The 123,544-nt window shown below is 38.0% G+C and overlaps 1 protein-coding gene across 1 annotated transcript; it reads right to left on the reverse strand.

The window, feature by feature from the left end:
- Positions 1-5,795: 5,795 nt before the first annotated feature.
- On the reverse strand, positions 5,796-116,318 carry C13H11orf65 (chromosome 13 C11orf65 homolog). Its single transcript, XM_057490694.1, has 9 exons — positions 116,168-116,318; positions 83,597-83,686; positions 69,613-69,705; positions 44,593-44,646; positions 44,265-44,465; positions 42,731-42,861; positions 30,476-30,646; positions 20,560-20,615; positions 5,796-6,115 (listed from the first exon to the last, which is right to left on the reverse strand). The coding sequence occupies exons 2-9, from the start codon at positions 83,675-83,677 to the stop codon at positions 5,967-5,969; spliced, it is 936 nt and encodes a 311-aa protein (XP_057346677.1). The 5' UTR covers positions 83,678-83,686; positions 116,168-116,318; the 3' UTR covers positions 5,796-5,966.
- Positions 116,319-123,544: the final 7,226 nt, after the last annotated feature.

A 123,544-nucleotide genomic window follows, 5' to 3' on the forward strand; every position in this document is an offset into this window, starting at 1 on the left:
TCTTCCCCTCACCATCTTCCATCCATATTGTCTCAGGATGGAAAGCTATGGCCCTCCATTTTGGGGGCTTCCCATGGCTGGAGCCGTCTGTGTACCATGTATCTTTGGGTATAGGGGCTCTCCCTCCTGATAGGGACTCTGTTACTAATGGTTCAAAAGCAAGTTCTTCCTGCTTTTCACTAGTATATTTCACCGGCCCCAATAAGCGTTGGAGTTCTTCATTCAAAGGGCTACTAGAGAGGGCACTATGCTGTTGTAGGTAAGCACCCCACTTGGCCACTGTTGGCATTTGTGCCACACCACTCCTTGGCTTTGGGTTTAGTCTTGTACCCACCCAAAGATGGGATAGGTGGTTTTTACCTTTATCTGGGCCATTCCAGTGATGGGTTCTGTAGTCAGCAAGGCATGATACGCAGTAGCCAGTTGTTTTTCTGTCAAAGTGTATTGTACCTCTGTCCCTTTGCAGAGTTGTGACCAGAATGCAATAGGTTGGCGAGTTCATTCAAGCAGCTGCCAGAGACCCAGCCATAACCATCTTCAGTCACATGAACATCTAGCTCACAGGGCCTTGATGGGTCTATCACGGCCAAGGCCTGCACAGCCTTGACTGCACATTTCGCTGTAGTAAAGGCAGAAGCATGTGTCTCATCCCAGTCCCACCTGACGTCTTTGGTACCAACTGGTATAACGGCTTCAGAATTTGTGCCAAGTGCAGGATAAACACTCTCCAGTAGCCTAGAAGACCCAAAAACTCCTGTAACAGTGCTGCAGTTGTAGGGGTATGAAAGACCTGGACTTTATCTATAACTGCTTCTGGTATAACTTTGGTCTTACCCGACCAGTTGACCCCCAAAAATTTGACAAACAAACCAGGTCCCTGAATCTTGGTACTGTTCACAGCCCATCCTTTCTCCTGTAAATGTTGCAGCAGTCTAGGTGCTGCACCTTCTAGATCTGAAAGAGAATCAGACGTGAGCATAACATCATCAATATGATGGTACAGATGCACCGTTGGCAGTTTCTCCCATGTAGCCAGGTCCTGGGCTATAAGTCCATGACAGATGGTGGGGCTGTGGAGGTATCCCTGTGGGAGGATGGTGGAAGTCCATTGCCATCCTTCCCATGTGAAGGCAAACTGTTCCTGACTTTCCTGCTCAATGTCAATGGAAAAGAAGGCATTAGCGAGATCTACCACATAATGGTATGTTCATAGTTCATGGCTGAGGGTGTCCATCAAGCCTGCAATAGAGGGGACAGCAGCAGGCATAGGGGGTATGACTTTATTCAGTTCTCTGTAATCCACATTCATATGCCAGGAGCCATCTGGCTTTTTTACAGGCCACACTGGGGAATTGAAAGGACTATGGGTGGACTTTATAATATCCACTTTTTCCGTTCCTGGATGGTTTCTCCAATTTCTTTATGCCCTCCAGGTAGTTTGTATTGTTTGGTATTAGTTACCCACTGAGGCAAGGCAAAGCTATTGGCGGGTGCCTAGCATGTCCCCTCAGAACTGCCTTCACCACACGTACTCTGAGTCTGAACTCACCTGCAGTGGTCTGCAACCATAGACCCTGCAGGATATCAATCCCCAAAATATACTCAGGGATGGGAGTTATATACACAGTATACTCTTTTGAGGGTAGATGCCCTATTCCCAAAAAAAGATTTGGGCTTGTTTCACTCTGATAGCCTTCCCCTCGTATCCATCTATGATAGTGGGGGTCATGGGGAAATGCTCAGGATTACCATGAATTAGTGAACATTCAGCCCCAGTGTTCACCAGAGCCAGGATATGTTGTATGTTCACTGGGGACCAATGGATAGCTATTTCAACATGTGGCCTCCAGACCCTACCCTAGTCCCTCAGGGCAGGTACCCCAACCCTCTCCCAAGTCGAACCGTCCTCCGCAATCGTCTTCCTGTGCGGGATCCAATGAGGTTGGCTCACTGTCCAGTAGGAAGTCTTGAAAACAGGCCGGACTCGTGGCTCTGTCTCTGACCTCTGCCTCTTTGGTATTAATGGCTGGAACTGATGCTGTGGTTTCAGCTGTTGCCAGAGCTCCACTAAGATACTATTTGACTTACGTCTAATTTCCTTCCATCTGCTCCTGCCCGTATTAAATCAACCCACATCTGGGTCCTTGTAACGTTCATGGGGCCTTTAAATTCTTGTGAGTAGCAGACCTTATTTCTTTCAGTGTTCTAATTGCTTAAGCTACCCTAAGTCTGCTACTGTACCTGTCACCTCGCTTACAGGCTGCCATGAATGAGGGGCAAGTATGGCCTTTAGAGGCCCAAAGAGAGTTTTGGGAGCCGTTTGAAGTACAATATTTCTCATCCCAGTAGTGAAAATCTCTTCATCTGGGCCATAATTCTCTGAACTGTAGATAGCATTTCTCATGCCTAGCTCTCGTAGCACCTGTTGGAATTCAGCATAGTCTGCCATCAAGAGGATAATAGATCACCCTGATTGGGCCACACAGCATTGAAGTGCAGCCATAAGCCAATCGAGGAGGGAGTGACTCCCTGGGGTCTGATGTGCACTTTTCAACCACTGCCTCAAGGCAGGCTGAACCACCAGGGAAGCCAGCTTTCCAATCTCTGATCCAGACAGGACAATTCCATCCACCCCTAAGTCCCACAGACGCAGGAGCCAAGCTGATACGGAGTCCGAGGGCTTCTGCCTAAACCAGGAGCCCAAATCCACCAGCTCAGCCTGAGTATAGGGGCGGAGCATAGAGTGCTCCTCGACCTGGTTGGGGGGGCTGTGCCTCTCCTGGGGGAACCCTCGGCTGCTGGGTCTTTATTTTCCTTACAACCACTGGGCGTGCTTTCAATAGATGAGGGTCGGTGCCCCCAGCACCACCCCTTCATCTTCCCCAGCTCCTCCATTTCCAGGGCTGATGGCACCTTTCTCTCCCCTCCCCCGAGTGCCTCCTCTGCTAAAACCTTTACCTTTTCTACTGTGCCTCACAGCAGTGCTAGCTCTGTCTTCAGCAGCTCTCTTACCTTCACCTCAAGGCTTCTCAGCTGGCTTTCTTGTGCCACCTCTGCCTGTGCTTCCCTCAGGGGTTCGTCTTTTTCCTCTGTGGCCTTTTCCTTCATCAGAGCACCTGGCAGCACTGCTGTCACATTCTGTAAGGTATCTTTTACCTCTTCAATGGTACCTCGCTGCTGACATTCTTGTGCTGCCTCCTCTCGCATCAATGCCATTTCCTTCTTCAGTGAATCCACAGAAATTTGCAGGTTGTGTTCTTGTGCTGCCATTTCTTGGGTCTTTTTCAGGTACATGTCCTTCTCTTCTGTAGACTTTTGATACTGTGAGAAGCAGCCAACCCACAGTTCCCGCTGCCTCATAGGCACTCTGTCTGTCAAAAGACCCTCTTACTATACCAAGGGCCACCCTTACTGCCTCAGGTGTCACCTCCACTTGCCTCCAGTCCTGGGGTCGGGCCCAGTCCTCTAGGAGGCAAGCCACCTCAGACCACATACCCACTGGGGGATGATCCACTGTCTCCCCATTCACAGGGGCAGCCCGCTGAAGCACCCCTCCCGTAAGGGCTGCCTCTCCTTTTCCTTGGTCAACAATGAGCCCTGCCAACTGTCGCCAATTGTCTTTCCAGTGGGCTTCAGCCCTGGGCAAGTTCCCTATGGATTCAATGTGACCAAAGAAATGACAGTAGAATGTTCTTAGGGTGAAAGGGTTTATTACCTGGGTTGTTCTCCCAGCAGTAGGTGGAGCACTAGCATCTCTGCCTCCACCCGGGGCACTGGGCCGAGCTCTCTATATAGAGCAGTAATAGCTTATTGCCTACAGGTGTGGAAGCAGTAGCCTAGCAACAGGCCAGTCACATCATCAGGTGGTTGAAGTTCAGTGAGGATCCTGGCCATAGGAACCCCAGCTTCCCCACATATATATTGTCTACCCTTTCCATTAGTTCCTTTAACATATCATATTAATCATAGTTATTTTAAGTTCCTGGTTTGATGCTTCCAACATACCTGCAGTATCTGTTTCAGGTTCTGATGCTTGCTCTGCTTCTTTAAACTGGTTTTGCCCTTTATTATACCGTGTAAATGTTTGGGATGTATTGGTAAGAGGAATTCCAGTAAACAGAACTTTAGTGGTGTGGTATAAACTGGGGGAGTGGAGTCAGTGTTCTACAATTAGGTCTGTCATGAGCCAGTTGACCCATCATATGACATTCATAGTTAACTCTGTTTCCCCACCTTAGGTCGGACAGGATAGCTTTGGAGCTGGAGTTGGTATTTCCCTTCCCCAAAGGCTAGTTAGACTGATGCAACCCCATTAGGTCAGGCTGTAGTAAAATGGTTTCTTCTGAAGTCACACCTGTTTAGGAGGAACAGAATCTTGTTTCAAAATGGTTGTTTTCCCTTCCCCCTGCTGGAAGCACAAGGGTTTTTCTTCCTCCAGCATTCACTGTGAGAACCTGCTAGAGCTCTGGGAGCTCAACTCAGGGTCCGCTGTGCCAGGGAGCGAGAGCCGGGAGCGCAGCCGAGTGAGAGGGGGCAGGTACCATGGCCAGAGAGGGCGCACCTGGGAGTGCCCAGGGACGGAGAGCAGAGAGCTGTGAAAAATAACCTTTTTCCAGCTTCTCACCCTTGTTTTCCTTTGGTTTCACTGGATTCATAGCAAACTTGTCCCAGGAGGGGAACCCCCTTCTTCCTAGAGCCACAAAGCTCATAGTCTAGGGCAGACAGGCAGTTTACAGTGCAGGTGAACTGTGAAAACTGCCATGCAGAGCCGGCCTGGTATGCTGCGTTAGGCTGAGTAGTCTGGTCCTTTTTCTTAATTACCCCATATAAATAGGCAAATAAGTGATCTTTGAGCCTAGAGAGTGATCTAGTTGACATTTCAAAAATCTAACAGACATGCTGGCATTTGACAAATACAAAGATCCTATGATATCCTAAATGTGGAGGTTTACATTCTAATACTTGTAAATAAGTAAATAAATTCGGTCCTCTAGAGTTACAGGGTCTTTTCTCTAGGTTCTAAAACAAATGAATTTTGTATAAATAGTCAAATTTTTACAAAAATTAAGTTCAGAACTGGGTAAGGTAAAAATCTCATATAATGAAAATTATTCCAAAATAATTGTCTATAAAGTACAGCACACATAATTTTTAAGTATACACTAATGTGTAAACTTGTATACATTCCACACTAGTACAGTGTATGATTGATTATAAAGCAGTGGTTCTCAACCGGGGGTGATTTTACTTCCTCAGTCCTCATCGTCATAGAGGATGTATGGCAATGTCTGAGGACATTTCTCGTCATTACATGGTGAAAGCACAAAACACCGACACACAGTGCTGAAGGTCAAGGTAAGTGCTTCCCGACCAGGAAAGAAGCTTGTAGGTTAGGGTTTGGTTTTACAGCCATGCTGTAAGTGTGTGTTCATAGCTGGTCTTCTACTACTAGTGAATCTTTTTTTTTTTTATTGTGATACAGAAAACAAAATTTATAAACGTAACCATTTCTTAAGTGTCCAGTTTAGTACTGTTAAGTACTACTGGTATCCAGTTTTGTTCAAGGATGCCTAAGTTGACTAGGGCTCAGGCTTCTAGTAAGGCTTTTGCTCTCCTGATAAAAGGAGAACTTATTAACTGCCCTTTTTCTTTTTCTCTTAATGGAAAAAGAGTTCTGCTTGACATGAATGCCCAAATAGAAAAGAAAATCAATCAACCCGAGGATTTTTGCATCTGAGTGTATCTTTATTTGTTATTGTTAGAATACCACAGTTTCTTAGAATACCAGAAATTTCTATATTTACCATAACTGCTGTATTCAGTCTGATGTTCTATTTCTGTTTAGTCTTCCTAAATTAACTAGGTTCTGTGCCAAGAAAATACAAGTCATTCCAGACAGAATAAACTTGACTATAACTGATGGAACCAGGATATGACTACAGGTCAGAAAAGAAAGTACTATGTATTTACACCCCATAAGTGGAATCTGGTGTTAGTCTAGAAAAGTTTGGTACTTCGTAAGTTTCTCCATATGAAGTATATTCAGATGTTTCCATTTCCTCTGATAGATCTTCATGGTTATGTATTTCTTTCTGTGCTTGCTCAAACCTGGAACCTAGAGGAATGACAAAAATTTAGAAATATACAAGATGTAATAAGGCAGAGACTCATTCAACATGCTTCTATATGCCAGGTAAAGTCTATTCCACATAACGTTTTACCACTTTTAGAGTATATATCTTTGTCATATTTAACTGAAACCATAAGTGTCCCAATTTCAGAACAGATCTTACTTTTTCACTACCATATTTTGTTTTCCATCACTATATAAAGGTTCTGCAAAGACCTGGGTTTAAGGTTTGGTTTACAATTAACTGGCTGTGTAGTTTGGTGCAAGTTACTTAACCTAAGTCTCAGTGTCCTCAACTGTAAAGGGAATGATAATAGTACATACCTCATGAAATCACGGTGAGAATTAAGGGTGATCGTGCATGTAAAGAATTTAGCAATTACTTAGTATAACTAAATACTTAGCTCCATAATTAACTACTAGCTAACAGGTCTTTATTCACAAAAGAAGAGAAGAGTTTTATCTCTTTAGTGCTACGGTTTCAAAATCTCTTGTTTTGATTGCCTCGTGCATTTGAAGAAGTGGCCCACATTCTCTTCTTAACCAATTGCCAACATCTTCAGTGCATCACCTTCCAGTGACTGCAGTTACTCTATTTGATTTCTACTTGCCTTAATGCTCCTTCCAATATCCATGCTATATCTTCCTTCTTTTTACAGTAATCTCTTTTAACTCAGTAATTTATATTCTCTGCTTCCAATTTTCTTATTAAGGTATCATTGATATAAAATCTTATGAACGTTTCACATAAGCAACATTGTGGTTACTATATTCACCCGTATTATCAAGTCCCCCCCATTATACTCCATTGGAGTCACTGTCCATCAGCATAGTAAGATACTGTGGAGTCACTACTTGTCTTCTCTGTGCTATACTGCATTCCCGTGATCGCTGTACATTAGGTGTGCTAATCATAATGCCCCTTAATACCCTTCATCCTCTCCCCACCTGCAAGCCCCACTCCTTTCCCTTTGGTAATCATTAGTTCCTTCTTGGATTCTGTGAGTCTGCTGCTATTTTGTTCCTTCAGTTTTGCAATGTTGTTATACTCCACAAATGAGGGAAATAATTTGGTGCTTGTCTTTCTCTGCCTGGCTTATTTCACTGAGCATAATACCCTCTATCTCCATCCATGTTGTTGCAAATGGTAGGATTTGTTTTCTTCTTATGGCTGAATAATATTCTATTGTGTATCTGTACCACCTCTTCTTTATCCTTTCATCTACTGATGGACACTTAGGTTGCTTCTATGTCTTGGCTACTGTAAATAGTGCTGCAATAAACATAGAGGTGCATGTCTTTTTGAATCTGGTTTCTTGTTTTTTTCAGATGAAATACTAGAAGGGGAATTACTGTGTCAAGTGATATTTCTATTTTTAGTTTTTTGAGGAACCTCCATACTGCTTTCCACAATGGTTGAACTAATTTACGTTCCCACCAGCAGTGTAGGAGGGTTCCCCTTTCTCCATCCTACCAGCATCTGTTGTTGCTTGTCTTTTGGATGTTGGCCATCCTTACTGGTGTGAGGTGATATCTAATTGTGGTTTTAATTTGCATTTCCCTGATAATTAGTGATGTGGGCATCTTTTCATCTGTCCATTGGCCACCTGAATTTCTTCTTTGGAGAAGTGTCTGTTCAGCTCCTCTGCCCATTTTTTAATCCGGTTATTTGCTTTTTGGGTGTTGAGGCACATGAATTCTTTATATACTTTGGATGTTAACCCCTTACTAGATATGTTATTTATGAATATATTCTCCCATACTGTAGGATGCCTTTTTGTTCTACTGATGGTCTACTTGGCTGTACAGAAGCTTTTTAGCTTGATATAGTCCCATTTGTTCATTTTCACTTTTGTTTCCCTTGCCCAGGGAGATGTGTTCAGGAAAAAGTTGCTCATGTTTATATTCAAGAGATTTTTCCCTATGTTTTCTTCTAAGAGTTCCATGGTTTTGTGACTTACATTCAGGTCTTTGATCCATTTTGAGTTTATTTTTGTGTGTGGAGTTAGACAATAATCAGTTCCATTATCTTACATGTAGCTGTGCAGTTTTGCCAACACCAGGTGTTGAAGTGGCTGTCATTTCCCCATTGTATGTCCATGGCTCCTTTATCATATATTAATTGGCCATATATGTGTGGGTTTATATTTGTGCTCCATTCTGTTACATTGATCTATAGGTCTGTTCTTGTGCCAGTACCAAATTGTCTTGATTACTGTGGGTTTGTAGTAGAGCTTGAAGTCAGGGAGCGTAATCCTCCCAGCTTTATTCTTTTTTCTCAGATTTCCTTGGCTATTTGGGGTCTTTTGTGGTTCCAAATGAATTTTAGAACTATTTGTACTTTTCGTTGCAGAATGCTGTTGATATTTTTATAGGGATTGCACTGAATCTGTAGATTGCTTTAGTCAGGATGTCCATGTTGACAATATTAATTCTTCATATCCATGAGTACGGGATGTGTTTCCATTTCTTGGTGTCTTCTGTAATTTCCCTCATGAGTGTCTTATAGTTTTCAAGGTATAGGTCTTTCACCTTCTTGGTCAGGTTTTATTCCTAGGTATTTTATTCTTTTTGATGCAATTGTAAATGGAATTTTTTCCCTAATTTCTCTTTCTGCTAGTTCATTGTTAGTATACAGGAATGCAACAGATTTCTGCATATTAATTTTGTATCCTGCAACTTGGCTGAATTCATTTATTGTAGTAGCTTTGGAGTGGATTCTTTAGGGTTTTTTATGTACAATATCATGTCATCTGCAAAGAGTGACAGTTGAAGTACTTCCTTACCAATCTGGATACCTCTTACATCTTTCTGTTGTCTGATTGCTGTGGCTAGGACCTCTGGCACTATGTTGAATAAAAGTGGGGAGACTGAGCATTCTTGTCTTGTTCCCGATCCTAGAAGAAAAGCTTTCATCTTTCTGCTGTTAAGTATGAAGTTGGTTGTGGGTTTCTCATATATGGCCTTTATTATGTTGAGGTCCTTGACCTTTATACCCTTTTTGTTGAAGGTTTTTATCGTGAATGGATGTTGAATTTTGTCAAATGCTTTTTCAGCATCTCTTGAGATGATCATACGGTTTTTGTCCTTTTTGTTGATATGGTGAATGATGTAAATGGATTTTTGAATATTATGCCATCCTTACATTCCTAGAATAAATCCTACTTGATCATGGTGGAGGATCTTTTTGATGTACTTTTGAATTCGGTTTGCTAATATTTTGTTGAGTACTTTTACATCTATATTCATCAGGAATATTCATCTGTAATTTTCTTTTTTCAAGGTATCTTTGCCTGGTTTGGCTATTAGAGTGATGCTGGCCTCAAAGAATGTGTTTGGAAGTATTCCCCCTTCTGCATTTTGAAATGCTTTAAGGAGGATGGGTATTAGGTCTTCTCTAAATGTTCGATAAAAATCAGGGATGAAATTATCTGGTCCAGGAGTTTTTGTTCTTGGGTAGTTTTTTGATTACCAGTTCGATTTCATTGCTGGTAATTGGTTTGTTCAGATTTTCTGTTTCTTCCTTGGTCAGTCTTGGAAGATTGTATTTTTCTAGAAAGTTGTCCATTTCTTCTAGGTTATACAATGTGTTAGCATATAATTTTTTATAGTATTCTCTAATATTTGTATTTCTGTGGTGTCTGTAGTTATTTTTCCCTTCTCCTTTCTCATTTATGATTCTATTTATGTGTGTACACTTTCTTTTTTTCTTGATAAATCTGGCTAGGTGTTTATCTATTTTATTCTCTCAAAGTACCAGCTCCTGGTTTCATAGTTTCTTTCTCTGGTTTTATTCTTCTCAATTTTATTTATTTATGCTCTCATCTTTATTATGTCCCTCCTTCTACTGACCTTGGGTCTCATTTTTTCTTTTTCTAGTTTAATTACTTTTGAGTCTAGACAGTTCATTTGGGATTGTTCTTTCTTGAGGTAAGCCTGTATTGCAATATAATTTCCTCTTAGAACTGCCTTCGCTGCGTCCACAGATTTTAGGGTTTTGATTTGTTGTTTTCATTTGTCTCCATATATTGCTTGATCTCTGTTTTTATTTGGTCATTGATCCATTAATTATTTAGGAGCATGCAATTAAGCCCCCATTTGTTTGTGGGCTTTTTGTTTTCTTTGCATAGTTTATTTCTAATTCCGTACCTTTTTGGTCTAAGAAGCTGGTTGGTACAATTTTAGTCCTTCTGAATCTGAGGCTCTTTTTGTGGCCTAATATGTGATCTATTCTGTAAAATGTTCCATGTGCACTTGAGAAGAATGTATATCCTGCTGTTTTTGGGATGAGTGTTAGGTCCATCTGTTCTAATGTGTTGTTCCTTGCCTCTGTCTCATTACTTTCTGTCTGGTTGATCTGTCCTTTGGAGTGTGTGGTGTGTTGAAGTATCCTAAAATGAGTGCATTACATTCTATTTTCCCCTTTACTTCTGTTAGTATTTATTTCACATATTTAGGTGGTCCTATGTTGGGTGCATAGATATTTATAATGTTTGTATCCTCTTGTTGGAAAGTCCCCTTTATTTTTATGTAATGTCATTCTTTGTCTCTTGTTTCTTTGTTTTGATATCTATTTTGACTTATGTAAGTACTGCAACTCCTGCTTTTTTCTCCCTATTATATGCATGAAATATCTTTTCCCATCCCTTCATTTTTAGTCTATGTATGTCTGTGGATTTGAAGTGAGTCTTTTGTATGCAGCATAGAGATGGTTCTTGTTTTTTTAATCCAAATAGTAACTTTGTGTCTTTTGATTGGTGCATTTTGTCCATTTACATTTATGGTGATAATCTATATATATGTACTTATTGCCATGGCAGGCTTTAGGTTCGTGGTTATGAAAGGTTCAAGGGCAGCTTCTTTACTAACAGTCTAACTTAACTCACTTACTATGCTAACTCAAACACAATATAAAAGTTCTTTTTTTTCCCCCATTTCTTCCTCCTGCACTCTTTATATATTAGGTGTCATATTCTGTACTCTTTATGTATCCCTTGACTGACTTCATGGGTAGTTGATTTAATTTTGGATTTACTTAGTAATTAATTGGTCTACTTCCTTTACTGTGGTTTTATTTTCTCTGGTGACAGCTATTTAGCCTTAGGAGCACTTCCATCTATAGCAGTCCCTTTTAAATACACTGTGGAGACAGTTTGTGGGAGGTAAATTCCCTCAACTTTTGCTTATATGGAAATTGTTTATAATTCCTGTTTCAATTTTATATGATAATCTTACTAGGTAGAGTATTCCTGTTTGGTGGCCCTTCTGTTTCATTGTACTAAATATATCATGGCACTCCGTTTTGGCTTGTAAGGTTTCTGCTGAGAAGTCTAATGATAGCCTGATGGGTTTTCCTGTGTCTGTGATATTTTTTCACTCTCTGGCTGCTCTTAATACTCTATCCTTGTCCTTGATCTTTGCCATTTTAATTATTATATGTCTTGGTGTTGTCCTCCGTGGGTCCCTTGTGTTGGGAGATCCCTGCACTTACATGGCCTGAGAAACTATTTCCTTCTCCAGATTGCAGAATTTTTCTGCAATTATTTCCTCAAAGACACTTTCTATCCATTTTTCTCTTCTTCTTCTGGTACCCCTATAATGTGAATATTGTTCAATTTGGATTGGTTGCACAGTTCTCTTATTATTCTTTCATTCCTAGAGATCCTTTTTTCTCTCTGTGCCTCAGCTTCTTTGTATCCCTGTTCTCTAGTTTCCCTTTCATTTACCATCTCTTCTACCTCATCTAATCAGCTTTTAAATCCCTCCATTGTACGTTTCTCTTCATATCCTGTACTTTTCAAAGTTTCTGTATTTCTTGAAGTCCTTTCTTGAAGTCCTTGAATATTTTTCTGTAGCTGCATGAGCATATTTATAATTTTTAATTTGAAATCTTTATCAAGAAGATAAGAGCTGATGGCTTCACTTAGCCCTCTTTCTGGTGTTTGAGAGATTGTGGTATGTACAAGATTCTTTTTCCATTTTATATTTTTACTGATTACTATGGAATAGTAACTTTGTCTAGGTAGCTTACTCTGTTGCCCAGCAGCTGTACTCTCTGGATCTGTCCATCACCTGGAGCAATGGTGGGGTGTTGCAGGCTAGTGCAGACACCTGCCAGGAAGAAAGAGTTCTTTCCTGCTTCCTGACTTCAGTGCCTGCCTCCACTGCCAGTGCCAGTTGGCTGAGCACACAGAGAGGAGCCTCTGTGCTATGTCCTTGTAGGTGCTGTAGGCAGGGCCACCCTCTGGTCTGGCATAATGTTGGGTGCCCACTGGAAGGACCGGCAGGCTATGTATTACAGTGGGCGGCCTCGGTTGCTTTGCCGGCCAGGGGATGAAGTGTCTGAAGCTCCTCATAGTTCCAGCCTACTGCGCTGAGTGCACCCAGACGATTTTGTCCACCTGTCCTTTCTCCTGAGTAGCAAGCTCTGTGTAATCTTTGCCCCTTCAGCAGCCCTCTTACTATTAGGACATCTTTCAAACTGTCAGCCTTTCTTCTGAACCAGAGCAGCCAGTTGTGGGTGCCTGTTCTCCACAAGTGGCTGGAATCTCAGTCTCTCTGAATATTCTATGTGTCTTTGCTTTCCAACTCCTCTAATCTCCATAGCACCACATAATGTCGGTTTGTGCTCCCGGAACACATCTCCAGGGCTGGGTGTTGAGCAGTCCAGGGCTTCTACTCTCCCCCTGCTCCATTGGTCTTCTTCCCACATGTGAGCTGGGGTCAGGGAAGGGCTTGTGTCTCACTTGATCATGACTTTGCTATTTTACCCTTTTCTGTGAGGTTTTCCCCAAGGTATAAGCAGTCTGTAGCAGTCTTCGGGTTACTCTCAGAATTAGTTGTTTTGCTGTATTTTTGTGTATATGTGGTTTTGGAAGGAGGTTTCTGCCTGTTCTCCTGCCAGCATCTTCTTTCCTGATCTCTCCTTCCATTTTTTTTATAAGTCATAAGTTTTTAATAGATATGTTTTTAAATTCATTTTATTATCATTAATCTACAATTACATGAAGAACATTATGGTTACTAGACTCCCCCATTCACGAAGTCCCCCCCACAAACCCCATTACAGTCACTGTCCATCAGCGTAGTAAGATGCTGTAGACTCACTACATGTCTTCTCTGTGTTGTGCATCCCTCCCTATGCCCCCCCACATTATACATGCTAATCGTAAGGCCCCCTTTCTTTTTCCCTGCCCTTATCCCTCCCTTATCACCCCTTCTGCCCAGTCCCCTTGCCTTTGGTAACTGTAAGTCCATTCTTGGGTTCTGTGATTCTGCTGCTGTTTTGTTCCTTCAGTTTTTCTTTGTTCTTATACTCCACAGATGAGTGAAATCATTCAATACTTGTCTTTCTCTGCCTGGCTTATTTCACTGAGCATAATACCCTCTAGCTGCATCCATGTTGTTGCAAATGGTAGGATTTGTTTTCTTCTTATGGCTGAATAATACTCCATTGTGCGTATGTACCATATATTCTTTATCCATTCATCTACTGATGGACACTTAGATTGCTTCCACTTCTTGGCTATTGTAAATAGTGCTGCAATAAACATAGGGGTGCATCTGTCTTTTTCAAACTGGGCTGCTGCATTCTTAGGGTAAATTCCTAGAAGTGGAATTCCTGGGTCAAATGGTATTTCTATTTTGAGCTTTTTTAGGAACCTCCATACTGCTTTCCACAATGGATGAACTAATTTGCATTCCCACCAGCAGTGTAGGAAGGTTCCCCTTTCTCCGCAACCTCGCCAACATTTGTTGTTTGTCTTTTGGATGGTGGCCATCCTTACTAGTGTGAGGTGATATCTCATTGTGGTTATAATTTGCATTTCTCTGATGGCAAGCGATGTGGAGCATCTTTTCATGTGTCTTTTGGCCATCTGAATTTCTTCTTTGGAGAAGTGTCTGTTCAGATCCTGTGCCCATTTTTTAATTGGATTATTTGCTTTCTGTTTGTTGAGGTGCGTGAGCTCTTTATATATTTTGGATATTAACCCTTTATCGGATCTGTCACTTATGAATATATTCTCCCATACTGTAGGGTACCTTTATGTTCTATTGATGGTGTCCTTTGCTGTACAGAAGCTTTTCAGCTTCATATAGTGCCACTTGTTCATTTTTGCTTTTGTTTTCCTTGCCCGGGGAGATACGTTCATGAAGAAATCACTGTTTATGTCCAAGAGATTTTTGTCTATATTTTTTTCTAAGACTTTTATGGTTTCATAACTTCCATTCAGGTATTTTATCCATTTCAAATTTACTTTTCTGTATGGGGTTAGACAGTGATCCAGTTTCATTTTCTTATGTGTAGCTGTCCAGTTTTGCCAGCACAATCTGTTGAAGAGACTGTCATTTCCCCATTGTATGTCCATGTCTCCTTTATCATATATTAATTGACTATATATGTTTGGGTTAATATCTGGGGTCTCTGTTCTGTTCCACTGGTCTGTGGCTCTGTTCTTGTGCCAGTACCAGACTGTCTTGATTACTGTGGCTTTGTAGTAGAGCTTGAAGTTAGGGAGCAAGACCCCCCCGCACTTTATTCTTCCTTCTGAGGATTACTTTGGCTATTCGGAATCTTTGGTGTTTCCATATGAATTTTTGAACTATTTGTTCTAGTTCGTTGAAGAATGCTGTTGGTAATTTGATAGGGATCGCATCAAATCTGTATGTTGCTTTGGGCAGGATGGCCATTTTGACTACATTAATTCTTCCTAGCCAGGAGCATGGGATGAGTTTCCATTTGTTAGTGTCCTCTTTAATTTCTCTTAAGAGTGTCTTATAGTTTTGAGGGTATAGGTCTTTCACTTCCTTGGTAAGGTATTTTATTCTTTTTGATGCAATTGTGAATGGAATTGTTTTCCTGATTTCTCTTTCTATTAGTTTATTGTTAGTGTATAGGAAAGCCACAGATTTCTGTGTGTTAATTTTGTATCCTGCAACTTTGCTGTGTTCCCATATTAGTTCTAGTAGTTTTGGAGTGGAGTCTTTATGGCTTTTTTATGTACAATATCATGTCGTCTGCAAATAGTGACAGTTTAACTTCTTCTTTACCAATCTGGATTCCTTGTATTTCTTTGTGTTGTCTAATTGCTGTGGCTAGGACCTCCAGTACTATGTTGAATAACAGTGGGGAGAGTGGGCATCCCTGCCTTGTTCCCGATCTCAGAGGAAAAGCTTTCAGCTTCTCGCTTTTCAGTATGATGTTGGCTGTGGGTTTATCATATATGGCCTTTATTATTGTTGAGGTACTTGCCCCCTATACCCATTTTGTTGAGAGTTTATATCATGAATGGATGTTGAATTTTGTCAAATGCTTTTTCAGCATCTATGGAGATGATCATGTGGTTTTTGTCCTTTTTGTTTATGTGGTGGATGATGTTAATGGGTTTTCGGATGTTGTACCGTCTTTGCATCCCTGGGAAGAATCCCACTTGGTCATGGTGTATGATCCTTTTGATGTATTTTTGAATTCGGTTTGCTAATTTTTTTTTGAGTATTTCTGCATCTATGTTCATCAGGGATATTGGTCTGTAATTTTCTTTTTTGTTGGCATCTTTGCCTGGTTTTGGTATTAGGGTGATGTTGGCTTCATAGAATGAGTTTGGGAGTATTCCCTCCTCTTCTTTTTTTTGGAAAACTTTAAGGAGAATGGGTATTGTATCTTCTCTGTATGTCTGATAAAATTCCGAGGTAAATCCATCTGGCCCGGGAGTTTTGTGCTTGGGTAGTTTTTTGATTACCGATTCAATTGCATTGCTGGTAATTGGTCTGTTTATGTTTTCCATTTCTTCCTTGGTCAGTCTTGGAAGGTTGTATTTTTCTAGGAAGTTGTCCATTTCTTCTAGGTTTTCCAGCTTCTTAGCATACAGGTTTTCGTAGTAGTCTCTAATAATTCTTTGTATTTCTGTTTGGTCTGTTGTGATGTTTCCTTTCTCGTTTCTGATTCTGTTGATGTATGTTGATTCTCTTTTTCTCTTAATAAGTCTGGCTGAAGGCTTATCTATTTTGTTTATTCTCTTAAAGAACCAGCTCTTGGTTTCATTGATTTTTTTCTATTGTTTTATTCTTCTCCATTTTATTTATTTCTTCTCTGCTCTTTATTATGTCGCTCCTTCTGCTGACTTTAGGCCTCATTTGTTCTTCTTTTTCCAATTTTGATAATTGTGACGTTAGACTATTCATTTGGATTTGTTCTTCCTTCTTTAAATATGTCTGCATTGCTATATAGTTTCCTCTTAAGACTGCTTTCACTGCATCCCACAGAAGTTGGGGCTTTGTGTTGTTGTTGTCATTTATTTCCATATATTGCTGGATTTCCATTTTAATTTGATCTTTGATCCATTGACTTTTTAGGAGCGTGTTGTTAAGCCTCCATGTGTTTGTGGGCCTTTTTGCTTTCTTTGTACAATTTATTTCTAGTTTTATACCTTTGTGCTCTAAAAAGTTAGTTGGTAGAATTTTAATGTTTTGGAATTTATTGAGGCTTTTTTTGTGAGCTAGTATGTGGTCTATTCTGGAGAATGTTCCATGTACACTTGAGAAGAATGTGTATCCTGTTGCTTTTGGATGTAGAGTTCTATAGATGTCTATTAGGTACATGTGTTCTAGTGTGTTGTTCAGTGCCTCTGTGTCCTTACTGATTTTCTGTCTGGTGGATCTGTCCTTTGGAGTGAATGGTGTGTTGAATTCTCCTAAAATGAATGCATTGCATTCTATCTCCTTCTTTAGTTCTGTTAGTATTTGTTTCACATACACTGGTGCTCCTGTGTTGGGTGCATATATATTTATAATGGTTATATCCTCTTGTTGGACTGGGCCCTTTATCATTATGTAGTGTCCTTCTTTATCTCTTGTTACTTTCTTTGTTTTGAAGTCTATTTTGTCTGATACTAGTACTGCAACACCTGATTTTTTCTCCCTATTGTTTGCATGAAATATGTTTTTCCATCCCTTGACTTTTAGTCTGTGCATGTCTTTGGGTTTGAGGTGAGTCTCTTGTAAGCAGCGTATAGATGGGTCTTGTTTTTTTATCCATTCTGTGACTCTATGTCTTTTGATTGGTGCATTCAGTCCATTTACATTTAGGATGATTATCAATAGGAATGTACTTATTGCCATTTCAGGCTTTAGATTCGTGGTTACCAAAGGTTCCAGGTTACTTTCCTTACTATCTAAGAGTCTAACTTAACTCTCCTAGTATGCTGTTACAAACACAATCTAAAGGTTCTTTTCTATTTCTCCTCCTTTTTCTTCCTCCTTCTTTCTTTATATATTAGGTATAAAATTCTGTACTTTTTGTCTATCCCTTGATTGACTTTGGGGATAGTTAATTTAATTTTGCATTTGCTTCATAATTAGCTGTTCTACTTTCTTTACTTTGGCTTTATTACCTCTGGTGACAGCTATCAAACCCTAGGAACACTTCCATCTATAGCAGTCCGTCCAAAATAGACTGTAGAGATGGTTTGTGGGAGGTAAATTCTCTCAGCTTTTGCTTATCTGGAAATTGTTTAATCCCTCCTTTAAATTTAAATGATAATCTTGCCAGATAAAGTAATCTTGGTTCCAGGCCCTTCTGCTTCATGGCATTAAATACATCATGTCACTCCCTTCTGGCCTGTAAGGTTTCTGCTGAGAAGTCTGATATTAGCCTGATGGGCTTTCCTTTGTATGTGATCTTATTTCTGCCTCTGGCTGCTTTAACAGTCTGTCCTTATCCTTGATCTTTCCCATTTTAATTACTATGTGTCTTGGTGTTGTCTTCCTTGGGTCCCTTGTGTTGGGAGATCTGTGGATCTCCATGGCCTGAGAGACTGTCTCCTTCCCCAGACTGGGGATGTTTTCAGCAACTACCTCCTCAAAGACACTTTCTATCCCTCTCTCTGTCTCTTCTTCTTCTGGTATCCCTATAATGCGAATATTGTTCCATTTGGATTGGTCACACAGTTCTCTCAATATTCTTTCATTCTTAGAGATCCTTTTTTCTCTCTGTGCCTCAGCTTCTTTGTATTCCTTTTCTCTAGTTTCTATTTTGTTTATTGTGTCCTCCACTGTATCCAACCTGCTTTTAATACCCTCCATCATGCTCTTCAATGATTGGATCTCCAACCTGAATTCATTCCTGAGTTCTTGGATGTCTTTCCATACCTCCATTAGAATGTTGATGATTTTTAGTTTGAACTCCCTTTCATGAAGAGTCACAAGGTCCATATCATTTAAATCTTTCTCGGGAGTTGTATTAATAATTTTACTAAGGATGAGGTTCCTTTGGCATTTCATGTTTGTATATGGCGCCCTGTAGTGTCCAGAATCACTGTTCTGGAGCTGCTCAGTCCCTGAAGCAATGTCGGGGGTCGCAGGGGAGCAGTACTGGTGCCTGTGGAGAGGAAAGAGCTGTTCCCTGCCTCCCAGATGCTGTGCCTGTCTCCACTGCCTGAGCCAGTGGGCCGGGCACACAGGTATAAGTTTTTGTCCCAGAGCAGCTGGATATGGATCCCTGCTTTCCACAAGCAGCCAGAATCCCAGTCACCCCAGGAACTCTGCCTGTATTAGCTTTCCAGCCTGATAGTCATGCAAGTTTCATGAAAGCACCAATGAATGTAGGTTTATGCTTCCAGAGCAGATCTCCGGAGCTAGGTATTCAGCAGTCCCAAGCCTTCCACTCACTCCCTGGTCCGTTTCTCTTCCTCCTGGTGAGCTGGGGTGGGGGAAGTGTTCGGGTCCCATGGAGCCACAGCTCTGGTACGTTACCCCGTTCGGTGAGGTCTGCTCTTTTCTCCAGGTGTGTGCAGTCTGACGCCATCCTCTTTCCTGTTGCTCTCTCAGGATTAGTTGCGCCAACTATATTTTCTAATTGTATCCAGTTAGGAGGAAGCCTCTGTCTCTCCTCTCACACTGACATCTTTAATCCTCAATCTCCTTCCATTTTTATACTTGTCATTTCTTAATATGTTTTTATCTGCCATTGAAAACCTACTGTGTGCTACACATTGGATATTCATAGTCAAACAAAACATACAATTCTCTGTCCTCATACAAAGATGGCCACCTAAATGTGTTCTCTAGAAGGCCATCAGCTCTATGAAACTCCCAAAGTGGAAACCACAGTGTTCAAAGTACAGGCAAGAGGTCAGTCTTGCAGGCGTGTGAGTGAGTGGGACATGATAAGGGTGTAAAGCTAGGCCAGAGCCAGAGTAAGAAGGCCATGATAAAGTTGAGATTTTATTCCAAATGCAACTGAAGATGATGAGAGGCAGCCGTGGTAGTCATCATTAAGAGCATGGGTTCTAGAGCTAATGTACCTTAATTGAAATCCTGACCCTCACAGGAATTGACTATGTAACTTTGAGCAAGTAGCTTGACGTTCTTTTTTTTTTTTTCTCCTCTGTTGAAATGCAGATAATAGACCTGTCTTATTGGGTTGTTCAGAAGATCAAATTAGTTAATTTTACAAAGCACTTTAAGACAACATTTCCAAATGATAACTGCTAAAGAATATTTGGTTAAATAAGTGTTATGTTTTAATTGCACTGCCTTAAATTTGTAAAAGATCACTATATTATGTGAGGACTAGATTGGAGGAGTATCAGTTTGGAGGCTGATACAGAAGCTTGCACTGGGTGATGGCAACTTTGTGGTGGTGGCCATGAGTTGGAAATAAGTGAGTAGGTTAAGGCTAAGGATAACTAACATTTATAGAGTACAGATTATATGCCAGGCACAAATCTAAGCTCTTTACATGTATTATCTCTTACTACCTCACAACCTATGAGCTAGGTGCTATCGGTATTCTCCTTTTACAGGTGAGGAAACCAAGCTAGTAATTTGCTCAAGATGATACAGCTCCAGTAAACAATAGAGCCAAAAACAAAAACCAGACAGTCTGAATCAGTATTCCACAAAGGTAATGTCTCTATATACTGCGTCTCTCAGATGGTCACAGTACAGAGCGAATACCCTCAGATTGTACAATAACCATAATTAGGATTGGCTATGTTAGAGTTACTAATCTTTCTGGGTATGACAATATGCTTCTTCAATATACTACCACTTTCAGCGTCTCAGTATTGTGGAACACCTGTAGAACAACAGTGGCATAGAACCTAAAAGATATTTCTAAGATTTTGAGGCATTTATTTTGCCAGGTGAAGTTTGCTCACTGAAAATCATCACTGAAACAATGAGATTTGCAACTGCTTTTTAAAGAGGGTTCATTTTTTTAAAAACCTTTTTATCTAACCCTAAAAAAAATAGAACATTTCATTCTACTCCCAAATAACAGTCTTACCTAAGTAACATGGAAAATTCATCTATATTTATATACATTTCAGGGTGCTGAAATGTTAGTTGCTTAGAAATCTATACATGTGTGAAATGTATGATTTTTGTTCACAAGGATTTCCCATAAAGGATTGCTAAAAATCACCTACTTTTGAAGTTAGCTGAAGAGTTGCTTGTAGCAATTTCTTTCCAGTGGGAAATATACCTAAGCAAATTATAAGATCATTCATTAAGTTAAATGGATTTATTAGAAGTAATAAATTCATTAATTTGTACATGCTTAGGCTACTTCTACAAGTCCTCTTTCTAAAATTCACTGTGTTGTACCCTGAATGTAATACAATATTTTATATCAACTACAATTTTAAAAAATAAAGGATAAGTACAGAAAAAATATTACATAAAAATGAAATAAAATTCCACTTTCTCTATGAAATTTTAGATTAATTTTGACAGATTCACTAATCCAAGTGTTCACTTTTCACGACTTTCCCACCCCTAAGTAGCACTCACACACTAAGGCAGCCCCCAAGGACAAGGGGTTGGAGTAGTTGTAGAAATGGTGCCCACCATCTACCACACAAGGGCCCATTGGTGTTCCTCCAGCTCACCTCTCCTCATTTTATCCTGTACAATTCCTGTAAGATCAGATCTTCAGTTGAATGCTTACTAAGATGTTAGTTAACTTACAAATTAAAAGTATGGAAGTAAAATAAACTGAGAGAAAAGAAGTCAGGGGAAACAACATGAACAAACTTCCCTTGGTCCTGAACTGCCAGATGCACCATCTCCCACACACCCCTGGAGGTTTAGTGTGATTTGTGATCTCAGGGCAATGGTGTGTCTTTGCTGTGTCTAGTAAACGTAGGAGGTTACATCTAAGTGGAGTACGTGCAGCCACCTCAGTTCCCTAAACAGAGACTAAAATAGGGAGATGAGGGCAGCCAAGAAGAGGCAGACAAAGGAAGGACAAGGTATGGTGAGCTACTCTGAGGGAAAACCCCAAGGGACACGTTTCCTGTGACTTACTCCATTTCATATTAAGCTCTGAATCCCCTTTCCCAAGCCTCCTTTCTTCCAGCTGTATCCAGAACTTGTATTCTTTGGGTAAATTCGAAGGAGTGGAATTCCTGGGTCAAATGGTATTTCTATTTTTAGTTTATTGAGGAACCTCCATATTGCTCTCCACAATGGTTGAACTAGCTTACATTCCCTCCAGCAGTGTAGGAGGGTTCCCCTTTCTCCGCATCCTCACCAACATTTGTTGTTCCTAGTCTTTAACACGTTGGCCATCCTAACTGGTGTGAGGTGATATCACATCGTGGTTTTAATTTGCATTTCTCTGGTAATTAGCGATGTGCAGCATCTTTTCATGTGCCTGTTGGCCCTCTGAATTTCTTCTTTGGAGAATTGTCTGTTCATATCCAGTTTAATCCAGTTATTTGCTTTTTGGGTGTTGAGGTGTGTGGGTTCTTTATATATTTTGGATGTTAACCACTTGTCGGGTAAGTCGTTTACAAACATATTCATTCTCCCATACTGTAGGGTGCCTTTTTGTTCTGATGATGGTGTCCTTTGCTGTACAGAATCTTTTTAGCTTGATGTAGTCCCATTTGTTCATTTTTGCTTTTGTTTCCCTTTCCCAAGGAGATGCGTTGAGGAAAAAGTTGCTCATGTTTATTTTCAAGAGATCTTTGCCTGTGTTTTCTTCTAAGAGTTTTATGGTTTCATAACTTCCATTTAGGTCTTTAATAGATTCCGAGTTTACTTTTGTGTATGGGGTTAGACAGTAATCCAGCTTCATCCTCTTACATGTAGCTGTCCAGTTTTGCCAGCACCAGTTGTTGAAAAGGCTTCCATTTCCCCATTGTATATCCATGGCTCCTTTATCATACATTAATTGACCATATATACTTGGGTCTATATCTGGGCTCTCACTTCTGTTCCATTGGTCTGTGATTCTGTTCATGTACCAGTACTAAATTGTTCTGACTGTAGCTTTGTAGTAGAACTTGAAGTCAGGGAGTGTAATCCCCCATTTTATTCCTCCTTCTCAGGATTGCTTTGGCTATTTAGGGTCTTTTGTGGTTCCATATGACTTTTAGAACTATTTGCTCTAGTTCGTTGAAGAATGCTGTTGGCATTTTGATAGGGATTGCATTCAATCCGTAGATTGCTTTAGGCAGGATGGCCATTTTGACAATATTAATGCTTCCTATCCATTAGCACAGATGTGTTTCGATTTATTGGTGTCTTCTTTAACTTCTCCCAGGAGTGTCTTGTAGTTTTCAGGGTATACAGCTTTCACTTCCTTTGTTAGATTTATTCCTAGGTATTTTATTCTTTTTGATGCAATTGTGAATGAAACTGTTTTCTTGATTTCTCTTTCTGCTAATTCATTGTTACTCTACAGGAATGCAACAGATTTATGTGTATTCATTTTGTATCCTCCAAACTTTGCTGAATTCAGATATTAGATCTAGTAGTTTGAAGTGGATTCTTTAGGGGTTTTTTTATGTACAATATCATGTCATCTGCAAACAATGCAAACAATGACAGTTTAACTTCTTCCTTACCAATCTGGATGCCTGTTAATTCTTTGTGTTTTCTGATTTCCATGGCTAGGACCTCCAGTACTATGTTGAATCAAAGTGGGAAGAGTGGGTTTCCCTGTCCTGTTCCAGATCTTAAAGAAAAAGCTTTCAGATTCTCGCTGTTAAGTTTGATGTTGGCCTTGGGTTTGTCAAATATGGCCTTTATTATGCTGAGGTACTTGGCCTCTATACACATTTTGTTGAGAGTTTTTATCATGAATGGATGTTGAATTTTGTCAAATGCTTTTTCAGCATCAATGGAGATGATCATGTGGTTTTTCTCCTTTTTGTTTATGTGGTGGATGACGTTGATGGATTTTTGAATATTGTACCATTCTTGCATTCCAGGAATAAATCCTACTTGATCATGATGGATGATCTTTTTGATGTATTTTTGAATTCTGTTTGCTACTATTTTGTTGAGTATTTTTGCATCTATTTTCATCAGGGATATCGGTCTGTAATTTTCTTTTCTTGTGGTGTCTGCCTGATTTTGGTATTAAGAGTTATGCTGCCTTCATAGAATGAGTTTAGAAGTATTCCCTCATCTTCTCCTTTTTGGGAAACTTTAAGGAGGGTGGGTATTATGTCATCATTAAATGTTTGATAAAATTAAGCAGTGAAGCCATCTGGTACTGGGAATTTTTTCTTCGGTAGTTTTTCTTATTACCAATTCAATTTTGTTGCTGGTAATTGGTCTGTTCACATATTCTGTTTCTTCCTGGGTCATCCTTGGAAGGTTGTATTTTTCTGAAAGTTGTCCATTTCTTATAGATTATCCAGTTGTTGTCAAATAATTTTTCATAGGATTTGCTCATAATTCTTTGTATTTCTGTGGTCTCTGTAGTGATTTTTCCTTTCTCACTTCTGATGCTGTTTATGTGTGTAGACTCTCTTTTTTTCTTGATAGGTCTGGCTAGGGAAATTTATTTTCTGACTATTTTATTTATTTTCTGAAAGAACCAGCTCCTGCTTTCTTTGATTATTTCCATTGTTTTATTCTTCTCAGTTTTATTTATTTCTGCTCTAATCTTTATTATGTCCCACCTTTAACTGACTTTGGGCCTCATTTGTTCTTCTTTTTCTAGTTTCATTAATTGTGTGTTTAGACTGTTCATATGGGATTGTTCTTCTTTCTTCAGGTAGGCCTGTATTGCAATATACTTCCTCTCAGCAGAGCCTTCACTGCGTCCCACAGATTTTGTGGTGTTGAATTATTGTTTCATTTGTCTCCATATTTTGCTTGACCTCTGTTTTTATTTGGTCATTGATCCATTGATTATTTAGGAGCATGCTGTTACACCTCCATGTGTTTGTGGGCTTTTTCATTTTCTCTGCTTTATTTCTAGTTTCATACCTTGTGGTTTGAGAAGCTAGTTGGTACAATTTAAATGTTTTTGAATTTACTGAGACTTTTTTGTGGCCTAATATATGATTTTTTGTTGAAAATGTTGCACATGTACTTGAGAAGAAAGTGTATCCTGCTTGCTTTTGGGTGTAGAGTTCTGTAGATGTCTGTTAGGTCCATCTGTTCTAATATGTTGTTCAGTGCTTCTCTCTCCTTACTTATTTTCTATCTGGTTGATATGTCCTTTGGAGTGAATGGTGTGTTGAAGTCTCCTAAAATGAATGTATTGCATTCTATTTCCCCCCATTAATTCTGTTAGTATTTGTTTCACATATTTAGGTGCTCCTATGTTGGGTGCATATATATTTATAATAGATATATCCTCCTGTTGGACTGACCCCTTTATCATTAGGTAATGTCCTTCTTTGTCTTGTTACTTTATTTTGAACTCTATTTTATCTGATACAAATACTGCTTTTTTCTACCTATTAGTTGCATGAAATTTCTTTTTCCATCCCTTCACTTTTAGTCTGTATTTGTCTTTGGGTTTGAAGTGAGTCTCCTGTAGGTAGCTTATAGATGGGTCTTTTTTTTTAAGTTAGATATTTTTTTATATCATTATTGTACAATTACTTGAACAGTATGGTTACTACACTCCCCCTATTATCAAGTCCCCCCCACATAACCAATTACAGTCACTGTCCATCAGCATAGTAAGATGCTATAGAATCATTACTTGTCTTCTCTGTATATACTGCCTTTCCCATGGCCTCCCCTGCTACATTATGTGTGCTAATCATAATGCTCCTTTCCCCCACCTTATCTATCCCTTTCCAACCATCCACCCCAGTCCCTTTCCCTTTGGTAACTGTTAGTCCATTCTTGAGTTCTGTGAGTCTGCTGCTGTTTTGTTCCTTCAGTTTTTACTTTGTTCTTATACTCCACAGATGAGTGAAATCATTTGATACTTGTCTTTCTCCACCTTGCTTATTTCACTGAGCATAATACCCTCTATCTCTATCCATGTTGCTGCAAATGCTAGGATTTTTTTTCTTCTTATGGCTGAAATATTCCATTGTGTATATGTACCACATCTTCTTTATCCATTCGTCTACTGATGGACACTTAGTTTGCTTCCATTTCTTGGCTATTGTAAATATTGCTGCCATAAACATAGGGATGTATATGTCTGTTTCAAACTGGGCTGCTGCATTCTTAGGGTAATTTCCTAGAAGTGACATTCCTGGGTCAAATGGTATTTCTATTTTGAGTTTTTTGAGGAACCTCCATACTGCTTTTCACAATGGTTGAACTAGTTTACATTCCCACCAGCAGTTTAGGAGGGTTCCCCTTTCTCCACATCCTTGCCAGCCTTTGTTCTTGTGTGTCTTTTTGATGTTGGCCATCCTAACTGGTGTGAGGTGATATCTCATTGTGGTTTTAATTTGCATTTCTCTGATGACTAGTGAAGTGGAGCATCTTTTCATGTGTCTGTTGGCCATCTGAATTTCTTCTTTGGAGAAGTGTCTGTTCAGTTCCTCTGCCCATTTTTTAATTGGCTTATTTGCTTTTTGTTTGTTGAGGTTCATGAACTCTTTATATAATATGTATGTCAACCCCTTATTGTGTATGTCACTTATGAATATATTCTCCCATACTGTACGATGTCTTTTTGTTCTACTGATGGTGTCCTTTGCTGTACAGAAGCTTTTTAGTTTGACATAGTCCCACTTGCTCATTTTTGCTTTTCTTTCCCTTGCCCAGGGAGATATGTTCATGAATAAGTCGCTCATGTTTATGTCCAAGAGATTTTTGCCTATATTTTTTTCTAAGAGTTTTATGATTTCATGACTTACATTCAGGTCTTTGATCCATTTCAAGTTTACTTTTGCATATGGGGTTAGACAATAATCCAGTTTTGTTCTCTTACATGAAGCTGTCCACTTTTGCCAACACCAGTTGTTGAAGAGGCTGTCATTTCCTCATTGTTATCCATGGATCCTTTATTGTATATTAATTGACCATATATGCCTGAGTCTATATCTGGGCTCTATTCTGTTCCACTGGTCTTTGGGTCTGTTCTTGTGCCAGTACCAAATTGTCTTGATTACTGTTGCTTTGTAGTAGAGCTTGAAGTCAGGGAGTGTAATTCCCCCAGCTTTATTCTTCCTTCTGAGGATTACTTTGGCTATTCGGGTTCTTTGGTCATTCCACATGAATTTTAGAACTATTTGTTCCAGTTTTTTGAAGAATGTGCTTGGTATTTTGATTCGGATTGCATTGAATCTGTAAACTGCTTTAGACAGGATGGCCATTTTGACAATATTAATTCTTCCTAGCCAAGAGCATGGGATGAGTTTCCACTTGTTAGTGTCCTCTTTAATTTTTCTTAAGAGTGTCTTGTAATTTTCAGAGTATAGGTCTTTCACTTCCTTCATTAGGTTTATTCCTAGGTATTTTATACTTTTTGATGCATTTGTGAATGGAATTGTTTTCCTGATTTCCCTTTCTGCTAGTTCATTTTTAGTGTATAGGAATACAACCGATTTCTGTGTATTAATTATGTATCCCGCAACTTTGCTGAATTCAAATATTAGAGTGAGATCTGTGCACCTTCATGGCCTGAGAGACTATTTCCTTCCCCAGATTGGGGAAGTTTTCAGCAATTACCTACTCAAAGATACTTTCTATTCCTTTTTCTCTCCCTTCTTCTCTTACCCCTATAATGTGAATATTGTTCCGTTTGGATTGGTCACACAGTTCTCACAATATTCTTTCATTCCTAGAGATCCTTTTTTCTCTCTGATCCTCAGCTTCTTTGTATTTGTGTTCTCTTACTTCTATTCCATTTACCATCTCCTCTACTACACCTAATCTCATTTTAAATCCCTCCATTGTATGGCTCATTTCAGATATTGAATTTCTTAATGATTGAATCTCTGTCCAGAATTCCTTCCTGAGTTCTTGAATATTTTTCTGTAGCTCCATTAGCATGTTTATTTTTATTTTGAAATCTCTTTCGGAAGATTCATGAGTTCAGGTTCACTTGGCACTTTTTCTGGTGTTTGTGGGATTTTGGTTTGAACCAAGCTCCTTTCAAGTTTCATATTTGTATGTGGCACCCTGTAGTGCCCAGAAGCTCTACTCTCTGCATCTGCTTGCCCCTGGAGCAATGTCAGGGGTTGTGGCAGAGCAGCACTGGTCCCTGGGGGGAGGAAAGAGCGTGTCCATCCTTCCTGGCTTCTGTGCCTATCTCCACTGCCAGCACCAGTGGGCCAGATGAACAGATGTAAGCCTCTATGGTTTGCATTTGTAGCTGCCATAGGCGGGGCCTCTCTCTGGCTGGCCTCACACAACATCAGGGACTGCTGGTTTACAAGCCAGTGCTGACCAAGAGGAAGGCACAGCGGACTATGTATCATGGTGGGTGGCCTCAGAGCTGCATAGCCAGCCATGGGGATGGTGTGCCTGTAGCTCCTGAAAGCTTCCAACCTGCTGGGCAGAGTGCATCCAGACAATTTTGTCCACCTATCCTTTCCCCTGAGCAGGAAGCTCTGTGCAATCCTTGCCCCTTCAGAAGCCCTCTTGCTGTTAAGAAGTCTCTCAGACTGCCCACCTTTCTTTTGTCCCAGAGCAGCTGGATGTGGATCCCTGTTTTCCACAAGCGGCTGGGATCTCAGTCTCTCCAGGAATTCTGCCTGTCTTAGCTTTCCAACCCCACTAATCTCCAGAGCACCATGGAATGTAGGCTCTTTCTCCCAGAGCAGATCTCCAGGGCTGGGTGTTCAGCAGTCCTAGACTTCCATCCCCTCCCTGCTCTGTTTCTCTTTCTCTCACTGGTGAACTGGATTGGGGAAAGGGCTTGAGTCCTGCCAGATCACTGCTTTGGTATGTTACCCTGTTTTGTGATGTCTGCTCTTTTCTCAAGGTATATGCAGTCTGGTACACTCTTCTCTCCTGTTGCTCATTTAAGATTTAGTGTATTAACTATATTTTCATAGTATATGTGGTTTTGGTAGGAGGCCTCTGTCTCACATGTCTCACACCACCATCTTTTTATTATTATTATTATTATTATTAAGGTATCATTGATTTACACTCTTATGGTGTCACAAGAAAAACAATGTGGTTATTACATTCACCCTTATTATTGAGTCCCCCCATACCCCATTGCAGTCCATGTCCATCAGTGTAGCAAGATGCCACAGAGTCCCTATTTGTCTTCTCTGAGCCACACTGTCTTCCCTGTGACCCCACACATTCCATGTGCATCAGTCATGATACCCCACAATCCCCTTCTGCCATCTTTAATCTTTATTTTCAAATATATCCTTCTGTGGTATTGTGATTTATAAGAAATATGTATTTGGTCATTGAGATAACCAAAATATTGTTGGCTGTTGAAACTTCCAATCTGTGGTAGTTAACAGCCTAGGTCTTGCCACTGGCATCTGAAGTGGGGGCCTGGAGCAGTCTTGTAGGACAGAGTCCTTATCCTGTGCAACCTGAGGCTCCCTTTGGGTAAACAGTCAGAATTGAGTTGAATTCTTGGACACTATGCTGGTGTTCAAGAATTGCTTGGTGTTGTGTGCTTGGGGGAATACCCTCATGTTAACATGCGGTCTGGGAACTCTAAAGGGCTTTCCCGTCAGTATCTTTTTGTTTCTTTCATTCTTATTTTCCTATTTTCCTTTTTGCTTAGTCATTCTTTACCTTTTCTTCTTTTATCTTTCCATTTCTTATTATTCTCTTCTCTGCTTCCTCTGGCCTTTTTCCTGGCCTATTGTCAATGACAATCAACTTCACTTTTCGTGTTCCATTTTCTTATCTCCCTCTTACTAATTTCTTCCTTTTTCTTTTGTTTCTTTATTACACCATCTTCATTTTAATTTTCTGACTCTTCATCTGTGTAATATTCATATTGATTATTGCAGCTGAATAAATATTGAATATTTTAAAAGCTTTATTGAGATATAATTCACGTACCATAAAATTCACCCATTTGAAGTGTACAATTCAATGGTTTTCAGTGTATTCACAGATTTGTGCTTCCATCATCATCATCAATTTTATAACTTTTTCATTACTACAAAATAAAATTCCATACCCCCTAGCTATCACCTTGCAATTCCCACACATCTCCCAGACCTAGGTAAACACTAATCTACTTTCTGTCTCTAGGGATTTACCTATTCTGGAAATTTTATATAAATGGAACCACACAGTCTGTGGTACTTTGTGACTGGCTTTTCACTTAGCAGGTTCATCAGTATTGTAGCATGTATCAGCATGTATTTTTATTGCTGAGTGATATTCCAGTGATTCCAGTGTGCCACATTTTATTTATCCATTCATCTGTTAATGAATATTTGGCTCATTTCTGCATTTTGGTTATTATGAATAATGCTGCCATGTACATTCATGTGCAAGTTTTTGGGTGGACATGTGTTTTCACTTCTCTTGTGTATACACCAGGGAGTGGAAATGCTGGATCACCTATATTTAACCACTTGAAGAACTGCCAGATTGTTTTCTGAAGTGGCTGCCCTACTGTACATTCCCAGTATCAGTATATCAGTCCTAATTTTTTTCACATCCTTGCCAACTGTTGATACTATATCTGTCATTTTAATTATAGCCATCTTTGTGGGTATGAAGTAGGACCTCACTGTGGTTTTGATTTGTATTTCCCTGATGGCTATATTAAATATTCATAATTTCCATCACACAAAAAATCCTTAAAATGTTTTTCAAGGGCCATAGATGTCACTTAAAAATGACAACTTTTTAATGTTCACACAGGAAGATAAGGGAAGATTGAGGAATACTTTGTATTATTAATTTCATGTTTGCTTTGTTTCTAAATCCCAAAGAAAGAAGTAAAGCAGATTTAGACTAAAGCATAAGAACAGTCTGAGACTTAAGAACACCGAAGTCTAATTTTCTTTTTCTACTTATAGATCATACTATTTAAGTCTTTCCCCCTCACTTTACTTTCTAGACAAATGATAAATAATTGTTTTTTTAAGATTATGTTTGTGATTCAACAAGGGAATGGGAAATATTAAAAAGAAAAGCATATGATGACTACTCTGTTCCCCGAGAATAGCAACATGAAATTACTCATCAAAGTTCAGTGTATTTGTCCAGTTCAGCACTTCATCCACTTCCCATTCCATCACAGAATCTATTTCACCATCTTCAATAGCTTGTATTAGCCCTTTCGTTGCTGTGTGAATTAAACATAGAGTTTCACGATTTGTTGCTTTAGCCTTCAGCTCTCCCATATGGTACCTAAATAGAGGAAAGGAAGGAAAACATAAATCTGAAATAAGGGGTTACTAGTAGATGCAGTTACCATATATTTGTGCTGTGAAACTATTTACATATTAAAACAAGTTTTCATCCTATTTAACATCTAAACCAAGTTCTGTGTGTTGGGATCTTTTGAAAAACGCAAAGCAACTTAATCAATCACACTAACAGAGAAGCCTCCTCTTAAAATCACCTCTCAGTAAGTTGCACTGTTTATAGGTACAAAGAAAAACTCAGTTATCATATCACTGACTCAGAATGACAGAGGCAAAGTATCTGTGAAACCAGATAACTAGTATACCCATTTTATAGGTGAGGAAATAAATCCTGGAAGAGTTGAGCAATTTTTAATAAGTCACATGGCTAAGGGCAGATGGGAAGAGGGAAGGAGAGAGAGGAAGTGGTAAAGGGGAGAGAGATACATTTTTTCTGTGTCAGGTACTTTTCATACATTATCTTTAATTCTCTTTAAAAAGGCACAGCCATTTATGACAGCTATATTTATTCCCATTTTGTAGATAAGGAAATTGAGACTTAGAGAAGGTAAATCATTCAAGATCATGTATGTAGTAAATATATATCAGGGCCGGTATTCAAATCTGACTCCAAGTTCAGACTGCTTCAGTAGCATCGTTTTGTCTTATATTAGTCTGAGCATACAAATCAATGCACCCACCAAAACATGAGATGAATGAGTAGAGAGAAGTTAGTAGTCTTTACCAAGAATATTAGAATATAGCATTTTTTGTTTGTTTTTCATTTTAAGATCTACATTGGTGTTCCATTGTAAAGGCTAACCTATTCTGACATTGCATCCATTTATTAATTTGACACTTAATAGGAGTGGCACAGTGGTGGGGCAGAGCTAGAACTCTGTATCAAACTGCCTGGCTTTGAATCTTGCTTCTGTGATTTACTAGTATAACCTTTGCCAGATAACCTAGCCTTTCTGGGCCTTAGTGTCCTCTTCCTTAAAATGGTAATCATAATACTACCTTCTCCTACCACTCCTAGTACTCTTTAGAAATTTAAATCCCTTTAAAGCATTTAGAACAATGACTGGTACATAATAAGCATTCAATTTAAAAAAAGGCTTTCATAATCTTGGGTGGCATAGCTCTGACAGTGACAACATGTGGCCCTGCCCTCCAGAAGTTTCTGCTGTGTCAAACTGTAAATGAACAGCGATCCAAGAGAGCTAATGCTTTTGTAGAAGCAGGAGCATGTCTCTTGAATTAGACTGGCTAGTAAGAGCACACATTCTAAAGAAAGGATGATTTCACAATATTTCTGTAGCTCTTCATTCACTTACTCATTCATTTAATACTTATTGAGTGTCCACCAGATGAAATTACTTCATGGAGCCTGCAATCTTCCACTCTATATTCTCTGACCATAATAGGCAGCTCAGTAACCATGTATTAAATGAATAATGGTACCCACTGGCTCAGATTTTTTAGCTAATGCTCATGCCACCACAAAAATGCATTTAGAAATGAGAAACTTCTGGAATGCTGGGGATGAACACGTATTTTATGAATTCCTCCATGTTTTGCCATCCCAAATATACAAACACTTAAGAATAGATTTTGAAATGTGGATGGTATTCTTTATTCCTTTTACAACAGTAATATACAACAATTCAGGTACCTATTTTTGCTGTCATCAAGGACACAGAAAAAGACACTTTGTTTTAAAGAGAGTTTTAACACTTATTCCAATAATTTTTTTGAACTCTTTAAAAATTAGTCACTATTTATAGTTAAGTGGACTATAATAGTGATAAAACAATAACAGGTTAGCAAATAGGAACAGAACTTCAAATACGATAGTGATCAGAAATAAAGATCACTGTCCAGTAATCATAACTTATTTTATAAGTAAGTGGTGTTTTAAAAAGAAAACAAATATGATACAAAATTTGGCTTTATAGTTATGTTGTAATATATTTACTTTAAAGTGATCTCGTATTCTTTCTAAGCTAGAAAACTTAGAACATTAGAGAAATATTTTTCTTAATGTCACAATAGGGTGAGAAGTTAAAATGCAAATACCTAGTAAGAATCAAAGTTAACATTGGAAAGGAGTTCACAGAGAGCTAACATCTGTAAGACACAGAAAAGAAAGGAATGTAAAAATCAGAATTCTTTCAGTGAAACAGAGGTTTAAAAAAACCCAAGATTTTGTTGATTTTGTTAACTGTTGATTCTCAGCAACAGTCATATGGAAGTGTTTAAATGCCAACAATGAGTAAAGCACACAAAGTGTAATTTCTCTTTTCATCCCCTGCAACCATACAAAAAAGAAATAGTACCACACTTAGTCATAAGATTCCATACATTCATTCATTCATTCATTCATTCAACAAACAACACATACTCATTAAATACCTACAATGTCTGAAGCCCTATGCTAATAAATAGAACAGAGTCCCTGTTCTTTAGGGTCTCAAAAGTCTAGTGGATGTGGCGGACAAATATATAGATAATTGCAAAAATGTGACAACTGAATATATAAAAAAATCTATGGTAGTACATCAAAAGGAAGTGCCTAACTCTGTCTAGGTAAGTCAGGGAAGGCTTCAGAAGGAGATACTCAAACCAAGTATCAAAAGAAGATCTTGTTGCCATGTAACTGAGCCAGAAAAGAGCAACCTAGGGAGAGAGAATTTCATGTGGAATGTAGGTAACAGGAAGCCCCTAACATATTTCAGGTAAGGAAGGGACATAATTTGTTTTAGAAACATCACTTCAGCGTTTATACAGAGATGGGGAAGAGATTAGAGACAAAGAGACCAATTAGAAGGACTCAGTGGATAAAGGGGAGATGAGAATGAGAGGCTGCAGTGGGTAATGAGGGAAATGTCAGATTTGGGAGGTACTTTGGAAGCAGAATTAATAGGACCTGATAACAGATCACACATGGGAGTTTATTAAAGGTAAGAGGTGTAGGATAATCCCTACATTTCTGGCTTGGATTTCTGGGTAAATGATGGTCTCATAAAACTGAGGAATACTGAAAAGAAACAACTTTTATGATGGGGAAGATAAGAAATTCAGTTTTGGACCTGTTAAGTTTGAGATGAAAATGTCCATATAATTAGAAACAGAGCTTGGCTATGGAGGAGGAATGTTTTGAGAGTGAGAAAAGACTAGGAAAGAAAGACATAAAATAGGTTACTATTCATGTGCTTTGGCTTATCACTGGTTACCTCCCAGCTGGTGTTGTGCCTACGCTTAGGAAAGCCATTCCACTGTTCTGTCAAAGCCAGCTGTTTTGAGGTGATGGCACATATGGTGTGTTTTGTTGTTCATTACCACACTTACTTTGCTGTAAATGGTCCTCTGATTAGAGGCAATGTTGCATGGAATAAAATTATGGTGGATAAGGTATTCTGTAATGAATGGTGTTGCTGGCAAAAGTAATGGAAACAGAGAAATAAAATGGACATCCAGATATTTGTCTGTCACTATGAAGACAAGGGGAGGATGCCTCTATTATAAGAGTCCAGTATAGTCAGCCTCCCACCAGACAGCCAGGACATCCCATTACTGGAACCAAAGCAAATGTCTTTGCTATACAATCAGCTGTGACTGTAGAGCCAGAACAGGCTTGGTGAGGGAAAGACCATGTTTGTGTGTCTACAAGCAGCCTTCATCCCTGTAACCATATCTGCTTTGCCCATGGCTCCATTGAGGAACCTCCGAGGTGGACAGGGAGAAAAGCTGACATCCATGAGGTGGATCATCTTGTCCACCCGATAACTGAGAGCATTCTGAGTACACCTCTACCCAGACCTAATCACCAGTTTTCCAATTTAATTCCTTCCAAGTCCCTGATCAGCTGAGAAACTATTAACTACTGCCCACAGCCAATAATATCCCTGCCTTATCTATTTCCCCTTCTACATGAAGTGGAAAACCAGATGTACCACCTCCAGTTGTACTGACTGGGAGGATATCCTTTGACCAATTTCCAGACCAATTGAGGGACTGTAATCTAGTCTATTTTTTAATGTTGGCTGCATCCTGTGCAGATAATCCATGGTGAATTAGAACCTATATATTCTTGTCACAGGGGATCCCCTGTGAAGCCAAAGGCATGGAGGTGAAGTGGAGCCAGCGTGGCATTAAGTAGGTGTTGAAGGAGGCTGAGCCTTGGCCTCTGGACCTCTTCAGACCCATTCTCATATATGCCACATCTATTTTATACTGAAATGTTGCTGTATACTTTCAGTTTTACAGTTCAGTTGGATAAAACCCAGGTCAGTTTATACTCACATAGCACCTGGAATCATATTGCCAAGCACCCAGGCTCTACCAGGACCAGGAGCAGGCCCAGACCAAGGTTTCAAATGGACAATAGTTGTTGGCAGAAGAGGACATTACCTTACTCCTAAACCCTACAGGTCTGCACTGGGATCCTATTAGGACTCCATATAGTATTTCACTGTCTGCTAGACATTTCTAATACTGTTGGGACTGATGGGCCATAAAGCCTAAGTGACCACACTGTGGACCTGCAACCATGTCCTACTGGGGCCTGGTTGGAGTAGCATGCCCAAATGTGAGTAAGATACAAAGATACATTCTGTTCTTTCCATGTAAATGCAAACTGCGTCTTTGTGCATACTGATTGGCAAGGAAATAATACATTTGTCAGGCCAACAGCATACCAGACACCAAGGGCTGTGCTGATTTACTGCATTAAAGAAACCATATCTGGAAGCTTAGATGCAATTTGTGTCACCACCTGATCTCTACCACTTCAAAGTTCCATTATTCCAAGTGAACTAAAAGAACCAATAACAGCAGTTTTCTTCACTGTTATCTCTGGTCTATAAAGGACAGCCAACACAGAGTTCACTAAGAACTCTGCTGCTCCCCTTATTTATTTATTTAGGTATCGTTAACATAGAATTACATGAGCAACACTGTGGTTACTAGATTCCACCCATTATCAGGTCCCTACCACATACACCATTATAGTCACTGTCCATCAGCATAGTAAGATGCTATAGAGTCATGACTTGTCTTCTATATGCTATACTGCATTCCCCGTGCCCCCATACATTATGTGTGCTAATTGTAATGCCCCTTATTCCCCTTCTCCCTCTCTTCCCCACCAACCCCGCACAGTCCCTTTCCCTTTGGTAACTGTTAGTCCATTCTTCGGTTCTGTGAGTCTGCTGCTGTTTTGTTCCTTCAGTTTTTGTATTGTTCTTATACCCCACAGATGAGTGAAATCATTTTAGACTTGTCTTTCTCTGTCTGGCTTAATTCATTGAGCATAATACTCTCTATCTCCATCCATGTTGTTGCAAATGGTAGGATTTGTTTTCTTCTTATGGTTGTATAGTATTCCATTGTGTATATGTACCAAATATTTATCCATTCATCTACTGATGGACACTTAGGTTGATTTTGTATGTCTTTTTGAATCTGAGAACTTGTATTCTTTGGGTAATTCTAAGGAGTGGGATTCTTAAGTCATACAGTATTTCTATTCTTAGTTTTTTGAGTAACCTCCATATTGCTTTCCACAATGGTTGAACTAATTTACATTCCCACCAGTAGTGTAGGAGGGATCCCCTTTCTTTGAATCCTCTACAGCATTTGTTGTTCCTAGTCTTTTCGATGTTGACCATCCTAACTGGTATGAGGTGATATCTCATTGTGGTTTTAATTTGCAGTTCCCTGATAATTAGCAATGTGGAGTATCTTTTCATGTGCCTGTTTTCAATCTGACTTTCTTCTTTGGAGAACTGTCTGTTCAGATCCTCTTCCCATTTTTTAATTGGTTTACTTGCTTTTTGGGTGTAGAGGCATGTGAGTTCTTTATATATTTTGGATGTTAACCCCTTATTGGATATGTCGCTTATGAATATATTCTCCCATACTGTAGGATCCTTTTTTGTTCTACTGATGGTGTCCTTTGCTGTACAGAAACTTTTTAGTTTTATATACCCTAGTCCTACTTGTTCCTCTTTGCTTTTGTTTCCCTTACCCAGGGAGATATATTCATGAAGAAGTTGCTCATGTTTATGTTCAAGAGAGTTTTGCCTATGTTTTCTTCTAAGAGTTTTATGGTTTCCTGACATACATTCAGGTCTTTGATCCATTTCTACTTTATTTTTGTGTATGGAGTTAGACAGTAATCCAGTTTCATTCCCTTACATGTAGCTGTCTAGTTTTGCCAACACCAGCTGTTGAAAAGACTGTCATTTCCTCATTGCATATCCATGGCTACTTTATTGTATATTAATTGACCATATATGGTTGGGTTAATATCTAGACTCTCTAATCTGTTCCACTGGTCTATGGGTCTGTTCTTGTGCCAGTACCAAATTGTTTTGATTACTGTGGCTTTGTAGTAGAGCTTGAATTTGGGAAGCGAGATCTCTCCTGCTTTATTATTCCTTCTCAGGATGGCTTTGGCAATTCAGGGTCTTTTGTGTTTCTATATGAATTATAAAACTATTTGTTCCAATTCATTGAAGAATGCTGTCAGTATTTTGGTAGGGATTGCATTGAATCTGTAGATTGCTTTAGGCAGGATGGCCATTTTCACAATATTAATTCTTCCTACCCAAGAGCATGGGATGAATTTCCATTTATTAGTGTCCTTTTTAATTTTTCTTAAGAGTATCTTGTAGTTTTCAGGGTATAGGTCTTTCACCTCCTTTGTTTCGTTTATTCCTAGGTATTTTATTCTTTTTAATGCAATTATGAATGCAGTTGTTTTCCTGATTTCTCTTGCTGGTAGTTCATCATTAGTGTATAGGATTACAACAGATTTCTGTGTATTAATTTTGTATCATGCAACTTTGCTGAATTCAGATATTAGTTCTAGTAGCTTTGCAGTGGATTCTTGAGGGTTTTTTATGTACAATATCATGTCATCTGCAAATAGTGACAGTTTGGCTTCTTCCTTATGAATCTGGATGCCTTTTATTTCTTTGTGTTGTCTGATTGCCATGGCTAGGACCTCCAGTACTGTGTTGAATAAAAGTGGGAAGACTGGGCATCCTTGTTTTGTTCTTGATCTTAGAGGAGTAGCTTTCAGCTTCTCGCTGTTAAGTATGATATTGGCTGTGGTATTGTCATATATGGCCTTTATTACATTGAGGTACTTGCCCTCTATACACATTTTGTTGAGAGTTTTCATCATGGATGGATGTTGAATTTTGTGGAATGCTTTTTCAGCATCTATTGAGATGATCATGTGTTCTTTGTTCTTCTTTTTGTTGATGTGGTGGATGATGATGGATTTTTTACTGTTGTACCATCCTTGCATCCCTGAGATGAACCCCACTTGATCAATATGCGTGATCCTCTTGATGTATTTTGAATCCGGTTTGCTAATAATTTGTTGAGTATTTTTGCATCTCTGTTCATCAGGAATATTGGTGTGTAGTTTTCTTGTTTTGTGATGTCTTTGCCTGGTTTTGGTATTAGAGTGTTGCTGGCTTCATAGAATGAGTTTGTAAGTATTCCCTCCTATTCTATTTTTTGGAAAACTTTAAGGAGAATGGGTATTATGTCTTCTCTAAATGTCTGATAAAATTCCACAGTGTATCCATCTGTTCCAGGGGTTTTGTTTTGGGGTAGTTTTTTGAATAACATTTCAATTTCGTTGCTTGTAATTGGTCTGTTTAGATTTTCTGTTTCTTCCTGGGTCAGTCTTGGAAGGTTGTATTTTTCTAGAAAGTTGTCCATTTCTTCTAGGTTATCCAGTTTGTTACCATATAATTTTTCACAGTATTCTCTAATAACTATTTGTATTTCTGTGGTGTCCATAGTGATTTTTCCTTTCTCATTTCTGTTTCTGTTTATGTGTGTAGATTCTCTTTTTTTCTTAGTAAGTCTGGCTAAGGATTTATCTGTTTTGTTTATTTTCTCAAAGAACCAGCTGTTGGTTTCAGTACTTTTTTCTATTGTTTTATTCTTCTCAGTTTTATTTATTTCTTCTCTGGTCTTTATTATATCTCTCCTTCTACTGACATTGGGCCTCATTTGTTCTTCTTCTTCCAGTTCTAATAATTGTGAATTTAGACTATTCATTTGGGATTGTTCTTCCTTCTTTAAATAGGCCTGAATTGCCATATACTTTTCTTTTGAACTTGCTTTGCTGCATCCCACGGAAGTTGGGGCTTTGTGCTGTTGTTTTAATTTGTCTCCATATATTACTTGATCTCTGTTTTAATTTGGTCATTGATCCATTGTTATTTAAGAGCATGTTGTTAAGCCTCCATGTGTTTGTGGGCATTTTTGTTACCTTTGTACAGTTTATTTCTAGTTTTATACCTTGGTTGGTACAATTTCAATCTTTTTTAAGTTACTGAGGCTCTTTTGTGGCCTAGTCTGTGGTCTACTCTGGAAATGTTCCGTGTGCACTTGAGAAGAATGTGTATCATGCTGCTTTTTGGGTGGAATATGCTATAGATTTCTGTTAGGTCCATCTGTTCTAGTGTGTTTTTCAGTGCCTCTGTCTCCTTACTTATTTTCTGCCTGGTTGATCTGTCCTTTGCAGTGAGTGGTGTGTTGAAGTCTCCTAAAATGAATGCATTACATTCTATTTCCTCCTTTAATTCTGTTAGTATTTGATTCACATATGTCTTTGCTCCTGTTTTGGGTGCATATATATTTATAATGGTTATATCCTCTTGTTGGACTGACCCTTTATCATTATGTAATGTGCTTCCTTGTCTGTTGGTATTTTCTTTGTTTTGAGGTCTATTTTGTCTGATACAAGTATTGCAACACCTGCTTTTTTCTCCCTATTAGTTGCATGAAATTTCTTTTTCCATCCCTTTACTTTCAGTCTGTGTATGTCTTTGGGTTTGAAGTGAGTCTCTTGTAGGCAGCATATAGATGGGTCATGCTTTTTTATCCATTCTGTAACTCTGTGTCTTTTGATTTGTGCACTCAGTCCATTTATATTTAGGGTGATTGTCAATAGATATGTACTTATTACTATCACAGGCTTTGGATTCATGGTTACCAAAGGTTCAAGGGCAGCTTCTTTACTCTCTAACCATCCAACTTAACTCACTTATTCCACTATTAAAAACACAGTCTGATGATTCTTTATTTCTCTCCGTTCTCTTGTGCTCTTTGTGTTTCATGTGACTTTGTGGATAGCTAATTTTATTTTGCAATTAGTTAGTATTTAGTTGGTCTACTTCCTTTGCTGTTGTTTTATTTTCTCTGGTAACAGCTATTTAGCCTAAGGCATACTTCCATCTAGAGCAGTCCCTCCAAAATGCAGTGGAGAGATGGTTTGTGGGAGGTAAATTCCCTCAACTTTTGCTTATGTGGAATTTGTTTAACCTCCTTCAAATTTAAATGATGATCTTGCTGGATAGAGTTTTCTTGGTTCAAGGCCCTTCTGTTTCATTGCGTTGAGTATATCATGCCATTACCTTCTGGCCTGTAAGGTTTCTGCTGAAAACTCTGGTAGCCTGATGGGTTTTCCTTTGTAGGTGATATTTTTTCTCTCTCTGGCTCCTTTTAATACTTTTTCCTTGTCTTTGATCTTACCATTTTAATTATTATATGTCTTGGTGTTGTCCTCTTTGGATCCCTTGTGTTCAGATATCTGTGTACTTTCATGGCCTGAGAGACTATTTCTTCCCCAAATTGGGGAAGTTTTCAGCAATTATTTCTTCAGAAACACTTTCTATCCCTTTTTCTCTCTCTTCTTCTTCTTCTGGTACCCCTATAATGCAAGTGTTGTTCCATTTGTATTGCTCACACAGTTCTCTTAATGTTCTTTCATTCCTAGAGATACTTTCTTCTCTCTCTGCCTCACTGTATTCCTGTTCTCTAATTCTATTCTATTAACAGTCTCTTCCACCTCCTCCAGTCTGCTCTTAAGTCCTTCCATTGATTGTTTCATTTTTGTTATCTCCCTCTTGAATTCGTCCCTTAGCTCTTGAATATTTCTCTGTAGCTTATGCTTATGACTTTTATTTTGAATTCTTTTTCAGGCAGATTGGTGATTATTTCAGTCTCACTAAGCCATCTTTCTGGTGTTTGAGGGATTTTGGATTGAACAAGGTTCTTCTGACTTTTCATAGCCCTAGGGCAATGGAAGGGGTTGCCAGCAAATGGCGCATGTGTCAGCTGGAAGAACAAAATCTCTTCCTGCTTGCTGGTCTCCTTGCCTGTCTCTGCTCTTTGTGCCAGTTAACCATGCACAGGGAGCAGCCTATGGGTTAATCCCCTAGGCTGCTGTGGTGGGGGTGGCCCTTGGGATGTCCAGGGAACTTGTGGGGGTCACAGGCCAGCTGCACATGTCTGCCACAAGGACATGGCCTCTTCATGTCTCCCTGTCTCTGCACCAGTTTGCTCACAGGTGCTGGCAGGGAAGAAGAAACAGCAGGCTGCCTATTTCTGTGAGGGACCTTGGAGCTGCGTTACCACCTATGGAGACAGGCACCTGAAGTTCCTTAAAGCTGCCACCTACTGGGCTGAGTGTGCCAGGATGATTTTGTCCACCTGTTAAACCCTTGTCCCTTTAAGACTTTTAAAGCACCTACTTTTCTTTTGTCTCAGGGCAGCCGGCTGTGGGAACCTGGTTGCAGTCTTAGTTTGGATTTTACTTTTCTACTCCTCTAATATCCAGAGATGTTGGGTTCTTGCAGATGTAGTCTGGCTGGTGTACTGTATCTTCTGGTCGCTCTTTTAGGAATAGTTGTATTTGCTGTATTTTCAAAATATATATGGATTTGGGAAGAGATTTCTGCCACCCTACTCACTCCCCTATCTTTGGGTGGAGTCTCCCATTATTTCTTAATAACCTGATGAGAAGTCTATCTTCTGGGGCCTCCTGGAGTTACAGCTAGTGGTGGCTGAGTAGATTTCACGTAATAGGAATAAACATATGCATTCCCCTGAGCATTTAGAAATCCTTTTTCTATATCATACCATAGAAATTCAGGCATTTTGTAACTAGAGCTTTGGTTAAGGTCAGGCTTAGATTATCTAACCTAATGGATTATTCAAATCATTTCTGGGTACTCAAGCTAACACATTAAATACATAATCCCAGGTGGGTGTGGCCATTATCAATAAATTTGACCCAATCAACTCTTGATATAACAACCTTAAAATCCATCTCACACATGCTTCTGAGTCTCCTGTCAATATAAATTGGTAAGTTCTTGTTTAAGTATTTTGATTTATAAACTGTCTCCTCCTGGACATGACAAGTAAACCTTGTACTTCTCTGGGCTGTTCAGAGATAGAACTCTCACTGTGGTTGAAGGCAATGAGCAATGTTTGTGGGGGAATCCTAAGGAGAATTAGCATAAGCATGTGAGGCAACTATACCAGGTATAGTCATTGAAAGGCTTATGCAGAGAAGGGCTAGTTTCCTCGAAACAAGGGGAAAGCATTTTCTCCACCAACAGGGACATTTGAAGGTTCACGGTTCTCAGCCTTGTCTACGTCTGCCCCCAAATTCTTCCCCACCAGTGCCCTTACCTTAGTGCACAAGTCTTGACAAGGTTAAGCATTTGGTTACAGTGCAGGCACTGTAACCCTGTGATATTTACAACTGGTTCCTAGGTTGCCCCCAAATCATAGATGTTGGACCACATCTACAAGTGCAGATGGACTACTTCAAGGAGATCTACTGATTGCACATGTTCTTTTAAAAATTGATAGATAATGTATAAAGAAAATGTGGCACACACACACAGGAATACTATTCATCCATAAAAAAGGAATGAAATCTTGCTGTTTGAGATAACATGGATAGACCCAGGGCAGTATGCTAAGTGAAATAAATCAGACAGAGGAAGAAAAATACTATATAATCCCACTTGTATGTGGAGTATAAAAATTAAACAAAATGAAATATAACAAAAAAGCAAGCTCCTAGATACAGAGAGCATATTGGTGGTTGCTAGTGCAGACTTGGGGGTGGGTTGAAATGGGTGAAGTGTGTCAAAATTCTTTTTGGCAACTTTCCTGAGGTGTAATTGGTGTTCAGTAAAAGCATATTTAAACCACAAACTTGGTTTGTTTAGTAAGTCTAAGTATTCCATCAACTTACATTTGCCTCATCCATTCTATTTTTCTAACTTTTCTCTTCTTTTCCATATCTTGCCTTCTTTTCAGTTTAGAAAAATGGAATTTGCTTTCCTTTTGGTCTCCCATCACTATATTTTCAGTAGACATCCAAAACTATTGAGAAATGAAAATGAATATACAAATGTTGGAATACTGATTGTGAGGTTAATCTGACTATAGACAAGAACTTCTATGTGTTCAGTAGGAATATACCAAGAAAAAAATAAAGGAGCGGATAGACCCTCTTAAGTATTTCTAATTAAGTGGTGGGCAAACAGCACATTGAGCCTTCAGAAGCACATGCCAAAGAAAGACTAAATAGCATATTGAGTGTACATAATATTTGTCGAATGAATAAGTGAATAGACGTATTCTAAGAGTGTTTTGTTTCTCACAAAACAGATCTGACCTACTCTTACTGCTGTTAACTTTTGAAGATTCTAATCCTTAGAGTGTAGGCACCCTCCAAAAAGACAAGAAGTCTTATGTCCCAAGGGTTTGTGTTTTCCCCTAGATGACATTTTATCCTAACTGGGTGCCTATTTTCTAATTTCAATTAATTCCCCCTCTCCATCACACACACATTAAATAGCAAGAAGAATTTGCTATCCCCCACAATACTGTATTTGCCCCTATTAAAGCACATATTTATTGCACTGTACTGAAATATCCTGTTTACTTGACTATCTCCCTAATTATAAGGTAAACTATTTGAGGGGAGGGAATCTTTATTTTCCATTGCATCCTTATCATCTAGTACAATGCCTGACACATGGTTGGTATGCAGTAAGTCTGCTGAATGAATGAATGAATTCACACCTTGATCATTTTTACTTTTCATACTTAGTATATTTAATACACCACATTCTACAATTTATATACTAGAGATTGTAGATTCGAATGACAGTTTTTGAGGTCATATAAACAGATATCCAGAGCTATAGAACCAGAGAAAAAGATTGTTGTTAACCTATAAAACGCAAGCTTACAAATATCCTTAGGTAAAAATTATCTCCACAAAAGGGAGATTAAATATGGGTGTCTATAGAAAAGTCCCTGAATCACATATATGCATTAGAAACTATGTATATTTAAAATAATTCTATTCAGTTAATATGAGTACATGTTAAACTCCCAAACACCACAAAAATCCAAAAGATTTCCTACCACTCTTTTGTTACAAGCTCTGTAAGAGAAAATGTCATATTACTCTCAAGACCTCCCACCTCTAGCACAAAAATATCATCAAATTTGCTTTGTTATAAGGATGGCATACTGCGAGTATCTAAAGATGGCCAAATTGGAGCTGATTACTAAAAGTAGAAATAAATGTAAGAAAATAATATTGTTATATCTTGAATTATTAGTAGTAATCCCAGAGTAGTTAACTTAAGCAATTTATATTAACTAAATTACTAGGATTTATTGTTTTAAAAAATAATATATAAGTTAATTTCCAAAGAGACAAATTTATAAATATATGAGATTCAAAATTATTAACATTTCTTTTTTCTTACTCTATCAGAAACAGGTCTCCAGCCATTGTTCTCTATACGACGATACCAGCCACTATGATCTTCTTCCTGAAGTTTATCACTTTTAACATGAGATGTATGTTTTGCTGGAAGTTTCGTATAATTTCTAGGGCTGTTAGCACACAGATCTTCAATATGTCTGTGAGTGAAAATTTTATAGTATATTTCAGGTGGAAATCTAACCTGTAGATGGAAAAGTTCAAAGAACCACTGTAATCTACATAATTGGTTTATATTTTTAAAAATTACATCTGTTAAATTTCATAAAATGTGCTTTAAAACTACCAAATAAGAATTCATCCATACTTACACCACCTAATCTGAATCGTACTTGAATGCCAGCAGCAGCATCTAGAAGTTCTGCCTACAAAAAAAAAAGTTACTCTTCAACATTCTGTATATATCAATTCACTACTTCTTATATTATCATGTTAAAATAGTTGTTGAATATATTGATTATTCATGAAATAGGTCAAGTGAATAAACCTCAAATAATTATTTTTAAATTAGATAATATTTTAAGATTTAATTTCTCATGCACATCCAATAAATGAAACAGCTTACATAACTGGAAAAATGATGCCAAAATATGTTTTCTTTCTATGCACTATATATAAGCATAAAAGCCAACTGACTTGTTATTCATAAAACAAGTTCTAAATAAGCCCTCAAATATATGACTGATATACTAAATATTATTTTACAGGTAAAGTCAGAGAAAAAGATTGTTATTGACCAATCTGAGTATAACACCAGATGACCTTTCCTAACTACCTTTTATTAAATCAAAAATTCACATTCACATTTTGTAAAGATTGTTAAGTCTTCTAAATTTCAGTGCCCTGCATGAAATGAAAAGTTAAATGAGGAAATAGATGTTATTCTAAATTGTTCAGTCTATAAAGCCTGAAAGACAACATTAATTTTCTCCTAAAAATAATTGTATATATATATATATATATATATATATATACACACATACTATATAGGGTCATAGTTCAAATATGAAAAAATATGTTTTATAACAGGATTTCAAACTTGTTCATAAAATATGAATTTTGTATAAAACTACATATTTTATGAACAAGTTCGTATAAACATACATACTTTTTTCCCACTAAAGAAGAAATTTTAAGTGTACAACTCTGTGAATTTCTACCCTTCCTCTTTTAGTTAGGGTAAGGGGGTGAACATGTCGATCCAATCAGAGATTGAGCTGGGTCAAGTCTGGATTTCACTTTTAGTAATCTATATCTGATTTGTCCAATTCTAGTTTTCCCCCATTTCTCAGATAGGGTCCTGGCAGGTCTCTATCTCCTCAACCATTGGAAAAGATTGGAGAAATGCAGTTACACTCTTTAAAATATTTGAGCTTAATTCTTTATCCTTCTACCACCTACAGACTCAGATGGGGGTGGAGGGAAGTCTTTGTGTTTAAGACAGTTCTCTTCCCTCTAGCATTCCTTTGTCTGCTAAACTTACGAGGTGAGATCATAAGAAATTTCATTTAATGGGATAGTGTTACTTAAAGTAGACTTAGATTAGTTATAAACATTCACTACAAATTCTAGGGCAACCAAAAATGTAAAAAAAAATGTGTAATTGATATACTAAGAGAGGAGAGGAAATGTAATCATATAAAATGCCCAATTAAGCCAGAGAAGGCAGAAAAAGAGTGCAAGACAAAAAAAGAAACAAAGAACAAGGGCAATATATAGGAAATGGTAATAAATATGGTAAACATCAAGCAAACTACATCAATAATAATGTGAGTGGTTTAAATACACCAATTAAAAAACAGAGACAATCAGAGTTCATAAAAAAAAAGACCCAAATATGTCTTATCTACAAAAAAATCCCATTTTATAATATAAAGAACAAATAGGTTAAAAGCAAATGGATTTTAACACTAATCACACTAATCAAATGTAAGCTGAGCAACTACATTAATTTCAGACTAAGCTGAATTCAGAGCAAGGAAAATTATCAGGGATAAAGAGGAATATTAGATGATGATAAAGTGGCCAGTTCTTTAAGGAAACATAGAACTCGTAGAAGAAAACATAGACAAAAACATCTTGAATATAAACATGAGCAACTTTTCCTGAAAGCACCTCCTCGGGCAAGGAAAATGAAATAAAAAAATGAACAAATGGGACTACATCAAACTAAAAAGCTTCTGTACAGCAAAGGACACCATCAGCAGAAACAAAAAGGTATCCTACAGTATGGAAGAATGTATTTGTAAATGGCATATCTGTCAAGGGGTTAACATCCAAAATATATAAAGAACTCACATGTCTCAACACCCAAAAAACAAATAACCTGATCAAAAAATGGGCAGAGGATCTGAACAGACAATTCTCCAAGGAAGAAATTGAGATGGCCAATAGGCACATGAAAAGATGCTCCACATTGCTAATTATTAGGTAAATGCAAATTAAAACCACAATGAGATATCACCTCACACCAGTTAGGATAGCCAACATTAAAAAGACTAGGAACAACAAATGCTGGCGAGGATGCAGAGAAAGGGGAACCCTCCTTACTGCTTGTGGGAATGTAAAGTAGTGTAACTATTGTGGAAAGCAATATGGAGGTTACACAAAAAACTAAAAACAGAAATACCATTTGAACCGGAAATTCTACTCCTAGGAATTTACCCAAAGAAAACAACCTCTCAGATTCAAAGACATATGCACCCCTATGTTTATCGCAGCACTATTTACAATAGCCAAGATATGGAAGCAACCTATGTGTCCATCAGTAGATGAATGGATAAAAAATAAGTGGTACATATACACAATGGAATACTATTCAGCCATAAGAAAGAAACAAATCCTACCATTTGCAACAACACGGATGGAGCTAGAGGGTATTATGCTCACTGAAATAAGTCAGGCAAAGAAAGACAAATACCAAATGATTTCCCTATTTGTGGAATATAACAATGAAGCAAAAGTGAAGGAACAAAATAGCAGCAGACTCACAAACTCCAAGAAGGGACTAGTGGTTACCAAAGGGGAAGGGTGGGGGAGGGTGGGTGGGTAGGGCAGGAGAAGAGGATTGTGGGGTATCATGATTGGTGCACATGGTGTGTATGGGGTCACGAGGAAGACAGTGTAGCTCAGAGAAGACAAATAGGGACTCTGACATCTTACTACACTGATGGACAGTGACTGCAATTGGGTATGGTGGGGGACTCGATAATATGGGTGAATGTAGTAACCACATTGTTTTTCTTGTGAAGCCTTCATAAGAGTGTATATCAGTGATGCCTTTATTTAAAAAAGAAAAATTTACACAGTGTTATGTCAGATATATTTCAATGAAAAATACGAGGAAAAAAAAGAAAGAGAATATACAAGTAACCAGTATTAACCAAAAGAAAGAATATACAAGTAACCAAAATAAAGAGAAACTATTTCGGATTCTAAGACATTAGAAAGATCATAAGAGGATTTTACAAACAACTTTATGCAAATAAATTTAAAAATTTACATGAAATGGATGACTTCCTAGAAAAGCACAACTTACCAAAACTAGCATAAGAATTAACACAAAATATGAATGGCCTTATAACTGTAAACTGAATTTGTAATTAAAAACCTTCTCATGAAGAAAACTGGCACTGATAAGTCCTACCGTATATTTAAGGAAGAAATAATACTCAGTGTTTAAAAAAATAATCAAGAAAATAAATGGAGAAAAACATTTCCTAACTTGTTTTAGGATAGCACCTAAATTTGATACTAAAATCTGACATAAATAATATGGGAAAGCAAATTACATGTTCTGCATGAATGTAGGTGCAAAATTTAAGCAGATATTAATCAATGAAATCAGCGATGTTTAAAAAGGCCTGACATTATAACCATAATGTGTAGATTCCAGGAATGCTATGTAGGTTTGACATTCAAATACAAGAAACATAATATCTCAATTAAAGCAGAGAAATGTTTCATAAAATTTAACATCCATTCTTGTATTGGTCAAAAAACTTTTTGTTCAATAAGAACAGAAGGACTCCTATTATGTTAATGTGTGTGCGCGCAATTTAATTAGTAGTTTAAAACCTATACATGCTAAAGTTACTCTACAAGAAGATATGTCAAAGAAATAATCAATCTTCCCATGTTTTCTTCCGCCTGCTACTACTATAGCTTTTCTTCTTCCTTCCTAATTACAACCCTTAAATAGAATTCGTGTCTCACATCGAATTTACCGAGTATCATAATTCTTCCAAGTGGTAAAGATACCTCAAGACAAATGCTGGGCATAGAAGCCACAGGGCATAAATATGCAACGAAGTAAAAAGCTAACCTTTTCAAACAATAAGGCTTCTCTCTCACTTACCAACTTTACATTTCCCTGTATGGCCCCGGAAGATGACTGGTTAGCCAGAGACGGGTAAGATTCCTCAAGGGAGGAACAACCTAAGACAGGCACAGTTGCAGGGGGGCCATCAGGTGAGAAATTGGGGATCAACAGAGGTGAGGCTTAGAACCTCACCCCCCTGTTCTGAGAGAAATCTTCTGCATACGTGGATGTTTTATTGCCCTTGTCTAGCTTGGATTAACACATAGTCTACAGGCACACACCTGATCATCTACGTTTGCTCTCTTACAACACTAAACTATGTTTTCTACCTTTATCTTGTATCTACCTACCACTTCAGCATTTTATTAAAAATAATAATAATAAAGAGAGAAATGTGGTATCCACATATAAATCAAGTATAAAAATCAAATGAATATTCATATTTGAGCTGACTGTTTATAGTTCATAATGCATGAGCAAAACCGAAAGTTTCTGTGATGACTGCCCTTGTACTGTTCACCATGTAACTTATTCACTATGTAAGAATTTGTTCTTCATGTAAGAACTTGTTCGTTATGCTTCAGAAGATGGGAGACTGATGAAAATTAGGCTTGGGGTGGATTAATGATTGTGCATTGAGCACTGACTCCCCTATACAGAATTTTATTGTTGTTAACAACCATTTGATCAATAAATATGAGAGATGCCCTCACAAAAAAAAAAAAAAAGTATACACTTCCAATTGTAAAATAAATAAGTAACCGGGATGTAATGTATAGCATAAGGAATATAGTCAAAATATTGTAACAACTTGGTATGGTGATAGCTGGTACCTAGAATTATCATGTATATAAATGTTGAATCACTGTGTTGTACACCTGAAACTAATGTAATACTGTGTGTCAACTACCCTTCAATAAAAAATAATTATCTACAAAAAAAAAAAAAGAACAGAAGGGATTTTTTTTAATCAAATAAAATTTTTCTATTAAAAAAACCCTAAAGTACACCACATAATGATGAAATATTGAGCCATTTCCTTTGAAATCAAGAATAAGAGAGTGGTAGCCACTTATATTCATACCAATTTACTGAAGTTTCTAGTTATTGCAAAGAGCAGGAAAAATAAATAGAATGGATAATGTTTGGAAAAGAAAAAATAAAACATTATTTGAAGATGGCATGCTGTTTATATAGAAAATCCAAAAGAATCTATTTATAAATTATTAGTTAATAAATGAGGATAGAAAAATTGCTGACGCCAATGCTAATAAACAAAGATTGACTCTTTCTATATACTAGCAACAAAAACTGGAAAAAAAAATTTCTAAAAAAAATTGGTAATTAGAAATATTTCATAGGAGTTTAAAAAATAATATTTCATATTTCATAGGAGTTTAAAAAAGCAAGGTATACATCTGACAAAAGATGTTCAAGTCCTCTCTATAGAACACTATAAAGCTTTGTTGTGAGAAATTATAATGATGCATATTGGAGTTTCTGAAAGAAAATGCTGATATGAAGTAGGGGTGGTGCCACATGTTTATTAGGGAGCAACACCTATGAAAGGAAGGGGAAGGAAGAGTTTAAGCTACAGCACAGGCCCCACAAAGCGTGGACCAATCTTGCAAGGAGCTCTAGAGTGAATATTTCCCAACAGAGTTGTTCCACCTCAAGGTCCCTTTCCTACCCACAACCCCTTCCTATTTCGTTACTGGATATGGACCTTCCTGGAAATAGTGGACCTATGGTGAGGCAGTTTTCTCCTGAGGCAGAAACTGAAGATGCTCAGAGATGGAGGCTGTCCGCTGATGGAACGTGCTGTGGTTGGGTAGTAAGTCCTCTGGTGGAGAGGACTGGGCAGTACACCTTCATGTCTCCCACAAATGTTCGTGGGTTGGAGCTCTCAATACAGTTAATATATTTGTTTTCCTCAAATTGAGGTAATATTTTTTTATCGAGTATCATTGATATACAATCTTATATTGGTTTCAAATGTACAACACAATGGTTCAACAGTAACCCATATTATTAAATACCCCCTCTAGTGTGGTTACTACCTATCAATGTAGAAAGATGTTACAGTCATTGACTACCCTCTTTATGCTGTACTACTGTCCCCATGAACAATTTATCCTGTGACTGAGATTAACATGCCCCTTTATACCCCTCACACTCCCCCACATTAACCTCTCCCCCTTGATATCCACTAATCACTTCTCAATGTCTATTGTTCCTTTTGTTTTGCTTTGGTTTATACTCCACAAATAAGTGAAATCATATATCTGTCTTTCTCCACCTGGCTTATTTCACTGAATATAATACCCTTCAGATCCACCCATGTTGTGGCAAATGGCAATATATTTTCTTTTTAAGGCTGAATAATATTTCATTGTGTGTATGTACTACCTCTTCTTTATCCATTCATCTATTGATGGACACTTACGTTGATTCCATATCTTGGCTATTGCAAATAGTGTGGCAATAAACATAGGGGTGCACATATCTTTTTGAATCAGGGATTTTGTTTTCTTTGGGTAAATCCTTGCAAGTGAAATTACTGGATTGAATGGTATTTCTATTTTTAATTTTTTGAGGAACCTCCATACTGCTTTCCACAGCAGTTGCACCAATTTACATTTCCACCAAATGTAAGAGGGCTCCCATTTCTCCACATTCTTGCCAACGTTTATTTCTTGTCTTTTTGGATAGTGGTCATTCTAACTGGTGTAAGGTGATATCTCATTGTGGTTTTGATTTGCATTTCCCTGATGATTAGCGATGTGGAGCATCTTTTCATGTGCTGGTTGGCCAATTGTATTTCTTCTTTGGAGAAATGTCTGTTCAGGTCCTCCACCTATTTTTTAATTGGGTTATTTGTTTTTTTGGGTGTTGAGGCATATGAGTTCCTTATATATTTTGGATGTTATAATCCCTTATCAGATGAGTCATTTATGAATATATTATCCCATACTGTAGATTGCCTTTTTTGTTCTGCTGATGGTGTCCTTTGCTGTACAGAAGATTTTTAGTTTGATGTAGTCCCACTTGTTCATTTTTTATTTTGTTTCCCTTGCCCAAGGAGATGTGTCCAGGAAAAAATTGCTCATACTTAGGTTCAACAGATTTTTGTCTATGTTTTCTTCTAAGAGTTCTATGGTTTCATGACTTACATTCAGGTCTTTGATCCGTTTTGAGTTTATTTTTGTGTATGGAATTAGACAATAACCCAGTTTCATTCTCTTACATGTAGCTGCCCAGTTTTCCCAAAACCAGTTGTTAAAGAGGATGTCTTTTCAACATTGTATGTATATTCATGGCTCCTTTATTGTATATTAAATGACCATATATTCATGGGTTCATATCTGGGCTCTCAATTCTGTTCGATTGATCTATAGGTCTGTTCTGTGCCAATACCAAACTGTTAAGATACTGTAGCTTTGTAGCAGAGTTTGAGGTAAGTGAGCGTAATCTCTCCAGCTTTTTTATTCTTTTTCAGGAATGCTTAAGCTATTTGGAATATTTTCTGGTTCCATATGAATTTTAGAACTATTTGTTTTAAGCTATTTGGAATATTTTCTGGTTCCATATGAATTTTAGAACTATTTGTTCTAGTTCATTGAGAAATGCTATTGGTATTTTGATTAGGGATTGCATTGAATCTGTAAATTACTTGGGGCAGGATGGCCATTTTGCCAATATTAATTCTTCCTATCCATGGGCACGGGATGTGTTTCCATTTATTTGTATCTTCTTTACTTTCTCTCATGAGTGTCTTAAGTTTTCAGAGTATATGTCTTTCACCTCTTTGGTTAGATCTTTTCCTAGGTATTTTATTCCTTTTGATGCAATTGTAAATGAAATTGTCTTCCTTATTTCTCTTTCTGCTAGTTCAGTTAGTATATAGGAATGCAACAGATTTCTACATACTAATTTTGTATGCTGCAACTGTGCTGAATTCAGTTATTAGTTCTAATAGTTTTTTGGTGGAGTTTTTTGGATTTTCTATGTATATCATATTATCTTCAAATAATGACAGTTTAACTTCTTCCTTACCAATTTGGATGCCTTTTATCTCTATGTGTTTTCTGATTGCTGTGGCTAGGACCTCCAGTACTGAGTTGAATAAAAGTGGTGAGAGTGGACATCCTTCTCTTGTTCTTGATCTTTGAGGAAATGCTTTCGGTTTTTTGCTATTAAGTATGATGTTGGCTGTAGGTTTGTCATACATGGCCTTTATTATGTTGAGGTACTTAACCTCTTAACACATTTTGTTGAGAGTTTTTATCATGAGTGGATGTTGAATTTTGTCAAATGCTTTTTAAGCATCTATTGAGATGATCATATGGTTTTTATCTTTTTTATGAATGTGATGTAGGATATTGCTTGATTTTATGAATATTGTTCCATCCTTGCATTCCTGGAGTAAATCTCACTTGGTCATGATGTGTGAACTTTTTTGATATATTTATTAATTCAGTTTCCAAATATTCTGTTGAGGATTTTTGCATCAATGTTCATCAGGGATATTGGTCTGTAATATTCTTCTTTTGTGTGTGGTATCTTTGGTTTTGTTATTAGAGTGATGCTGGCCTCATAGAATGAATTTGGAAGTATCTCCTCCTCTTCTACTTTTTGGAATATTTTAAGAAGGATGGGAATTAACTCTTCTTTAAATGTTTGTGTAATTCAGGTGTAAAGCCATCTGTACATGGAATTTTTTTATTAACAATTTGATTTGATTTCTGGTAATTGGTCTGTTCAGACTTTCTGTTTGTTCCTGGGTCAGTCTTGGAAGGCTGTATTTTTCTAGGAAGTTGTCCTTTTATTCTGGGTTTCCATTTTATTGGCATATAACTTATCATAGTATTCTCTAATAATTCTTTGTATTTCTGTGGTATCCATTGTGATTATTCCTTCTTCATTTCTAATTTTGTTTATGTGTGTACTCTTTCTTCTTGATAAGTCTAAGTGTTTATTTATTTTGTTTATTTTCTAAAAGAACCAGCTCTTGGTTTTATTGATTTTTTCTACTGTTTTATTCTTCTCAATTTTATATATTTCTGCTCATCTTTATTATGTCCCTCCTTCCACTAACTTTGTGATTCATTTGTTCTTCTTTTCCTAGCTTCTTTAACTGTGAGTTTAGACTGTTTATTTGGGATTGTTCTAGTTTCTTGAGGTAGGCCTGTATTGCTATGTACTTTCTTCTTAGAACTGCCTTCACAGCATCCCACAGATTTTGGGCTATTGGATTTTTGTTTCCATTTGTCCCCATGTATTGCTTGATTTGTTAGTTTATTCATTAATCAATTGATTATTTAGAAGCATGTTCTTTAGCCTCCATGTGTTTGTAGGCTTTTTTGTTTTCCTTGTGTAATTTATTTCTAGTGTCATACCATTGTGGTCTGAGAAGCTGCTTGATACAATTTCAATCTTTTTGAATTTATTGTGGCTACTATTTTTGTGGTCTATTATGTGATCTGTTCTGGAGAATGTTCCATGTACTCTTGAGAAAAATGTGTATCCTACTGTTTGGGGGTGGAATGTTCTGTAGATATATTTTAAGTCCATCTTATCTAATTTATTGTTCAGTGCCTCTGTTTCCTTATTTATTTTCTGTCTGGTTGATCTGTTTTTTTGTGTGGTATTGATTGGTATTAAAGTCTCCTAAAATGAATGTGTTGTGATATATTTCGCCCTTTAATTCTGTTATTATTTGTTTCACATATTTAGGTGTTAGTACGTTGAGTATATAGATATTTATAATGGTTATATCCTCTTGTTGGACTGACCCCTTTATCATTATGTAATGTCCTTTTTTGTCTCTTGTTATTTTCTTTGTTTTGAAATCAATTTTGTCTGATACAAGTACCACTACTCCTGCTTTTTTTCTCCCTATTATTGCATGAAATATCTTCTTCCATTCTTTCACTTTTAGTCTGTATATGTCTTTGGGTATGAATTGAGTCTTTGTAAACAGCATACAGATGGGTCTTCTTTCTTCATCCACTTGGCCACTCTATGTCTTTTGATTGGTGTATTCAGTCATTTGCATTTAAGGTGATTATTGATAGATATGTACTTTTTGCCATTTCATTAATTGTTTTCTGGATGTTTTTACAGCTCCTCTCTGTTCCTTTCTTCTTCTCTTATATTCTTTGTATGTTTTTTTAAGTTTTTTTATTTTTTTTTAGTATTGTGATTGGATTTCTCTTTAAACTTTTTATTGTATACTCTAGTTTTGTGGTTACCAAAGGTTCAAGGATAGCTTCCTTACTATATAACAGTATGAAGTTGCTGCTTACTCTATTTCAAACACAATCTAAACTTACTTTTTCTTCTTTCTTCTCTACACTTATGTATTAGATATCATACTCTGTACTTTTTGTGTATCGCTTGACTGATTTTGTGAATAGTTGATTTTGCTTCTTTTGTTTTGTTTTAATTTTGTAGTTGCTTGGTAATTAATTGGCCTACTACCTTTACTGTCAGTTTATCTTCACTGGTGAGAAACTATTTAGCCTTAGGAACATTTCCATATATATCAATCTCTTTAATGTGCCCATCAGGCTGTTTTAGTGGTGATGAATTCCTTCAATTTTTGTTTATCTGGGAATTGTTTAATCTCTGCTTCAAATTTGAATGATAATATTGCTGGGTAGAGGATTCTTGGTTGAAGGTCTTTCTGTTTCAATACATTAAATATGTCATGATGCTCCTGTCTGGCCTGAAAAGTTTCTGCTGAGAAGTCTGCTGAGAACCTATTGGGGTTTCCTTTATAAATAATCTTTCTTCTCTTTCTGACTGCTTTCAAAACTCTCTCCTTATCCTTGCTCTTTGCCATTTTAATTATTAAAATGATTGGTGTCCTGGGGTTCATTTTGTTAGGTGCTCTCAGTGCTTCCATGACCTGAATGTCTATTTCCTTCCCCAGACTGGGTAACTTTTCAACAATTATTTCCTCAAAGAGACTTTCTATCCCTTTGTCTCACTCTTCTCATTCTGGTACCCTTATTATGCAAATATTTTTGATTGGTTATACAACTCTCTTATCATTCTTTCATTGCTAGAGATCCTTTTTTCTCTCTGTTCTTCAGCTTCATTATGTTTCTGTTCTCTAATTTCCATATCACTGATATTTTCCTCTACTTGCAGTAATCTACTCTCCAATCTCTCCATTGTACATTTCATTTTAGTTACTGTATTCTTCAGCCAGCTCTGATTGGTTCTTTTTCAGCTATTTTCTCTCTTTGTTGAAGTCCTCCCTGAAATCTTGAATATTTTTCTGTAGATCCATGAGAATGTTTAAGACTTTTACTTTGAAATCTTCAAGAAGATAGGTAATCTCTGATTCATTTAGCTATCCTTCTGGTGTATTTCCTGTAATTTTGTTTGAAACATACTCCTCTGCTTCTTCATTTTTCAAGGTTTTTGTTTTCTTCCTTTGTATTAGATGGATCTGCTATGCCTCCTGGCCTACAGAGTGATGGCTTTATGAAGAAGGCATCCTATGGTGCCCAGAAGCTCAAGACTCTTTACTCTCCAGTGCTTGGTTCTATTTGTGGGAGCCCCAGTTGTTGCTGGTGAGTAGTGGGAAGGGCCACTTTTCTGTCTGTCTACTGGTAGTGGTCTGAGTCTGCAGCTCTGCCAGTTTGCCTCATCTGCCTTTGTGATCCAAGCATAAGCCTCTGCTGGGATATCTGCGGAAAGGGCTGCCATCTGCCTACCCTCAGCTATTGTGGAGCTGTAGGGTTTATGGGGTGGGCAGGGCCTTTTTGTGGTTCTGGGGTAGGGTGGGATATGTAGCACCAGGCGTGGATACCTGTGGGGAAGAAGTAGCTCTTGGGGCTGACTCCTGCAGGCAACTAACAAGTTGGGCTGAAATTGGGCCAGGAAGGCTTGGAGAGTATACCTTTGCAAGCCAGGCAGAAAATTGCTGCTGGGCCAAGTCAGTTGACTCACCAGCAGTGTGCACAGGGAGCTGGCTTGGGGCTGAGTTACCACCTAGGGGGATGGAGTGTCTGGGGCTTCCCAGAGTGTCTAACTTGTTGGGCTGAGGGAGGGCTGTGGAGGTATCATCCACCTTCCCATTCTCCTGAGAAGAGAACTCCATCCAACCTCACCCTCTCGTACCCCTCTCACTGCTGGCAAGTCTTTCAAACTGCTGCCTCTACTTTGGGTCTCAGGACCAGCAGAGCATGCCCATTCTCCACAAGCTGCTGGAGTCTCAGCCTTCCAGCACCACTAACCACCAGAACCCAATGCAATGTGGACTCATGCTTCTCCTGGAGCAGATCTCCAGGGCCATGTGTGCAGCATTCTTGAGCTCCTGTCCCCTCCCTTCTCTATTCCTCTTTCTCCTGCCTGTGGGCTAGGATTGGGGGAGGTCTTGGGTCCCCCTTAATCGCAGCTCTTCCATTTTACCTTTCTCTTCTGTGTGGTCTTCTGTCTTCCCCAGATACAGGTGATCTGTTCTGAAATATTCAAGTTGGTTTTAGGTTTAGTTGTATTTGCTTTATTTTATTCTATGTGTTTTGGGGAGGAGGTTTCTGCCTTGCCTTCCTACTCTCCCATCTTTTTCTCTGACCTGATGTAATATTCAATATGATTTCAATCAAGATTCCAATACTTTTTTTAAACATTTAAAAAAATTGTGGTAAACCACACACAACATGTATTTACCATTAGTGGTATTTAGTACATTTACAATATTGTACAGCCACTGTCTATTTCCAGAACACTTTTATCACTCCACAGGGGACCCATGCCCCTTAAGGAGTCATTCGTCATTCCCTACCCCCTGCCCCAGCCTCTGGTAATCACTAATTTTTCTATTAAAAATAATTCTCTATTTGGTCGGACATCTCCAAGTATCTTCATCCTCCACTTTGTCCTTCCCAGGCTTTTGTGTCTGCCTGTTCTTGCCCTATCTGCCATCCTGGTAAGAACTAACTATATGACTTTAAATTTTTCAAGCTGGCCCAGTCCTGGGACTGCACGGAGCAGGTGAAACAATGCTAAGTGGATAAGCAAAAATGTCACAATGTTTCCTTACCAAAATTTAGCAGTCTCTTTCTTAATTAAGCACCCTCCTAGTTGCTCTGTTTTTTTAAAATTAGATCCTAGAATTCCATAAGTTGATTCTGATAGTTATTCTTAGAGCTCTCTATTCCACTATGTTCCATGATGGTGGAGGAGTTTGTGTATGTGTGGAAATTAACAATTCTAAAATTTACATGGAAATACCAAGCATCCAAGAATAGCCTGAAAGTGTGTTCCTGATGAATTATAAACTGGAATATTTTCTACCATATAATAGACTTGTTATAAAGCTATAGTAATTAAGACAAGGGTAGAAAAATAGACCAATGGAACAGAATAGAGAATTCAGAAATAGAGAATTCAGACCCATACATAAATGGTACTTGATTTATGGTAAAAGTATTACTGTAGAGTGGCAAAGAAAAGTACTGTCTTTTTAATAAATAGTTTTTAATCATTTGGATATCTATATGGAGGAATATGAAAGTGACCTGTATATCACACCATACACAAAAAATGAATCCCAGGTGGGTTGTAGATGTTAGTATGAAAGTCAAATCAATAAAGTTTATATAATGTAAGAGAATATTTTCATGACCTCAGGGTTGGGAAAGTTTACAAAAAAGCACAAACCATACAGAAAAAGATTGACAAATTGGGCTATATTAAATCTAAGAATTCTGTTCATCAAAAGACAGCCTTGCTTGGAGCTAACCTTGGGGCTGGGGAAAGTACACGGAAGTGGAGCTGAAGCTGGATTGGCCATGAATTGCTAATCATTGAAGGTAGGTGACTGGCACATGGTGGTTTATTTATTCTACTTTTAAAAGTATGTTTCACACTTTTTGTGATAAAAAAGTCAATGGAAAGACTCTAATAAGAGAGTAACAAGTCATATCATTGAGGAAAAAATATGTGTAAAATAGACAACTAACAAAAGGCTTGTATCAAGAATATATCAAGCCAAATCAATCTTGAGAAAGAAGAACAAATCATGTTCCTTGATTTTCAAACAATACTGCAAAGATAGAATAATCAAAATAGTATGATATTGGCACAAAATACATAGACCAACGGACAGAACGGACATCCCAGAAATAGGAAGCAAGAATATACAATAGAGAAAAGACAGTCTCTTTAATAAATGGTGTTGGAAAAACTGGACAGATACATGTAAAAGAATGAAACTGGACCACTCTGTTACACCATACACAAAAATAAACTCAAAATGGATTAAAGACCTAAATATAAGACCTGAGAACATAAAATGCCTACAAGAAGACCTAGGCAGTAAACAACTGAACATAGCATTAGTAATTTTTTCTAAATATCTCCTAAGCAACAATATCAAGGGCAACAAAAGCAAAAATAAACAAGTAGGAATGCATCAAACTAAAAAGTTTCTGCACAGCAAATGAAACCATCAACAGAATGAAAAGGCAACCTACTGAATGGGAGAAGATGTTTACAAATGATATATCTGAATAGGGTCTAGTATCCAAAATATATAAAGAATTCATACAACTCAACACCAAAAAACAAATAATGCAATTTAAAAATGGAGAGAGGTCCTGAATAGACACTTTCCCAAAGAAGATATACAGATGGCCAACCAACACATCAATGTCAATAATCATGAGGGAAATGCGAGTCAAATCCACATGAGATATCAATCACACCAGTCAGAATGGCTAATATTAACACGACAAGAAATAAGCTTTGGCGAGGATGCAGAGAGAAGGGAACCCTGATACACTGCTGGTGGGATTGCAAATGTGTGCAGCCACCTTGAAAGCAATATAGAGGTTTCTAAAAAAACTAAAAATAGAAATACTATATAACCCAGCAATTACATTTCTGGGAATTTACCTGAAGAAAACAAAATCACTAATTTGGAAAGATGATATATGCACTCCTATGTTTATTGTAGCATTATTTACAATAGCCAAAATATGGAAGCAACCTAAATGTCCATTGATAGATGAATGGATAAAAAGATGTGGTGTATATATGCAATGGAATATTACTCCATAACATAAAAAAGAATGATGGGTGTACCTGAAGGTATTATGCTAAGTAAATTTAAGTCAGAGAAACACAACATGATTTCACTTATATGTGGAATCTGAAAAACAAAACAAAGCTAAACTAAGATAGACTCATAAACAGAGAACAGACTGGTAGTTGCCATAGGGGAGGACGGTAGGCAAAGGGGAAAAAATTAGTGAAATGTTTGACATCTTGATCTGGGTGATGATTACATGAGTGTATTCACATGACAAAATTCATCAAGCTGTACACTAATATTTGTGTATTTTATTGTATGCACTTCAGTATAAAACATTATATATTAGGAGGGGCGGAAGATGGCGGCGTGAGTAGAGCAGCGGAAATCTCCTCCCAAAACAACATATATTATGAAAATATAACAAAGACAACCCTTCCTAGAATAAAGACCAGAGGACACAGGACAATATCCAGACCACATCCGCACCTGAGAGAACCCAGCGCCTCGCGAAGGGGGTAAGATACAAGCCCCGGCCCCGCGGGAGCAGAGCGCCCCTCCCCCCAGCTCCCGGCGGGAGAAGAGCAGGCAGAGCGGGAGGGAGACGGAGCCCAGGACTGCCGAACACCCAGCCCCAGCCATCCGGGCCAGAGTGCAGGGTGCTCGATACTAGGAAAACAGGGCAGCAAGAACAGTGAGCAGGCACTGGAGGCTGGGCGACAGAGGACATAAGAAAAGTGCGCGACCATTTTTTTTTGCTTTTTTGCTGTTTAGTTTTGGCGAGCGCTTTTTGGAAGTCTTAAAGGGATAGGGACCCCAATACTAGGGAAACAGGCCAGAAAGACCGGTGAGCAGAGGCCTGAGGCTGGCACCGGAGAATAAAGAAAAACGAACGACCACCTATTTTTTTTTTTTAAATTAAAAACTTTTTTTTTTTTTTAATTAAAAAAATTTTTTTTTCTTTTTTTTTTTTTGGTGGGCGTTGTTTTGTTTTGGCGAGTGCTTTTTGGAAGTCTTAAAGGGGCAGGGCGGGTCACTTAATCCAGAGGTAGGGAATCCGGGATCTCTGGGCACCCTAACCCCTGGGCTGCAGGGAGCAGGGAGGCCACTTACAGAGATAAATAGCCTCCCAGCAGCTCCTGCTCCAACGCGACTCCACCATTTTGGAGTAGCTGCCCGAGCCAGGCCACGCCCACAGCAACAGCGGAGATTAACTCCATAGCAGCCGGGCAGGAAGCAGAAACCCTGTCTGCGCGCAGCTGCGCAGCACAAGCCACTAGAGGTCGCTGTTCTCCCAGGAGAGGAGGGCCACAAACCAACAAGAAAGGAAGTCCTTCCAGCCGTCACTCGTCCCAGTTCTGCAGACTATTCCTATCACCATGAAAAGGCAAAGCTACAGGCAAAGATCACAGAGACAACACCAGAGAAGGAGACAGACCTAACCAGTCTCCCTGAAAAAGAATTCAAAATAAGAATCATAAACACGCTGACAGAGATGCAGAGAAATACGCAAGAGAAATGGGATGAAGTCCGGAAGGAGATCACAGATGCCAGAAAGGAGATTGCAGAAATGAAACAAACTCTGGAAGGGTTTATAAGCAGAATGGATAGGATGCAAGAGGCCATTGATTGAATTGAAATCAGAGAACAGGAACGCATAGAAGCTGACATAGAGAGAGACAAAAGGATCTCCAGGAATGAAACAATATTAAGAGAACTGTGTGACCAATCCAAAAGGAACAATATCCATATTATAGGGGTCCCAGAACAAGAAGAGAGAGGAAAAGAGATGGAAAGTATCTTAGAAGAAATAATTGCTGAAAACTTCCCCACACTGGGGGAGGAAGTAATCGAACAGACCACGGAAATACACAGAACCCCCAACAGAAAGGATCCAAGAAGGGCAACACCAAGACACATAATAATTAAAATGGCAAAGATCAAGGACAAGGAAAGAGTGTTAAAGGCAGCTAGAGAGAAAAAGCTCACCTATAAAGGGAAACCCATCAGGCTAACGTCAGATTTCTCAACAGAAACCCTACAGGCCAGAAGAGAATGGCATGATATATTTAATACAATGAAACAGAAGGGCCTTGAACCAAGGATACTGTATCCAGCACGACTATCATTCAAATATGACGGTGGGATTAAACAATTCCCAGACAAACAAAAGCTGAGGGAATTTGCTTTCCACAAACCACCTCTACAGAACATCTTACAGGGACTGCTCTAGATGGGAGCACTCCTAGAAAGAGCACAGCACAAAACACCCAACATATGAAGAATCGAGGAGGAGGAACAAGAAGGGAGAGAAGAAAAGAATCTCCAGACAGTGTATATAATAGCTCAATAAGCGAGCTAAGTTAGGCAGTAAGATACTAAAGAGGCTAACCTTGAACCTTTGGTAACCACGAATTTAAAGCCTGCAATGGCAATAAGTACATATCTTTCAATAGTCACCCTAAATGTTAATGGGTTGAATACACCAATCAAAAGACACAGAGTAACAGAATGGATAAAAAAGCAAGACCCATCTATATGCTGCTTACAAGAAACTCACCTCAAACCCAAACACATGTACAGACTAAAAGTCAAGGGATGGAAAAACATATTTCAAGCAAACAACAGTGAGAAGAAAGCAGGGGTTGCAGTACTAATATCAGACAAAATAGACTTCAAAACAAAGAAAGAAACAAGAGATAAAGAAGGACACTACATAATGATAAAGGGCTCAGTCAAACAAGAGGATATAACCATTCTAAATATATATGCACCCAACACAGGAGCACCAGCATATGTGAAACAAATACTAACAGAACTAAAGGGGGATATAGACTGCAATGCATTCATTCTAGGAGACTTCAACACACCACTCACCCCAAAGGATAGATCCACTGGGCAGAAAGTAAGTAAGGACACGGAAGCACTGAACAACACAGTAGAGCAGATGGACCTAATAGACATCTACAGAACTCTACATCCAAAAGCAGCGGGATATACATTCTTCTCAAGTGCACATGGAACATTCTCCAGAATAGACCACATACTAGGACACAAAAAGAGCCTCAGAAAATTCCAAAAGATTGAAATTCTACCAACCACTTTTCAGACCACAAAGGCATAAAACTAGAAATAAACTGTACAAAGAAAGCAAAGAGGCTCACAAACACATGGAGGCTTAAAAACACGCTCCTAAATAATCAATGGATTAATGACCAAATCAAAATGGAGATCCAGCAATATATGGAAACAAATGACAACAACAACACTAAGCCCCAACTTCTGTGGGACACAGCAAAAGCAGTCTTAAGAGGAAAGTATATAGTAATCCAAGCATATTTTAAAAAGGAAGAGCAATCCCAAATGAATGGTCGAATGTCACAATTATCGGAATTGGAAAAAGAAGAACAGATGAGGCCTAAGGTCAGCAGAAGGAGGGACATAATAAAGATCAGAGAAGAAATAAATAAAATTGAGAAGAATAAAACAATAGCAAAAATCAATGAAACCAAGAGCTGGTTCTTCGAGAAAATAAACAAAATAGATAAGCCTCTAGCCAGACTTATTAAGAAGAAAAGAGAGTCAACACAAATCAACAGTATCAGAAACGAGAAAGGAAAAATCACGACGGACCCCACGGAAATGCAAAGAATTATTGGAGAATACTATGAAAACCTATATGCTAACAAGCTGGGAAACCTAGGAGAAATGGACAACTTCCTAGAAAAATATAACCTTCCAAGATTGACCCAGGAAGAAACAGAAAATCTAAACAGACCAATTACCAGCAATGAAATTGAAGCGGTAATCAAAAAACTACCCAAGAACAAAACCCCCGAGGCCAGATGGATTTACCTCAGAATTTTATCAGACATACAGGGAAGACATAATACCCATTCTCCTTAAAGTTTTCCAAAAAATAGAGGAGGAGGGGATACTCCCAAACTCATTCTATGAAGCTAACATCACCCTAATACCAAAACCAGGCAAAGACCCCACCAAAAAAGAAAACTACAGACCAATATCCCTGATGAACGTAGATGCAAAAATACTCAACAAAATATTAGCAAACCGAATTCAAAAATACATCAAAAGGATCATACACCATGACCAAGTGGGATTCATCCCAGGGATGCAAGGATGGTACAACATTCGAAAGTCCATCAACATCATCCACCACATCAACAAAAAGAAAGACAAAAACCACATGATCATCTCCATAGATGCTGAAAAAGCATTTGACAAATTCAACATCCATTCATGTTAAAAACTCAGCAAAATGGGAATAGAGGGCAAGTACCTCAACATAATAAAGGCCATCTATGATAAACCCACAGCCAACATTATATTAAACAGCGAGAAGCTGAAAGCATTTCCTCTGAGATCGGGAACTAGACAGGGATGCCCACTCTCCCTGCTGTTATTTAACATAGTACTGGAGGTCCTAGCCATGGCAATCAGACAAAATAAAGAAATACAAGGAATCCAGATTGGGAAAGAAGAAGTTAAACTGTCACTATTTGCAGATGACATGATACTGTACATAAAAAACCCTAAAGACTCCATCCCAAAACTACTAGAACTGAAATCGGAATACAGCAAAGTTGCAGGATACAAAATCAACACACAGAAATCTGTGGCTTTCCTATATACTAACAATGAACCAACAGAAAGAGAAATCAGGAAAACAACTCCATTCACAATTGCATCAAAAAAAATAAAATACCTAGGAATAAACCTAACCAAAGAAGTGAAAGACTTATACTCTGAATACTACAAGTCACTCTTAAGAGAAATTAAAGGGGACACTAACAGATGGAAACTCATCCCATGCTCGTGGCTAGGGAGAATTAATATCGTTAAAATGGCCATCCTGCCCAAAGCAATATACAGATTTGATGCAATCCCTGTGAAACTACCAGCAACATTCTTCAATGAACTGAAACAAATAATTCAAAAATTCATATGGAAACACCAAAGACCCCAAATAGCCAAAGCAATCCTGAGAAAGAAGAATAAAGTAGGGGGGATCTCACTCCCCAACTTCAAGCTCTACTATAAAGCCATAGTAATCAAGACAATTTGGTACTGGCACAAGAGCAGAGGCACAGACCAATGGAACAGACTAGAGAATCCAGACATTAACCCAGACATATATGGTCAATTAATATTTGATAAAGGAGCCATGGACATACAATGGCGAAATGACAGTCTCTTCAACAGGTGGTGCTGGCAAAACTGGACAGCTACATGTAGGAGAATGAAACTGGACCATTGTCTAACCCCATATACAAAAGTAAACTCAAAATGGATCAGAGACCTGAATGTAAGTCATGAAACCATTAAACTCTTGGAAGAAAACATAGGCAAAAACCTCTTAGACATAAACATGAGTGACCTCTTCTTGAACATATCTCCCCGGGCAAGGAAAACAACAGCAAAAATGAGTAAGTGGGACTATATTAAGCTGAAAAGCTTCTGTACAGCAAAAGACACCATCAATAGAACAAGAAGGATCCCTACAGTATGGGAGAATATATTTGAAAATGACACATCCGATAAAGGCTTGACGTCCAGAATATATAAGGAGCTCACACGCCTCAACAAACAAAAAACAAATAACCTAATTAAAAAATGGGCAGAGGAACTGAACAGACAGTTCTCCAAAAAAGAAATACAGATGGCCAACAGACACATGAAAAGATGCTCCACATCGCTAATTATCAGAGAAATGCAAATTAAAACTACAATGAGGTATCACCTCACACCAGTAAGGATGGCTGCCATCCAAAAGACAAACAACAACAAATGTTGGCGAGACTGTGGAGAAAGGGGAACCCTCCTACACTGCTGGTGGGAATGTAAGTTAGTTCAACCATTGTGGAAAGCAGTATGGAGGTACATCAAAATGCTCAAAACAGACTTACCATTTGACCCAGGAATTCCACTCCTAGGAATTTACCCTAAGAACGCAGCAATCAGGTTTGAGAAAGACAGATGCACCCCTATGTTTATTGCAGCACTATTTACAATAGCCAAGAATTGGAAGCAACCTAAATGTCCATCAATAGATGAATGGATAAAGAAGATGTGGTACATATACACAATGGAATACTACTCAGCCATAAGAAAAGGGCAAATCCAATCATTTGCAGCAACATGGATGGAGCTGGAGGGTATTATGCTCAGTGAAACAAGCCAAGCGGAGAAAGAGAAATACCAAATGATTTCACTTATCTGTGGAATATAAGAACAAAGGCAAAACTGAAGGAACAAAACAGCAGCAGAATCACAGAACTCAAGAATGGACTAACAGGTACCAAAGGGAAAGGGACTGGGGAGGATGGGTGGGTAGGGAGGGATAAGAGGGGGAGAAGTAGGGGGGTATTAAGATTAACATGCATGGGGGTGTAGGAGAAAAGGGAGGCCTTACAACACAGAGAAGGCAAGTAGTGATTCTACAACATTTTGCTATGCTGATGGACAATGACTGTAAAGGGGTTTATAGGGGAGACCTGGTATAGGGGAGAGCCTAGTAAACATAATATTCGTCATGTAAGTGTAGATTAGTGATACCAAAAACAAAGCAAAAAAAAAAAAAGGGCAGTTCCTGTGTGGTAACCTCCAACGAGTTCTACACAAGGGTATAAAGGGCATATAAAAGTGTAGGCAAAGGGTCTGTTTGTGTTTATACAGAGGATCAAAGCCTAATTGGGCTACCCTGAAAATGAACTAAGATACGATATGAAAAAGAACTTCCAACATCTGCACTCTCTGGAAGACTCATGCCAGAAGATTATCATCAAAAAACCCCAACAAAGATCCACGCACTGCTACAGCTGTAGATGCACTCATCCCACCGGTTCCTGGACTTGCCATGGGAATGAGGAAGGAGATATCTAAGCTGGCCTGTGCATACAGTAAAACAACAAATTTGACTGGATCTATACTGTTGGAACTCAACCAAGAATTTGGAGAAGTGCAAATTGTAGCGCTCCAAAGTCTTACAACTACAGACTATTTACTGTTAAAAGAACACATGGCATGTGAACAGTCCCCAGGAATGGGTTGTTTTAATTTGTCTGATTTCTCTCAGACTGTTCAAGTTCAGTTGGACAATATCCACCATATCATAGATAAGTTTTCACAAATGCCTAAGGTGCCTAACTGGTTTTCTTGGTTTCACTGGAGATGGCTGGTAATTACAGATATGCTTTGGTTATGTAACTATACTCCTATTATGTTAATGTGTGTGCGCAATTTAAGTAGTAGCTTAAAACCTATATATGCTGAAGTTACTCTACAAGAAGATATGTCAAAGAAATAATCAATCTTCCCATGTTTTCTCCCGCCTGCTACTTCTATAGCTTTTCTTCTTCCTTCCTAATTACAACCCTTAAATAGAATTTGTGCCTCATATCAAATTTACCGAGTATCATAATTCTTCCAAGTGGTAAAGATACCTCAAGACAAATGCTGGGCATAGAAGCCACAGGGCATAAATATGCAAAGAAGTAAAAAGCTAACCTTTTCAAAAAATAAGGCTCCCCTCTCACTTACCAACTTCACATTTCCCTGTATGGCCCCGGAAGATGACTGGTTAGCCAGAGACGGGTAAGATTCCTCAAGGGAGGAACAACCTAAGACAGGCACAGTCGCAGGGGGGCCATCAGGTGAGAAATTGGGGATCAACAGAGGTGAGGCTTAGAACCTCACCCCCCCTGTTCTGAGAGAAATCTTCTGCATACGTGGATGTTTTATTGCCCTTGTCTAGCTTGGATTAACACATAGTCTACAGGCACACACCTGATCATCTACATTTGCTCTCTTACAACACTAAACTATGTTTTCTACCTTTATCTTGTATCTACCTACCACTTCAGCATTTTATTAAAAATAATAATAATAAAGAGAGAAATGTGGTATCCACATATAAATCAAGTATAAAAACCAAATGAGTATTCATATTTGAACTGACTGTTTAGAGTTCATAATGCATGAGCAAAACCGAAAGTTTCTGTGACGACTGCCCTTGTACTGTTCACTATGTAACTTATTCATTATGTAAGAATTTGTTCTCCATGTAAGAACTTGTTTGTTATGCCTCAGAAGATTGGAGACTGACGAAAATTAGGCTTGGGGTGGATTAATGATTGTGCATTGAGCATTGACTCCCCTATACAGAATTTTGTTGTCGTTAACAACCATTTGATCAATAAATATGAGAGATACCCTCACAAAAAAAAAAAAAAAAAAAAAAAAAGGACTTCCAATGGTAAAATAAATAAGTAACCAGAATGTAATGTATAGCATAAGGAATATAGTCAAGATATTGTAACAGCTTGGTAGGGTGATAGCTGGAACCTAGAATTATGTATATAAATGTTCTACCACTGTTTTGTACACTTGCAACTAATGTAATGTAATACTGTGCATCAAGTACCCTTCAATAAAAAATAATTATTTAAAAAAAACAAACAAACAAACAAAAAAAACATTATATATTAAAAACTGCTTAAAACCAATTTGAATAAGAGAGACAATGCAGATGTAAAATACATGAAAAAAGGGTCAGGAACTCTGCTGATCTAGGGGAGAGAGAGCTGAAATGTGAGATGTCAGAGTAGTCAATTAAAGAAACAAGTAAAAAGGGAGTTTTTAATCACTTACTGTGATGGTATAAGCAAGAGTTAAAGCATCTAAAACCAGAGGAAACAACACCTCCATTTTCCCCATGGGACTGCATGTCTATCAAGGGTCAGGTGGATTAACACAGACATGGGTGTCCTCTCAACATTGGTTGAAGTCTCAAAGAGAAGACTCAGAAGTTTTATGAATCCTGAGGTGGGTGGGTGGGGGGGCACGGGGGGTGGTTAGAGGAGAGATTGAGGGATTGAAGGAAGAAGGTCAGAGTGGAGTCAGAGCGGGGCAAGTGTCTTCAAGGTTCCCCCATAAGGAGGTCTCAGCAGAGGTGCCTGAAGACCAAGGCCAAGGCCTCAGATAAAAGAGTTAGTAATGAGGGTGTTCGGACTCGGAATGTAAATATGCCTAAAAGCAGAACGAGCTAGGGGGCTTGAAACCTTGACTGTAACTCCCTTTAGAGGCTACAGTACATTGGCTGTGCTCCAGGTCTGCTGTGAACAGGAGGCAGCTTTCCCTGTGAGGCCTGTCATATAAAGCCTCCATCAGGCCTAAAAAAGCACGTAGGATTTTAGCCAGGAGCTGAACTCCTTAAGAAAATGCTAAACTTCAATAGTAATCAGGGAAATGCACATTAAAAGACTAACAATATTAAGTGTCGGTGAGGATGTAGAGCACCACGATATCTAAAAGATTTCTGATGGTGAATACAAACTAGTACAATAACTTTGGAAAATAGTTTGGCATATTCTGTCATCCAGCAATTCCATTTCTAGATGGAGTAGAACCCAAAAGATATTTGTGCACATGTGCACTAGGAGATATAAGATTACACCCAGAAGCAGTATTTTATAATAGCCTCAAACTAGAAAAAAAAAACAAATGTCAATCAAGTATAAAATGAATAAACAGCATTCATAAAATGGAATACTGACATTAATTTTAATAAAATGAATGAAATTTAACTAAACAATGTTGAAATACTAAAGCTAGATACAATAGTATACTATAGTATTCTACTTATATGTAGTTTAAAAACAGAGAAAACCAAAGTACAATGCTAGCCTTCAAAATAATGATTACCTTTAGGAAGAAGGGAGTTGGCCATGAATTGCAGAGCACTTGAAGGCAATGGGTTGAAGTACAAAAACACAGATCTGGGTGATGGTTACAGAGGGGTTATGCTTTATGCACTTTCCTACATGTGTGTAATGCTTCAAGAAAATTTTTTTTAAGAGAAACAAAGATGGGCACACTAGATTTATAAAGTAGCATTTTTTTAGAAGAAAAAAAAAGCTGCATCACGAATAACATCCTTACCTCTTTAGGATTAAAATATCTCACTATCTGACATGGCTCCCCTTGTCTTCTTATGTTAATCAGACTTTTTAAGTGTTGGAATACAGCAACATTCTAAAGGTTCAAACACATAAAATTTTATGGTCAAAACTGGAATTTCTACCTCTAATTAGTTTTTTTGCCTTATTTGGGCAAAATGAATAAAAAAATAAAATCAGTTTGTTAAAATACATAAGCTAGATTTTAGAAATATTATTCACTCATAGTTTGCTTTGACAAGCCAGGCAATATCAGTATTATTCTCACAAAGAATTTACCCTTACATTTGTAACTGTATCACTATCAACTGTAAATAAAATACCTAGAACGTTGGTTGAGTCACTTCTGTACACACCAGAGTAATCTAGGAGAAAGAGCAAATACAGCCTAGTGGGTAAGAACAAGGAGTATGGCATAATATTTTCTGGGTTCAACGATTAGTACTTACCAGCTGTGTGACCCTGGACAAGTTGCTTAAACTTTCTGTTCAGTTTCTTATCTTAAAAATGGGAATGATAGCTTTTCATACAGCTATGGTAAGGAATAAATGCGTCAATATTTGTAAAGCACTGAGAACAACTTCTGGCTCAAGGAAGCACTCTATCAATATCTATTATTATCATTACAGATCCTCCTCATTCTTGTAGTAATGCCACTGATTTACAAACATTATCTATTTTTCATGTTAACACAAATTTAAGTCAAACAACTCCAAACAATTCTTCTATTTTGGAAAATTCTCTCTTTGGTAACCCACTCCTCATACCATATCAACCCAAAAAACCTTTAATAACTCTTAGTAAACTACCCTCTTCCCCCCACCCCTCGTTTTCTTACATTAAATCAATGAAATAAATGTGAATTGAGGTAATCCATAGCACTAGTATGACAATTTGAAGCCCCACTGCAAACTGTCTGTGGAAAGTGGTATAGCGCATTTCAAAACAAACAATACTCTTTCTGAAAGGAAGTATAATTTCCCCTAAGTAAAACCCCAAACTGAGTATCAAGAAAAAATTATGAAGGTTTGAAATCTGAACAGTATATTCTAAATATGTATGTTACTGTGTCAATTATCTAATGATGCATAACAAACCACTTCAAAACATAGTGGCTGAAAGCAACAACCCCTTTCTGTGGGCTGACGGAAATCTGGTCTTGCCGGGACTTGCATGTCGCCAAAGTCACCTGCCAGATAGGCTGGAGCTGGGTGACTTAATATGGCCTCACACACACAGCTGGGTCTTCAGCTTGGATTGCTGGAACACGTGAGATAGCTGGGCCTGTTGCTCTGAGTCCTTTCACAGTATGGAGGTTTCAAAATATGAAAGAGAGTGAAAAATAGAAGTGGCAAGGATTCCTACAGCCTTATCTTGGAAGTCACACATCATTTATTCTGCACTCTATTGTCAAATCAAGACCAAGTAGGCCTCAGGAGGTGAATCCCAAAATGTGACCCACAGTAAGTTCTACATATACTATGGCCTCACTCAAGGATGGCCCTGAAGGACAGGGACAGAGAGAAAATCCTTCCAGAGGACATAACCTCAAGCAGTGTACCTGGTTGTACATTATGCTTGGAGGAAAGACGGCCAGGGTACAGATCTATGGACAGGCAGTGACTGATGGTTTGACTGAATGATCAGGGATTTGTAAGGACATGGTTAGAAAATTGGTGACAAGAAGATCTGGGGAAGAGGTCAGACCCCTCCAAATGGGCACCAAGTATGAAGATATTTGTGTACCATGTGATGCTCACCAAAGAGTGACCTCAGCAGAGAGTCTTAGTAATCAGGCGGGCAAGGTGACGCATTCCCTAGAGCCAGCCAGCCTTTTCCCGCAGCTCTCCTTGCCCAATGGGCTCATGAACAAAGTGGCCACAGCAGCAGGAATAAAGGTTTCTCTTGGGCTTAGCAACATGGATTTCTACTCACTGGATCTGTCTACTGCCACTGCTGAGTGCCCACTTTGCCAAAGCAGAGGCCAACAGTGAGCCCCTGTTACGGCATCACTTCATGTGGGAGTTCCCCAATTTCCTTGTGACATGTGAATTTGTTTTCAAATAAATCAGGATACCACAGTCACCATTCTGTATATTACATCCCTAGAATTTGTTCATCTTCTAACCTTCACCCATCCCCTACACCTGGCCCGTGGTAATCACCAATCTACCCTGTTCCTATGAGTTCAGTTTTTTTTTCAGATTCCACAAATAAGTGAGATCATACAGTATATATAGTATTTGTCTTTCTCAGCCTGGTATTTCACTTAGCATCATGCCCTCCAGATGTTGTAAATAGAAGGATTTCCTTCTTTCCCATGGCTGAATAACATTCCATTTTGAGTGTACCCTTTCTCTTTATCCATTTATCTACAAATGCTTAGGTTTTTCCATGTCTTGACAATGAATTATTGTGAATAATGATGCCATGAACATGGGGATGGAAAGGTCTTGTCAATATAGTGATTTCATTTTCTTTGCATAAATACCCAGAGGTAGAATTGCTGGATCATATGGTGATTTTAAATAAATTTTTTTGAAGGATGTCCATACTGCTTTCTAAAGTGGCTGCATCAAGTTACATTCCTATCAACAGTGTACAAAGGGTCCCTTCTGTACACAGCCTCACTAACACTTGTTATTTCTTTCTTTTTGTATGATAGCAATTCTAGCAAGTGTGAGCTGATATCTCATTGTGGTTATGAATATATGTACCTGTTAGTAATTTATACATCTTCTTTGGAAAAATGTCTATCCTTGGAAAATGTTTTTGTGCCCACTTTTTGGTTTTCTTTTCTGTTGAATTATATGAGTTCATTATATATTTTTATATTAACCTGTTATCAGATAGTGGTTTGCAAATATTTTCTCACATTCTGTAGGATGCCTTTTCATTTTGTGGACTTGTTTCTTTGGCTGTGTAGTCCCACTTTTTGACTTTGATGTAGTCCCATTTTTCTTGTTATTAAATTTCGTTTGTTATTAAAATTAAATACTTCCTATTATCAAAAAACACCTTAAAGAATGCAGTAAGGCCAGTCTGGAGAAGATACTTGCTATACATGTATTCAATAAAAGGCTTGTATTCAGGATATATAAGAAACTCCTCCAAGTGAACATTAACAATGTAATAGTAGAGGTGACGGAATTGGGGTTTGGAAGATTGGGAGGATAGGCCAAAAAAAACGGTAGGGAAATTTATAACCTTAGTATATATATAAATAAGGAAACATATAATCACATCACCATGACAAAACAAGAAACAAAGGTTTAAATATTCATTAAATAGTTCATCCTGCCTAAGGCAATCTACAGATTCAATGCAATCTCTTTAAAAAACCACAGCATTACTTAACGAACTAGAACAAATAGTTCTAAACTCATATGGAACCTCAAAAGACCCCAAATAGCCAAAGCAATCCTGAGAAGGAACAACAAAGCTGGGGGATTACTTAACTTCAAGCTCCCCGACTATAAGCTCTACTACAAAGCCACAGTAATCAAAACAATTTGGGGGAGGAGCCAAGATGGCAGCGTGAGTAGGACAATGGAAATCTCCTCCCAAAACTGTATATATTTTTGAAAATACAACAAATACAACTATTCCTAAAAGAGAGACCAGAAGATATACTACAACAGCCAGGCTACATCTACACCTGCGAGAACTCAGCACCTCACGAAGGGGGTAAGATACAAGCCGCAGCCTGACGGGACCTGAGCACCCCCCAACTCCAGCTCCCTTGCGGGAGGAAAGGAGTCAGAGAGGGGAGGGAGTGGGAGCCCAAGACTGCTAAATACCCAGCCCTAGCCATCTGCACCAGGAGCACAGACACATATCACGTGGTGTGCTGCATATTAGGGAAGTGGAAAAGTAAAATCTGCGAGTGGGTCCCTGCAGCCAGTGCCCCTGGGACAAAAGAAAAGTGACACCTTTTGAAAGTCTTAAAAGGACAGGGGATTCACAGCTGGACGGAACCATCCTGGCACACTCAGCCCAGCAGCTGGGAATCCAGGGAACTCCGGGCACCATAACCTCCTGGGAGGCAGCACAGCCCTGAAGCCCCGCATGGCGATAAACAGCCTTCCATCCATTCCCCCTCTGGCACATCCCCACCATAGCAGGGGAGCAGCCTGAGAGTGGCTGCACCCACAGCAGCCACCCAGAGCCTCCTCCACAGCCACCTGGGCTAGACTCAGAGGCCAGGCTAGACTCAGACCCATCAGCACGCAGCTGCCCAGCACAAGGCACTAGGGGTCGCCATTCTCGCAGGAGAGGAAGGTGACCAGCAACAAGAAGGGACTTTGTTCTCCCAGCTAACACATGCACCAACTGCCTACAGCTACCCCTATCACCATGAAAAGGCAGAAGAATTTGATCCAGTCAAGAATAATCCAGACAACAACTGAGAGGGATCATGGAGAGATAGATTTAACCAATCATCCTGCTAAAGAATTCAAAATAAAGGTCATAACCATGCTGATAGACCTGCAGAGAAATATGCAAGAGCTAAAAGATAAAGTTGGGAGGGAGAATACAGAAACAAAACAATCCCTGGAAGACTTAAGAGCAGACTGGATGAGGTGCAAGAGGCCGTTAATGGAATAGAAGTCAGAGAACAGGAACACAGAGAAGCTGAGGCAGAGAGAGATAAATGGATCTAAGGAATGAAAGAAAATTAAGAAAACTGTGTGATCAATCCAAATGGAACAATATCCACATTATAGGGGTACCAGAAGAAGAAGAAGGGAGAAAAAGGGATAGAAAGTGTCTTTGAAGAAATAATTGATGAAAACTTCCCCAAACTGGGGGAAGAAATACTCTCTCAAACCATGGAGGCCCACAGAACTCCCAACACAAGGAACCCAAGGAGGACAACACCAAGACACATAATAATTAAAATGGCGAAGATCAAGGACAAGGACAGAGTATTAAAGGCAGCCAGAGAGAGAAAAAAGGTCACCTACAAAGGAAAACCCATCAGGTTATCATCAGACTTCTCAACAGAAACCTTACAGGCCAGAAGAGAATGGCATGATATATTTAATGAAATGGAACAGAAGGACCTCGAACCAAGAATACTGTATCCAGCACGATATTCATTTAAATATGAAGGAGGGATTTAAAAATTCCCAGACCAGAAAAAGTTGAGAGACTTTGCCTCCCACAAACCACCTCTACAGGGTATTTTAGAGGGGCTGCTCTAGATGGAAACACTCTTAAGGCCTAATAGATGTCACCAGAGAAAATAAAATCACAGCAAAGAAATCAGACCAACCAAATACTAACTAAAGACAAAAAATAAAATCAACTACTCTCAAAAGCAGTCAAAGGAAATACAAAAGAGCACAGAATAAAACACCTAACATATAAAGAATGGAGAAGGAGGAATAAAAAGGGAGAGAAGTAAAGAATCATCACACTGTGTTTATAAAAGCTCAAAAAGAGAGTTAATATAGACAGTTAGATAGTAAAAAAGCTAACCTTGAACCTTTGGTCAACATGAATCCAAAGCATGCAATGCCAATAAGTACATATCTGACAATAATCACCCTAAATGTAAATGGTCTGGATGCACCAATCAAAAGACACAGAGTAATAGAATGGATAAAAAAGCAGGACCCATCTATATGCTGCTTACAAGAAACTCACCTCAAACCCAAAGACATACACAGACTGAAAGTCAAGGGATCAAAAAAGATATTTCATGCAAACAATAGGGAGAAAAAAAGCATATGTTGCAGTACTAATATCAGACAAAATAGACTTCAAAACAAAGAAAGTAACAAGAGATAAAGAGGGACATTACATAATGATAAAGGGGTCAGTCCAACAAGAGGGTATAACCATTAGAAATATATATGCACCCAACACAGAAGCACCTACATATGTGAAACAAATACTAACAAAATTAAAGGAGGAAATAGAAAATGCAATGCATTCATTTTGGGAGACATCAACATACCATCACTCCAAAGGAAAGATCAACCAGACAGAAAATAAGTAAGGACACAGAGGCACTGAACAACACACTAGAACAGATGGACCTAACAGACATCTATAGAACTCTACACCCAAAAGCAGCAGGATACACATTCTTCTGAAGTGCACATGGAACATTCTCCAGAACAGACCACATACTAGGCCACAAAAAGAGCCCCAGTAAATTCAAAAAGATTGAAATTCTACCAAACAGCTTCTCAGACCACAAAGGTATAAAACTAGAAATAAATCGTACAAAGAAAACAAAAAGGCTCACAAACACATGGAGGCTGAACAACATGCTCCTAAATAATCAATGGATCAAAGACCAAATTAAAATGGAGATCAAGCAATATATGGAGACAAATGACAACAACAGCACAAAGCTCCAACTTCTGTGGGACGCACCAAAGGCACTTCTAAGAAGAAAGCACGTAGCAATTCAGGCCTATTTAAAGAAGAAAGAAAAATCCCAAATGAATAGTCTAAAGTCACAATTATTGAAACTGGAAAAAGAAGAACAAATGAGGCCTAAAGTCAGAAGAAGGAGGGACATAATAAAGATCAGAGAAGAAAGAAAGAAAATTGAGACGAATGAAACAATAGAAAAAATCAATGAAACAAAAAGCTGGTTCTTTGAGAAAGTAAACAAGATAAATAAGCCCCTAGCCAGACTTATTAAGAGAAAAAAGAGAATCTACAGACATCAACAGAATCAGAAATAAGAAATGAAAAATCACAGAACTCCACAGAACTACAAAGAATTATTAGAGAATACTATATGCTAACAAGCTGGAAAACCTAGAAGAAATGGACAACTTCCTAGAAAAATACAACCTTCCAAGACTGACCAAGGAAGAAATGGAAAACATAAACAGACCATTTACCAGCAATGAAATTGAATTAGTAATCAAAAAACTACCCAAGAACAAAACACCTGTGCCAGATGGATTCACTGCTGAATTTTACCAGACATATAGAGGAAACATAATACCCATTCTCCTTAAAGTTTCCCAAAAAATAGAAGAGGAGGCAATACTTCCAAACTCATTCTATGAAGCCAGCATCACCCTAATACCAAAACCAGCCAAAGACACCACCAAAAAAGAAAATTACAGACCAATATCCCTGATGACCATAGATGCAAAAATACTCAACAAAATATTAGCAAAGTGAATTCAACAATACATCAAAGGGATCATACACCATGACCAAGTGGGATTCATCTCAGGGATGCAAGGATGGTACAACATTCGAAAATCCATCAACATCATCCACCACATAAACAAAAAAAAAAGAACAAAAATCACATGATCATGTCCATAGATGCTGAAAAAGCATTCGACAGATTCAACATCCATTCATGATAAAAACTCTCAACAAAATGGGTATAGAGGGCAAGTACATCAACATAATAAAGGCCATATATGATAAACCCAAGGCCAATATACTCCTTAACAGCGAGAAGCTGAAAGCTTTTCCTCTAAGATCAGGAACAAGACAGGGATGCCCACTCTCCCCACTGTTAATCAACACAGTACTGGAGGTCCTAGCCACAGCAATTAGACAAAACAAAGAAATACAAGGAATCCAGATTGGTAAAGAAGAAGTCAAACTGTCACTATTTGCAGATGACATGATATTGTACATAAAAAACCCTAAAGACTCCACTCCAAAACTACTAGAACTAATATCTGAATTCAGCAAAGTTGCAGGATACAAAATTAACACACAGAAATCTGTGGCTTTCCTATATACTATGAACTAGCAGAAAGAGAAATCAGGAAAACAGTTCCATTCCTAATTGCATCAAAAGTGTAAAATACCTAGGAATAAACCTAACCAAGGAAGTAAAAGACCTATACCCTGAACCACTAAGACCTAACCACAAAACACTTAAGAGAAATTAAAGAGGACACTAACAAATGGACACTCATCCCATACTTGTGGCTAGGAAGAATTAATATTCTCAAAATGGCCATCCTGTCTAAAGCAATCTACAGATGCAATGCAATCCCTATCAAAATACCAACAACATTCTTCAAAGAACTGGAACAAGTAATTCTAAAATTCATATGGAACCACCAAAGACCCCAAATAGCCAAAGCAATTCTGAGAAGGAAAAATAAAGTCGGGGGTATCTTGCTCCCCAACTTCAAGCTCTACTACAAAGCCACAGTAATCAAGACAATTTGGTACTGGCACAAGAACAGACCCACAGACCAGTGGAACAGAATGGGGACTCCAGACATTAACCCAAACATATATGGTCAATTAATATACAATAAAGGAGTCATGAACATACATTGGGGAAATGACAGCGTCTCCAACAGCTGGTGTTGGCAAAACTAGACAGCTACATGTAAGAGAATGAAACTGGATCATTGTATAACCTCATACACAAAAGTAAATTCGAAATGGATTAAAGACCAGAACATAAGTCATGAAATCATAAAACTCTCAGAAAAAACATAGGCAAAAATCTCTTCGACATAAACATGAGCAACTTCTTCATGAACATGTCTCCCCCGGCAAGGGAAACAAAAGCAAAAATGAACAGGTGGGACTATATCAAGCTGAAAAGCTTCTGTACAGCAAAGGACACCACCAATAGAACAAAAAGGCTTCCTACAATATGGGAGAATATATTCATAAGTGACAGATCCGACAAAGGGTTGACATCCAAAATATATAAAGGGCTCATGCACCTCAACAAACAAAAAGCAAATAATCCAATTTAAAAATGGGCAGAGGAGCTGAACAGACAGTTCTCCAAAGAAGAAATTCAGATGGCAAACAGACACATGAAAAGATGCTCCACATCACTAATCATCAGAGAAATGCAAATTTAAACCACAATGAGATATCACCACACGCCAGTAAGGATTGCCACCTTCCAAAAGACAAACAACAACAAATGTTGGCAAGGTTGTGGAGAAAGGGGAACCCTCCTACCCTGCTGGTGGGAATGTAAATTAATTCAACCATTGTGGAAAGCAGTATGGAGGTTCCTCAGCAAGCTCAAAATAGAAATACCATTATTTGACCCAGGAATTCCACTTCTAGGAATTTACCCTAAGAATGCAGCATCCCAGTTTGAAAAAGTCAGATGCACCCCTATGTTTATCACAACACTATTTATAATAGCCAAGAAATGGAAGCAACCTAAGTGTCCATCAGTAGGTGAATGGACAAAGAAGATGTGGTACATATACACAATGGAATATTATTCAGTCATAAGAAGAAAACAAATCCTACCATTTGCAATAACATGGATGGAACTAGAGGCTATTATGCTCAGTGAAATTAGCCAGGCAGAGAAAGACAAGTACCAAATGATTTTACTCATATGTGGAGTATAAGAACAAAGAAAAAACTGAAGGAACAAAACAGCAGCAGACTCAGAGAACCCAAGAATGGACTAACAGTTACCAAAGGGAAAGGGACTGGGGAGGATGGGTGGGCAGGGAGGGATAAAGGGGGCATTATGATGAGTATGTATGGTATGGGGGAGGGCATGGGGATGGCTGTGCAACACAAAGAAGACAAGTAGTGATTCCATAGCATCTTACTACCTGATGGACAGTGACTGTAAAGGGGTTTGTGGGGGGGACTTGGTGAGGGGGGAGTCTAGTAAACATAATGTTCCTCTGTAATTGTAGATTAATGATACAAAAAAAAAATTTAGGTACGGGCACAAGAACAGACCCAAAGATCAATGGAACAGAATTGGGAGCCCAGATATAAACCCATACATATGTGGCCAATTAATATATGATAAAGGAGCCATGGACATACAGTGGCGAAATGACAGTCTCTTCAACAACTGGTGTTGGCAAAACTGGACAGCTACATGTAAGAGAATGAAACTGGATTATTGTCTAACCCCATACACAAAAGTAAACTCAAAATTGATCAAAGACCTGAATGTAAATCATGAAACCATAAAACTCTTAGAAGAAAACGTAGGCAAAAATCTGTTGAACATAAGTATGAGTAAATTTTTCCAGGACACATCTCCTTGGCAAGGGAAACAAAATAAAAATGAACAGATGGCACTACATCAAACTAAAAATCTTCTGTACAGCAAAGGACCCCATGAATAGAACAAAAATGCATCCTACAATATGGGAGAATATATTCATAAGTGACCTATCTGAGAAGGTGTTAACATGGAAAATATATAAAGAGCTCATACGCCTCGACACCCAAAAACAACCTGATTTTAAAAATGGGCAGAGGATCTGAATAGACACTTCTCCAAAGAAGAAATTCAGATGACCAACAGGCACATGGAAAGATGCTCCACATTACTAATCATCAAGGAAATGCAAATTAAAACCACAATGAGATATCACCTCACACCAGTTAGGATGGCCAACATCCAAATGACAAGAAAGAACAAATGCTTGGGAGGATATGGAGAAAGGGGAACCCTCCTACATTGTCGATGGGAATTAAATTAATTCAACCATTGTGGAAAGCAATATGGAGTTTCCTCAAAAAACTAAAAATAGAAATACCATTTGACCCAGGACTTTCCCTCCTAGGAATTTACCCAAGAAAAGAAGATCCCTGATTCAAAAATAAATATGCACCCCTATGTTTATTGCAGCACTATTTACAATAGCCAAGTTATGGAAGCAACCTAAGTGTCCTTCAGTAGACAAATGGGTAAAGAAGAGGTGGTACATATACAGAATGGAATATTATTTAGCCATAAAAAGAGAACAAATCCTAGCATTTGCAACAACTTGGATGGAGCTAGAGGGTCATTATGCGCAATGAAATAAGCCAGGTGGAGAAACACAAGTACCAAATGATTTTGCTCATTCGTGGAGTATAAGAACAAAGCAATACTGGTGGAACAAAACAGCATCAGACTCACAGTTTCCAAGAAGGAGCTAGTGGTTACCAAAGGGTAGGGGTTGGGACGAGTGGGTGGGGAGAGAGAGGGAAGGGGATTAAGGGGTATTATAATTAGCACACACAATATAGTTAGGTCACAGGGAAAGTAGTATAGCATGGAGAAGACAAGTAATGATTTTATAGCATCTTTCTGTGCTAATAGTGACTGAAATGGAATGTGCAAGGAACTTGATAATATGGATGAATGCTGAAACCACAATGTTGCTCATGTGAAACCTTTATTAGAATTGTATATCAATGATACATTAATAATAATAAAAAAGCATTAGACTCATAGACACTGAGAATGGACTAGTGGTTACCAAAGGGGAGGGTCCATGGGGAGAGAGAAAGGGATTAAGGGGCACTGTAATCACAATATAGGTTGGTCACTGGGACAGTAGTACAGCATGGAAAATACAGTTAATGACTATAACATCTTAACTACATTGACAGTGACTGCAATGGAGGGGGTGAGGTCTTGATAATATGGGTGAACATTGAACCACTGTGTTGTGTATGTGAAGCCATCATAAGATTGTCTATCAATGATACTTTAATTTTTAAAAAGTGATTGTCTTAAGGTATGATGGTGGAGAAGTGTGGAATGGGTTAAAAGACTTGCTTTTTATTATAAGTTCTTCTGCATTGATTATTTTAAAGAAGAACACGTATGACTTTGATAAAAATATTTAAAATGATAGAAAAAAGTCTCACATTTATATGGGTAGACTGCAAATTATTCACTTGTAGAGCCAAGTAATGTGCTATAACTGTGTATCCTTATTTAGAAGTCACCCTCTGGGCCACTTCAAGTAGAATGTATCCAAAATAAAGAGAAATATATTCTGTTTGAATCTTAGAATTATTTTGATTTTCCTTTAGTTTGAACTATGACTTTCATGGTTAGCTTTTTTTCAATGTTTTTAAGCACTTTTCAAATCCAGTTTCTCAGTCATACTCTCTATTACATGGGGTACCATTTTATCACCAAATACAAACCTCCTGGAGCCATTCGACATACTGATCTTATCTAAATTGATTAACATTTTTATTTCCTTTCTTCTTTTTTTTTAAATAAACATTGTTTTTTCTTAGATGTTGGTTGATCCTTGGCTGTGCATTAATACTTAAGAATGAAGGTCTACTTCAGTTTTTTTAGGGAGCTAGTATCCTGTGTTTTTGTGTAAATCTCCTATCTTCTCATTGTTCTCACTCATGAATGTGACGATTACTTGGGAACTTTGTAATGTGGGTGGGATAAGTTAATCCATAGGCTTTCTTAGAGCTGGTATGGTCTGGTAGCCATCAAATAAGCAGGGTGTCTCTCAAATACTAAAATTAAGGGGGTTTTGCTGTGGAGTGTCATGAGCACTAGTTTTCCCAAATCGTTCATTTAATTAAAATAAAAAACAGGTCTTCAGGGTTTTTTTGTTTTTGTTTTTGTTTTTTGCTTAACAGTATATATCCATCTACCAGCAGATTTTTGTCTGATGGTAAATATCCATCTCCCTGCAGCTTTGGGGTTTGAAATGATGGTGGAGAAAACTGGCACCACTATTTCATTACAGACCTTCAATTAAGCTTCTTGTCCACAGTCATTCTCCTTCTAGCCCTTTCAAATTACTAATTCCTAATTGATGTCCTTTCTAGGGTTCTAGTGACCAACTGGTTCTCTCCATGAAGCCATTTGAAGTGTGTCTAGGCAAGTCTTCTACATAGTTTTGTCCAACAGGATGCTAATATCTATTTTTGGTTTTCCAGAAATGAGGTAAAATTTCTCTTCTGCTCATGAACTCTATTCTCTCTGTTAATGTCTAACTTTCTGTATATTTTCATTTCAAGGAGTTCTGGAAAGATAGAAAGTGAAAATATGTGCTCAGTCTAGCATTTTGTTAAATACATACACTTGTTTGTTTTATATATGTGTCTTCTTTACTGAAGCTTCTTAAGGGCAAGGATGTACTGTAAAATGCCTAGTAAGTGCTAAGAATATAATAGGTATTCAAAGGTATGCAGCTGGTCAGATTTGAATGTGGGATAAAAGCAGTTACAAATGACAGAAAAGCTTAAGCCTAGATGACAAGTATGCTGATAGAAACCATCAAAGAAATAGATTTTTTTTAAAACTATTATTTTACTATGGGAAATCAATGGTTGTACCTTGGCATAGGTATTACGGCTTTGATAAAGAGGCCAAAGAGTCAAATAATGGAAACTATTTTGCAAGATTCGATTAGCTGATACAGAGGTGTTTTGTGTGGTAGAAACAGAGCCACACCACTTCACATAAAATGATCAGGCACAGAGAGTTGCTGCTATACGAGAGAAAAGAATGAAATCATTTTAACTCTTGGCTCTCATCCAACTAAGTAAATCAACTTGAAATATTCCTTATGCCAATGAGACCAGCTCCACCCATATTAGAACATGATAAGTAAGTACTATATTAATCCAGATATTAGTCTACTATTAAACTTCAAGTCTTTAAGAGTAGGTACTGAATAAATATTTAATGAGTGAATGTATTCCTAATACCTGCTCAGGTGATTCCTGAATCAAGAAATAAAGTTTTAGAGGTGACAGCCAAATTAGCCTTTTAGTGATACTTTCATTGTTCATAGCCATTATCAAAGTGTCTGGCTTTGATCAGGAACTTGACAAATATTTGTGAGGCCAATGAGATAATTAATTAATGTTAACTTTTTGATCTATAAATAAACCCTGCTTTTAAAGTAAAAGTGATACACAAATCTGTAAATATACTAAAAACTATTGAACTGTACATTTTTTTTATTAAATAATTATTTTTTATTGAAGGGTAGTTGACGCACAGTATTACATTACATTATTTTCAAGTGTACAACACAGTGATAAAACATTTATATACATAATTCTAGGTTCCAGCTATCACCCTACCAAGCTGTTACAATATCTTGACTATATTCCTTATGCTATACATTACATCCCGGTTACTTATTTATTTTACCATTGGGAACTGTACATTTTTAACAAGTGAATCTTATGATATATAAATTACATCTCAATAAAACTGCAAAAAAATGAAATAAACTCACAAGGAAACTTTTCCAGGCCTTCTGAATTACTCTGGCAGCCTTATCCCTTCTTATAAATTCTGACTCCTGTTTCCAAGGCATTTGAAAGTCCTAAAATATGCAAAAAGGATATATTTAAAGTTACTGTACATACTCTATTATGAAACTCACTACAATTCAATGAAAATTAAATAGAAAGTTGTACAAAGGAAATAATGAAAATGAATTGGGGTATCAAAATAATTGTAATAAAAAACAAAAATTGTTACCTATTATTGATTGCCTAATATGTTCCCATTCACTGCTTTTTTCTAGTTTGAACAATCCTGCATAGCAGATTTTACTAACATACTTGCATTAGAGATAAGGAGACTGAGCTTCAACACCCAAGGTCAAAGAGTGACTGACTAAGCCAGTATTGAACCCACATCTATTTGTCTTGAAAATCCATGACCTTTCCCTAGCCCATTCAGTGACTTCAAAGAAGCTTTTCTTGCCCAACATGCCCGTAGACAGAGGTTCATTTGCAAATGTACCCAGGAACCTAACCTAGAAGTGGAGATGATTATAGACTTTTTCTTTATAACGCTTCAATTTGCTGAGAATACTTAATAAATCATATAATAAATTATCAAAAAAGAGATTAAGATTGACTATTAAGGACCAAAACAAAATCACTAGTTCTAATCATAATTGTTATCTGTGAAGAAATGAATAATACAAAAATTAAAAATCTATTTTAGTTTAAGAGTCCTTAAAGTGTTGCAGTAGACAGGCTTCTGGGAAGATAGGAAGCACCAGGAATCTGTCTCCCCATCTAGACAACAATTGCCCTGGAAGAATCCAGTTTAACTATTTTGGAATCTCTGGAGTCTCTTGAAGTCTTGCAACTTCCAGGGGAAGACATGGAGGGTAAATTCTGGTTAATTTTTGTCAATTTTAGCTCTTATTCCAGCACCAGCTACCCATTTCCTCACTGCACTCCAAGAGGATATTGTACACAGCTTCTGGGAACCAGAGTGGGGAAAAAGGACTCTGTGTGTGCGCTAAATATTGGAGATCTGTACTATGTTGATTGTGGTTCTGATCACAGAGGTGCAGACAAACAGGAGGGCAGCATTTTTACACCCTTGTCCCCATTATTACAAGTCCCTCCTACTCTGGCTGGTGACTTCCAGGGGGTTTAAATGGATAGTGCCCTTTTCCTCCCCTCTACAGTGTCTTCTTTTCCCCTTTTGGGAGCCAAACATTCAAGACTAGGACATTTAAAAACAGCTGCACATATGGACAAAGTAAGAAAGTGATGAGGCATGCCCAGGGAAGGCACAATCTCAGTAACGATCTGAGATGATCCTTAGTTTACAATTCAGGCTGATCCTTGGCCAGTCTTCATAACCTGTAGAAAGAGCCTACAACAACAGAAAAATGGGGATGGGAAAGAATTTGATTTGCAGAGTACTGCATTATTAAATTAAAATGTCCAGTTTTCAACAAAAAAAATCACAAGGTATACAAAGAAACACAAAAGTATAGTCCATTCAAAGGAAAATAAAATCAACAGAAATTAACCCTGAGAAAAACCTGATGGCAGATCTATTAGACAAAGAATTTAAAACAACTGTCTAAGAGATGATCAGAGAAATAAGGACGATGTGGATGAAATGATGTATGCACAAACTGGAAATATCTAAAACCTCAAAACAGAGCAAATAGAAATTCTGAAGCTGAAAAGTAAGATAACTCAAAGGAAAAATCCATTAGAGTGACACAAAGGCTGAAGAAAGACTCAGCAAACTTGAAGATAGACCAGTGGAAAGTGTCAAGTCTGAGGAACAGAAAGAAAAAAGATTCAATTAAACTGAATAGAGCCTAAGAGACCCATGGTACACAGAAAGTAGACCAACATACATATTGTGGGAGTCACCAAAAGAGAAGAGAAAGTGAAAGGGGTAGACAGAATATCAATGGCAGAAAACTTCCCAAGTTTGATGAAAAACATGAATATAAATATCTATGAAGTTCAAAACTCAAAGTAAGATGAATCAAAGGTAGATACCCCAAAACACTTTATAAGTTAACTTTCAAAAGCCAAAAATAAAGACTCTTAAATGCAGCAAGAAATAAGTGATTTGTCTCATATAAGGAATTCTTAATATGTTTATTAACAGATTACTCAATACAAATTTTGAAGACCAGAAGGCAGTGGGTCAATATATTCAAACTGATAAAAAAAAACATGTCAACCAAGAATCCTATATCTAACAATACTGTCCTTCAAGAGTGAAGAAGAAATTAAGTCGTTGCCAAATAAACAAAAGCTGAGGGAGTTCATTACCACCATTAGATCTGCCCTGCAAGAAGTGCTCATGGGAGTACTTAAGGGTGAAATGAAAAGCTACGTGACAGTAAATTGAAGCTAGTTGAAGAAATAAAGATCCCAATAAAGGTAAATACATGGGCAATTATAAAACCTAGGCAATTATTGTTATAGAAATGGCTTATAGCTCTCTTTTCTGTTTTCTACATGATTAAAGAGAATAATATGTTTAAAAATTAGTCTAAAAGCAAGCATTATTATATCTTTTGTTTATAATTTCACATGCTGTTCTCTTCATAATTTATGAGACAAATGTATATAAAAGAAGTATTATATTATGTTTTTGGGAATACAAAAGATGTAATATTGTGACATCAACAATTGAGAGGAGTTGGGATGGAGCTGTAAAGGAGGAGAGTTTTTGTATGTTATTGAAGTAAAGCTAGTATAAATTTACACTGAAGTGTGAATTGTTATATCTTTTGCCATATTGAACCTTTTGTTAATATATAATGTCCTACTTTGTCTTTGATAATCTTTGTTGATTTAAAGGTAGGATGTAAATGTAAGGATTTACATTTACAAGCTTTAGGATGGTAAATGTAACCCCCATGGTAACCACAAAAGAAATAGCTATGAAATATACACAAGAGGAAATGAGAAAGAAATGTAAATGTTTAACAATAAAAAAATCAACTAAGCACAAAAGGAGACAGTAATGTAGGAAATGATGGACAAAAAAGTTATAAGACATGTAGAAAACAGGGGATAAAGATGGCGGCCTGAGAGGCGAGACAGAAACCTCCTCCTAAAACTGAATATAATACAAAAATGTAATTAATACAGTTCATCCTGAAAGAGCAACAGGAAGAGGGCTGTGCCAGACTGCATACACCTGGAGAAAAGAATAGACCTCAGGGAACAGGGTAAGATACCAAAGCCATGGCCAGGTGGCACCCATGCCCTTCCCCCACCCCAGCTCACTGGCAGAAGGAAGAGAAACAGAGCAGGGTGGGAGTGGAGGCCTGGGACTGCTGAACACCTAGCTCTGGAGATGTTCTCTGGGAGCATAAACCTACATTTCATGGTACTATGGTGATTAGGGGGGTTGGAAAGCAAAGACTGGCAGAATACCTGGAGAAATTCAGATTCCAGCTTCTTGTGGAAAACAAGGATCCATATCCGGCTGCTCTGGGACAAAGAAAGGTAAGAAGTCTGAGTGACTTCCTAACAGTGAGAGGGCTGCTAAAGGGGCAAGGACTGCACAGAGCTTACTGTGTAATCAGGAGAAAGGACAGGTAGACAAAATTGTCCCAGTGCACTCTGCCCAGTAGGTTGGGAACATCCAGGATCTTTAGGTGCTCAAGCCTCCTGGATGGCTACACAGCTCCACAGTCACCCTTCATGATATGCAGCCTGCTGTGCCTTCCTCCCGGCCAGCTCGCATCTGGCTCGAAAACCGGAAAACCCTGCCCTGGCGTCAGGTCAGAGAGAGGGAAGCCCCACCTACAGCAGCTACAAATGTAAAGCATAGAGGCTTACACCTGGGTGCTCAGCCCACTGGTTCTGTCATAGGAGATAGGCATAGCAGCCAGGAAGCAGGAAACAGCTCTTTCCTCCCCAAAGGCAACAACACAGCTCCACTGCAACTCCCAACATTGTTCCAGGGGCTGAGCAGCTCCAGACAGTAGAGCTTCTGGACACTAGAGGGTGCAAAATACAAATATGAAACATCGAAGGAACCTGGTTCAAAGCAAAATTATACATACACCAGAGAAACACTGAAATGAAACCAAACTCATGAATCTTCCTGAAAGAGATTTCAAAATAAAAATCAGAAATATGCTCATGGAGGTATAGAAAAGTACTCAAGAACTCAGGAATGAATTCTGGTCAGAGATCCAATCATTATGGAACACAGTATCAGAAATGAAACATACAATGGAAAGTTTTAAAAGCAGATTAGATATGGTGGAGGAGACAATTCATGAAACAGAAATTAAAGAAGAGGAATACAAAGAAGCTGAGGCACAGAGAGGAAAAAAGATCTCTAAGAATGAAAGAATAGTGAGAGAACTGTGTGACCAATCCAAATTGAAAAATATTTGTATTATAGGGTTACCAGAAGAAGAAGAGAAAAAGGGATAAGTGTCTTTGAGGAGGTAATTGCTGAAAACTTCCCCAATCTGGGGAAGGAGATAGTCTCTCAGGCTGTGGAGGTACACAGATCTCCAAACACAAGGGACTCAAGGAGGACAACACCAAGACAGACAATAATTAAAATGGCAAAGATCAAAGATAAGGACAGACTATGCAAAGCAGCCAGAGAGAGAAATAAGATCACATACAAAGGAAAACCCATCAGGCTATCATCAGACTTCTCAGCAGAAATCTTACAGGCCAGAAGGGACTGGCATGATATATTTAATGAAATGAAGCAGAAGGGCCTCAAACCAAGAGCACTTTACCTGGCAAGATTATCATTTAAATTTGAAGGAGAGATTAGACAATTTCCAGATAAGCAAAAGCTGAGAGAATTTACCTCCCACAAACCATCTCTAAAGTGTATTTTGGAGGAACAGCTATGGATGGAAGTGTTCCTAAGGTTTAATAACTGCCACCAGAGGTAATAAAACCACAGTAAAGAAAGTAGAACAGTTCATTATGAAGCAAATGCAAAATCAAATCAACTATCCCCAAAGTCATTCAAGGGATAGACAAAGAGTACAAAATATGATACCTAATATATAAAGAATGGAGAAAGAAGAAAAAGGAGGGAAGAAAAAGAAACTTTAGATTGTGTTTGTAATAGTATACTAAATGACTTAAGTTAGATTTGTAGATAGTGAGGAAGTTAACCTTAAACATTTGGTAACCATGAATCTAAAGTCTGCAATGGCAGTAAGTACATACCTATCAATATCACCCTAAATATAAATGGTCTGAATGCAACAATCAAAAGACACAGAGTCACTGAGTGGATAAAAAAACAAGACCCATCTATATGCTACCTTCAAGAGACTCACTTGAAAACCAAAGACATACACAGACTAAAAGTGAAGACATGGAAATAGATACTTTATGCAACTAATAGGGAGAAAAAAGCAGGAGTTGCAGGACTTGAATCAGAAAAAATAGACATCAAAACAAAGAGAGTAAGAAGAGACAAAGAAAGACATTACATAATAATAGAGGGGTCAGCCCAACAAGAGGATATAACTATTATAAATATCTATGCACCCAACACAGAAGCACCTACATATGTGAAACAAATACTAACAGAATTAAAGGAGGAAATAGAAAATGCAATGCATTCATTTTGGGAGACATCAACACACCACTCACTCCAAAGGAAAGATCAACCAGACAGAAAATAAGTAAGGGCACAGAGGCACTGAACAACACACTAGAACAGATGGACCTAACAGACATCTATAGAACTCTACACCCAAAAGCAGCAGGATACACATTCTTCTCAAGTGCACATGGAACATTCTCCAGAACAGACCACATACTAGGCCACAAAAAGAGCCTCAGTAAATTCAAAAAGATTGAAATTCTACCAAACAGCTTCTCAGACCACAAAGGTATAAAACTAGAAATAAATCGTACAAAGAAAACAAAAAGGCTCACAAACACATGGAGGCTGAACAACATGCTCCTAAATAATCAATGGATCAAAGACCAAATTAAAATGGAGATCAAGCAATATATGGAGACAAATGACAACAACAGCACAAAGCTCCAACTTCTGTGGGACGCACCAAAGGCACTTCTAAGAAGAAAGCACGTAGCAATTCAGGCCTATTTAAAGAAGAAAGAAAAATCCCAAATGAATAGTCTAAAGTCACAATTATTGAAACTGGAAAAAGAAGAACAAATGAGGCCTAAAGTCAGAAGAAGGAGGGACATAATAAAGATCAGAGAAGAAAGAAAGAAAATTGAGACGAATGAAACAATAGAAAAAATCAATGAAACAAAAAGCTGGTTCTTTGAGAAAGTAAACAAGATAAATAAGCCCCTAGCCAGACTTATTAAGAGAAAAAAGAGAATCTACAGACATCAACAGAATCAGAAATAAGAAATGAAAAATCACAGAACTCCACAGAACTACAAAGAATTATTAGAGAATACTATATGCTAACAAGCTGGAAAACCTAGAAGAAATGGACAACTTCCTAGAAAAATACAACCTTCCAAGACTGACCAAGGAAGAAATGGAAAACATAAACAGACCATTTACCAGCAATGAAATTGAATTAGTAATCAAAAAACTACCCAAGAACAAAACACCTGTGCCAGATGGATTCACTGCTGAATTTTACCAGACATATAGAGGAAACATAATACCCATTCTCCTTAAAGTTTCCCAAAAAATAGAAGAGGAGGCAATACTTCCAAACTCATTCTATGAAGCCAGCATCACCCTAATACCAAAACCAGCCAAAGACACCACCAAAAAAGAAAATTACAGACCAATATCCCTGATGACCATAGATGCAAAAATACTCAACAAAATATTAGCAAAGTGAATTCAACAATACATCAAAGGGATCATACACCATGACCAAGTGGGATTCATCTCAGGGATGCAAGGATGGTACAACATTCGAAAATCCATCAACATCATCCACCACATTAACAAAATGACGGACAAAAACCACATGATCATCTCCATAGACTCTGAAGAAGCATTTGACAAAACTCAGCATCCATTCATGATAAAAACTGTCAACAAAATGGGTATAGAGGGCAAGTACCTCAACATATAAAAGGCCATATATGACAAACCCACAGGCAACATTATACTTAACAGCGAGAAGATGAAAGCTTTTCCTGTATGATTGGGAGCAAGACAGGGATGCCCACTCTCTCCACTGTTTTTCAACATAGTACTGGAGGTCCTAGCCACAGCAATTAGACAAAACAAAAAATTAAAAGGCATGCAGATTGGAAAGGAAGAAGTTAAACTGTCTTTGTTTGCAGACAACATGACATTGTCAATAAAAAACCCTAAAGAATCCACTCCAAAACTGCTACGTCTAATATCTGAATTCAGCAAAGTTGCAGGATACAAAATTAATACACCGAAATCTGTTGCTTTCCTATACACTAATGATGAACTAGCAGAAAGAGAAATCAGGAAAACAATTCCATTCACAATTGCATTAAAAAAGAATAAAATACCTAGGAATAAACCTAACGAAGGAAGTGAAAGACCTAAACCCTGAAAACTACAAGACACTCTTCAGAGAGATTAAAGAGGACACTAGCAAATGGACACTCATCCATGCTATTGGCTAGGAAGGATTAATATTCTCAAAATGGCCATCCTGCCTAAAGCAATCTACAGGTTCAATGGAATCCCTATCAAAATACCAACAGCATTCTTCAATGAACTGGAACAAATAGTTTTAAAATTCATATGGAACCACAAAAGACCCTGAATAGCCAAAGCAATTCTGAGAAAGAAGAATGAAGTGGGGGGGGGGTGGGAGGAGGTAGGGTGGATCTTTCTCCTCAACTTCAAGCTCTACTACAAAGCCACAGTAATCAAGACAATTTGGTACTGGCACAAGAACAGACCCACAGACCAGTGGGACAGAATAGAGAGTCCAGATATTAACCCAAACATATATGGTCAATTAGTATTCGATAAAGGAGCCATGGATATACAATGAGGAAATGACAGCTTCTTCAACAGCTGGTGTTGGCAAGACTGGACATCTACATGCAAGAGTATGAAACTGGATCATTGTCTAACTCCATACACAAAAGTAAATTCCAAATGGATCAAAGACCTGAATGTAAGTGTATAAAACTCTTAGAAAAAAACATAAGCAAAAATCTCTTCAACATAAACATGAGCAACTTCTTCATGAACATATCTCCCTCGGCACGGGAAACAAAAACAAATGAACAAGTGGGATTAATCAAGATGAAACACTTCTGTACAGCAAAGGACACTCAATAGAACAAAAAGGTACCCTACAGTATGGGAGAATATATTCATAAGTGATAGATACAATAAAGGGTTGACATACGAAATATATAAAGAGCTCATGCACCTCAACAAACAAAAAGTAAATAATCCAATTAAAAAATGGGCAGAAGAGCTGAACAGACAGTTCTCCAAAGAAGAAATTCAGATGGCCAACAGACACATGAAAAGATGCTCCACATCACTTGTCATCAGAGAAATGCAAATTAAAACCACAATGAGTTATCACCTCACACCAGTAAGGATCACCACCATCCAAAAGACAAACAACAAATGTTGGCAAGGTTGCAGAGAAAGGGGAACCCTCCTACACTGCTGGTGGGAATATAAATTAGTTCAATGATTGTGGAAAGCAGTATGGAGTTTCCTCAAAAAACTAAAATAAAAAATACCATTTGACCCAGGAATTCCACTCCTAGGAATTTACCCTAAGAATGCCGCATCCCAGTTTGAAAAATACATATGCACCCCTATGTTCATTGCAGCACTATTTATAATAGCCAATAAATGGAAACAACCTATGTGTCCATCAGTAGATGAATGGATAAAGAAGATATGGTACACATACACAATGGAATTCAGCCATAAGAAGAAAAGAGATCCTAGCATTTGCAACAACATGGATGGAGCTAGAGGGTATTATGTTCAGTGAAATAAGCCAAGCAGAGAAACACAAGTACTAAATGATTTCATTCATATGTGGAGTATAAGAACAAAGAAAAAACTGAAGGAACAAAACAGCAGCAGACTCACAGAACCCGAGAATGGACTAACAGTTACCAAAGGGAAAGGGACTGGGGAGGATTGGTGGGAAGGATGATATAAGAGGGGAAAAAAGGAGGGGGCATTACTATTAGGAGACGTAATGTATGGGGGAAACAGGGGAGGCAGTATAGCACAGAGAAGCAAGTAGTGGTTCTATAGCATCTTACTACGCTGATGGACAGTGACTGTAATGGGATATGTGGGGGCGACTTGGTGATAGGGGAGTCTAGTAAACATAATGTTCCTCATGTAATTGTAGATTAATGATACCAGAAAAACCCAGAAACAAAAAACCACATGATTGTCTCCATAGATGCCGAAAAACCATTCAATAAAATTCAACATACATTCATGATAAAAACTCTCAACAAAATGAGTATAGAGAGCAAGTAACTCAATGTAATAAAGGCCGTATGTGACAAACCCACAGCCAACATCATACTTAGCAGTGAGAAGCTGAAAGCCTTTCCTTTAAGATTAGGAACAAGACAGTGTTGACCACTCTCTCCACTTGTATTCAACATAGTTCTCAATGTCCTCACCATAGCAGTTAGACAACACAAAGAAATAAAGGGCATCCAGATTGGTAAGGAAGAAGTTAAACTGTCACTCTTTGCAGATGACATGATACTGTACATAAAAAACCCCAAAGAATCCACTCCAAAACTACTACGTCTAATATCGGAATTCAGCAAAGTTGCAGGATACAAAATTAATACACCAAAATCTGTTGCATTCCTATACACTGATGATGAACCCACAGAAAGAGAAATCTGGAAAACAATTCTATTCACAATTGCATCAAAAAGAATAAAATACCTAGGAATAAACCTAACCAAGGAAGTAAAAGACCTATACTCTGAAAACTACTAGACACTCATGAGAGAAAATTTAAAAGATACCAATAAATGGAAACACATTCTGTTCTCATGGATACGAAGAATTAATATTGTTAAAATGGCCATCCTGCCTAAAGCAATCTACAGATTTAATGCAATCCCTACCAAAATACCAAAGGCATTCTTCAATAAACTAGAGCAAAACATTCTAAAATTCAGATGGAGCCACAAAAAGCCCTGAATCGCCAAAGCAATCCTGAGAAGGAAGAATAAAGCTGGGGGGATTATGCTCCTCAACTTCAAGCTCTACTACAAAGCCACAGTAATCAAGACAATTTGGTAGTGGCACAAGAACAGACCAATAGACCAATGGAACAGACTAGAGAGCCCAGACATAAACCCAACAATGTATGGTCAATAAATATATGATAAAGGAGCTATGGACATACAATGGGGAAATGACAGCCTCTTCAACAACTGGTGTTGGCAAAACTGGACAGCTACATGCAAGATAATGAAATGGGATTATTGTTTAACCCCATACATAAAAGTAAACTCAAAATGGATAAAAAACCTGAATGTAAGTCATGAAACCATAAAACTCTTAGAAGATAGGCAAAAATCTCCTGAATATAAACATGAGCAACTTCTTCCTACATGCTTCTCCTCTAGCAAGGGAACAAAAGTAAAAATGAACACAAGACTACATCAAACTAAAAAGCTTCTGTATGGCAAAGAACACCATAAGAAAACAAAAAGGCATCCTACAGTATGGGAGAATATATTTGTAAATGACATATCTGACAAGGGGTTAACATCCAAAATATATAAAGAACTCACATGCCTCAACACCCAGAAAGTAAATAACCCAATTAAAAATGTGGAGAATATGAAGAGACAATTCTCCAAAGAAGAAATTCAGATGGCCGACAGGCACATGAAAAGATGCTCCATATCACTAATCATCAGGGTAATGCCAATTATAACCACAAGGAGATATCACCTCACACCAGTAAGGATGGCCAGCATCGAGAAGACTAAGAACAACAAATGTTGGCAAGGATGTGGAGAAAGGGGAACCCTCCTACACTGCTGGTGGGAACGTAAGCTAGTTCAACCATTGTGGAAAGCCTCCAATATGGAGGTTCCTCAAAAAACTAAAAATAAAAATACCATTTGACCCAGGAATCCCACTCCTTCAAATTTACCCATAGAGTTCAACTTCTCAGATTCAAAAAGACATATGCACCCCTATGTTTATTGCAGCATCATTTACAAAATAGCAAAGATATGGTAGCAACCTAAGTGTCCATCAGTAGATGAATGGATAAAGAAGAGGTGGTACATATACACAATGGAATACTATTTAGCCATAAGAATGGAACAAATCCTACCATTTGCAACAACATGGATGGAGGTGGAGGATATTATGCTCAGTGAAATAATCCAGGTGGAGATAGACAAGTACCAAATGATTTACCTCATTTGTGGGGTATAACAACGAAGCAGAACTGAAGGAACAAAACAGCAGTCTCACAGACTTCAAGAAGTGACTAGCAGTTACCAAAGGGGAGGGGTGTGGGAGGGCAGATGGGCAGGGATGGAGAAGGGGATTGAGGACTATTATGTTTAGTACACATGGTGTGAGGGGTCATGGGGAAAACAGTGTATCACAGAGAAGGCAAATACTGAATCTGTGGCATCTTACTATACTGATGGACAGTGACTGCAATGTGGTATGTGTGGTGACTTGAAAATATTGGTAAATGTAGTAACCACATTGTTTTTACATGTGAAACCTTCATAAGAGTATATATCAATAATACCTCAATAAAAAAGATGTAGTAAACAAATAGCAAAATGACAGAGGTAAGCTCTTCCTTATTAATAATTACTTTAAATGTAAATTGTTTAAACTCTCCAAAATACAGAAATTGACAGAATAGATGAAAACACTAGATCCAACTCTATGCTGTCTAGAACAGATCAGTCTAGAGTCAAAGACACAAATAGATTGTAATGAAAAGATATGCCATGAAAGTAGTCACCAAAAGAGTTCAGGGGAAGCTACTTAATATCAGTCAAAATACTTTAAATTAACAAAGATTACAAGAGACAAAGAAGGACATTATATATTAACAAAAGGTACAATACAGCAAGAAGATATAACAATCATAAACATTATGCATCTAATAAGAAACTAGTCAAACAAATGAAGCAAAACTGACAGAAGGGAGAAACGGACATATATATGTGTAATGATATACATAGCTCTATTATAATAGTTGAAGACTTCAATATCTGTTTTCAATAAGGAGCAACCAGACTGATGATAAATAAGGAAAAGAGTGGACCTGAGCAACACAACAAACCTAACAGACATATACAGAACATTCTATCAAAGAACAGTAGCATTCACATTCTTGTCAAGTGCACAAGGGACATTTTTCCAGGATAGACTATATATGAGGCCACAAATTAAGTCTGGATATATTTTAAAAGCTAGATATTATGCAAAAGTATCTTCTCAAAGCACAATTGGATGAAGTTAGAAATCAACGTAGGCAAAACAGAAAAGTTTACAAATTTATGGAAATTAAACAACAATACTCTTAAGGAACTTAAGGAACTCTTACAACTTATGGAACTAGTAAAAGAAGAACAAACTAAACCCAAAGTTTGCAGATGATTAGAGCAGATAAAAAAAGAATTAAAGAATAGAAAAACAAAAGAGTAAATCAATGAAACCAAAACTGGTTATTTGAAAAGATCAACAAACTTGGCAAACCTTTAGCTAGATGGACAAAGAGAAAAGTTACTAAAATCAGAAATGAAAGTGGGGACATTACTACTGGTTCTATAGAAATAAAAAGGATTATAAGGGAGTAGTATGAACAACTATACACCAACAAATTTAATAACCTAAATGAAATAGACAAATTCCTACAAACACAAAACCTACCAAGATCAGATCACAAAGAAACAGAATATCTGAATAAACTTATAATTAATAAGCAGATTGGATCAATAATAAAAAATATTTCCCAACAAACCAACTCCCTGGGCCTGGCAGCTTCACTAGTGAATTATACCAAACATTTAAGAAGAACTAATACCAGTCCTTCTCAGGCTTTTCCAAGAAACTGAAGAGAAGGGAACATTTTCTAACTCATTCTATGAGTCCAGCATTACCTTTATATTACTGCCAAACAAGGACTAAAGGAAAAGAAAACTACAGACCAACATCCCTATGAACATCAGTACAAAAATCCTCAACAAAATGCTAGCAAACCAAATTCAGCAGCATATTAAAAGGATTCTATACCATGTACAAATGGGATTTATCCTTGGAATGCAAGGGTAGTTCAATGGGTCCAATATTCAAATACTGATCAATATAATACATCACACTAAAACAATGAAGGAAAAAAAACACATCATCATTTCAATTGATGTAGAAAAAGTATTTGACAAAATTCAACACACTTTCATGATAAAAACAGTCAATAAACTAGAAGTATAAAGAAATTGCCTCAACATAATAATAGAAGCCATATATGAAAACAGCAGTATTACATATAACAAGCATCATAGTGATGAAAGAATCAGTTTTTCCTCTAAGATCCAGAACAAGGCAAGGATGTCCACTTTCACCCTATTAAAATACCAATGCTGGGAATACCAATACATAATGCTGGAAGTTCTAGATAGAGCAATTAGGCAAGAAAGAGAAATAAAAGCCACTCAAATTGGAAAGGAAGAAGTACAGTTATCTGTTTGCAGATAATATGATCTTATGTGTATTAATTATTACACACATTTTTTAGAATAAATAAATTCAGCAAAGTAGGATACAAAGTCATCACACAAACATCAGTTGCACTTCTATATATTAACAATGAACAATATGAAAAAGAAATTATAAAAATAATCTATATACAATAGCATGAAACTGAATAAAATATTTAGGAATTAATTTAACCAAGGAGAGGAAAGACTTGTACAATAAAAACTACAAAACATTGCTGAAAGAAATTAAAGAAGACATAAGTAAATGGAAATATATCCTATGTTTATTGATTGGAAGATTTAATATTTTTAAGATGTCAATGCTACCCAAAGCAATCTAGATTCAATGCAATCCCTATCAAAATACCAATGAGATTTTTTTCCAGACACAGAAAAGCCCACTCTAACATTCATATGGAATCTTAAAGGACCCAGAATAGCCAAAGCAATCTTGAAAGAGAACATAGCTGGAGGACTCACACTTCCTGATTTCAAAACTTACTACAAACCACAGTACTAAAAAACAATATGGCACTGCCATGAAGTCAGACACACAAACCAGTGTAATAAAATGCAGAACCCAGGAAGGAATAAACCCTCACATATATGGTCAGATGATTTTTGATAAGGCTGCTAAAAACCTTTCAAATGGGGGAAGGACTGTCTTTTCAGCAAATGGTGCTAAGAAAATTGGGTATCTATATGCAAAAGAATGAAATCGAACCTTTATCTAGTGCCATATACAATTCAAAATGGATCAAAGACTTAAGTTTAAGACCTAAAACCCTTAGAAAAAAACATAGGGCAAAAACTTCACGACATTGGTCTTGGAAATGATTTATTGGATATGACACCAAAGAAAAAGTAGACAAATTGGATTTCATGAAAACTAAAAATTTTGTGCATCAAAAGACACTATCGGAGGCGGAGCCAACATGGCGGCATGAGTAGGACAGTGGGAATCTCCTCCCAAAAACATATATACTTTTGAAAATACAACAAACACAACTAGCCCTAAAAGAGAGACCAGAAGACGCAGGACAGTGGCCAGACTGCAGCTACACCAGCGAGAACCCAGCGACTGGTGAAAGGGGTAAGATACAAGCCCCGGCCCGGCGGGACCCAAGCGCCCCTCCCCCCAGCTCCCGGCGGGAGAACAATAGGCAGAGCGGGAGGGAGACGGAGCCCAGGACTGCCGAACACCCAGCCCCAGCCATCCGGGCCAGAGCGCAGACACAGTACATGCCCAGGGGGCCCTGGATACTAGGGGAACAGGGAGTAAGACCTCTGAGCGGGTGCTGAAGCTGATGCCCCTGTGACAAAGAAAAGCGGGGGCTTTTTGAAAGTCTTAAAGGGACAGGGACTTAACAGCTTGACGGAAACAACCCAGGTCACAGTACAGCAGCTGGAAATTACAGGGAAAACCGGGTGCACTAACCCCCTGGGCAACAGCTCTGAGACCCCTCACGGAAGCAAACAGTCAAGCAGCGCCCCCATCCATTACCCCACCGGGCGCTGCGAAAGCAGAGAAGCAGCCTGAGACAAATTCCGCCCACAGAAAGGGAAATTTCTCCCTTCCGGCCAGGCAAGACACAAAGACCCACTCTACACGCAATTACCCAACACAAGCCACTAGGGGTCGCAGTTGCCCCAGTAAAGAAAGGCCAGTAGTAAGTGAAAATTTTGGCCCTCCCAGCTGACAGTCAATAGCACCTGTCAACATGAAAAGGCAAAAAAATATGATCCAGACAAGACTAACCCAGACAGCTTCAGCATCTGCTACATCTTCCCCTGAGAAGGAATCTGGGGAGATAGATTTAGCCAGTCTACCTGAAAAAGAATTCAAAACAAAAGTCATAACCATGCTGATGGACTTGCAGAGAAATATGCAAGAACTAAGGAAGGAGAATTCAGAAATAAAACAAGCTCTGGAAGGACTTCAAAACAGAATGGACGAGATGCAAGAGACCATTAATGGACTAGAAAACAGAGAACAGGAATGCAGAGAAGCTGATGCAGAGAGAGATAAAAGGATCTCCAGGAATGAAAGAATTTTAAGAGAGCTGAGTGATCAATCTAAAAGGAATAATATAAGAATCATAGGCATTCCAGAAGAAGTAGAGAGAGAAAAGGGGATAGAAAATGTCTTTGAAGAAATAATTGCTGAAAATTTCCCCAAACTAGGGGAAGAAATGGCCTCTCAGACCACAGAGGTACACAGAACTCCCATGACAAGGGATCCAAGGAGGGCAACACCAAGACACATAATAATTAAAATGGCAAAGATCAAAGACAAGGACAAAGTATTACAAGCAGCCAGAGAGAAAAAAAAGGTTACCTACAAAGGAAAACCCATCAGGCTATCATCAGACTTCTCAACAGAAACCCTACAGGCCAGAAGAGAATGGCATGATATACTTAATGCAATGAAACAGAAGGGCCTCGAACCAAGACTACTGTATCCAGCACGAATATCATTTAAATATGAAGGAGGGATTAAACAATTCCCAGACAAGCAAAAGTTGAGGGAATTTGCCTCCCACAAACCACCTCTACAGGGCATCCTACAGGGACTGCTCTAGATGGGAGCACTCTTAAAAAGAGCACACAACAAAACACCCAACATATGAAGAAGGGAGGAGGAGGAATAAGAAGGGAGAGAAATAAAGAATCATCAGATTGTGTTTATAATAGCTCAACAAGCGAGTTAAGTTAGACAGTAAGACAGTAAAGAAGCTAACCCTAAACCTTTGGTAACCACAAACTTAAAGCCTGCAATGGCAATAAATTCATACCTTTCAATAATCACCCTAAATGTAAATGGACTGAATGCACCAATCAAAAGACACAGAGTAATAGAATGGATAAAAAAGCAAGATCCATCCATATGCTGCTTACAAGAGACTCACCTCAAACCCAAAGACGTGCACAGACTGAAAGTCAAGGGATGGAAAAAGATATTTCAAGCAAACAACAGAGAGAAGAAAGCAGGTGTTGCAATTCTGGTATCAGACAAAACAGACTTCAAAATAAAGAAAGTAACAAAAGACAAAGAAGGACATTACATAATGATAAAGGGCTCAGTCCATCAAGAGGATATAACCATTATAAATATATATGCACCCAATACAGGAGCACCAACATACCTGAAACAAATATTAACAGAACTAAAGGAGGAAATAGAATGCAATGCATTCATTCTAGGAGACTTCAACACACCACTCACTCCAAAGGACAGATCCACCAGACAGAAAATAAGTAAGGACACAGAGGCACTGAACAACACACTAGAACAGATGGACCTAATAGACATCTACAGAACTCTACATCCAAAAGCAACAGGATACACATTCTTCTGAAGTGCACATGGAACATTCTCCAGAATAGACCACATACTAGGACACAAAAAGAGCCTCAGTAAATTCCAAAATATTGAAATCCTACCAACCAACTTTTCAGACCACAAAGGCATTAAACTAGAAATAAACTGTTCAAAGAAAGCAAAAAGGCTCACAAACACATGGAGGCTAAACAACACGCTCCTAAATAATCAATGGATCAATGACCAAATCAAAATGGAGATCCAGCAATATATGGAAACAAATGACAACAACAACACTAAGCCCCAACTTCTGTGGGACGCAGCAAAAGCAGTCTTAAGAGGAAAGTATATAGCACTCCAAGCATATTTAAAAAAGGAAGAGCAATCCCAAATGAACGGTCTAATGTCACAACTATCAAAATTGGAAAAAGAAGAACAAATGAGGCCTAAGGTCAGCAGAAGGAGGGACATAATCAAAAGACACTATCAACAAAGTGAAAAGGCAATCCACAGAATGGGAGAAAATATTTGGAAATCATATATCTGAAATTTAATATCCAGAATATACAGAGAACTCCTAAAATTTAAAGAAATGAAACAACCTGATAAAAAAATAGGTATTTCTCCAAAGAAGATACACAAATGGCCAATACTCACATGAAAAATGCTCAACATTACTAATCATCAGGGAACTGCAAATTAAAATTACAAGATACCACTTCACACCTATTTGGATGGTTACTATTTAAAAAAAACAACAAAACAGAAAATAAGAAATGTTGGCCAAGATATGGAGGAAATAGAAACCTGTGCACTTCTGATGGCTGTAAAATTGTATAGCTGCTATAGAAAAGTGTACAGCAATTCCATTTCTGGGTATATATTGAAAGGAACTGAGAGTAGTGTCTCAAAGATTATTTGTATACCTAAGTTCATTAGCAGCATTATTCACAATAGCTAAAGATAGAAGCTACCAAGTATTCATAAACAGATGAATGGATAAACAAAATGTGGTATATATATATATACAATGGAATATTAAGGAAGGTAATCTGACATGCTATAACATGGATGCACCTTGCGGATATTATGCTAAGCGAAATAAACCAGCCACAAAAAGACAAATACTATGTGATTCTACCTATATGAGATACTTACAGTGGTCAAAATCATAGAGACAGAAAGCAGAAAATGGTTGCCTGTGGCATGGAGTACAGGAGGGTTGTTTAATGGGTATAGAGTTTTGGTTTTACAAGATGAAGACTTATGGAGATGGATAGTGGTGACGATCGTACAACATTATGAATATATTTAGTACCACAGAATTGTGCACTTAAAATGGTTAAGATGGCAAATTTTATTTTATGTGTATTTTACCACACATAGAGTTGCAATAAGACAAATTCTTATCTGTGCTGCTTAAACGTTTATTATTCTAAAAAAGATCTCATTGAAAATTGAAAGATTGATTAGATCTAATAATGAAATTGTTCCAATAGTGCTTCAGTGTGACCAGAAAAGTGTAATGCAATACTGTTCTGTTTGTTTAGGTTATATAAATTATGTACAATTATAATCATTTTCAGTAGGCCTAATGAGAGGGAATACAAGCTATACATAAGATTTGCACATAACCCATTGTTTTTGGTAGTTTTCTTACACATAACCATGGAAGAAAGAATACTGAACTGAAAGACTGCAGATGTCGTTTAGTTTCAGTTCATCCTGCTACCTTAACTTTAGACAAAGGGCTTAACATCTTTAGGCATCAGTTTCATTATTTGTAAAACAAAAGCATTGCAATAAACTAATTCCAAAGGCACTTTCACTTTCACAATTCTGTGAGTTTCATTATGAAGGGCACAATGCTCCAATAGTCAAATATAAAGAAAAAAAGGCTTTGCACTGAATACAAGGAGAAACATGACTTTTACTTAATCTCAGTTATTAATAAATCACAGTATAATGTCACATGTAACATTTACAACAGCAATATGGTTTTGAGATGCCAAACTCGAAATCAGTCTTCAAACTAAATGAATAAATTTTGCATAAAATTTAAAAAATTCTAAATGCTATTTGTAAAATACTAAATGTATGAACTTTACAAATCCCAAGCTGTGAAGTATTTATATATAATACACATCTACTAATATGTGCATTATGTTTAGAGAGACAGAGACCAAACAGAAAAACTCTAAAGGATATGCCATTTATAGGAAAAAAGAAAGGAAAACCTATTTATATATTTCCTTAATTTGTTTTCTTTTGATGTTTAAAATTATTTGCAAACTTAAAACTAAAGATGTGGTCTTCCTGTGTATATGGTTAAATTTTAAAATTTGACATTTTTACAAGTAGAGACAAAGTGCTCTTTGAAAAAAAAATGTATGACTTTTTTTCTCTTCAAATAGCTTTAATAATATAGGGGACATGGGGATATAGGTTAAAGCTGTAGGTCTGAACTATACAAGAATAGGGCTTAAATCTTAAAAATTCTACCTCATACTTAGCTGTGTGATCTTGTATAAGTTATTTAATGTATTCAAACTTCATAGTATCTATCTCATTGAATTCTGAGGATTAAATCTAAAGTATTTAGTACAGTTTTTGGCCTGCTGTAGCCACTCAATTCTACTATTACAATACATCTATTACTTTCAAAAATAACTGTTTATATGAATTATTCTGGTTTTAAAAATGATATAACTGCATATTTTAAGCACAATTATTCCCATGAGTTACAAACAACTATTAGCAAAAATAATAGTAAGGAATGATAATTGGGGCTAAAAGATTTATTGATTTTGATCAAAGGATATATTTTGAGATATATGTTTTTTAGCCAGCAGATGGAGAACAAAGTATAGTTTATCAGTGTATTTCAGGACACCTCAGGACCAAAAAAAAAAGTTTTTATTCTGAAAAGGTTGATAATCAGTGTTAATAATTTTTAAGGACACCTAAATATAGAAGATAGACTTACCAAACTGAGATTTATCATATTTTTAAAAATCCTACCAAATTTCAACTTTGAAATGTGAGGAAAAAATATAAACAGAATTATACTGAAATTTGAAGCATGGAGGTCACCTCAATTAATTACTCTTATGTTTCATGTTTATGTCCTTCACTGGTTGATATACAGAATACAGTTATTGTTTATTCACAAATAACCATAGAATCAGGGTAATATTTAAGCAGCATTAGAAAAATATGTAAATATCATCCCCTACTAGACATCTTATTACCATTTCAATCCAAAATTATTCATACGACTGCATAGATATATTTACTTTAAAACTAATAAATACATTGTTATATTAAAAATTTCAAATATAGAACAGATTAAAATCTTTCATCTCCATTTCTTCCAGCCCAGTTCTCTCTTCAAAGGCTGTCTTTATCTCTGTACAGATTTCTGATTCTTCCATCTCTTTTTTTTAATTTTTAATTTTGCTATTAATGTACAATTACATTAACAACATTATGGTTACTAGACTCCCCCATTATCAAGTCCCCACCACATACCCCATTCTAATCACTGTCCCTCAGCGTAGTAAGATGCTATAGAATCACTACTTGTTTCCTCTGTGTTATACTGCCTTTCCCATGGCCCCCCTCTACATTATGTGTGCTAATCGTAATGCACCCTTTTCCCCCTTATACCTCTCTTCCCACCCATCCTCCCCAACCTCTTTCCCTTTGGTAACTGTCAGTCCATTCTTGGGTTCTGTGAGTCTGCTGCTATTTTGTTCCTTCAGTTTGTTCTTATACTCCACAGATGAGTGAAATCATTTGATACTTGTCTTTCTCCACCTGGCTTATATCACTGAGCATAATACCCTCTAGCTCCATTCATGTTGCTACGAATGGTAGGATCTGTTTTCCTCTTATGGCTGAATAATATTCCATTGTGTATATGTACCACCTCTTCTTTATCCATTCACCTACTGATGGACACATAGGTTGTTTCCATTTCCTGGCTATTGTAAATAGTGCTGCAATAAACATAGGTGTGCATATGTCTTTTTCAAACTGGGCTGCTGCATTCTAATGGTAAATTCCTAGGAGTGGAATTCCTGCATCAAATGGTATTTCTATTTTGAGTTTTTTGAGGAACCTCCATACTGCTTTCCACAACGGTTGAACTAGTTTACATTCTCACCAGCAGTGTAGGAGCGTTCCTCTTTCTCCACATCCTTGTCAACATTTGTTGTTATTTGTCTTTTCTATGCTGGTCATCCTAACTTGTGTGAGGTGATATCTCATTGTGGTTTTAATTTGCATTTCTCTGATGATTAGTGAAGTGGAGCATCTTTTCATGTGTCTGTTGGCCACCTGAATTTCTTCATTGGTGAATTGTCTGTTCATGTTCTCTGCCCATTTTTCAATTGGCTTATTTGCTTTTTGTTTGTTCAGGTGCAGGAGCTCTTTATATAATTTGTATGTCAACCCCTTATCGGATATGTCATTTATGAATATATTCTCCCATACTGTAGGATGTCTTTTTGTTCTACTGATGGTGTCCTTTGCTGTACAAAAGCTTTTTAGTATAATATAGTCCCACTTGTTCATTTTTGCTTTTGTTTCCCTTGCTGGGGGAGATATGTTCATGAAGAAGTGGCTCATGTTTATGTCCAAGAGATTTTTGCCTATGTTTTTTTCTAAGAGTTGTATGGCCTCATGACTTACATTCAGGTCTTTGATCCATTTTTAGTTTACTTTTGTGTATGGGGTTAGACAGTGATCCAGGTTCATTCTCTTGCATGTATGTAGCTGTCCAGTTTTGCCAACATCAGCTGTTGAAGAGGCTGTCATTTCCCAATTGTATATCCATGGCTCCTTTATCATATATTAATTGACCATAAATGCTTGGGATAATATCTGGGCTCTCTAGTTTGTTCCATCTATTGGTCTGTTCTTGTGCCAGCACCAAATTGATTTTCTAACTGTGGCTTTGTAATAGAGCATGAGTCAGGGAGCATAATTTCCCCAGCTTTATTCTTCCTTCTCAGGATTGCTTTGGCTATTTGGGGTCTTTTGTGCTTTCATGTGAGTTTTAGAACTATTTGCTCCAGCTCATTGAAGAATGCTGTTGGTATTTTGGTAGGGATTGCACTGAATCTGGAGATTGTTTTAGGCAGGATGGCCATTTTAACAATATTAATTCTTCCTATCCATGAACACAGAATGTGTTTCCATTTATTGGTATCTTCTTTAATTTCTCTCATGAGTGTCTTGTAGTTTTCAGAGTATAGGTCTTTCACTTCCTTGGTTAGGTTTATTCCTAGGTATTTTATTCTTTTTGATGCAATTGTGAATAGAATTGTTTTCCACATTTCCCGTTCTTCTTGTTCATAATCAGTGCATAGGAATGCGACAGATTTCAGTGTATTAATTTTGTATCCCATGACTTTGCTGAATTCAGATATTAGATCTAATAGTTCTGGAGTGGATTCTTTAGGGTTCAATATCATGTCATTTGCAAACAGGGACAGTTTGACTTCTTCCTTACCAATCTGGATTCCTTGTATTTCTTTGTGTTGTCTGATGGCCGTGACTTGGACCTCCAGAACTATGTTGAATAAAAGTGGGGAGAGTGAGCATCCTTGTATTGTTCCCAATCTTAAAGGAAAAGCTTTCAGCTTCTCACCGTTAAGTATAATGTTGGCTGTGGGTTTGTCAATATGGCCTTTTTTATGTTGAGGTACTTGCCCTCTATACCTATTTTGTTGAGAGTTTTTATCATGAATGGATGTTGAATTTTGTCGAATGCTTTTTCAGCATCTATGGAGATGATCATGTAGTTTTTGGCCTTCGTTTTGTTGATGTGGTGGATGATGTTGATGGATTTTTGAATGTTGTACCATCCTTGCAACCCTGGGAATCCCACTTGATCATGATGGATGATCTTTTTGATGTATTTTTGAATTCAGTTTGCTAATATTTTGTTGAGTGTTTTTGTATCTATGTTCATCAGGGATATTCATCTCTAATTTTCTTTTTTTGTGGTGTCTTTGCCTGGTTTTGGTATTAGATGATGTTGGCCTCGTAGAATGAGTTTTGGGGTATTCCTTCCTCTCCTACTTTTTGGAAAACTTTAAGGAGGATGGGTATTAGGTCTTCATTAAATGTTTGATAAAATTCAGCAGTGAAGCCATCTGGTTCAGGAGTTTTCTTCTTAGGTACTTTTTTTGATTACCAGTTCAATTTTGTTGCTAGTAATTGGTCTGTTCAGATTTTCTGTTTCTTCCTGGGTCAACCTTGGAAGGTTGCATTTTTCTAGAAAGTTGTCCATTTCTTCCAGGTATACAGTTTTTTACCATATAGTTTTTCATAGTATTCTCTTCTAAATCTTTGTATTTCTGTGGTGTCTGTAGTGATTTTTCCTTTCTCATTTCTGATTTTGTTTATGTGTGTAGACTTTCTTTCTTTCTTGATAAGTCTGGCTAGGGGTTTATCTATTTTGTTTCTTTTCTTAAGGAACCATTTCCTGCTTTCTTTGATCCTTTCTATGGTTTTATTCTTCTCCATTTTATTTATGTCTTCTCTAATATTTATTATGTCCCTCCTTCTACTGATTTTGGGCTTCATTTGTTCTTCCTTTTCTAGTTTCCTTAATTGTGAGTTTACACTGTTCATATAGGAATGCTCTTCTTTCTTGAGGTAGGCCTGTATTGCAATATACTTCCCTCTTAGCACAGCCTTTGCTGCATCCCACAGATTTTGCAGTGTTGAATTATTGTTGTCATTTGTCTCCATATATTGCTTGATCTCTGTTTTTATTTGGTCACTGATCCATTGATTATTTAGGAGCATGTTATTAAGCCTCCATGTGTTTATGGGGTTTTTCATTTTCTTTGTGTAATTTATTTCTAATTTCATATGTTTGTGATCTGAGAAGCTGGTTGGTACAATTTCAATCTTTTTGAATTTACCAAGGCTCTTTTTGTGGCCTTGTATATGATCTATTCTTGAAAATGTTCCATGTGCACTTGAGAAGAATGTGTATCCTGCTGATTTTGGATGAAGTGTTCTGTAGATGTCTGTTAGGTCCATCTGTTCTAATGTGTTGTTCAGTGCCTTTCTCTCTTTACTTATTTTCTGTCTGTTTGATCTGTCCTTTTGAGTGAGTGGTGTGTTGAAGTCTCCTAAAATGAATGCATTGCATTCTATTTTCCCCTTTAATTCTGTTAGTATTTGTTTCACATATGTCTTTGCTTCTGTGTTGGGTGCATAGATATTTATAATAGTTATATCCTCTTGTGGGGCTGCCCCCCTTTATCATTATGTAATGTCCTTATTTGTCTCTTCTTACTTTCTTTGTTTTGAAGTCTATTTTGTCTGATACAAGTCCTGCAACTCCTGCTTTTTTCTCCCTATTAGTTGCATGAAATATCTTTTTCCATCCCTTTACTTTCAGTTGGTGTTGTCTTTGGGTTTGAAGTGAGTCTCTTGAAGGTAGCATATAGGTGGGTCTTGTTTTTTTATCCATTCAGTGACTCTATGTCTTTTGATTGGTGCATTCAGACCATTTACATTTAGGGTGATTATCGATTGGTATGTACTTTGTGCCACTGCAGGCTTTAGATTCATGGTTACCAAAGGCTCAAGAGTAATTCCATTACCATCTAACAGTCTAACTTAACTCACTTCATGTGCTATTACAATCAAAACATAAAGGTTCTTTTTTTCCCTTCTTTTTCTTCCTCTTCCATTCTTTATATGTTAGGTATCATATTCCATACTCTGTCTATCCCTTGATTGACTTTGGGGTAGTTGATTTGATTTTGCATGTGCTTAGTAATTAATTGTTCTACTTTGCTGTGGTTTTATTTCGCCTGGTGACATCTATTTAGCTTTAGGAATACTTCCACCTATAGCAGTCCTTCCAAAATGCACTGTAGAGGTGGTTTGTGGGAGGTAAATTCTCTCAGCTTTTGCTTCCCTGAAAATTGATTTATCCCTCCTTCAAATTTAAATGATAAGCTTGACACATAGAGTATTCTTGGTTCGAGGCCCTTCTCCTTCATTGCATTAAATATATTATGCCACTCCTTTCTATTCTATAAGGTTTCTGTTGAGCAATCTGATGAAAACCTGATGGCTTTTACTTTTTATGTGATCTTTTATCTCTCTCTAGCTGCTTTTAAATATCTGTCTTTATCCTTGATGTTTGCCATTTTAATTATTGTATGTCTTGGTGTTGTCTTCCTTTGGTTCCTTGTGTTGGGAGATCTGTGCACCTCCATGGCTTGAGACACTATCTCCTTCCCCAGATTGGATAAGTTTTCAGCAATTACCTCCTCAATACCACTTTCTATCCCTTTTTCTCTCTTCTTCTTCTTCTGGTATCCCTATAATGCAGATATTGTTCCATTTGGATTGGTCCCACAGTTCTCTCAATATTTTTTCATTCTTAAAAATCCTTTTTTCTCTCTGTGCCTCAGCTTCTTTGTATTCCTCTTCTATAATTTCTATTCCATTTACTGTCTCTTCTACTACATCTAATCTACTTTTAAATCCTTCCATTGTATGTTTCATTTCAGATATGGAATTTCTTAATGATTGAATCTCAGTCTTAAATTCATCCCTGAGTTCTTGAATATTTTTCTGTATCTCCATGATCATGTATACGATTTTTATTTTAAACTCTCTTTCAGGAAGATTGGTGAATTGTTTCATTTAGCCCTTTTTCTGGGGTTTGTGAGATTTTGGTCTGAACCAGGTTCCTTTGACGTTTCATAATTCTATATGGTGCTCTCTAGTGCCCAGAAGCTCTAGTGTCTAGAGCTGTTCAGCCCCTAGAGTGAGGTTGGGGGTTGTAGGGGCATGGCACTGGTGCCTGGGGTCAGGAAAGAGCTGTTTCCTGATTCCTGGCTGCAGTGCCCATCTCCAATATTCTCAGAGCCAGTGGGCTGAGCACACAGGTGCAAGCCTCTGTGCTTGGCATCTCTAGTTGTTGTAGGCTGGACCTCCCTCTGGCTGGCCTGATGCCAGTGCAGTTACTGCTGGTTTGTGAGCAGGTGCCATCAGGCAGGAGGAAGGTGCAGCAGTCTGCATGTCACAGTGGGGGGCCTTGGAGCTGAGTAAGCAGCCACGAGGATGGAGCACCTGAAGCTCCTCAATGTTCCCAACCTGCTGGGCAGAGTGTGCCCAGACACCCTTGTCCACCTGTCCCTTCTCCCATGTAGCAAGCTCTGTACAAACCCCGCTGCTTCAGCAGCCCTCTCGCTGCTAGGTAGCCTGTCAGACTGCCTGCCTTTCCTTTGTCCCAGAGTGGCCGGATGTGGATCCCTGTCCTCCACAAATGGCCAGAATCTCAGTCTCTCCAGCACTCCACCTGTCCCAGCTCCCAAACCCCACCAACTTCCAGAGCACCACACAATGTAGGTTTGTGTTCCAAAACAGACCTCCAGGGCTTGCTGTTCAGCCATCTTAGGCTTCCCCCTGCGCCCCGCCCCCCAACCCCACTCCATTTCTCTTCCTCCAGCTGGTAAGCTGGGATGGGGAAAGGGCTTGGGCCCCGCCAGATCAAGGCTTTCATACTTACCCTGTTTCGTGAGGTCTGCTCTGTTCGTGAGATCTGTATGCAGTGTGGTACAGCCTTCTTTCCTGCTGCTGTTTTAGGGCTAGTTGTATTAACTACATTTTCACACTATATGTGGTTTTGGGAGGAAATCTCTGTCTCACCTCTCACGCCACCATCTTTAGTCTCCTCTTTTCTTATATACTTAAAATTTTTAACGTATATACATGCATGCATTATTATATTGTTATACACATACAGGTTTGTTTACATTTATGTAACAGAACTATACACACTTTGTTTTCTTAACAATAATGTGCTGGAGACCGTGTTAATATAGGTCTCCCTCATTCTTTTTATAATCCCACAGTATTTCTAAGTATGGGTATATTTATTGACTCTATTACTGGACATTCAGATTGTTTCTCTATTTTTGCTGTTAAAATTACAAAATGAATATCCTTTTACATATATGTGGGTACATATAGAACTGTTTTTGATGGAAAGACTTTTAGAAAAGGAATTAAAAAAAGAGTATGCACATTAAAATTTTGACACTGCCATATTGTCATAAAAATTAATGTTTATACCTGTAAACACTGCTTAATTTCTAGATTTTACAAACATGAAAATCTAAATATAAATTGGACAGTAAGACCATTGTGGTGGGTCTTTTAATATCCTTTCCAATAATTAAATTGTGTGATTTTTATCTGTTATCAATGCTTGGCATTTTTCTTAAGGTATAAAATCATGTACATACATATATCTGTGTGTGTGTGTGTGTGTGTAGAACAGCAAAGGATAGCATTAATGCTTGAAAACTGCCTAATTTTCTTAAATACATTCTCAAGTTTGAAGGTAAAAATCTTAAACTGGGTTTTTAAAATCCCTTTTAATTGACTGTATGAACATGTCTGAACCAGTTTTTTGGGCACTTTAATTTGAATAATTTCACCCAGGCTTGCTGCACACATCCATCCCACTCCTCATATGGTAAAAACTAAAGGTCGTTAAATGCTGCCAAATCAATATTATGTATTTGTTGAACATATTTGTTATCTATCTTGTCCCCCTATGATGTAAGTTTCCTCAGGGGACACTCTTTCTTGTTTATTGCTATATCCCAATTTCTAGCAAAGAGTAGTTGACCAATATTGCCTGACTGACTGGAGATTGGTTAAATAAATTATGATGCATTCATACAATAGAATCCTGTGAGAATATTAAAAGTAATGCTGTAAATGTACATATTGACATGGAAAATGTTTCATAACATAATGTTAAATTTTTAAAGTTTATTAAACAGTTAACGGTAATAAGCTATTTGTGTTACCTTCTCGCTCTCTTATTCAAATTTGTGTGTGTGCATAACTATGTATGAATAAACACAAATATTAAAGTGGTGATAGAATTAAAGAGGAATTAAAAATATGTTTATTTTTCCCTTCTCCTACAATGAACATCTATTTTTTGAATAATAAGGGCTTTTTAAAAATTAGTTTGTCATCAGCAGGAGAACAATTCATTGCATGCTTGACTTGAAAAGTTAGCAGCAACAGGGTGGGGAAGTGGTAGGGCATAAGTAGTTAGGTGGATCTCCTTAGCTGGATCTCCAAAACTTGTGCTGTTTCAGTGTGGTTCACAGAACTACGCCAGTCTTTGAATTGAATGTTACCAGATGTGATAAAGAAATTGAGAGTAGTTAGAAATTTTTGTTGCAACTTGACATTGTTGTGGTACACAAACATACCATCAGTGGGCTTATAGTTTTTATATCTTTGTTGTTTTTTTCCTTTATTTAGTAATTCATTTTTATTTTATTTTACAAAAGTAATGGTTTGTAACACACTGGAAATAAATTTTAAAAAGTTTCCTCACTACAGAGAATTGCTCTAAAGTTTAGTCTTGGGATCAGGCTCAGGAGTTAACATCCAGCTGATTTCCTGTATCGTTAAGAGCATCTGCTTAACATTCCAGAAACTGTCATCTACATACCAAAACCTGATACCCTGTACATACATCAGACACCATTTTTAAGGATCTTAATCTTGCTTCAGTTCTTACTGTTGTGTCAGTTTCCTTGTTTGGATTGGGCTTAGTAGGGATGGGGGATAGGGATTGGGGATGAGAGGCAGATTTTAACATTTCATTAATATTACCCAGCATTTAAAAAGTGTTTTCAATAAATTATTGGGGAAATTATACAATAAGTGACAAAGAAAGCTAAACATCCTATATGTCAGTTCATTATTGTTTAAGCAGGAACCTGACTGAAGTGGATGAAGCTATTCACATACCTGAAGAGCTTTCTATGCAGATAAACAGCAAATGTGAGGGCACTGAGACAGGAAGATGGAGCAGGAAGAAGGCCAGCATGACTAGCCAACCAAAGAAGGAAAGAGTGGTCGGAGACAAAAGCGGAGAGGCAGTGGGATCACCAATCGTGTAGAGCCTTCATCACAAAGAGTTAGAATTTTAAGTGTGATGGGAGTTTGACACCTCCCATCTGGAGGATTACACCAAAGGAGTAACAAGATCCAACTTGTGTTTTTTAAGTATCACTGTGAAGGAGGCAAAAAAAAACAAAACAAAGCCCTAAGCTATTGCTATGGCTCAGCCATGAATAATTATACAATCACAATTATGTAAATATTAATCCTACCACAATGTATGGTATAAAATGTATGTAATACCCCATAATTATATACCTTATGATAATACTACCCATGATAATATGAATTTGGATTATACCCTGGATATTTAATTACTCTAGAATAACTTTGCCTTATACTGTATGCAATTAAAGTTTGAAAATCACTTAGTGTTATGGCAGGATATTTTTTAAGATGACAGGAGAGGATGAGTATATGTACATATTATATGTGCATTGTGGTGATTTGATGTAAGAGGTTTGTTTGTTGGAAGTTACTGGATAATAGCTAAATCTAAAAGAAATCAAGAACAGGCAGGATAACGTGTTATTTAAAAATGGAAGTAAACACCAAAAGAAGTGCATGTGCAATGGAGATGATAAAACATAGTAATGGGATAAAGAATGATCAGGGGTATTTTAGCACAGGGAAGGCCTCTCTGGTAGGGAAACGACTTTTCATGATGCAAAGAGGAAACTATAGGAAATTGTAGAAGAGGGTTCCAAGCACTGGGAACAGAAGATAAAAAACCACTTGATAAGGAACTTGATGGGCTTAAGTGGCTAAAAAAAAGAAAACAGTATCACTGGAGCTTAGAGAAGAGGCAGACGAGTAGAAGATAAAGAGGCAGGCAGGATTCATACTATGATTATGTGGGAAATTGACTATGGTGGTTTGGACAGTGTACTCTGGCTGACTTGTATTCAGTGGAGCCAAAATTTTAAAATTTCAAGAATTTTGTGAGCTTGTTTTTAATCACAGCCATTACTAAATATTAAATCATTTAAATTTACAATTAAATAAAATAAAGATAAGAAATTCTAAAACTTATCACCCACCAATTATTTTACTATTGCAGGGGATCAAAATATACCACCCCCAAATATGCCAGTTTGGCATAAGGGTTATTTGGAGCTGAAAGCTAACAAGAAACAACAGATGCAGAAAAAGCTCTCTACCCTCACCCATCTACCTAAAAGCAGGACATAAATTTCCTTTTGTGAAGATGGTCCCCCCTCCTTCCCCATACCAAAGAGAAAATCTTGGCACTTAGGAAGGTCTGCACAAACCTCACTAAAATAACTCTTCTCTTCCATTAGTTTCCCCCATGTAGTCCCACAATTTACCACCTCTGGAAGCCCAAACTCCTTTTCCTTTGTCTTGTCACTACCCCACAAATTTATCACCTTTTTAGAAAATAGTATATAAGCCCCTGAGTCTAACCTCCTCTTTCAGTTTTCAGTTACTTTTCTGTGAGAACTCCATGTGCACATGAAATTGAAATATTCACATCAAATAAAATTTATTTGCCTTACCTTCTGTTAATGTGTCTTTTGTCAGTTTAACTAGCAGTGATAGAACATAAGAGCCTAAAGGAAAAGTTCTTTCCTCCCCTACACTATATTTTACTTTTATTTATTTCTTGAGATTCTGTTTATTTCAGTGGCATTAGTGGTATTTTTGGCTGGATTCTTTGTTGTGGGGGCCATCCTATGCATGGGGATGTTTAGCAGAATCCCTGGACTCTATCCACCAGAAGACAGTAGCACAGTTGTGACAACCAAAAATGTCCCCAGACATTACCAACTGTCCCCTGAGCAAAATCACCCATGGTTGAGAACTACTGGTCTCTGTATGAAATCTACTAGATATCTGCATGGTGGAAACACTATATTATGGTGCTTTACTACACATTTCTTTCCAATACCTGAGGCCAGGCTGGTACCCTGAAACTGGCCGTGGTGGGAGTATCTATATTATAAAATTGAGAAACACTACATATCAGGGCTTAATTTATTGTTTAATTGGTTTAGATTTAAGAGTGGTAAAAATGTTAATGCATTTTGATGTTAATAAACTTAAAATGTTAATGTGTATTAATATTAATAAACTTAAAAATGTGTATGTTAACAATACATTATGAATAGCACAAAATATCAACAAATATCTTCCAGTATTCAAAATTAACTAAGTCAGAAATGAGCTACTCACATCATTAAGGTATGATGAAGCTCCACATATTTCAAGAAAGAAAATGTGCTCAATTATGTCAAATGCTGCTGGAGAGTCAAGAAAATTGGAAATAAAGAATTAGATTTGGTTAGATAAAGTAGCTGGTGACCTTGATGAGTACTGTTTTCAGTGCAGCAGCAAGCAAGAAAGCCTGGGATGGGGAGTGGAAGTGAAAAGTTGGGATGGTTGAGTGCCCTAACAACGGGCTGGAATGCTGTAAGGGAGCAGATGTGCAGAGTGATAGCTAAAGGGCGGGAACGGATTCAAAGAAATTTTTAAAAATATGGGAGACAGTAAGGCATGTTAAGATGTTGTTAGGTGTGACCTAGAATAGCAAGGGAAAAATTAAAGAGGAGTATAAATTGAAGGGTAAGTTTTAAGTATCTTTAAGAGGACGCAGAGAAGAAAAGGGATCGGGACAGTTGCTGGCCTTAGATTGAAAGCAATACCCATTTCATAGGCTTATTATGGGTTCCCAATAAATTAATCAATGTGAAAACACTTCAAAAATTGTAAGATAATAAAAAGTACTGTCAAACTACTGCTCAAGTAATGAAGAAATTTACTACACACAGGTTCCACTTGCAGAATCAGAAATAAAAAGTTTTTTAAAAACCTATCTCCAAATGGTAATTTTTGTTTTATTAACAATAGCTCACGGCTCCACTGGCCTACTTTTAGGCTTCATGAGAAAAATCTCCTAAGTTTGCATTCTCAGTTCCACTACTTTTAAAAGTTGGAGAAGAATAATACAATTAACTTGCTGGATGGGAAAGTATACTTCCCATTTGTTCCCCTTAAGTTTTAGCGCACAAACAAATGTGTTTCGTGATATTTAATAGTTCTGTAATTTCGCTTTCCTTTTTTACTGGAGTCCAATGTACGGAGGGTGCAACGACTAACACACTCCTTAAAAACGTTTTTCCCTTTCCCATCTCTAAGTAATGAAAAGACGGAAAACCACTTCAGGGGTCGAACGGAAAAAGAACCCAGAAAAAAATGTGGGTCCGGTCAAGAATTCCCCCTCGGCCTGAAAGTGGACGAAATGGCCTGTTCGCAGAGGCGCGCGGAGTGGGGCACCGTGAGCGAGCAGGGAGGGCGGTGAGCGCGCTGCAGCGAGGACCCCGCGAGAGCGCCGACAGCACGCGGATGAAGCGCGGGCAGGGGGTTAGCCTGGGGCAGGACTGAAACAGGAGGCCCGGCGGGCGCTTCAGAAATGCAAAACGTCCTTCAGGCGGTTGCCCCGAGCGCGACACGCCACCCTCGGGGCCGTTAGAGGCCTGCAACGGGCCTTCCGCCACAGAAGCTGGCGGATCTGGATGGGTCCCAGTAATGAGGGTGGGGACATTATGCCCTTCACCTGCCTATCGCCGCTGTCCCGGGCTCCGCTCGTTTCCTCGGTAACGCCGCAGACGGAAATGACGTAACGTCAATTCCGTTCTGACCGGCCCCGGCCCCGCCCGATTAGCGCAGTCTCTGGGCCCCGTCTCTTGGCTCCGCCTCTTAGCCCCGACCAGTCCTCGAAACACGGTCCTTCAGGGCCCAGATGAGGGAATGTGAGCAGGGTTGGACTTTTTTTTTAAAAAGTCCTCACTGCGGTTGTCAATAGGTTTGAGGCAAAGCGTTTTGGAAGGGAAACCAAAGTGATTTTCTGATAATTTGGGCTCAATACGATAAAGCCTGGCCACTTAAACCAAGGAGTTTAAACATGTTGAGAAGTATATGAAACCTTTAATGTTTAAGTATGTTAATTTGTAAATTTTAAAACCCTATCTTTAAAGCTATTCACCAGGTCTTGCCCAGGATCAAAGAGTGGCAAGTACCTGCAGTTTAATGCTTTATATTCATTCAAGCCCTTTGGCTGGTAAAGCCTAAACCAGTTTTATTATTTACTTATTTATTTTAAATTGAGGTGTAATTGTTTCCGGTGTATGCCATAATGATTTCATCTTTGTATATGTTGCAAAATGACCACAATAAATAGAGTTAGCATCTCTCATTTTACTTAGTTAAAACCCAATCAGTTTTAAAGTGAAAACCGATGATCTTTTAAATGGGTTTTCAGATTAACTTAAATCATACAAATACTGTAGATTTAAAGCAAGTTTGATTTGCCTTAATTCTAAATATCATACTTTCACAATGCTTCAGGTGGTGAAGTACTATTGCAGTGTAAAATAATCTTGTTCAGAAACTGCCCAGTTGTGCTATTTCCTCCATTTGCATAGGCATGTAATACAAGTTTGTAAGAAAAATTGAACTTTAGGGGTAAAAAAAAAATCCAAATAATTTTTCCCTAAGAAAAACTTTGTACTCACTGAGCTTTCAGAGTTATTTCAAATCATTATGGTAATCATAATAAGCAGGAGGGGTGAGCTACAGATGTTTTTCATGTAGTTACTTTGATGCACAAATACCCAGTATCTATGAATAATAAACTATGCAAATACAATCATAGAAACAATTGTGCTTAATTTGTAATCTAGTATAAACTGGGTAAAAATAATTTAAATTCAAAACTACAAAATTGCACATTGTGAATGTACTTAATGCCACTGAATTGCACACTTAAAAATGGTTAAAATGGTAAACTTGTGTATATATTACAATTTTTAAATTGCAATCAAAATACCACAAATCTCAGCCAATAAATATTTCAGAAAAAATATTTCTAAATGTACAGAATGAAACAAAAATATGTCTTTGGTATACACCTTGTTTATATATTACTTTAAAAATAAGCTCTATATATTTTTAATGAAGCGCCTCTCTGAATTATAAAAAAAAGAAAAATTGTTACTATTTCATGTGAGAAACACACTCACTGGTCCATATTCAATAAGTGGACACGGAGACAAAGAGAACAGCGGAGCGAGGCTTTAACGAACCAATTTCTGCACAAAGGAAATAGCAAAATAGGGTGTCTAGTGGGCAGGCACACCTGGGGAGATTGGTGCAATTTATTTCCTAGTGCGCGAGTCCCTCCCCTGGTTCCTCATTGGCTGAGTACTACAGGGTTCACATTCTTCCCCAGAATATTGCCTAAGCCAGTTATATCTTTCTTTTACATTTGTCTTAATCTTATTGGTAGGTTTAAAAAAACTCAAACAGGTATGCCAGGCCCTTATCAATTCCCCCACCCCCACTCTCAGCCTGAGCAGGTTCCACCACGTGGCCTTTGTTAATACCTTACTGTTAAAATATTTAAACATCCAGTGGGAATAAATCACATTTAGGTTTTATACTCTTTCCTAACAGTCGGCATATATTATGTCACCTCTACCCTGACTCAGAAGAATTCAGTAATTCAAACAGGCTTAGGCTTTTTTTTTTTGATTGCTGTAATACATGTAAAATAAATTTTCAATTCTTCAAGAGTATGCTTTTTATAGTAACCACAAAGGATCATTTAGACTAAAAAAATGTCAGGTTTTCTATTTCCTCATTTATATGCACCTGCTTAAACCTAGGAATAGTTTAGTAGGAAACACAACTCAGGGAATTTCTGGGTGGTTTTATAGAAAGCTCCTTCCTCTCTTCTCTCTGTTCCCTGTCAGGTTATTCTACCCTCCCTTTTTCTCTTTTTTCTTTCCTTATTATTATACAATACGTAGTTATGTATTTATGAAATCTTGCTTTCCAGTTAGCAAATATTTCTCTTTATAAGTCATGTAAAGACAAATAAGGAAACAGATTAGTATGAAACAGGAAAAATATTTAGTGTAGAGGGAGAGGAGTTACATGCCATTTCTTTCCTCTATGGTTTTGGCACTAGAACAAACTTGGACAGTGGTCAGGACTGCCCCTGGATGTGGGCATGGGATCTTTTTTTTTATTATTTATTTTTTATTTTTTGGTATCATTAATCTACAATTACATGAGGAACATAATGTTTACTAGACTCCCCCATCACCAAGTCTCCCCCACATACCCCATTACAGTCACTGTCCATCAGCATAGTAAGATGCCATAGAACCACTACTTGTCTTCTCTGTGCTATACTGCCTTCCCCGTGCCCCCACACATTATGTCTGCTAATAGTAATGCCCCCCTTTTTTCCCCTTATCCGTCCCTTCCCACCCATCCTCCCCAGTCCCTTTCCCTTTGGGAACTGTTAGTCCATTCTTGGGTTCTGTGAGTCTGCTGCTGTTCCTTCAGTGTTTTTCTTTGTTCTTATATTCCACAGATGAGTGAAATCATTTGATACTTGTCTTTTTCCACCTGGCTTATTTCACTGAGCATAATACCCTCTAGCTCCATCCATGTTGTTGCAAATGGTAGGATTTGTCTTCTTCTTATGACTGATTAATATTCCATTGTGTATATGTACCACATCTTCTTTATCCATTTGTCTACTAATGGACAGACACTTAGGTTGCTTCCATTTCTTGGCTATTGTAAATAGTGCTGTGATAAACATAGGAGTGCATCTGTCTTTTTCAAACTGGGCTGCTGCATTCTTAGGGTAAATTCCTAGAAGTGGAATTCCTGGGTCAAATAGTATTTCTATTTTGAGTTTTTTGAGGAAACTCCATACTGCTTTCCACAATGGTTGAACTAATTTACATTCCCACCAGCAGGGTAGGAGGGTTCCCCTTTCTCCACAACCTCGCCAACACTTGTTGTTGTTTGTCTTTTGGATGGTGGCCATGGCCATCCTTACTGGTGTGAGGTGATATCTCACTGGGGTTTTCATTTGCATTTCTCTGATGATTAGTGATGTGGAGCATCTTTTCATGTATCTGTTGGCCATCTGAATTTCTTCTTTGGAGAAGTGTCTGTTCAGATCCTGTGCCCATTTTTTAATTGGATTGTTCGCTTTTTGTTTGTTGAGGTGCATGAGCTCTTTATATATTTTGGATGTCAACCCTGTATCGGATCTGTCATTTATGAATATATTCTCCCATACTGTAGGATGCCTTTTTGTTCTATTGATGGTGTCCTTTGCTGTACAGAAGTTTTTCAGCTTGATATAGTCCCACTTGTTCATTTTTGCTTTTGTTTCCCTTGCCCGGGGAGATATGTTCATGAAGAAGTTGCTCATGTTTATGTTGAAGAGATTTTTGCCTTTGTTTTTTTCCCAAGAGTTTTATGGTTTCATGACTTACATTCTGGTCTTTGATCCATTACAAGTTTATTTTTGTGTATGGGGTTAAACATGATCCAGTTTCATTCTCTTGCATGTAGCTGTCCAGTTTTGCCAATACCAGCTGTTGAAGAGGCTGTCATTTTCCCATTGTATGTCCATGGCTCCTTTATCGTATATTAATTGATCATATATGTTTGAGTTAATGTGTGGAGTCTCTATTCTGTTCCACTGGTCTATGGCTCTGTTCTTGTGCCAGTACCAAATTGTCTTGATTACTGTGGCTTTGTAGTAGAGCTTAAAGTTGGGGAGTGAGATTCTCCCCTGCACCCCCAACCCCTGATTTATTCTTCCTTCTCAGGATTGCTTTGGCTATTCGGGGTCTTTTTTGGTTCCATATAAATTTTAAAACTATTTGTTCCAGTTCGTTGAAGAATGCTGATAGTATTTTGATGGGGATTGCATTGAATCTGTAGATTGCTTTAGGCAGGATGGCCATTTTGACAATATTAATTCTTCCTAGGCAAGAGCATGGAATGAGTTTCCATTTGTTAGTGCCCTCTTTAATTTCTCTTAAGAGCATCTTGTAGTTTTCAGGGTATAGGTCTTTCACTTCCTTGGTTAGGTTTAGGTCATGGAATTTTTTGTAAACACCTTATGTATTAGAAAACCACAATGTCGCCCTTGAAGATTAGGCATGAGTCAAAGGCACAAGTCTTGCAGTGGCCTAGAAGGAGACAGAGGGGCCTCAAACCAGACAACAATACTCATGTTTTGAGGTTTAGCAGTTTGAAGAACCTAAGGGAAGTTACCTCCATTAGCTAATTCTTTGCACACTGTTTCCCTCACCGCCATGACTTTTGTTAAGGATTGCCTTGCTATTTTCTTAAAAGGAGCTTACCAATTAACAATGCTAGTAGCAATGAATGAGTGTACAAAAATCCAGATGAGGCTCTGTATCAGGTCTGTGGATTAGAATTTCCCTTATTTCTGCCTTAGTATCCTGAATGATACAGGATTTTCCCTTTTCAGTAGAACAATTTAAAATTGTCAATAAAGACTTGTGAAACATTAGCAGTGGTGTGCTGGTACGTCACTCTCAAAAACATAATAAAACCCTGATTTGTTGCATCTGCCAATTTCTGGTGCTGAAAAGTTCTCTCACCATAGACAGTTTTAAAGTTCCAATGTGTTGTTTCAGAGTGTAACTCGAAAGCCAGTAGGATCAGGCTCCCGCCCACCACTGAATTGGGCACTTTGTTCTTAGGGAAGTTGCTCTCAAGGAAGTTGTCCCTGGAGAACCCTGCTGTTGATCACTTGCACTTTAAAGTTTCCTTTATGTTACTATTTGGTCTCAGATGGGATAACTATGTAAATCTAAATTGTATCTCACACTTAATGTACGTTCTAGAGTTATTAGGAGACAACAGAAAGCTTCATCGAGGCAACCAATTAGAACCTTGTTATAATATTCTCCCTCTTTGCAAGTCTCCATGTTACCAAAAACTATTCAAAATCAGGGAATCACTTGATGTATCACCCTGATTGTAAATGATAAGAACATGGGGCAGGAGATGAGCCATTTTCCTTGCAGGACTCAGAAACTATTTGAACTTCAACTATTTGTACTGCAGCTCCCTGCTCCTAGCTGCAGTGCTAGTGGTACTAGTGACATAGGCCATAGCAGGAAGTTCTGTTACTCTGGGGAGAGGAATGTTAGAGGGGTGAAAGGGAAATAGCCTTCATGTTTCTTTGGCTGGTTCATTGTCAGCTGAAGCATTGTACTTCTTGCTGCCCACTAGTTCATCAAAAGTGTGGGTGATAACCCTCAGAAACCACAGAGAGACTTACTCTCAGTGTATTTAAAATATCTCCTTACCACACTCTCTGAATTAAATTGCATGGGATTTGGTTAATGCATCTCTTAGCTGTAAGGCTCAGGCATTTGTCCCAAACCTTCTGGAGTGAAGGTGATCTTGCTACTTCATTCCCTTGCATCAAACCTCATGGCCCTCAGTTCTCAGGCTTTCGAAGTATTGTGCTATTATACCCAGTCTTTTGTCTCTGGTTCCTGGAACAGAGTTTCAAAAATCCTTAGAATTTCCTGAGTGGTGGAAGTTCCTTTTTATGCCAATGAGTACTCAGGGTGGGATGCTAGATAGCTTTAGAATGGGACCTTCTCACCGAAAGACCATGCACAGGACTAGAGGATTGGGACTTTCAGCGTCCAAACTCCAGGGAGGGGAGAAGGGCTGAAGATGGGGTTCACTCACAGCCAATGATTTAATCAATTGTGCCTATGTAATGGACAATAAAAACTCTGGACAACAAAGCTCAATGGAGCTTCCTAGTTGATGAGCGCATTGATGTACCCAGAGGATGATATGCTGTGACTCGCCAGGAGAGGGCATGGAAGGTCTGCTCTCCCTTCCAGAACATGGTATCCTTTATAATAACTGTTACAGTTATTGTATTTTCCTGTCTTCTGTAAGTTGTTCTAATGAATAACCGAACCTGAGGGTGGGTCACAGGACCCCTGAATTTGTAGTCAGACAGTCAGAAGAGTGGGAAGCCTGGGGACCTCACTTGCAGCTGGTGTCAGTAAGGTCGTCTTCTGGAGCAGTGATCCCCAGAACCTGGGGAGTCTGACACTAAATCCAAGTGGTTTGCATCAGAATTTTATTGAAGAATATACACCCAGTTGGGGGTGAACACAATAGGTAGCTCTCAAAAATAGTTCTTTCTGTAATTGTCTTGTCCTCGTCTCCTCACGTCTGGCTGTCTTATCCCCTGTAAACACACTACCTCCTCACCCGTCCTACCCACTTTCAGGATATGCTATTTCTTCCTATAGAATAAGCAAACCCCAGTCTTTTACTTTCCTATGTCTATCAAATGTTGCATTGTTGGTTATCAGTGTAAAGTTAGTGCTAAGCTTTCTCTCCTACACAGCTCTCCAGACAGAACTTGGCTTTACAAGACACTTAAATTTGATCTCAGTGTCTGGAACCTCAGGCTCCACAAGAGGCTGACATGAGGTGGGAGCAGCAGTAGTTGGGAAGGGGTTAACTGTGGTTCTGTGCCTAAAAGAGGGTTTTTTTTAACTCTAAGGTTTGGCAATTTTGGCTTCAAACTATTTGAACTCAAACATAACCACAAGGATGATTTTCTTCCCCTCCAAACAAGATATTTATATTTCTTCTAACCTTGGCCATAGTATGCCAGGGGAGCATTTGTCCTCCCCCTGCCTGCTATGGACTGAATGTTCTCCCTCCCAATACCGCCCCCATCACCATCCACAAGTTAGTATGTTGAAGCCCTAGTCCCTATGTGACGGTATTTGAAGATGAAGCCATTGGGAGGTAATTAGAACATAAGGGTAGAGTCCAAGTGATGGGATTAGTATTCTTGTAACAAGAGACAGGAGAGAGCTTGCTTCCTCTCTCTGTTCTCTGCCTTGTGAGAATACAATGACAGAATCAGTCTGCAAATAAGGAAGTGGGCTCCCACCAGAGTGGATATGCTGGCACTCATCTTGAAGAACTGTGAGATCTCCAGAGCTCCAGAACTGTCAGAAATAAATATTTGCTGTTTAAGCCTCCCAGTCTCTGGTGTATTTGTTATAATGGCAACCTGAACTAAGATACTGCA

Source organism: Manis pentadactyla, chromosome 13 (assembly GCF_030020395.1).
Source record: "Manis pentadactyla isolate mManPen7 chromosome 13, mManPen7.hap1, whole genome shotgun sequence".
Taxonomy (NCBI): Eukaryota; Metazoa; Chordata; class Mammalia; order Pholidota; family Manidae; genus Manis; species Manis pentadactyla.

Excerpts from the sequence above, each read along its gene's own strand:
- C13H11orf65 (XM_057490694.1), bottom strand. The coding sequence starts at position 83,677 with ATGCCTTGGAAACAGGAGTCAGAATTTATAAGAAGGGATAAGGCTGCC. Across the intron at positions 44,647-69,612 it reads GATATTTTAATCCTAAAGAG|GCAGAACTTCTAGATGCTGC; the intron begins GTAAGGATGTTA and ends TTTTTTTTGTAG. Across the intron at positions 20,616-30,475 it reads AATACACTGAACTTTGATGA|GTATATTTCCCACTGGAAAG; the intron begins GTAATTTCATGT and ends TAATTTGCTTAG.